This window comes from Tasmannia lanceolata, unplaced genomic scaffold (assembly GCF_043159265.1).
Source record: "Tasmannia lanceolata isolate RefF3 unplaced genomic scaffold, GAP_Taslan_0.1 ptg000002l, whole genome shotgun sequence".
Lineage (NCBI taxonomy): Eukaryota > Viridiplantae > Streptophyta > Magnoliopsida > Canellales > Winteraceae > Tasmannia > Tasmannia lanceolata.
This window is the reverse complement of record NW_027518679.1, coordinates 47753183-47882157: the sequence shown is the minus strand read 5'-3', so window position 1 is coordinate 47882157 and position 128975 is coordinate 47753183. Positions and strand designations below refer to the sequence as shown.

At 38.7% G+C, this 128975-nt stretch overlaps 5 protein-coding genes, 2 long non-coding RNA genes and 3 pseudogenes across 14 annotated transcripts; all 10 read right to left on the bottom strand.

Annotated features, from left to right (window-relative positions):
• Window positions 1–14823: 14823 nt before the first annotated feature.
• On the bottom strand, window positions 14824–21167 carry LOC143886022 (putative terpene synthase 2). Its single transcript, XM_077390026.1, has 7 exons — window positions 20987–21167; window positions 20250–20511; window positions 19763–20135; window positions 19154–19375; window positions 18160–18298; window positions 16449–16697; window positions 14824–15239 (listed from the first exon to the last, which is right to left on the bottom strand). Exons 2-7 carry the CDS (start codon window positions 20455–20457, stop codon window positions 14949–14951), a joined length of 1482 nt encoding a protein of 493 aa, XP_077246141.1. The 5' UTR covers window positions 20458–20511; window positions 20987–21167; the 3' UTR covers window positions 14824–14948.
• A 13058-nt stretch (window positions 21168–34225) lies between these two features.
• On the bottom strand, window positions 34226–35400 carry LOC143886019 (uncharacterized). Its single transcript, XR_013253672.1, has 2 exons — window positions 34798–35400; window positions 34226–34712 (listed from the first exon to the last, which is right to left on the bottom strand). It is a non-coding gene; the product is annotated as an uncharacterized LOC143886019 (long non-coding RNA).
• A 4846-nt stretch (window positions 35401–40246) lies between these two features.
• LOC143876178 (putative terpene synthase 2) lies at window positions 40247–43777 on the bottom strand. Its single transcript, XM_077377872.1, has 4 exons — window positions 43740–43777; window positions 42817–42955; window positions 41105–41353; window positions 40247–40669 (listed from the first exon to the last, which is right to left on the bottom strand). Exons 2-4 carry the CDS (start codon window positions 42916–42918, stop codon window positions 40493–40495), a joined length of 528 nt encoding a protein of 175 aa, XP_077233987.1. The 5' UTR covers window positions 42919–42955; window positions 43740–43777; the 3' UTR covers window positions 40247–40492.
• A 1972-nt stretch (window positions 43778–45749) lies between these two features.
• Window positions 45750–48994, bottom strand: LOC143876186 (uncharacterized). Its single transcript, XR_013250324.1, has 2 exons — window positions 48693–48994; window positions 45750–45985 (listed from the first exon to the last, which is right to left on the bottom strand). It is a non-coding gene; the product is annotated as an uncharacterized LOC143876186 (long non-coding RNA).
• Window positions 48995–53500: 4506 nt separating this feature from the next.
• Window positions 53501–57663, bottom strand: LOC143886009 (pentatricopeptide repeat-containing protein At1g02060, chloroplastic-like; annotated as a pseudogene). The gene is made up of 4 exons (XR_013253670.1): window positions 57308–57663; window positions 55190–56871; window positions 54157–54977; window positions 53501–54071 (listed from the first exon to the last, which is right to left on the bottom strand). The product of XR_013253670.1 is annotated as a pentatricopeptide repeat-containing protein At1g02060, chloroplastic-like (transcript).
• Window positions 57664–63394: 5731 nt separating this feature from the next.
• LOC143885994 (putative terpene synthase 2) lies at window positions 63395–68193 on the bottom strand. 2 transcript variants are annotated; one of them, XM_077390015.1, is made up of 7 exons: window positions 67974–68193; window positions 67237–67495; window positions 66750–67122; window positions 66141–66362; window positions 65163–65301; window positions 64439–64687; window positions 63395–63845 (listed from the first exon to the last, which is right to left on the bottom strand). In XM_077390015.1, the coding sequence occupies exons 1-7, from the start codon at window positions 68115–68117 to the stop codon at window positions 63555–63557; spliced, it is 1677 nt and encodes a 558-aa protein (XP_077246130.1). In that variant the 5' UTR covers window positions 68118–68193; the 3' UTR covers window positions 63395–63554. The 2 variants fall into 2 exon arrangements, with proteins under 2 accessions (XP_077246130.1, XP_077246128.1); XM_077390013.1 differs by having other exon boundaries at window positions 67237–67498; window positions 67974–68188.
• Window positions 68194–78982: 10789 nt separating this feature from the next.
• LOC143892629 (uncharacterized) lies at window positions 78983–99974 on the bottom strand (annotated as a pseudogene). The gene is made up of 7 exons (XR_013255562.1): window positions 99542–99974; window positions 97516–98999; window positions 85591–85645; window positions 82882–83179; window positions 80658–82340; window positions 79625–80445; window positions 78983–79539 (listed from the first exon to the last, which is right to left on the bottom strand). The product of XR_013255562.1 is annotated as an uncharacterized LOC143892629 (transcript).
• LOC143876157 (putative terpene synthase 2) lies at window positions 88389–93205 on the bottom strand. 3 transcript variants are annotated; one of them, XM_077377853.1, is made up of 4 exons: window positions 92936–93205; window positions 90149–90276; window positions 89425–89673; window positions 88389–88839 (listed from the first exon to the last, which is right to left on the bottom strand). In XM_077377853.1, the coding sequence occupies exons 3-4, from the start codon at window positions 89671–89673 to the stop codon at window positions 88549–88551; spliced, it is 540 nt and encodes a 179-aa protein (XP_077233968.1). In that variant the 5' UTR covers window positions 90149–90276; window positions 92936–93205; the 3' UTR covers window positions 88389–88548. The 3 variants fall into 3 exon arrangements, with proteins under 3 accessions (XP_077233968.1, XP_077233960.1, XP_077233975.1); XM_077377845.1 differs by having other exon boundaries at window positions 92982–93205; XM_077377860.1 differs by lacking the exon at window positions 92936–93205 and having other exon boundaries at window positions 90149–92878.
• Window positions 99975–105632: 5658 nt separating the features above from the next.
• Window positions 105633–110446, bottom strand: LOC143885982 (putative terpene synthase 2). Of its 2 annotated transcripts, none has more exons than XM_077390003.1 (7): window positions 110232–110446; window positions 109495–109756; window positions 109008–109380; window positions 108399–108620; window positions 107402–107540; window positions 106678–106926; window positions 105633–106083 (listed from the first exon to the last, which is right to left on the bottom strand). In XM_077390003.1, exons 1-7 carry the CDS (start codon window positions 110373–110375, stop codon window positions 105793–105795), a joined length of 1680 nt encoding a protein of 559 aa, XP_077246118.1. In that variant the 5' UTR covers window positions 110376–110446; the 3' UTR covers window positions 105633–105792. The 2 variants fall into 2 exon arrangements, with proteins under 2 accessions (XP_077246118.1, XP_077246124.1); XM_077390009.1 differs by having other exon boundaries at window positions 109495–109753.
• An 11964-nt stretch (window positions 110447–122410) lies between these two features.
• Window positions 122411–126636, bottom strand: LOC143885975 (pentatricopeptide repeat-containing protein At1g02060, chloroplastic-like; annotated as a pseudogene). Its single transcript, XR_013253668.1, has 3 exons — window positions 126265–126636; window positions 124015–125726; window positions 122411–123802 (listed from the first exon to the last, which is right to left on the bottom strand). The product of XR_013253668.1 is annotated as a pentatricopeptide repeat-containing protein At1g02060, chloroplastic-like (transcript).
• Window positions 126637–128975: the final 2339 nt, after the last annotated feature.

The following is a 128975-nucleotide window of genomic DNA, read 5'->3' as shown; positions in this document are numbered from 1 at the left end:
TGTAATTTATAAATTTTTATTTCTAATACTTAATATATATATATATAGAAATTTAGTGATATAACATATAAGAGAGTATTCTCTTAGAAAATGTTGTTCTAACTTCTAAGTCCATATACTTTACAATACAATATTATACTTGTGTACAACATAGGAGAAGGTCAAATTTCAGTCCTTAAGATTGGTACTGGAACTGTTCGATCATCATTATTGTCACACCCCAAACCATAATCACGACACATGACAACGCCGCGTACCTGCAAAGCAACGAGTGTATTATCTGCTTTTGGAGCAAGTAAATCATTTCCATAGGACGATCCTAACCCTCCAATCTATAATCAGTTTACCCTATAGATTGGAGTGTTAAGATCATCCTATGGAGATGATTTACGTGGTGCAGAACATGAGGTGTAAATAGTGAGCCCACTGCATAGAAATATGAGGTGTAAATTGTGGGCTTCACCTTATGCATGGGTTAGGGGAGATGGTGGGCCCCACCTATCAATACATGAAGTGAAAAATGGTGGGAACAAACATTTGCCCCCCTTTAAGTTGATTCCGGGCTCCGCCCTCAGTCAGAAGGAGAGTTCTCATATATAGCCTATGAACCTTCTCTCCCTTTCCAATGTGAGATCTTACAATCCACCCCATTTAGGGCCTGACATCCTCACTGGCACACTAGGAGGTACGGCTCTAATACCATTTTATCACTCCCGACGCCACTGTGTAAATATTATCCGATTCTTGATCTTCTACACTTCCAGTTTTGTTTTCCAGCAGCACTAACCATGTCCGACCCACTCCGCCGGACCCGCCCCTTGGAGATGCTGAAAACGTGTCTGCACATAAAGAAGGAGAGATCACATATATAGTTAAGCCGAAGCCAAGAAACTTTCTCTCCCTTTTCGATTTGGGATCTTACAATTTGTATCACATGGGCGGCGGATACAATATTCGGGCGTTGTGGGACCGTGTTTGGAGGTTATCCCTTCACACCCCCGAGCATGCATCGGCGTTTGCTCTTTTCTGGCGTGTTTGATGGCAGTGATTGATTTTCCAACTTTTCCACGAATTTGGGGTAAGGAACCCGAACTTCACGAAAAAAAGAGAGGAAATGACAAGAGTCGCCACCTGGGTTAGGGCCCAAGACCCATAAGTGACTTTGCAAGACTAAGCCTGCAATTCCATGAAGGGTCCATTGTCTGATTGCAAGAATGGAAAGTGTTAGGTGCCGTTCTCGCCCGATAAGTACTAGTTTTTAATTTTTGAGGGCTTTATTTAGTTAAAATTCATCAAAAGGGTTATTTATCCATTCTCATTTTATGCCTTAGAACATGCAAGAGTTCTACATGATCAGAGAATAGGCAAAGCATGAATTCATGAATCTAACATAAATGACATCTATATGAAGTAGACATGAACGGAACATGTGTGAAACTTGTTAACTTACCAACTTTGCCAAGTGGGTCCCATTTCTATTTTTGCATGCAAAATAATATAGCCGACCTTGCTCACTTTTCCACGTGAAACAAGCTATATATATATATATATATATATATATATATATATATATATATATATATATATATATATGAGAAAACGGTTCCTACACATGTGTAGAGAGTTCTCTACACACTAGCTTAAAATACAGTGGGGGCCCACATTGTTTGGGTGATCCAAGCCATCCATTTTAAAAGCCCTCACATAGATAGGGTGTTTACAAAAAATCAGATCCATAGGATCATCCCAACCCTACGATTTGTGGAGGTAAAATGGATGTCTTTAAACCTTCACAAATTAGTCCATTTTTTGCCTCCACAGTTCAAATGGTTAGGATGATCCTATTGATCTGATTTTTTGTGGACACTCTATCTATGTGAGGGCCTTAAATATGAATGGCTTGGATCACCCAAATAATGTGGCCCCCACTGTATTTTAAGCTAGTGTCTAGATAACTTATCTACACATATGTGTAGGAACCGTTCTCTCTTTTTCTCTCTCTCTCTCTCTCTCTCTATATATATATATATATATATATATATATATATATATATATATATATATATATATATAAAGCAAAATTACTTCTATGTTTGGGAAAGAGTGGGAATTCCCATTATAACCCCCATTGGCATGTGCTCTCAAACAGATATTGCATGCACAATAACATACGTGGCCTAGTAATTTCTCATCAAAAAAAAAAAAAATCCAAAGTGGCTGGACGTTTATGCATAAGATGATCCAACCGTCCATTTTATGTGTCCACAAAAGTTACATCCCAAACTATCATTTCCATTGACAGGGCTCACAATTCGGCTTTCATGGGCTGATCTAAACCGTTCAAAAAGTGGGCCACAATGTGGATAGTTACACCCCCTAGGTTATTCCATGAGTTGATCCACACCATCCAATCGATGGGCCACAATATAAATGTTAATTTGCACCCCTAATTCATCTTAATAGAACAATCCCAACCACCCATTTGTGGGTACACAAAGGCTGCATCCCATAATATCGTTTCCACTAATGGGTCCTTCAATATAAACTGTCTGTCCCTCTAATTTACCTCCATAAGCTGATCCAAACTGCTCAAATGATGGTCCACCATGTGAGTTGATTACACCCCTCAAATCATTTCCCAAGGCCGATCCAAACCGTTCACTTCATTGGGCCACAAGACAAATGAATCACACCATGCAATTCTAGTGGATGATCCAAGCCGTCCATATTTTGACTACCATTTCCCGACCTTGTAATCCACAACCACAACCTGTAGACACCCCCATTTCGCTACACTTTAAAAAGTAAAAGATTCGGTAGTATCATTGAGTTTTGAATTCGTATTCAGCATTAGATTAGACATCCATGCATTTTAGGGTAGATTTCATTTCATTATGTGAGTTTTGAAGTTGATTCGCGATCCTGAAGGTCTATAGGGGGTTCCTTTGGCCTCTGAAAGATGAAAGTTCAAGTTTCCAAGCAAATGAAAAAATCTGCTTATTTTAGAATTTTCAGGGTTTCCCTCATTTTTGCCTATTTTGCACCGCAGGGGCATTTTGGTCATTCCCGATGTGTCTCGTTTGACCCCCGAGTTATATTTGAGAAATCTTGAGTGATTTTACAAATTTTGAAAAAGCTGCTATTTTTAGAAACTCACGAGGCTTCCACATTTTCATCATCTTATGGATATTTCAATCATTTCTCGTATGTCTTAAACCATCTCGAGGGTACGACTGATGGATTATGAGTAATTTCGTAAGATTTGAGAAACCTGCTAAATTTAGATCTCTCAAGATTTTCTCTTAGTCTTGCACTTCGGGGGTATTTTAGACATTTCCAAACACATCATATTTGCTCCCTAAGTTGTGTCTAAGAAATCTTGAGTCCGTTCATAAATTTTTAAAAATCTGCTATTTTTAGAATTTCTCAGGATTTTCCCTTGTCTCGCTAAATTCTAGCACCTCGGGGTAATTTGGTATTTTCCTGTGTAATTCTTTTGATCCCCGAAATATGTCTGAGAGATTATGAATGATTTCCTGAATTTTGGAAAACCTGCTAAATTTAGAATTTCTTAGGAGTTTCGCTTAATTTGAAAATTCTAAGTGTTGATGGCATTTTGGGTATTTTCAGGGGATACCAAATGATCCTATTTAATATTGCTCACCGAAAGGACCCAATTTTAAAAGTTTGACCACAAAAACTTTTCATTTTTAATTTTTTCCTTTATGGGTGAACCAATCTGAGGGTATTTTAGTCGCATTTGGATGTCTAATAGTCAAATAAGGGCATTTTGGTCCGAAAAGTTATTTTCCAAAAAAGATGGTCCGATCATGTTTGAGGGATGCACCATAAATATCAAATGGGTTGGGTCCATATATAGAATGTTGAATTTAGAAAGATTTTATTGATTTTTTATGGAAAAACCCGAAACCCGTGTGAAATGACCCATTGGGCTAAAGCCCGCAAAGATGGAGCTCATGTGAGTTTACCCATATGGGTCAACCACCATGGCGGGCGGCCCACATGGTTGACTCACATGAGTTGAGCACCCAGCCTTGATGATGTCACAATGGTGACATCATATTTGTTAAAAGAAAAATAAAAAGAATAAAAAATGAAAAGAAGGAAAGAAGGAAAAGAGGAATGATTGCTTAAAAATGTTTTCTTCCAAAGAAGCAATATGGAATGAGAATAGCATGTCTTGATTGACAAGAAATTAAGATTGGAATCAAATCCAATTTGGAAAGAAGAAGGAAAGAAAGCAAGAGGGGAAAATTGGAAACAAGCCAAAAAGGGAGCTCTCACATTGGAAATTACTATTTCTCTCTTAACCCTAGCTTTTTTTGTATAAAAATTAAAGCAAACAATCCCAGAAAAGATTGGAAAAAAATCCAAATTCGTTCTTTTTCTCTCTCCTCTCAAGAAAAAAAAGAGAACCTCTTCTCTCTTGAAGTGTGTTCATATCTCTCAAGGGTTCTTCATAAAAGGGATTCTTAAAATCCCTTCTTCTTCAACAAATCACACATCAAGGATCTTTGGGGTGTTCTTTGCGTCTTCTTCATCATATAAAAGGGTGCGACAAAGCGTATACATCGGATCTACGCACCCTAGAGACAAGGAGCGCGATCAACGGTAGGATCTTTATCTTTGTAATATCAAAAGTAGAAAAACATGCTAGGGTTTTACTTTTGATAGATCAAATCAATGAATTTTTCTTGAAATTCCAGTATGTTATAATATAGATTATAAGTTTTCAAAATTCAAAATTTCACCAAAAAATTAAATTTTTTCAATTTAATAATGATTTTCTTTCATTTTATTCAATATGGATTTAAATCGGATTATCAAAGCAAGTGTTAGAAAACGTGGGTTTATTTAAAAACTGATATTTTTTGGGATTTCTATAAAATAAAATACTACTGGAAACTTAATTTTCAACCGCGGTTTGGCCGTTTTAATTTTTATTCTATTTTTGAAACATGTTCAAAATTTGTGAAATCTTGTTTCCAAACCACTGTTTTGATTTTCAGAACACCCAAATATTTTTGGATTTTTTTGAATTCTTTTAATCCGGTTTTAAATTATTTTAAATTTCGGCCATTTTTAATAAATATCAGAATATTTTACAAATTGATGAAACTCTCCAGAATTAATGTTCAATAATAAATTGAATTTCTCATAAAATTGTGTTTTCGAAAAAAGGTTTTTTTATTTGTTTTCTAATCGCTTCTCTGTTTTACGTGCCGTAATTCGTTTTCGTATTAAATTAGTAAATTTTTGAAATTTTTCTTTACAAACCAGTAACTTTGGTTACTGGAATGTTAGATAAAAATTTTCAATTGGTTTTGTAAAGTTTTAATATGGTTTTGTAATTTATTTTAATAAATAGGTTTCAATTCCTAGGATACAAATTCCCCTTTTCTATTTGAAAATCGATTTTATGGAGGATGGTTAATTTTTTATGTTTTGAAATTTTGATAAATTTTTTTATAATCTATTATATATCTACTAGAATTTTTTATTGATTTTAGGATACAATTAGGTTTGCTTTTTAAGTAATTCTTTGGTTTCATCCGATTTTTGTGTGAATTTCAATTGACATCAAATCGTAATAAAAGTCCATGAAATTCATACCGTAGTCTAATCTCATGATTATCTTTATTCTGTGAAAGTTTGGATTAATTTGAAATTGATATGCTATAAGTTACTGTGTTAATCTATGAACTGATTTGAATTTTGAGAAATTAGAAATTGATATCAAATCTTAATGAAAATTCATATACGTTTTCCAAAAAAGCTATAATAATCTAGATCTCTATTTTGTGAAAGTTTGGATTAATTTGAAGTTGCTATGCTATAAGTTACTGTGTTAATCTATAATCTGATTTAAATTTTGGAAAATCGGAAATTGATATCAAATCTTAATGATAATTAATGAAATTTTTTCAGTAAGCCAAAATCATCCATATCTTGTTACTGGAAAAGTTTCAGCTGATTTGGGGTTTGATTGCTTAGGGTTTCTTTGTAATCCTAGCAATCTGGTCTTAATGTTAATAAATTATAATTTAATAGCAAATCAACACAAAAGTCAGTAAAAACCTCAAACAAATCTTAACTTTACATCATGAATTTAATCCCTAACTTGTTTGAAACAGAAACCTTAGGGTTCATAGATCTCCATTGTAAATTCGCTATACCGCGATAGTCTAACTGCCGAGATCGCAACCGTAATCGTATACTAATTGCGATTAATCCTGTATAATTGGAGTGCGTAAATTATAGTATGATATTGGCTCCGAGGTCCACTGTTCACAAAAATTCTGAGAAATATGCCAGGCAATAAGATACTATAATTTACGTGCTAAATTATACAAGTGTTGAGAGCACGATTCCCTTCCAAGGTTGCGATTCGAGGCCGAAACTTGCGAACCATAGAGCCTTTGGTATTCCTTAGATGTTTAGGATTAAAAAATTCTCAAAAATCGAAAATCATTAAGTTTAACAAATCGAATTAACTCGATCCGCGTCTTAGGAGCCGTTGGATTACGGTCTCCTACCGTAAGAACCTTTAGGGCCCCTTAGGAACACTTACGTCACGTTGTGTCCTAGGTTTAAAGAGTCATAGAGTTAGGAGTCCAGCCTCATCACGAGCGTTTGCTATGGATAGCAACCGTGCAAATAGATCTAGTTACACTAGTCACCCTTTTCCCATAGGACAAGCCTAGTTACCTAGGATGTAGGTTCACCTGCATTAGTCAAAGGGATGTCTTGCACTTAGATAGGAACATATAGCATCTTAGATGGAGTCCTAAGATAATAAAATCTACTCAACTTGAACTAAATAATTTCTCTTAAACTGTAAAACAGTCAATCCAGTCTAGATCGGTGTCTTAGATGAGTTAGGCATAAGTAGCTTAGTTCAGGTGCACCGAACTACGATCGACTCTGATTCCAGTGAGGCTGAGATACGTAGGCAACTTGGATACTTGAGTGGCATACTAAGCCTGAGTCGGCTTCACACATAAGTGGTGGGGTTTTGTACATTAATCCTTAAATTAAAAATAATTAAATCACTTAGGACTTTCCATGAAATTAGAATTTTTGGAGAACTTTCACTTAGATTGAATTCAAACAAATTAAGAAAATCAAGATACACATTTAGGAATTACACTGAAATTAGATCTTAGGATGCATGTCATGTAGTTCGCACATTAATATAGAGTTAAATGAGCCATTTAAAAGAAATTCAAAAGAGTTAACTTTTGGAATTGACGACCGATTATCGGGCAGGAATGGTGCATGTGGTGGTAACTCCCCATACCTTCCATTCTCGTAACCAGGTAATGAGTCTAGATTTCTGGTCAATTATGGGTCCTAGATCCCTCATCTAGGTGGCGACTCTGTCACTCTCTTTTGCGTGGAATTCGGATTGCCTTAGTAATCCCAAGTTCACAGAAAAGATGAATTAAATCAAACCTTGCTAGGCTCGGCGGCTTACCCCTGCCCTTATGGGTACTGGGTTGCACGTTTGTTTGCACCCTATGGCTTGGTTGGATAATTAAAATCAATAATAAAAAGCACACGCCATTCGCGTGGGTATGAGAGACCAAGAGAGAGTGTAGTGCCTCGCGTGTCATTCCCTCTCGCGGGATCGGGTCACACACAACCCACAACATTTCAACTCACAAACAAGACCATATGGCCTAGAACATTCAAATGTAATTTTCCTGTGAATCATATTTCGGCCAAATACTTGTGTAGCATGCTTGCATTCAGCTCAAATTTTCCTTCGAAATTTTATCTTTTCACTCAATTTTTCAGAAAAATCCAAAAATGGCCGTGCAAAACAAAAACAAAAAAAACACATCAAATAGCATTGCTCTAAATATCAAATATGCATGATTTACTACCCTAAGATTCACAGATAAATGTGATCATTAACAACCAAATGAACTTGACCCAGACAACTCTAATGATGGTGCTAACATGTACTCTACAAATACAAATGCAACATGATAAGATTATATGTTTTGACAAAACACAAATGGTCCTAAATGCATTTATTCTAAATGGATGTACCATAAGGTTGATAATGGGAGAACCACTGATTGATTCACATGAACTTACTTATGGATTTTATACCTTCCTTTGATTTGATCAAAGATAGAACATGAAATAGTTTCTCCTTGATTTAATCATGACGGCTTATTACCAATGTCCTAACTCGGGTCTTACATGCCTAAAATGGGACTTAAGTGCCTAATGTAGGACTTAAGTGCCTAATGTGGGTTCCAACACGGATCTTGCATATGTGATTAACATGTTTTTTATGGGAATGATGCATAGGTTTTACTTAACCTAAATGGACAAAATTGAAGATAAGATTTGGGTTTAACTAGGATATTTAATTCCTAATTCAAGACTCTGGGTAATTTATGGGGATTCTGGTTAAGAAACTGGGTCACTCTGATGCATTCCTTTGTGGCACTCTAGTGCACTCTGGATCATTCCAAGAGTCATTCCAGTTCATTTCTGAGGCACTCTGGTACACTCTGGATCATTCCAGAGGGACTCTAGAACATTTGAGGGGAACTCGGGGGTATTCTAGTTTATCCTAGTTCTAAACTAAATTATGTGGGCCTAGAGGAATGATTTGCAGCCTAAAACTAATGCAAGAAAAATGGATTTTAATGCAATATCGAGTTTACAGACAAATTTAATGAATCAACTATTAAATTCAAATATTGATGAGAAACATGTATCTAGATATTTTAACATGGATTCTAACAAAATTAATATATATGGAAATAAGTTAACATGGATTCTAACAATTTTAACAAAGTTAATCATGGATTCTACCAAAAATTAATATGAAACATGGACTGTAACAGTTTTTACAACTTTAATCATGGATTCTACCAAAATCAAGATAAAAATAAATTTTCCTAAAAAGGCGGAAATTACCTACCTTTCCTAACGATTGTGACGATCCGCCCATCCCAACGCTTTCCACGCTTTGCAGCACGCCTTTGACGGTGAAATTGATGATATTGACTCAAATCTATGGGATAAGAGAATTTAATTACCCATGGAATAAAGGAATTGAAGTTAACCAAAGGAATAGGGAATCGAAGTTGACCTAGTGGGGAGTGGGAATAGGGAATGGGATTTAATGGGGGCATACCCAAAAACTCTGGCTCATTGATTGACATCTCCAATCTATATGGGATCAATAGAATGGCCAAATTTTGCTAAGGGAATGGGGGAATTGGATTTGCCGAATTTTGCTAAGGGAATGGGGGAATTGGGATTGGCCGAATTAGAGGAATGGGAAATTGGGTAGGCCGCATTGGGTGGGGGGAATGGGAAATTGGGTTGGATTTTCTAGAGGAGAGAGAGGGTATGGACTATGGACGAATGCTTTTCTTAATGGCTAGGAGAGGGGGACATTTTTGCTTGATCGTAAAATAAGGGAGAGGGGTGGGTATTTATAGAACGTTGGAGGAAATTTCCATTCCTTTTCGACTCTTTGGAGGCATAAGGGATACGAAATTAAGGTGGGAATGGGGATTGGTTAGATGAAATGGATATGCGGATTTTAGAATCCGGAATTTCTTCAAAATTGTAGATGAGAGACAAGAGAAAAAGTGGATCAACCGTCGTTTTCTGATTTCTCGCCCTTCTTTCTGTCAGCAAGAGAGGAGCAGATCATATGTTTCCAGGTTTTAGAATTCTCAGGATGAGGGGGAGATTTCTAAAACCTTGATTTCTTCTTTAAAATTCAAGAAACGCTGTTAGGATAACATATAACTGTGGACCTCGATCCGAGGACAGGTGAGGGAACGAGTCTCTAACACCCTCAAGATCGTCCACGTGAATGGAGAGCTTTGCCAAGGAACTCTCGAAACGGATGCCACCCTCATAGCATAGCACGAGTGGCGAAATAAAAAGAAAGAGATATGTCTTAATCCGGAGCCAAGGCTCGAAACCGAGACATACCTAAAATAAACTCAGAGTCGCCATCCATGGATATGCCATGGAACCCTAAAATCAAATCCTCTGTGCAATGGATAACCAAAAATATATATGGGTTCGTGCCTGGTTACGAATGGAGAAGGTCTGAAGAGCACCCCCAATTCGTCCGAGTGCAAGACTTGGTCTCTTATGCCATTTTCATTAACTCCAAAGAAGTTTGGGTAAAAATATGTGAAATGGGAACAATCCTCGGGAGTCGTCTACCTAAGCATGCATTTCCTGAGGATAAAGATAATAAGCACACATAAAATAAAATGAAAGATGTGTCACCTAAGCATATATAGGTTATGAGTGACATGCTTAATGGGTGTCTAAGTTCTGATGTGTAAACACATGCAAGCTATAGCTAAAGGTATAGGATCAGTACAAGAAAGTAAGAAAACACATCAAAACATGCATGCTACAACACAACAAATCCTAAGACTCTAAACGATTAGCCCGAGTCCTCGGATGGTTTGATATTCATCCAAAGAAGCCTACGTATCCCCGCTTCCACGAGAATCAAGGCAACGTAGTTCTTCGCGCCTATTCTAAGCTATGATGCCTAAGACACCTAGCCCTCTATCCTAGACTCGATCTAAAAGGCCGGACCAATTATTAAAGTTTATTGTACGATTATTTAAATTCCAGTGAATTGTGGATTTTAGGACACCCTATATGCCCTAATTAGATGCAGATTAGCCCTAAGCTAATGCAGGTGGTTCCTACAACCTATGTGTAACTAGGCTGTGTTTCCTAAGGAAAACAAAGGGTAGACTAGCGTATCCTACTCTAGTCATCACTCGGCGATGTGGATCGCCGACTGACAGGACGGAGGCGCTCCTATAACTCTAGGACAGACCCCTAACTCTAAAACAAGCACACAACAAACAAACAATCAAACAACCTATCAAAAGAAACTCCTAACTCTAAAACTCTCTATCTAGGAGAAAGTCCTAACTCTAGAGGAAGATCTTTTGAAAACAAGGTTTTAAAGGTTGTTTATTCAAAAAGATTTAAAATGTTATTTACAAAAGTTTGGCTGGACTTGGGATATAAATCCCAAGCTGCACTACGTACCTCATGGAAGAGGATCAAGCCAACGTAGTTCGAAACGAACTCTCCTAACTAAAAACCTAACACTTCAAATGATTTAACGGTTTTAATGTTTTTCAAATGTTTTTGATATTTTTAAAGTTTTCAAATGTTTTTGAGTTTCAAATTTCTAATATTTTTGAATTTTAAAATATTCCAATGCTTTTGGATCTTTAGATGTTTTCACCCTTCAAGGGAACACGCAAGCATAACCATAAACTAGGGCAAAGCCCTAAAGTAAAAGGAGAAACCCCGAACAAGTAATAAATGTCTCAAAGAGACGAACCACAACAAGTAAAGAAGTGTCCCAAGAAGAGAGAAAACGATCCAAGATCCCAAGCAAGCAAAGCTCTAATAAGACTGAGTTAGTCTCTAATCAAAGCGAAGTAATCAACAACTCTAAAGGAGAAACTCCTAACTAATAACACTAAAGAGGGGTACAAATGAGTCAATGACACTCTAATAACGCTACCAAGAAAAAGACTCGCTCTAAAAGAGGAGGCCACTCTAACATGAGGCTAGGTAAGCCTCCTAAATGGGAAACTCTCTATGCGAGACAAGGCTTGTCTCCAAATAGGGGTTCTATAAATGAGGCAAGACATGCCTCCTATGAGTAAACTCTCTCCCAAACTAAGACAACCTTCCTAAGGGTACGGTCTAAATGAGGCTTGTCTCTCAAAGAGAACTGCCTATCGAGACAGAGTGTGTCTCCTGATGTGGGCTCTAGATGACTCTTTCATTGCCCTTGCAATGAGAAGGGTTCTAATATCTAAAAGGCTTCTAAAAGACTAGGCAAGTCAACTATACAAAGGAGGGGTACACTACTTGGACTGAGCAAGTCCCCTAAGGATGGGCTTGGGCTAGCGCCTTCATCGCCCCGACCCAAGAGAAAGCTCCTGAGAAACAAAGAGTAAGTTAAGTGTTGGTGGAACTCTAGACCCAAATGAGGAACTCTAATGATAGACGAGTGCTGAAAGGGTCCTAATTGAAATCCGAATGTAAAGGGGAACAAGGGAAGAGAAAGAAGAAAAAAAAAGCTCAAATAAAACCTCACACTGCAAAACTCGAACTCTATCTCAAGTTAGCCAGAGTACACAGCCTAAAACCAAGAACGATGAGAGATATGAAATGGAGTGGTCTATTCCATTGCTTAGACAAACAGGAGTGATAAAAGCAAGGACAAATGAAGAATCCATCCTATCAATATAGTATTAACATATACCATTTTTGGCAAATAAATCGGTACTAAAGTTATTTTTGAAAGACCTTCTGTGATTTCTCAAAGACTCCCTGGGGTCTGCTCATATGGGAAATTGACACAATGATATACAAGCCGAACATAAGGGAATTGTGATTTCTCAAAGACTCTTTCTGTACCATGATCGACCATAAGGACATTATGAACGAGACTAAGAGAAATCATAGGGAGACGAACATGATTACCAAAAGGAAAGACTGCGAGAGTCACAAGAGGTAATGATTTAAAAAAAATAAAAATTGCTATCAGTTTAATGCTCTGCAAAAGTATTGATGATAAAGGCTCTGTTGCAAGTCAAGTAAGGAAAGTGAAGCGAATTGAGGTTATTTGGACACTTGAACCAGGTCGCACCCCTTTTTCTTGAGGAAATGATATCACTCCAACCATAATATATGTTGACTAGGCTTAGACAAGCTTATACTCCCAACAAAACATAAAAACAAGCTTAATATCAAACATTAAGAATACTAACATGAAGATTTTCAGGCTTAAACATTCTAACAGGGAAGGACCAACTATGATAAAAATATGAATTGATTTTCTGTCATTCCCAGCTGAACCAATTAAGCAATTCACTTAACCAAAGAATCCCCCATCAGTTCAAGGGAAAATCTCTTTTGAAGCTAACATGTAAGCCACTCTTCCTCCATACATTCAAAACACCCACTAACCGAATGTCAATACAAAATTGAAATCTGAGAGTGTGTGTCATGAATCGAAAGAAAATTATAGAACGAAATCATCTTCACACAATAACTTGGTTCCAACATAGCATCAACCTGTGAAAACGAACCCAAAGTAGAACTCCGAACAGAGGAGTGGGACTTCTAATTAAAATGCATACGCATCAGGAGGTGAAGAAGCTGACAAAACGGTTAATCTAGCAAGAAGGATAAATCTACCTACAGGCTAAACAGTGATTAGGACCCAAAATTGATGAAATTTGAAAATCCGCTCTGCAATGGAGTTCATGAAATCTTCAAAAGAAAAATTCACAGTAGGGATCGCACAGATCACAAGCCGTCATGAATGGACTTTCATAAAAGAATCAAAGAAAAAAAACAAGATGAAAAGAGGGTTAGAGAGTTACCGGAGCTTTTCCATATAACAGATTTGGCTTTGTTCCCCGAGGTCCAGCTCCAAATACTCGGAGAATGGAAGACATGACCATGAAATTTGAAGAGATTTGAGAAATTAGAGTTAAGAGATGATGAGGGTTTACTGAGATAGGGTTTATATTGGGTTTTGAAGAAGGGATTTTGGAGTTGAATGTTGGGAGAAGAAGATGGCTGAGATTAATGGAGGTTTGGTCGGAGAAACAGGGTAATGGATGGTGGCGGCAATGGAGAGGGGTAGACAGTGGTGGTGGAGATGGTGGCTGCCAGAGGTGGAAATGGGTTTTAATGGAGGAGGTAATAGTGAAAATGGATGGTGAAGATAGAGGGGTAGTGTCGGCGGTGTCTCGGTCGGAGATGGTGGTGGATTTGGGGAAGAAGAAGAAGATGATCGGCGGCAAGGTGGAGATGGAGGTGACGGATTGTGCGGAAATGGAATGGGGTTTGGGATGGAGCGATGGGCGGAGGTGACAGAGGTGGCCGGTCGGAGACAGTGCTCGAGAAGAAGATCCCCAAAATCCCTTTCTCCCTTTCTGGTTTTTTGCTTCACCAGAAAATCCCCAGATCCCTCTACAAATGGGGGGGTTTCTCCTTAATTTCTGAAAATCCCAGATCCAGATCTGATTTTTCTCCCAAAATCTCCTTCTTCTTCTCCCTTTCTCTCTGGATTTTTCAACGAAAATGAATTTCCTCCTCTCCTTTTTTTTTATATCAAAATAAAAGCGCTGATATCCGTACCCCCACTTGATGAGGCGCGCCCTCCAGATTTGTCTTATTCGGCTTGGGCGCGTCCATCACAGGATAACTTACCCTCCTTTCTACATCTCTTTCTCTGCTTGCTTGCTAAACAAACGCGCTCGGATCTCAACAAAATTTTGCAGGGACCTCAATGGGACCCTAAACTAGCCTAAGGTGTAATTTGGGATCCTAGCTTGGTGATTGGATGGGGTTTCGCTCAAACACAGCGAACCTGGGTCCGGTCAAAATGGGGTGTCTACAACAACAGCTTGATCATCAACCCTATTTTACACTCTTTTCAAAATAAAATCTGGATTCTAAAATCCGCGTATCGAAACGGCCCCTTAGTGACGCCTTTTATTGATGATGAAGATTTTTCCGGATAATTTCTTATAGGTGACTGATTTTTTATTTAGGTGATGGATTTTACACTTAATCTTTTAATAAGTGTAAAGATAAACTACGAGCTTTGCTATAAACATGTTCCTTAGGTCTCTCTAAAGAAAGTATTCACTTTGGCACAAAACACACAATACAACCAGAGAAGATACAAAACACACGTACAACATTAGTAACCCTTTTACATATTATTATCCACCAATTTAGACAGCATAGTAAACACAAAGTACTATTAATGCTATTACATATTACATCCAATAGTAAGATAATCAATCCTTTATTGAGGCACATTTAAACCGGCCATAAAACTAAGTGAACCGCATCTATTCTTAAAGGGCAATCGGTTCAACAAACAATGCGATGATCCGCTCTTTGGTCTTGCCTTCGGCAAATGTGTATCCATCATCATTTTTGTACAATACTTCCATAACACGTGCGAGATTGACAATTGGTATAAGGAGAGCAAGTGAGACAGGAGGGTCAAGGCAGGCTTGACTTAGGCCTTTCCATGCAATCTTAATCAATTCTTGCAACTTATCACACGCCTCCTGCTCTGAGCACCCATGCTCCTTGACATAGCATTCGAGAGATGATACAACATGCCCTCGTTCTTGTTCAAACTTCAAATGTCAATGATACATAAAAATAATATTAAAATCAATACAAAAAATAATTACGCATTTTATCTTCTTGTCTCATGTTACTTAAATTAGTTGATGCATGTATTATGGTTTTTTTTTTTGGGTTAAAAGGACTTACTCAACTCATAACTCAATGGCTGGACATAAAACACCTTCTGATTTAGATATAGGCACATCCCTAAGTTTTGTTTAGTTGGATTAGCTTTTAACTCTAGTACAGTTAGCAATCTCTTAAGAAATTAGAGGTAATTAGTTTGTGGGGGATAAGAATATTATTGTAATGAGAAGGTAGTTTGTCATTAAAATAGTCATGAGACATGACAAGAATATGAAGGTTATTTTAAGTAGGGCTGCAACTCGAACCGGGTTTTACCCGACCCGCATCGACCCGACCCGAAAATAGCCTGGGTTCGGTTTAGGTTTCTCAGGTTTCGGGTCGAGCCGGGTTGAGCATCCAAAAGCCCGCATGAATCTCGGGTCGAGCCGGGTTTGAAGGGGCCCGACCCGACCCGAGTTACATAATTTATAGCATGTATTTTTTTTTCTTCTATTGTTAGTTAAAAGTTAAAAGTGAAAACCCACGCACGCACTGTTATAATATGTGAGTGTAATTTCTGCTTCTATGAGTTGAGTTGATTCAAGTGTTTGATTGTAATTACAGCATTGTTTGATTCAAGTGTAATGTGAGTGTAATTACATCATTGTTTGATTCAAGTGTAATGTGAGTGTAATTTCTGCTTCTATGAGTTGAGTTGCGTTGCCAAACAAGAGTTTTCCTTAAAAAATTGGTCAACGTGAAAAAACCCGACCCGACCCGAGATTTATCATGGGTAGGGTCGGGTTTGGGAATCGTGGGTTTTCCGAAAAAAACCCGACCCGACCCGACCCGAGATATTTCTCGGGTAGGCATGGGTTCTCCAAAACCCGACCCGCCCGACCCGAGTTGCAGCTCTAGTTTTAAGGATGGGAAGTGATATATCCGCCCCTTTTGATTACTTGGGACACCCAGCACCAGTGTATCAGCCTGTCTGCTGTCCTTTATACACTACTGCTGGGTGTCACAAGTAATCCAAAGGGGCGAATATATCACTTCCCTTCAAGGATTCATAATATTATTAAGTCCCTTGAGTTTTTTTTTTTTTTTTTCACAATATTACTGTAAATGTTTCATGTAAATTAGCATCCTACCTTGCTTCCCACGATGTCATCTCGGAGTCGGTTAACTATTGATGCATCCATAACAATCTTGGGCCTTGTGCTTGCCCAATCAAATGCCTCCTTTGTTGCAATTTCATCCATCCCAACAAAAGTGAGGATAGTAATACTTGGGTAACCGCAACTGATCAATGAGAGGGTTAAATGCTCATTGAATAGAGGTACATATCCCTTGTTATACCATACAGCTTCATTAAAGTATGCTCCTGTTAACCATTTCATCTGCGATAAGAGCAAGTTGTTCAACCATAATATTAGAACATAAAAATCAGGGAAAAATACATTTACACCCCCTCTAGCTTCTGACACATACACTTCTAACCCTGACTTTTAAAACGTGACAACTACACCCCCTGAAGTTACAATGGGTTTTTTTTAACGTGACGGAATAGATAGTAAGGCGGAAATGACCAAAATGCCCTCGTCTTCACCAACTGAAAATGAGATGGATATGGTGGCTGCAAAGGTGGGTATTGAATCTTGGATCTATTGAGCCTTAATACGTGAACTGAAGTCAAAATACAGTAACTTGGATCTAAATCCATCATAACTTGAATCACCAAAAAACTTCAACGAATTGTTCAAAACCCCTATCTCAAAACCATGAAACCCATCTCATCTTCAACCTGGATACCTAAAAATATGCTCCAAATGTGCAGGCCCAAAATCCACTTTGAACCAGCTCCAAGCCCACTTCACTCATCTTCAAAACCATTCAAATCCAGATTCAATACCATATCCATCTCATTTCTATACCCATTCCAACCTAGATTCAATACCAAACCCCTCTCATTTCCAAATCTATTCATCCCCAAATTCAGTGCCAAACCCATTCAAACCCAGGTTCAATATCCCATCCCTCTTGAAATACATCTCTCGGAGCCCAATTCGCCCATCCAAAAATCCAGATCGATAGCCGCTAGAACCCACCTTCGCAGCCACCCAACTTCGAAACCCATTTTCATTCCTTCACACTATCACAGATCTTATTTCAGGTATGTAGAAAATGCCCATTCATTTGCCTTTATCCCTGTTTCTTATTTCCTGGTTTTTTTAAGGTTCATGACCTAAAGCATATCTCAGAACTAGATCTGGCTGGGATTAACCATGCCACAACGTAAATGGGTTGTGCCGGAGATTGCGACGGCCACCGTGATGAAGGAAATGGCAAAACCATAATCCCTCTGCAAATGGCTTAAAACCAATGAGGGTATTTCTATCCCCAAAATCTTAACCCGGGTTAGTTTGGGCCATTCCGTCGGGTTAAACTAATGGACAGTTGACGAAAGGGGTATACTTATAACAAAATGCAACCTCAGGGGGTGTAGTTGTCACGTTTTGAAAGTCAGGGTTAGAAGTGTATGTGTCAGAAACTAGAGGGGGTGTAAATATATGTTTCCCGAAAAATTATCATCGAAAAGGAAACACAAGGTTATCTTCCCAAAACAACTCAAGGATGTTGATGTTGGCACTCCCATGTTTAATAATTGTATAAAATTCAAGTTATCTTTTCTTTTTGCTTTTGATTGATTTTTGGGAACTGCAATAACGTTTGCCAGCCGTTTATATAATAAAAGACTAGATGAGTGAGTGCAATTATCAAAACATGGTATTGGCAATATCTGTAGCCTAATTTAAATGTTCTTAATATGGCTCAAATTTTATGTATGTTAAGATGTCATACTGCTTCTATTAAGTATGGTACACGATAAGACTTTCCATCAGCTGCAAGTTCCTCTTCTATTTCCTTGACAGTACTCAACAACGCAAGATAGCACACTTTCATGTATTTTGGAAGCTGATGTGCTGACTCAACATCCCACCTGAAATTAATTAGCCATTCACAATATCAGTTCCTGGCCTATTAATGATTGCCAAATGAAACTAAGAAGTCATTTTCTTACAAGATATGGTGGTAGACATGTGGACTAACTTATAAAACTCATCAATTTCCTCAGTTAAAAATCATATGGATATATATGGACTATCGTGGGTAATATTTTTCCATCACCTTTCTAGCACAATATCAGCATTATATACGTACCTTGGGTGATACTCTGTTGTTGTTTGGCAAATGGCCTGTTAGTTTGTATCTTCAGAAGAAAAGAGAATGGAAGAGAGAGAGAGAGAGAGAGAGAGAGAGAGAGAGAGAGAGAGAGAGAGAGAAAGAGCCATATAGTATATGAGATGAAAATTCAAAGGATGTCGAAGGGCATGTTTGGAAACAATGAAAAATATTTCATGGAATATTTCTCTACCTAGCATGAGTGGAAGAGTGATACGGAAGTGGGAGAGAAAGATTTGAGGAGGTGGTGAGTGAGGAGAAAATGGTGGAAAAAATTCCTAATTTTAACAGGAATCTATTTTCCTGTCTTTTTAATGCATCATCTAACCAATCTCCTCATTCGCGGCATTATCATGTCTCCCTCTCAGGGCCCACTTTACTTCTCTTTTGGTTTGGGGAAACAAATAATCCCTGAATTTTAGTCTCATGGTTTGCAAAGATGTATATGTAAGGGTGGTGGCAACATTTAGTGTTGTATTGTATTTTGTGATGAGGGTCTCATATAAGTTGCGATGTAACATGTTATAGTCCTTTGGCATATTAATCAAAATGCTATAAAATAGTAGTCTGTATTCAAAGCAATAGAAATAAAAGATACATGTAAGTCGAGTACCTATTGAGTGCATCCGTGAATAGTTGTAGTTCCTCAAATTCACCGTACACATCATAAATGTCATCAATCACTGATATCATGGCCAACATTTTGGAAGCCATTATTCTAGCTCGAGAGTGTTGCGGTTCAAAATGCACCCCAATCGCCCAAAAAAAGTACAATTCCGTTATTCGGTCTCTAGCATAAGGTATGCTTTCTATAAGATCCATGTCCTTCCACCACCTGTAAGGTATATCAATATAGTCTATTTTAACCTGAGTGAATCTAATGTGGCATGTTTCATTTCATCTAATACCTAATACAATAAAAACATCAGTGTTCCCATTATATCTAGAATAGATAATATGATGATGAAGAACTCATTTTTTAGAGATTTATATGGTGGCCGACCGGTAAGTCCTGTGCGAGAGGTACCGCCCTTGATATTTGACTCATTCAAAATTGGGCTGCTGTTGGATTAAATATCAATGGCGGTACTTCATCATAGTACCATACATGGGACTTGGCTGTCGGGCACCATATAATTTCTCCATTTTTTATATATGGAGTGCCCCCAGCTTTGATGGTTTCTCTATAGCTCGGTAACATATATAGTTAATATAAACTCACCTCGTAAGATCCTTTAACTCTCTCTGGTGTAACGATTGTAAGAGATTGAAATCCAACTTTGCAAGCTCTAGCACAACATCATTTCGTCCCTTCTCTTCTTCGTATACAGATATGTAATGCCTATGCTCTAGCCTTTGGACACTCTTCCACAAGGGCATCTCTAAGTCGTGTTCTATCTGTGTTGCAAGTTTAGAATCGAGATTGCTTATACCAGACTTAAGGTGTTTCTGCGTAAATATAAGGGCCTCGTCTAATAGATCCTCTCCTTCTGTGCTGAGATGTGCGGCTTCATACAAGCTTAACAGTCCCCTCACATCTTTAATTAAGGCCTCATTGAACTTTCCCTCCTCGTCATGGAACTTGTAAAATACATCTATTTCATCAACACTCAACAAAGTCATGTTTTAAATTATCAATGAGAAAACGTGTGTGAGACGTAGCACAAGTTCTCGGAAAGAAGAAAACAAACTAATGAAAAAATATTTACCTGAAGACACATTAAACCCATGTTGTCTTAGCAGTCGAAATCGGAGAGCAACCACAAACAAATCATCATCAACATCATCTGTATGAGATTCAAATTTTTGTTGTAGTGCTTCATCGATCTCCTTTTCAAAGTGATATGCCACTCCAAGACGTTGAAGCACGTCAATCAACTCAATTTCTTGTTGTGACCCCTTAGCTCTGGATAGCATTCTATTCACTTCTTCCTTCAATTCTTCAACCCTCTTACTCCATGCATCCAACTTCTACATGGTACCATTTAAAGAACAAATACATTAGCTATGGTAATTATGAAAGGCTATAATTCAACTTAATTGATCTCGCTAACTCTTACTTCCCGACTGTAAACATAAACCTTAAATTTTATATTCTGCTAAATTCTACGATGATCCTTTTTCCTTCTTTTCTGACGGTAACTTGATAAATTGGTATGATAGAAGGAAAAAGAGGTGAGTATACAAAAAAAAAAAAAAAACCATTGAATTGAGCATTAACTATCATCATGCGTTCTAGGGAATTGCTAGCGTCCATCGCAAATGGCATTTCACAGCTGGTCTGTCGCTTGTGAGACAAGCGACAGACCAGCTGTGAAATGCCATTTGCGATGGACCCTAGCAAATCCCTGCGTTCTATCAAGACACATTAGCTACACAACTTTCGATATCTGTCATAATGAAAGGTGATAATTGAATTTTTAACGAACCCTCTCTCCCTGCTTACATTTTGATCATGAGAGTAGGCGAGGAACTGATCTCCCCAAACGCTTGGGTGAAAACTTCTAATTTGCGGTTGATTTGTGGCTTCCCATCTTCTAGTGAATTGATGATGGAACCAAAAGAAGGGGTTGCAGTTACAAGATCCATAGTAATGCCAAGGTTGGGAAATAAAACAAAGGAATATAAGGGCGGTAATGTATTTTGGAATAGAGGTGTCACAAGAGAACTGGAATAATTAAAAATCAGTATTATAGGTTGGAAAATAAACTAATGACATCTAATACTGACATGAAATAGCAAAGAAGAGAGACAATTTATTATCTACCTAATTTACTCGACACAAGAAATAACAAAGAAGAAGACAATTATTATCTACCTAATTTACTCGACACAAGAAATAACAAAGAAGAAAGACAATTATTATCTACCTAATTTACTGCCTCCATTTATAAGAGAGATAAGAGATCAAAAACGTGATTTATGTGAAAGATAAATACAACCACATGATCCATAACACCAGCACGAATCATATAAAAGGAAAAAACGTGTCTGTGTATTAATATAATAATTGATCAATGATGTTTTCTTTTTTTGGGAGATTTTATATGGCGTAAGCGGAAGCGTCCAAAAAATCATGCCACATGTACTCTTCACTTCACTCAGCGTACAGCTGTCCTCAAAGCTTTAATTTTTGGGTTTTGCTAACGTAAGGAGCATTCAAAGCTCTCTTTTTTACTCGTTTTTAGATGGCAGCCCCTCTTTTCCCAAGTTTCATTAAATGCCCGCTACTTTTGTCAACATCAAGAAAAGATTGAAGCTTTAGGGGGTGGCTATATCAAAAACAGCTTTCTATTATTAGCATAGTTAAATAGTAAGAATAGTTGGTTTGATATCGACACTCCTCAAAAGCCTCTCTTTTCTCACCCCTACCTATAATAGAGTTAGTATAGGAACAGACAAACAAAAGGGTGAAAATTCAGGAAAAGGGGTGGAAGAGAAATCATGTGATGGGTGCCCAGACACACCCGTATTTTGCAAAATGTACGGTTTGGCCCACTCCATAGGATGTTCCACACCATCCATTTGTTGGGCCACAATGTAAATGGGTTGTGCCCCAAAAATCATGTCCATAGGCTGATCATAACCCTCCGATCCATAGGATGATCCTGAACCTTCAATCTATTGAAGTTTGCTATGGATCGGAGGTATATGATCATCCTAGGGAAATGATTTTTGGGGCGCAACCTATTTACCTTGTGGCCCAATAAATGGACGGTTTGGATCATCCTATGGAGTGGGCCGCATTGTGAGAAAACTTTTTATTATATTTGAAGATGTAATTTTCATTATCATTATGCTTAATTCTGAGAAAACTTCCTAAGGAATTATTATTTTTTGTTTCATGTCCTTCTCCCTTTATCTCTAATTCTTGAAAGATGAGAGCTTTCGTGATTGTTAGATCGATTTTCTTCAACAGAAGAAACAAAACCCATGGTTAGGGACTTGATAAACCCCTTGTAGAGGCTTGATAGTAACCCATGTTTATAGACTTGATAACCCCCTTCAAGTGACTTGATAAACCCTTTTAGAGACATGATAACCCCCTTCGAAAGACTATAACCCTTGTTAGGACCTGATAACTCCTTTTAGAGACTTGATAACCCCTTTTTAGAGAGTTGAGAAGACGCTCATGACTTCATAACCTGTGTTTAGAGACTTGAGAACCAGTTTTTAGGACTTGATAACCCCTGTTTAGAAATATGAGAAGCCGTTTTTTGGAGTTGAGAACCTTGTTTAGAGACTTGATAACCCCTTTTTAGAGACTTGATAACCCATGTTTAGAGACTTTAAAACCCCTTTTAGGACCTGATAACCCATGTTTAGAGACTTGAGAACCCATTTTAGGACATGATAACTCATGTTTAGGAACTGTGAAGCCCTTTTTTGGACTTGAAAACCCATAGGATGATCCTGAACCTTCAATCTATTGAAGTTTGCTATGGATCGGAGGTATATGATCATCCTAGGGAAATGATTTTTGGAGCGCAACCTATTTACCTTGTGGCCCAATAAATGGACGGTTTGGATCATCCTATAGAGTGGGCCGCATCGTAGGGGTTTGTACTGCCACTCATCAGCCCATCACAACTAGAAAAAATGGAAAATAATGACGATAGATTTTTGGTCCATTTTTTTACTTTTTATAGCCCCGTCTAGTGCATTTATGACTCATCTTTTACACTAAAGTGTAGACCCGGCAAAATGGGACCCGTACCCGCCGGTACACCCGGCCCGCAGGGGTACGGGTACCAATTTCAATACCCGTGAAAAAAAATACCCGCACCCAACCCGTACCCGTGACCCACGGGTGGGTCTGGGTCGGACGTTGGTGCCCGCAGGTAGGGTTGCAACTCGGGTCGGGCGGGTCGGGTTTTCAAGAACCCTACCCTACCCGAGGAACTATCCTGGGTCGGGTCGGGTCGGGTTTTTTTTTGGAAAACCCATGATTCTTAAACCCGGCCCTACCCGATATAGTTTCTCGGGTCGGGTCGGGCCGGGTCGGGTTTTTTTACATTATCGCCTTTACCATGCTTGTAAATGTCATTTTCTCCATGAATGGGAATGAGAAGGCCACCAACCATGAATTTATATAAATGGGAGCGGAAAGCACCTCAAACACTCAATCATCAACTTCAAAAATTGCTTTAGTAAAAGAAATGCTAAAATGTGAATTGAGACATGTGCGATGGTGCTTATGTACTCAAACATTAAAATTTAAAAAACATGTCGAAGAAAAATAAAAAGACCAATTTCAGAGAAAACAAAAGAAAAGAAAGAGTTTTTGATCCTCTTCTCTAACCCTCGTAGCTTTTTTTATCCTCTTAATCAATGTTTACAGTTCATGTATGTGGAAGGGATGTGACTTGTGAGGAGATGGTGCTTCATGAAGGGAAGTTGGGTTCTGGAACAATGCACTACCTTAGAAGGATGAATTTTAAGCCGACAAACATAATTTGGGGGAAAAGGTAGACAACGAGGAGAGCAACAGGTAGCAAGTTCTTTGGGAAAAAGGTGAAGTATGAGAGCGACAGCTAGCACTGTTGAGAGTTGACAGCTAGTATGATTTTTTTGACAGATATGTACGGGTAGGAAATGCAAGGAAATGGCGAAAGTAACCCAATCAAGTTGAAGAGGTGGGAAGAACAACCAAAACATTAACATGACGTGGGTGGAATTTGAGGACAAGATTGGAAAGAAATGTTTATTAACTTTAAAAAACGAAAAAGCGGGCAAGGAATGCGGGTCGGGTTTTTTCGCTTTGAACCCGGCCCTACCCAAGAATCATACGGGCTTTCGAAACTTAAACCCGGCCCTACCCGAGGCCCGACCATTTTGAACCCGACCCATGCCTTTTTCGGGCCGGGTAGATGCGGGCCGGGTAAAACCCGACCCAACCCGCCATTCAGCTTTTAACTTATATGCTTAAGGCCTAAACACTAAACACTAAAAAATAGACTATGTGGGTGGGCCAACAAAACAAGTCAAAGCAATTAGACCATGTAGCTGGTATCTTTGGTTGTACCAAAACAAACATTTGTTAAAGTAGATGAAAATTTGTATGATGAATGGGTGTATAAACATGTACTCATCATCCCATCCTTGATATTTGATCCAACAACATCTGACTTGTTAAGAAGCTGCTGTTGGATTAAATATCAACGCTTGTACATCCATCGTACCACATTTATGTGTTCATACACCCATTCATCATATAATTTCTTTTCGTAAATATATATATAATTTCTTCTTTAAATTTGCCGAGTTACCCGCGGGTATACCCGTACCCCCCGGGTGGGCATGAAAGGCTACCCGTACCCGCGCCGGTATTTCTTACCCGTACACGCCGGTACCCGTACCCGCCCGGGCTGTACCTGTACCCGCCCGGGTTGTACCCGTACCAGCCCGGGTTACCCGTTTGCCGGGTCTACTAAAGTGGGATGTCCCAAGTAATAGAAGGGTTGAATATGTCTTCCCCTATATTTGAAACCAGAAACTTCTCGTTTAGGCACAAAAACTGCATCCTCTTATTTTGTAGAACGAATGAGACATTGGGACCTAAACTTGGCAAACGCGACCTGTGCCCGCGGGTAGACCCAACCCACCCGCAAATTTGCGGGCATGGGTCGGGGTTTTAGTGACCCGCCAAAACTAATCTGCGGGTGACCCAACCCGCAAAAACACGGGTTGGGTCGGGTAAACCCGCAGGCACCCGCGATTTTTTGGACTTTTTTAACATTTCTTATTTTAAAATAGAAAATGAGATCAAGGGCTAAGAGCATCTCACTTTTTGAGCTGGAATAGTCCACTTGTGTTTGGAAATCATCCCTTCTAACAGCATCTCACTTTTTGAGGACTCCCAACTTCCAGCAGCTCATGAGCATTACTAATTTACTATGCATGAATACACTCCCTATTTTTCAAAAGGGATGATTGGAAGGTACAGCCCACATCATAGGATGATCCAAACTGTGCATTTGATGGGCCATAATGTAAATAGGTTGTGCCTAAAAAATCATTAGGATAGGATGATTCTAACCCTCCGATCTAAAGAGGGACTGAAAATATGGAAACTTCTATAGATTGAACGGTTGAGATCGTCCTATGGCAATATTTTTAGGGCACGATCTATTTACATTGTGGCCCATCAATGGACGGTTTGGATCATCCTATGGTGTAGGCTGTACCGTCCATTTTGAAAATTAGGGGGTGAATTCATACATAGAAGGGGGTGAATTTATCACCGCCCAATAAAAACTCTGTTTTGGAAAAACATGCGGGTAACCCGCGGGTCGACCCGACCCACCCGTACTACGTATGGGTAATGGTTTCTGATCCGTAGGAATGCGGGTCATTTTGACCCGCAACCTGTGGGACCCGCACGACCTGCACCCGCACCCGCATGACCCGCGGGTCGACCTGACCCGACCCACCTGTTTGTCAATTCTATTGGGACCAAAAGCCCTCCCACTAAGCCGCTAACTTTTCATTCAGGAAAAAGGGAACAAATATCCGGCTTCCTAAATTGGACCTATCCAAACCCTAAATGCAGCAAAAATCGAGGGAGGGGGGGGTCAAGTGCCCCCTCGACCCCCCTGGCTTCGTCCCTGGACTCACCTTTCACTCCGGTAGAAAACTCCCATATAATATGATCTAGCTATATATATGGGAGACCCACTTTTGTTTTGATATGGGCACTCCTCTCTTTAATAGGTAGGGGTAAGAAAAGAGAGGCTTTTGAGGAGTGTCGATATCAAAGCAACTTTTCTTACTATTTAACTATGCTAATAATAGAAAGCTGTTTTTGATATAGACACCCCTCTAAGGCTCAATCTTTTCTAGATGTTGACAAAAGTAGCGGGCATTTAATGAAACTTGGGAAAATAGGGGCTGCCATCTAAAAATGAGTAAAAAATAGAGCCTTTAATGCTCCTTAACGAGTGCCCTAGCAAAACCCTTAATTTTTTCCTTCCCTGCTTTGACTCTGCTGAACAGCCGTCCACATGCAATACCTATTTCCGTTATGGCCCATCACATCAACATCTTGGATCACAGTACAAAAACTGTTTCACAAAAATAAGGATAAATGCATACCAAATTTACATAATCATGGTAGAACAAAACTTCCCCCTCAACGTTGTGTAGGAAACTTCTCCACAATTCTACGTCGGCGAGTAAGATTCTTCCACGTTGAGGACTCTTTAACACCCCCACCCCCCCACCCCCAAAAAAAAATACAAAAAAAAAACTCAACTTTCATGAGGACCATAGTATCCCTCACCCTTTAACGAAGCCACACCTTTAGGCGAAAAAAAAAAAAAAATCTTTCGTGAGGACAATGGTACCCCTAAACCCTTTAACGCAGCCTGCAGTCTTTAGGCGAAAAAAAATTTAACTTTTTTTTAGAACAATTGTACCGTTTGCCCTATTATACTTTCTTTTTATGCCTTCTTTTCTCCTTCCTTCTCGATTCCTCTTTGGCCTTCAATCTTTCATCTTCTTCCTTTGTTCGCCATCGCTCATTTTGGTAGATCTCGTCTCCATCTCTCCAGCCATCTCTTCTGGTGTCTCCCCTTCTCCGACCGATTTCCGGTAAAGCAATTTCTACTGTCATATTTGCAGAAAGTACCAATCACAAGTAAAATTCTAACCCTCGAAACTCTTCCCTTGCTTCCACTTTCTGTGTTCTTGTTGAACATTTTCTTTTGCTTCAATCATTGTGTTACTAAATGTGATCAAGGTTTTAAATTTCGACGTCGTTACCGAAATCGAAATTGGGTTAACCAGAAACGTTACTTTATTTTGACTGAAATTTTGGTCCAAAATTGTAGGAAAATAACGTGAAAATCTACATTTTATGAATTATTTAATATTTCCCTAAAATTTCATGCGAAATTACCCAAATTTCGGCCAAAATTTTAGACGGGATTAAAATTATATTTTTTTGATTTCGTGGGATTTCAAATGAAATTCCAAAATTTCGGCAAAAATTTCAGTTTCGGTGAGTACCGAAACGAATTCGAAAACTGAAATTTAAATCCTTGAATCTGATTTCATACCAAGGTTTTAAATTTCGACCAAAATATGAAATTTCGGGTTTCGGTCAAGAACGAAATCGAAATTGAGAATACTTGAAATTGTCATTTATTTGGGTTGAAATTTGGTTTATCGTCCAAAATTTCAGGGATTTCACCCAAAAATATGGTTTTTGAATATTTTCCCAAAATTTCAGCTGAAATTACAGAAATTTCGGTCGAAATTTTACAAGAGATAAATTAGCGGTAACTTTATTTCGACGGATTTCGGTTTTGGATAGGACCGAAATGCAGTCTGAAACCAAAATTTAAAACCTTGTTTCATACCTGGAAAAAAAAAGAACTCTCTATGGGGCTTATGCCTTTTGGGTTGTTTTTGTTTTCAGTTCTTTCCAAATTCTGAGAAAACTTTTTATTATATTTGAAGATGTAATTTTCATTATCAGTATGCTTAATTGCAAACTATTTGTTTTACTCAATAATGTTCCGAAATTACTAAAATTACCGAAATTTCGGTCGAAATTTATAAGAGATAAATTAGCGGTAACATTATTTCGACGAATTTCAACCGAAATTTCCGCTGAAATTTCGGTTTCAAATAGGGCCGAAACGCATTCTGAAACCGAAATTTAAAATATTGTTTCATACCTAAAAAAAAAAAAAAAAAAAACTCTCTATACGGCTTATGCCTTTTGGGTTGTTTTTGTTTTCAGTTCTTTCCAAATTGTGAGAAAACTTTTTATTATATTTGAAGATGTAATTTTCATTATCATTATGCTTAATTCTGAGAAAACTTCCGAAGGAATTATTATTTTTTGTTTCATGTCCTTTTCCCTTTATCTCTAATTCTTGAAAGATGAGAGCTTTCGGGATTGTTAAATCGATTTTCTTCAACAGAAGAAACAAAACCCATGGTTAGGGACTTGATAAACCCCTTGTAGAGGCTTGATAATAACCCATGTTTATAGACTTGATAACCCCCTTCAAGTGACTTGATAAACCCTTTTAGAGACATGATAACCCCCTTCGAAAGACTATAACCCTTGTTAGGACCTGATAACTCCTTTTAGAGACTTGATATCCCCTTTTTAGAGAGTTGAGAAGACGCTCATGACTTCTTAACCTGTGTTTAGAGACTTGAGAACCAGTTTTTAGGACTTGATAACCCCTGTTTAGAAATATGAGAAGCCGTTTTTGGAGTTGAGAACCCTGTTTAGAGACTTGATAACCCCTTTTTAGAGACTTGATAACCCATGTTTAGAGACTTTAAAACCCCTTTTAGGACTTGATAACCCATGTTTAGAGACTTGAGAACCCATTTTAGGACATGATAACTCATGTTTAGGAACTGTGAAGCCCTTTTTTGGACTTGAAAACCCATGTTTAGGGACTTGATAACCCCTGTTTAGAGACTACAAGCTCGTTTTAGGACTTGATAACCCTATTTAGAGAATTGAGAACCCCTTTTGAGGCCTTGATAAGCCCTTTAAGGACTTGATAACCCATGTTTATAAACTTGGTTACCCATTTTTAAGACTCGATAACGCCCAATTAGAGACTTACAACCCCATTTTAGGACTTGATAACCCATGTTTAGAGATTTCAGAACCATTTTTGAGGACTTGATAACATCTAAATAGAGACTTGAGAACACCTTGAAGGACTTGATAACCCATGTTTGGAGACTTGATGACCCCGTTTTGGAGACTTGATAACCCAAGAAAAGCATGTGTGTTTCTCCAAATTGTTTGGCTAGATGTAGTTCGTTTCAAAACTTTTCGGTTGATCATCTTTACTTTCATTTTCCCCTTCTGATTTACAAAACAAACAAACATGCGCCTAGAATCTTAACGATTATGTTCTAGATCCAATTCATTTCAGAGATGGTTGGGATCATTTTCCACTTTATGTGTCTACAATAGGCTATAATTCAACCACCCTTGGAGTGCCGACCATGTTGGTATCATTTCAAAGATGGTTGGGATCATTTTTCCACTTTAAAGTGATGAATCTTTGTCATCTCTGGAAGGTACCATTAAAATGATCCAACCATCTCTGAAATGAACAGGATCTAGGAAGGAGTTACCAGTAAAATGATCCCAATCAACAGGTATATATAGATCTGTAAATAATCAACGAAACATAATCATCAAGATTCTAGGATCATGTTTGTTTGTTTTGTAAAGGAGAAGGGGAAGAACAAAGAAAAGATGAACAACCAAAAAGTTCTGAAATGAACTGGATCTAGCCAAACAATTTGGAGAAATTTACATGCTTTTCTTACGTTATCAAGTCTCCAAAAATGGGTTATTATGTCTCCAAACAGGGGTTATCAAGTCTTTCAAGGTGTTGTCAAGTCTCTATTTAGATGTTATCAAGTCTCTAAACATGGGTTCTCAAGTCCTTAAAGGGATTCTCGAACCTCTAAATTGGGGTCATTAAGTCTTGAAACGGGGTTGTAGTCTCTAAATAGGGGTTATGGAGTTCCTAAACAGGGGTTTTCAAGTCCAAAAAAGGGCTTCACAGTTCCTAAACAGGGGTTATCAACTCCTAAAACGGTTTTCAAGTCTCTAAACATGGGTTATCAAGTCCTAAAAAGGCTTCAGCTCTCTAAAGAGGGTTCTCAAGTCTCTAAACAGGGGTTATCAAGTCTCTAAACAGGGTTCTCAACTACAAAAAACGGCTTCTCAGGTTCATTACAGGGGTTATCAAGTCCTAAAAACGGGTTCACAAGTCTCTAAACATGGGTTAGCAAGTCCCAAAAAGGCTTCAGCTCTCTCAAGAGGGTTATCAAGTCTCTAAAAGGAGTTATCAGGTCCTATCAAGGGTTGTAGTCTCTAGAAGGGGCTTATCAAGTCTCTAAAAGGGTTTATCCAGTCACTTAATGGGGTTACCAAGTCTATAAACATGGATTATTATAAAGTCTCTACAAGGGGTGGTTTATCAAGTCCCTAACCAGGGGTTCTCTGTTTCTTCTATTGAAGAAAACCTAACCACCATGAAGCTCTCAGCTTACAACAATCAGAGATAAAGGGAAAAGGACATGAAAAAAAAAAAAAAACATTTCCTTTGCAAGGCTTACAACAAAGGAAATGCAGAAAAAAAAGAATCAAGGGAACATTATTTAGATAAAACAAATAGTTTGCAATTAAGCGTAATGAAAATGAAAATTACATCTTCAAATATAATAAAAACTTTCCTCAGCATTTGGAGAGAACTGTAGGCAAAAACAACTCAAAAGGCATAAGCCCCATAAAGAGTTTTTTTCCCTGGTCTAAAATCACATTTACAACGATGGAAGCAAAAGAAAATCTTAACAAGAACACAGAAAGTGGAAGCAAGGAAAGGGTTTCGAGGGTTAGAATTTTACTTGTGATTGATAGTTTCTTCAAATATGACAGTAGAAATTGCGTTACCAGAAATCGGCCGAATAGATGAAGACACTGGAAGTGATGGTCGGAGAGTGATATTCCCCACCTTCTTCGATAAAATCCCCCCTTCTAGTCCACAGCCGGTACAATACTCCTCCGAATTGAGTCCGACTCAAGCAAGTGAGTGAAAGGTGTGGCAAGAGAGCGAGTTCGACTCGCGAAGGATCAGCAGTTGAAGGACGGATCCTTTAGCGCCAGTACTATTCCCAACTGGTCTCCCTCTCTATCTCTCCAACATGTACGGTTGGTGGGCCCACAATTAATTTGTTTAAATGTTTGAGCAGGGTATGCCCCACCCATGTCTTCCAAAGTGAACCACATGGCCCTCGCCATAGGATAATCCAAACCGTTGGAGGCACCAAGGAATGCCGAAGAGGTGTCTCAGCCTCCTCCTTTCTCCTCTCTGTTGCTTGCTTCTCCTTGCAAACCTTATAAGTCCCCTCTTTTAATTGCATTTTGGGTTTTTATATAACCCTAAGTTGGAAAATTGATCTGAGCCGTCCATTTACCATCAACAACCTAGATGGCCTTTTTGGTCTAGAATTCTCTAGAAGCTATTCCATCTTCTTTCAATCACCATCATCCATTTGTCTCTTTCATCCTACAGCCCACATTTGTTGCTTCATAAAGAAGCCATGTCAAACTCCAAGAATTCCCTTAAAATGAGAGATTACTTCATTTCCTACCCAAAACACTTTTTGTTTTTGTTTTTGTTTTTTTTTCTAAAAGGAAAGTTCACTTTTCTTTTAGAAACAAAAGATAGTGTGTCATTACTAAGAATAAATATTAATGATATTATTAATAATAAATAAAAAGGATTTACTTATCGTATTCGGATGTTAAACGGATCGGATATACCATTTACCAGATTTGCATCCGCTAAGAGCCGGATATCTCATAAACGGATTCGGATAATATCTGCTTGAAACGGATTCGAATAATATTCGCTTTAAACGGATTCGGATACGGACAGTAATCGAATTTCCGAATATCCATTTACACCCCTATGTAGTACCATGTTTTGGTAATGGGGCGAAGTCAATTTTCTTGTCTTTTTTAATTGGCTTCTTAGAGCCTTTGGGGAATGGCAATAGCCTTTGAAAGCTGGTTAAATAATAAAGGACACAGTGATTCGCCCCGTTATCAAAACATGATATTGCCAACATGAGTAGCCTTTAAGTACTCCCGTAGGCATTTGAGATCCCAATAGATATTACTTCAATCAAGTTTTGGAAGTCATTACCTATTCTACCAAAACTGGTCTTTAGTTGTAAAGAAGATTATTTTAAGGTGACTGTTATCTGCACTACCATATTTTGATAATGGCACAATTAGCTTTTGTTTACCACTTTTTATGGTTGGATGTTGATAGCATATGGAGTAAGGATGTCCGTGAATCCACTTCGAATCGGATCCACCAATGTCTTGGTGACGATCTATTGGGATTCCTTATTGGTTGGAATCATTTTGGAGTGTTTTTGAATCCTACTTTTCGAATCGAAGTGATATCCATTTCGAATCGGACCGTCTATCGGAGTATCCTAGGTCCTACACAATTCAAGCTTAAGGTTAGGTGAGGCAAAAAGAAAGAAACTTGAGAGCGAGGGGAAAATTGTCATCGAAAAGAAAAGTCGGAAAATGAAATATTATTTGTCATTTGAGCATGTTTTTAAATATTATGAAATGTGTCATGAATAGACATAAATATACAAAAAATATGAATTTTATTTCCTGACACTTAGGGGAGCAACTCAGGCTTGGGTTCACTCTGGTCGGGTCGGGTTTGGGCAATCCAACCTAGTGAAACCCGACATTTTTTATGAAATTTGTTTTTTGAATGCTTAAAAACTCAGGTCGGATCAGGTTCGGGTTGGAAAAAAGGGTTTCTCGGGTCGAGTCGGGTTGGCCTCAAGCCGACCTGAGTTGCACCCCTACTGACATTGGTGCCCTCCATTTGGATCTAGGATGCTCTAGGTCACAATTAGAAATAATTCAGACCTTAGGATATTGATCCAGTGGACACGGATCGAATCCACATGTTATGACCAATTCCTGTCAGTTAATGTCTAGATCTTTTGGATGCATCAGACCGTGTCTCCATTGAACCCTAATCTTAGGTATTGTAACAGCCCTGAAAAGTCAATTGAATAAGTGTAACACAAAGAGTAGTGCATGCCATTATCAAAATATGGTAGTGCAGATATCAGCCCCCCTATTTTAATTTGATCTTTAAATTAAGGCCTTTAGTAACTAATTACTTGAATCATTTTTGGAAGTATCATAGTCATCATCTGCAAAACCATTTACGTTTAAGATTTTATGCAAGTAATTTTCAGAGGTAAGATGCCCTAGAACCAAATTGTCACCTAAGGTGGTTGATCAAAATTTTATCCTTGGACAGATTTGTTATTCTCTGTTCACAGAATTTTGTGGGATTTGCTAGCTTTCATACCAAAAGGCATTTCACAGATGGTCATCTGACAGCAGCCACAGAGGCTCACTTTTCAGCAGATTTTGTCTTCATTCACGAGGTGGCTGCGAAGGTGAAAAAGAACCCATTTGTGCCATTTGCTGGAATTGTTTAGATTGGAAGCATGAGATCAGAGAGCTGTCCAATTGTTCACATGCTTTTCATGTAGGATGCCTAGATAAGTGGGTGGATCAAGGCCAGAAGACATGTCCCTTGTGTAGATCTAAGCTACTGCCTGAAGGGGAACAGAGAAATGGTGGTAGAGATTCCTGAATGGTGGAGAGAATTTCTTTTCTGTTTGGTGAGGATCTGGCAAGGGATGAAAATTTTGTATGAATCTCCCTGCACGCATTTTGATTTGAATGCGAGTTGGGTGAATAAGATGTGAGTAAAATCATTGTAAAGATTTTGAATTCTTTTACAGACGCAGTAGCAGAGTGCTTGCAATGTATAGTCTATCTAAGATTTGTCAATTATGTTTTCCTTTGAATTTACCATGTATTTCCCACCTGAGACGAGGACACCCGTCATTACTAATGCTCATCCTAATCACCTCCCAAAAGTAGTGAAAAAAAGCCAATATACCCCTAAAATAAGAAGGAATGTTGCTCACTGGACAACCAAAAGAATCGGCATCTAAAACCATCGGTCGACCAAACCATGTTAATTTTTGCAACACTTTGTTTCATCCAAATAATGGTTGATGTCTGATATATACATCCCTTTAAGATATGTACATACAGATGATATTTCTATTTTTTTTGAAGAGGGTAACTACAAAAATTATATTAAGAACAGGGGACAAGGTGTCCTTGACAATGTAAAATAAAACGTACAAACAGCCAAGCACAAAAAAACCCCAGAGAACCCAACTACTATCTAAAGAACAACAATTCTTCCATTTCTAAACCTGCTTTTGCAAATCTATCCGCCATAGAGTTTGCGGTCTGTTTCATATGATTAAACATGGATCACACTATTGGACAAAGGTCGTGAATCTCCATGCTTATGTTGGGCAAATTCCACGGTCCTAGAGCCTTACAAGCTACCCAAGCGAGGGCATTTGAAGAAAAAGAATCGCCTTCTCCAATCAAAGGACCTGAACCCGATAATGCAAACCATTTGAGCCCACAAAAGAGAGTTCTAGCCTCCGCCTCATTTGAATCACAAATCCCATCCGGGCCTGAGAAATTCTGAATAATATTTGACAGCTAATACAGGTGATATTACCGGCAGCTGCAATACATGCAACAATCCCTCAATCACCTTAACTTATCGCAACCAAGATGAAAAGATTAACTTTGAACAACAGAAATCCTACCTCGGTGTTCCCTGTACTGGTAAACCAATTAAAGCTCTGAAAAGTTGAGCCCAAACCTCACCATCTGATCTCTCCAAAAGATTGCAGCATGTCATCATTAACATATTTGAATTTTCTCTAGATAGGAATGGGCAAAGCAATTATCAAGCAGCGAAGTGTCAATAAATGCTGAACACATGCAGCTGTAAAATGTTATCTATTGGTCTTGAACTCCTACAAGTTATCCGTCTGGAAACAAAATCCGCTTCTTTTAACCTTCTAGTTGAACTAGGATGGTTGAAGCAGGAAAGAATGGTTTATGATTAGAAAATGTTAGAAAGAAAGTAACATTTTTCGAAGAGATTTTGGCTAATTTCCTTTGGGAAGTTTCTATTGTTGTTGTTCTCAAGAGAAGTGGAGTGTTTTTAAAATCGCAGAGCTGTCAACACCTGAAAAAAGAAAGTAGATCTGTATCACTATTGTCATATCGCCAAACATGTTGAATCTCCTTGGCATGACCCGCAATCACATCAAAAATCTCGAAGGATAGCAAACCGCATCTCTCACTTATCAGACAACATTAAGAGAGTTATTATCAATAATAAGGTGATCCAACTGAGTCTGATGTATGATGATTCTATAAAGAAGCGTCTGGACATCCGCCTTGTTGGAATTTTTCTCACCAATAGCCCCGAAAAAAGCTCATTTAAGCAGGAGGATAGTCTCTCTCTGCCAAGACCCAAAGTTGGGAGTTTCAGTTGGGACGAAGATGCTCCTCACTATATCTGCTCATCTGAATCTCTTCATAGAACAAGATACCCTTGAAGATTTCTCTATGGACGCTGCACACACCAGTGGACAAGCAAAGTAGGTTAGTCCTTGCAATAATATATTTCGTCCAAATAATGTCTAGATATTTGATATATACAGTCCTTCAAGAAATGTACATCCATGTGATATCTCCCACGACTACAATATATGTATTGCTTCCTCAGACGCCTTAAGTTATCAAAACCAAAATAACAATAATAACATTGAACTCCAGAAATCTTACTTCTGTGTTGCCTGCATTGTTAACCTATAAAAGGTCTGAAATGTTGAACCTAAACCTCACCATCTTAGCTCTCAAAAAGACTACAGCATCTCATCATTAATATATCTGCACTCCCTCCACATAGGAATGGGCAAATCAATTATAAAGCAACGAAATTTCAATAAATGACCAACACGTGTAGCTGTCAATTTCTCTTTACTGGTTTTGAATCCTGTAGGTTATCTGTTTAGAAAAAAAATCTGCTTCTTTTAATCTTCTATCAGCTTTGAGGGAAATCACCAATTCTTTCAAGCAACTCACAAAAGGCCCATATCCTTTTTCTGTTAATTCATAGAACAAAGAAAATGCTACCTGAGCTCTCCAAATTTTACAAAGACCCTTAATCACTGTATTATAAAGTTCAGTATCTAAATTTCGATGCTTCTCCAAACTAAATGGCAAAAGTTCTCGTGCCTCTAAGAATTTACCATCCTCACAAAGGGAGCCAACCAATTTCTCCATGTTCACTGAATACCCACTACTATACAGTGCTGTAACAATCTCAATTGCGTTATCCCTACATATTCTCCTCACAAAGGGAGCCAACCACTTTACTTCTCTTGTGGGTTCACCTTATGCATGGGTTAGGGGAGATGGTGGGCCCCACCTATCAATACATGAAGTGAAAAATGGTGGGAACCAACATTTGCCCCCCTTTAAGTTGATTCCGGGCTCCGCCCTCAGTCAGGATGAGAGTTCACATATATAGCCTATGAACCTTCTCTCCCTTTCCAATGTGAGATCTTACAATCCACCCCATTTAGGGCCTGACATCCTCACTGGCACTCTGGGAGGTATGGCTCTAATACCATTTTATCACCCCCGACGCCACTGTATAAATATTATCCGATTCTTGATCTTCTACACTTCCGGTTTTGTTTTTCAGCAGCACTAACCATGTCCGACCCACTCCGCGGGACCCGCCCCTTGGAGATGCTGAAAACATGTCAGCACAGAAAGAAGGAGAGATCACATATATAGCTAAGCCGAAGCCAAGAAACTTTCTCTCCCTTTTCGATATGGGATCTTACAATTTGTATCACATGGGCCGTGGATACAATATTCGGGCGTTGTGGGACCGTGTCTGGAAGTTATCCCTTCACACCCCCGAGCATGCATCGGCGTTTGCTCTTTTCTTGCGTGTTTGATGGCAGTGATTGATTTTCCACACTTTTCCACGAATTTGGGGTAAGAAACCCGAACTTCACGAAAAAAAGAGAGGAAATGACAAGAGTCGCCACCTGGGTTAGGGCCCAAGACCCATAAGTGACTTTGCAAGACTAAGCATGCGATTCCATGAAGGGCCCATTGTCTGATTACAAGAATGGAAGGTGTTAGGCACCGTTCTCGCCCGATAAGTACTAGTTTTTAATTTTTGAGGGCTTTATTTAGTTAAAATTCATCAAAAGGGTTATTTATCCATTCTCATTTTATGCCTTATGTTGAACATGCAAGAGTTCTACATGATCAGAGAATAGGCAAAGCATGAATTCATGAATCTAACATAATTGACATCTATATGAAGTACACATGAACGGAACATGTGTGAAACTTGTTAACTTACCAACTTTGCCAAGTGGGTCCCATAACCCCCATTTGCATGTGCTCTGAAACAGATATTGCGTGCACAATAACATACGTGGCCTTTTAATTTCTTTGCACTAAAAAAAATCCAAAGTGGCTGGACGTTTATGCATAAGATGATCCAACCGTCCATTTTATGTGTCCACAAAAGTTACATCCCAAACTATCATTTCCATTGATAGGGCTCACAATTCGGCTTTCATGGGATGATCTAAACCGTTCAAAAAGTGGGCCACAATGTGGATAGTTACACCCCCCTAGGTTATTCCATGAGTTGATCCACACCATCCAATCAATGGGCCACAAAATAAATGTTAATTTGCACCCCTAATTCATCTTAATAGAACAATCCCGACCACCCATTTGTGGGTACACAAAGGTTGCATCCCATAATATCGTTTCCACTAATGGGTCCTTCAATGTAAACTATCTGTCCCTCTAATTTACCTCCATAAGCTGATCCAAGCTGCTCAAATGATGGTCCACCATGTGAGTTGATTACACCCCTCAAATCATTTCCCAAGGCCGATCCAAACCATTCACTTCATTGGGCCACAAGATAAATGAATCACACCATGCAATTCTAGTGGATGATCCAAGCCGCCCATATTTTGACTACCATTTCCCGACCTTCTAATCCACAACCACAACCCACAACATTTCAACTCACAAACAAGACCATATGGCCTAGAACATTCAAATGTAATTTCCCTATGAATCATATTTCGGCTAAATACTTGTGTACCATGCTTGCATTCAGCTCAAATTTTCCTTTGAAATTTTATCTTTTCACTAAATTTTTCGGAAAAATCCAAAAATGGCCCTGCAAATCAAAAACAAAAAAAACACATCAAATAGCACTGCTCTAAATATCAAATATGCATGATTTACTACCCTAAGATTCACACATAAATGTGATCATCAACAGCCAATTGAACTTGACCCAGACAACTCTAATGATGGTGCTAACATGTACTCTACAAATACAAATGCAACATGATAAGATTATATGTTTTGACAAAACACAATTGGTCCTAAATGCATTTATTCTAAATGGATGTACCATAAGGTTGATAATGGGAGAACCACTGATTGATTCACATGGATTTACTTATGGATTTTATACCTTCCTTTGATTTGATCAAAGATAGAACATGAAATAGTTTCTCCTTGATTTAATCATGACGGCTTATTACCAATGTCCTAACTCGGGTCTTACATGCCTAAAATGGGACTTAAGTGCCTAATGTAGGACCTAAGTGCCTAATGTGGGTTCCAACACGGATCTTGCATATGTGATTAACATGTTGTTTATGGGAATGATGCATAGGTTTTACTTAACCTAAATGGACAAAATTGAAGATAAGATTTGGGTTTAACTAGGATATTTAATTCCTAATTCAAGACTCTCGGTGATTTCTGGGGATTCTGGTTAAGAAACTGGGTCACTCTGATGCATTCCCGTGGCACTCTAGTGCACTCTGGATCATTCCAGGAGTCATTCGAGTTCATTTCCGAGGCACTCTGGATCATTCCAGAGGGACTCTAGAACATTTGAGCGGAACTCGGGAGTATTCTAGTTTATCCTAGTTCTAAACTAAATTATGTGGGCCTAGAGGAATGATTTGCAGCCTAAAACTAATGCAAGAAAAATGGATTTTAATGCAATATCGAGTTTACAGACAAATTTAATGAATCAACTATTAAATTCAAATATTGATGAGAAACATGTATCTAAATATTTTAACATGGATTCTAACAAAATTAATATATATGGAAATAAGTTAACATGGATTCTAACAATTTTAACAAAGTTAATCATGGATTCTACCAAAAATTAATATGAAACATGGACTGTAACAGTTTTTACAACTTTAATCATGGATTCTACCAAAATCAAGATAAAAATAAATTTTCCTAAAAAGGCGGAACTTACCTACCTTTCCTAACGATTTGTGAAGATCCGCCCATCCCAACGCTTTCGACGCATTGGGTGGGGGGAATGGGAATGGGAATGTGAAATTGGGTTGGATTTTCTAGAGGAGAGAGAGGGTATGGGCTATGGACGAATGCTTTTCTTAATGGCTAGGAGAGGGGGACGTTTTTGCTTGATCGTAAAATAAGGGAGAGGGGTGGGTATTTATAGAACGTTGGAGGAAATTTCCATTCCTTTTCGACTCTTTGGAGGCATAATGGATACGAAATTAAGGTGGGAAATGGGGATTGGTTAGATGGAATGGATATGCGGATTTTAGAATCCGGAATTTCTTCAAAATTGTAAATGAGAGACAAGAGAAGAAGCGGATCAACCGTCGTTTTCTGATTTCTCCCCCTTCTTTCTGTCAGCAAGAGAGGAGCAGATCATATGTTTCCAGATTTTAGAAATCTCAGGATGAGGGAGAGATTTCTAAAACCTTGATTTCTTCTTTAAAATTCAAGAAACGCTGTCAGGATAGCATACGACAGCTTGATCATCAACCCTATTTTACACTGTTTTCAAAATAAAATTTGGATTCTAAAATCCGCGTAACCAAACGGCCCCTTAGTGACGCCTTTTATTGATGATGAAGATTTTTCCGGATAATTTCTTATAGGTGACTGATTTTTTATTTAGGTGATGGATTTTACACTTAATCTTTTAATAAGTGTAAAGATAAACTACGAGCTTTGCTATAAACATGTTCCTTAGGTCTCTCTAAAGAAAGTATTCACTTTGTGACAAAACACACAATACAACCAGAGAAGATACTACACACACGTACAACATTAGTAACCCTTTTACATATTATTATCCACCAATTTAGACAGCATAGTAAACACAAAGTACTATCAATGCTATTACATATTACATCCAATAGTAAGATAAACAATCCTTTATTGAGGCACATTTAAACCGGCCATAAAACTAAGTGAACCACATATATACTTAAAGGGCAATCGGTTCAACAAACAATGCGATGATCCGCTCTTTGGTCTTGCCTTCGGCAAATGTGTATCCATCATCATTTTTGTACAATACTTCCATAACACGTGCGAGATTCACAATTGGCATAAGGAGAGCAAGTGAGACCGGAGGGTCAAGGCAGGCTTGACTAGGCCTTTCCATGCAATCTTAATCAATTCTTGCAACTTATCACACGCCTCTTGCTCTGAGCACCCATGCTCCTTGACATAGCATTCGAGAGATGATACAACATGCCCTCGTTCTTGTTCAAACTTCAAATGTCAATGATACATAAAAATAATATTAAAATCAATACAAAAAACAATTACACATTTTATCTTCTTGTCTCATGTTACTTAAATTAGTTGATCCATGTATTATGATTGTTTTTTTTGGGTTAAAAAGACTTACTCAACTCATAACTCAATGGCTGGACATAAAACACCTTCTGATTTAGATATAGGCACATCCCTAAGTTTTATTTAGTTGGATTAGCTTTTAACTCTAGTACAGTTAGCAATCTCTTAAGAAATTAGAGGTAATTAGTTTGTGGGGGATAAGAATGTTATTGTAATGAGAAGGTAGTTTGTCATTAAAATAGTCACTTCCCTTCAAGGATTCATAATATTATTAAGTCCACTGAGTTTTTTTTTTTTTTTTTTTTTCACAATATTACTGTAAATGTTTCATGTAAATTAGCATCCTACCTTGCTTCCCACGATGTCATCTCGGAGTCGGTTAACTATTGATGCATCCATAACAATCTTGGGCCTTGTGCTTGCCCAATCAAATGCCTCCTTTGTTGCAATTTCATCCATCCCAACAAAAGTGAGGATAGTAATACTTGGGTAACCGCAACTGATCAATGAGAGGGTTAAATGATCATTAAATAGAGGTACATATCCCTTGTTATACCATACAGCTTCATTAAAGTATGCTCCTGTTAACCATTTCATCTGCGATAAGAGCAAGTTGTTCAACCATAATATTAGAACATAAAAATCAGGGAAAAATACATTTACACCCCCTCTAGCTTCTGACACATACACTTCTAATCCTGACTTTTAAAACGTGACAACTACACCCCCTGAAGTTACAATGGGTTTTTTTTAACGTGACGGAATAGACGGTAAGGCGGAAATGACCAAAATGCCCTCGTCTTCACCAACTGAAAATGAGATGGATATGGTGGCTGCAAAGGTGGGTATTGAATCTTGGATCTATTGAGCCTTAATACGTGAACTGAAATCAAAATACAGTAACTTGGATCTAAATCCATCATAACTTGAATCACCAAAAAACTTCAACGAATTGTTCAAAACCCCTATCTCAAAAACATGAAACCCATCTCATCTTCAACCTGGATACCTAAAAATATGCTCCAAATGTGCAGGCCCAAAATCCACTTTGAACCAGCTCCAAGCCCACTTCACTCATCTTCAAAACCATTCAAATCAAGATTCAATACCATATCCATCTCATTTCTATACCCATTCCAACCTAGATTCAATACCAAACCCCTCTCATTTCCAAATCTATTCATCCCCAAATTCAGTGCCAAACCCATTCAAACCCAGGTTCAATATCCCATCCCTCTTGAAATACATCTCTTGGAGCCCAATTCGCCCATCCAAAAATCCAGATCGATAGCCGCTAGAACCCACCTTCGCAGCCACCCAACTTCGAAACCAATTTTCATTCCTTCACACTATCACAGATCTTATTTCAGGTATGTAGAAAATGCCCATTCATTTGCCTTTATCCCTGTTTCTTATTTCCTGGTTTTTTTTAAGGTTCATGACCTAAAGCATATCTCAGAACTAGATCTGGCTGGGATTAACCATGCCACAACATAAATGGGTTGTGCCGGAGATTGCGACGGCCACCGTGATAAAGGAAATGGCAAAACCCTAATCCCTCTGCAAATGGCTTAAAACCAATGAGGGTATTTCTATCCCCAAAATCTTAACCCGGGTTAGTTTGGGCCATTGCGTCGGGTTAAACTAATGGACAGTTGACGGAAGGGGTATACTTATAACAAAATGCAACCTCAGGGGGTGTAGTTGTCACGTTTTGAAAGTCAGGGTTAGAAGTGTATGTGTCAGAAACTAGAGGGGGTGTAAATATATGTTTCCCGAAAAATTATCATCGAAAAGGAAACACAAGGTTATCTTCCCAAAACAACTCAAGGATGTTGATGTTGGCACTCCCATGTTTAATAATTGTATAAAATTCAAGTTATCTTTTCTTTTTGCTTTTGATTGATTTTTGGGAACTGCAATAACGTTTGCCAGCCGTTTATATAATAAAAGACTAGATGAGTGAGTGCAATTATCAAAACATGGTATTGGCAATATCTGAAGCCTAATTTAAATGTTCTTAATATGGCTCAAATTTTATGTATGTTAAGATGTCATACTGCTTCTATTAAGTATGGTACACGATAAGACTTTCCATCAGCTGCAAGTTCCTCTTCTATTTCCTTGACAGTACTCAACAACGCAAGATAGCACACTTTCATGTATTTTGGAAGCTGATGTGCTGACTCAACATCCCACCTGAAATTAATTAGCCATTCACAATATCAGTTCCTAGCCTATTAATGATTGCCAAATGAAACTAAGAAGTCATTTTCTTACAAGATATGGTGGTAGACATGTGGACTAACTTATAAAACTCATCAATTTCCTCAGTTAAAAATCATATGGATATATATGGACTATCGTGGGTAATATTTTTCCATCACCTTTCTAGCACAATATCAGCATTATATACGTACCTTGGGTGATACTCTGTTGTTGTTTGGCAAATGGCCTGTTAGTTTGGAAGAGAGAGAGAGAGAGAGAGAGAGAGAGAGAGAGAGAGCAATATAGTATATGAGATGAAAATTCAAAGGATGTCTAAGGGCATGTTGGGAAACAATGAAAAATATTTCATGGAATATTTCTCTACCTAGGATGAGTGGAAGAGTGATACGGAAGTGGGAGAGAAAGATTTGAGGAGGTGATGAGTGAGGAGAAAATGGTGGAAAAAATTCCTAATTTAAACAGGAATCTATTTTCCTGTCTTTTTAATGCATCATCTCACCAATCACCTCATTCGCGGCATTATCATGTCTCCCTCTCAGGGCCCACTTTACTTCTCTTTCTTTACTTCTCTTTTGGTTTGGCAACATTTAGTGTTGTATTGTATTTTGTGATAAGTTGAGTTCCTCAACATTTAGGGTCTGGTATAAGTTGCGATGTAACACGTTATAGTCCTTTGGCATGTTAACCAAAGTGCTATAAAATAGTAGTCTCTATTCAAAGCAATAGAAATAAAAGATACATGTAAGTCGAGTACCTATTGAGTGCATCCGTGAATAGTTGTAGTTCCTCAAATTCACCATACACATCATAATTAGTTTGTGGGGGATAAGAATGTTATTGTAATGAGAAGGTAGTTTGTCATTAAAATAGTCATGAGACATGACAAGAATATGAAGGTTGTTTTAAGGATGGGAAGTGATATATCCGCCCCTTTTGATTACTTGGGACACCCAGCAGCAGTGTATCAGCCCGTCCGCTGTCCTTTATACACTACTGCTGGGTGTCACAAGTAATCCAAAGGGGCGAATATATCACTTCCCTTCAAGGATTCATAATATTATTAAGTCCATTGAGTTTTTTTTTTTTTTTTTCACAATATTACTGTAAATGTTTCATGTAAATTAGCATCCTACCTTGCTTCCCACGTTGTCATCTCGGAGTCGGTTAACTATTGATGCATCCATAACAATCTTGGGCCTTGTGCTTGCCCAATCAAATGCCTCCTTTGTTGCAATTTCATCCATCCCAACAAAAGTGAGGATAGTAATACTTGGGTAACCGCAACTGATCAATGAGAGGGTTAAATGATCATTAAATAGAGGTACATATCCCTTGTTATACCATACAGCTTCATTAAAGTATGCTCTTGTTAACCATTTCATCTGCGATAAGAGCAAGTTGCTCAACCATAATATTAGAACATAAAAATCAGGGAAAAATACATTTACACCCCCTCTAGCTTCTGACACATACACTTCTAATCCTGACTTTTAAAACGTGACAACTACACCCCCTGAAGTTACAATGGGTTTTTTTTTAACGTGACGGAATAGACGGTAAGGCGGAAATGACCAAAATGCCCTCGTCTTCACCAATTGAAAATGAGATGGATATGGTGGCTGCAAAGGTGGGTATTGAATCTTGGATCTATTGAGCCTTAATACGTGAACTGAAATCAAAATACAGTAACTTGGATCTAAATCCATCATAACTTGAATCACCAAAAAACTTCAACGAATTGTTCAAAACCCCTATCTCAAAAACATGAAACCCATCTCATCTTCAACCTGGATACCTAAAAATATGCTCCAAATGTGCAGGCCCAAAATCTACTTTGAACCAGCTCCAAGCCCACTTCACTCATCTTCAAAACCATTCAAATCAAGATTCAATACCATATCCATCTCATTTCTATACCCATTCCAACCTAGATTCAATACCAAACCCCTCTCATTTCCAAATCTATTCATCCCCAAATTCAGTGCCAAACCCATTCAAACCCAGGTTCAATATCCCATCCCTCTTGAAATACATCTCTCGGAGCCCAATTCGCCCATCCAGAAATCCATATCGATAGCCGCTAGAACCCACCTTCGCAGCCACCCAACTTCGAAACCCATTTTCATTCCTTCACACTATCACAGATCTTATTTCAGGTATGTAGAAAATGCCCATTCATTTGCCTTTATCCCTGTTTCTTATTTCTTGGTTTTTTTAAGGTTCATGACCTAAAGCATATCTCAGAACTAGATCTCGCTGGGATTAACCATGCCACAACGTAAATGGGTTGTGCCGGAGATTGCGACGGCCACCGTGATGAAGGAAATGGGTGATGAAGGAAATGACAAAACCCTAATCCCTCTGCAAATGGCTTAAAACCAATGAGGGTATTTCTATCCCCAAAATCTTAACCCGGGTTAGTTTGGGCCATTCCGTCGGGTTAAACTAATGGACAGTTGACGGAAGGGGTATACTTATAACAAAATGCAACCTCAGGGGGTGTAGTTGTCACGTTTTGAAAGTCAGGGTTAGAAGTGTATGTGCCAGAAACTAGAGGGGGTGTAAATATATGTTTCCCGAAAAATTATCATCGAAAAGGAAACACAAGGTTATCTTCCCAAAACAACTCAAGGATGTTGATGTTGGCACTCCCATGTTTAATAATTGTATAAAATTCAAGTTATCTTTTCTTTTTGCTTTTGATTGATTTTTGGGAACTGCAATAACGTTTGCCAGCCGTTTATATAATAAAAGACTAGATGAGTGAGTGCAATTATCAAAACATGGTATTGGCAATATCTGTAGCCTAATTTAAATGTTCTTAATATGGCTCAAATTTTATGTATGTTAAGATGTCATACTGCTTCTATTAAGTATGGTACACGATAAGACTTTCCATCAGCTGCAAGTTCCTCTACTATTTCCTTGACAGTACTCAACAACGCAAGATAGCACACTTTCATGTATTTTGGAAGCTGATGTGCTGACTCAACATCCCACCTGAAATTAATTAGCCATTCACAATATCAGTTCCTGGCCTATTAATGATTGCCAAATGAAACTAAGAAGTCATTTTCTTACAAGATATGGTGGTAGACATGTGGACTAACTTATAAAACTCATCAATTTCCTCAGTTAAAAATCATATGGATATATATGGACTATCGTGGGTAATATTTTTCCATCACCTTTCTAGCACAATATCAGCATTATATACGTACCTTGGGTGATACTCTGTTGTTGTTTGGCAAATGGCCTGTTAGTTTGTATCTTCAGAAGAAAAGAGAATGGAAGAGAGAGAGAGAGAGAGAGAGAGAGAGAACAATATAGTATATGAGATGAAAATTCAAAGGATGTCTAAGGGCATGTTGGGAAACAATGAAAAATATTTCATGGAATATTTCTCTACCTAGCATGAGTGGAAGAGTGATACGGAAGTGGGAGAGAAAGATTTGAGGAGGTGGTGAGTGAGGAGAAAATGGTGGAAAAATTCCTAATTTTAACAGGAATCTATTTTCCTGTCTTTTTAATGCATCATCTAACCAATCTCCTGATTCGCGGCATTATCATGTCTCCCTCTCAGGGCCCACTTTACTTCTCTTTTGGTTTGGGGAAACAAATAATCCCTGAATTTTAGTCTCATGGTCTGCAAAGAACCCGTTTTAGGACATGATAACTCCTGTTTAGGAACTGTGAAGCCCTTTTTTGGACTTGAAAACCCATGTTTAGGGACTTGATAACCCCTGTTTAGAGACTACAAGCTCGTTTTAGGACTTGATAACCCTATTTAGAGAATGAGAACCCCTTTTGAGGCCTTGATAAGCCCTTTAAGGACTTGATAACCCATGTTTATAAACTTGGTTACCCATTTTTAAGACTCGATAACCCCCAATTAGAGACTTACAACCCCATTTTAGGACTTGATAACCCATGTTTAGAGATTTCAGAACCCCTTTTGAGGACTTGATAACATCTAAATAGAGACTTGAGAACACCTTGAAGGACTTGATAACCCATGTTTGGAGACTTGATGACCCCGTTTTGGAGACTTGATAACCCAAGAAAAGCATGTGTGTTTCTCCCAATTGTTTGGCTAGATGTAGTTCATTTCAAAACTTTTCGGCTGTTTATCTTTACTTTCATTTTCCCCTTCTGATTTACAAAACAAACAAACATGCGCCTAGAATCTTAACGATTATGTTCTTGATCCAATTCATTTCAGAGATGGTTGGGATCATTTTTCCACTTTATGTGTCTACAATAGGTTATAATTCAACCATCCTTGGAGTGCCGACCATGTTGGTATCATTTCAAAGATGGTTGGGATCATTTTTCCACTTTAAAGTGATGAATGTTTGTCATCTCTGAAAGGCACCATTAAAATGATCCAACCATCTCTGAAATGAACAGGATCTAGAAAGGGGTTACCAGTAAAATGATCCCAATCAACAGGTATATATAGATCTGTAAATAATCAAGGAAACATAATCATCTAGATTCTAGGATCATGTTTGTTTGTTTTGTAAAGGAGAAGGGGAAGAAGAAAGAAAAGATGAACAACCAAAAGGTTTTGAAATGAACTGGATCTAGCCCAACAATTTGGAGAAATTTACATGCTTTTCTTACGTTATCAAGTCTCCAAAAATGGGTTATTATGTCTCCAAACAGGGGTTATAAAGTCCTTCAAGGTGTTGTCAAGTCTCTATTTAGATGTTATCGAGTCTCTAAACATGGGTTCTCAAGTCCTTAAAGGGATTCTCAAACCTCTAAATTGGGGTTATTAAGTCTTGAAACGGGGTTGTAGTCTCTAAATAGGGGTTATGGAGTTCCTAAACAGGGGTTTTCAAGTCCAAAAAAGGGCTTCACAGTTCCTAAACAGGGGTTATCAACTCCTAAAACGGTTTTCAAGTCTCTAAACATGGGTTATCAAGTCCTAAAAAGGCTTCAGCTCTCTAAAGAGGGTTCTCAAGTCTCTAAACAGGGGTTATCAAGTCTCTAAACACGGTTCTCAACTACAAAAAAGGGCTTCTCAGGTTCATTACAGGGGTTATCAAGTCCTAAAAACGGGTTCACAAGTCTCTAAACATGGGTTAGCAAGTCCTAAAAAGGCTTCAGCTCTCTCAAGAGGGTTATCAAGTCTCTAAAAGGAGTTATCAGGTCCTATCAAGGGTTGTAGTCTCTAGAAGGGGCTTATCAAGTCTCTAAAAGGCTTTATCCAGTCACTTAAAGGGGTTACCAAGTCTACAAACATGGGTTATTATAAAGTCTGTACAAGGGTGGTTTATCAAGTCCCTAACCAAGGGTTCTCTGTTTCTTCTATTGAAGAAAACCTAACCACCATGAAGCTCTCTTCTTTCAACAATCAGAGATAAAGGGAAAAGGAGATGAAAAAAAAAAACATTTCCTTTGCAAGGCTTACAACAAAGGAAATGCAGAAAAAAGAATCAAGGGAACATTATTAAGATAAAACAAATAGTTTGCAATTAAGCATAATGAAAATGAAAATTACATCTTCAAATATAATAAAAACTTTCCTCCGAATTTGGAGAGAACTGAAGGCAAAAGCAACTCAAAAGGCATAAGCCCCATAAAGAGTTTTTTTTCCCCTGGTCTAAAATCACATTTACAACGATGGAAGCAAAAGAAAATCTTAACAAGAGCACAGAAAGTGGAAGCAAGGAAAGGGTTTCGAGGGTTAGAATTTTACTTGTGATTGGTAGTTTCTTCAAATATGATAGTAGAAATTGCGTTACCAGAAATCGGCCGGAGAGATGAAGACACTGGAAGTGATGGTCGGAGAGTGATATTCCCCACCTTCTTCGATAAAATCCCCCCTTCTAGTCCACAGCCGGTACAATACTCCTCCGAATTGAGTCCGACTCAAGCAAGTGAGTGAAAGGCATGGGAAGAAAGCGAGTTCGACTCGCGAAGGATCAGCAATTGAAGGACGGATCCTTCAGCGCCAGTACAATTCCCAACTGGTCTCCCTCTCTATCTCTCCAACATGAACGGTTGGTGGGCCCACAATTAATTTGTTTAAATGTTTGAGCAGGGTATGCCCCACCCATGTCTTCCAAAGTGAACCACTTGGCCCTCGCCATAGGATAATCCAAACCGTCCATATGATGGGCCACAACGTACAAAGGTTGCCTGCAAAATATCATTTCCATAGGATGATCCTAGCCCTCCGATCTAAAGAGAAACTGAGTATTTACGTTGTGGCCCATCAAATGGGCGGTTTAGATCATCCTAGGGGGCCTAAGGCAGGAATTGGCCTAAAGGAGCCATAATGTTGATTGGTCTCCTTGTTCTATTACATGGTTTTACCCGGGCTTTCGAGGCTAGTGATATTCGCAGTACTAGGGGTGTAAACGGATCGAATTCGGAGCAGATATGGCTATATCCAAATTCGATTACAGTATATACTATCCGAATTTGGATTCGGATTCGACGGATATTTAATATCTATTACTGAATTCGTATCCGCCGGATATTGTTCGAATTCGGATATTATCCGTATCCGTTTATCCGGTAAATTCGAACATTTTTTTACAGCACTTTGTCTTTTTTCTCCTTCTTACTCCTCGAATGAATTTTCCAAACCCTAAAACTAGACCTCTACATTCTCTTCACAAAATTAACTCTCAAACCCTAAAATATAGGAGATCCTCTTCTTCCTTTTAAAACAAAGGCAGAGAGAGAGAGGCGGTGGGGATGGATGATGGTGTTGGTAGTGGTCTTTGGGTTTTTCCTTTTTTTTGTATATGATGGAATGAGTTTGGGCTATTTTGAACAGGGGAAGTGGGAGTGCTGATGGTGGAAGATGAAGAGAAATGGGGATGGAGATGGGGACTGGGTTAGAGATGGAGGTGACGGAGGTGGCTGTGAGAAGGTGGAGAGGGGCAGCGATGGATTTTGGTGCGGTTGGAGGCACCAAGGAATGCCGAAGAGGTGTCTCAACCTCCTCCTTTGTCCTCTCTGTTGCTTGCTTCTCCTTGCAAACCTTATAAGTCCCCTCTTTTAATTGCATTTTGGGTTTTTATATAACCCTAAGTTGGAAAATTGATCTGAGCCGTCCATTTACCATCAACGACCTAGATGGCCTTTTTGCTTTAGAATTCTCTAGAAGCTACTCCATTTTCTTTCAATCACCATCATCCATTTGTCTCTTTCATCCTACAGCCCGCATTTGTTGCTTCATAAAGAAGCCATGTCAAACTCCAAGAATTCCCTTAAAATGAGAGATTACTTCATTTCCTACTCAAAACACTTTTTGTTTTTGTTTTTTTTTTTTCTAAAAGGAAAGTTCACTTTTGTTTTAGAAACAAAAGATAGTGTGTCATTACTAAGAATAAATATTAATGATATTATTAATAATAAATAAAAAGGATTTACTTATCGGATTCGGATGTTAAACTGATCGGATATACCATTTACCAGATTTGCATCCGCTAAGAGCCGGATATCTCATAAACGGATTTGGATAATATCCGCTTGAAACGTATTCGAATAATATTCACTTTAAACGGATTCGGATACGGACAGTAATCGAATTTCCGAATATCTATTTACACCCCTATGTAGTACCATGTTTTGGTAATGGGGCGAAATCAATTTTCTTGTCTTTTTTAATTGGCTTCTTAGAGCCTTTAGGGAATGGCAATAGCCTTTGATAGCTGGCTAAATAATAAAGGGCACCGTGATTCGCCCTGTTATCAAAACATGATATTGCCAACATGAGTAGCCTTTAAGTACTCCCGTAGGCATTTGAGATCCCAATAGATATTACTTCAATCAAGTTTTGGAAGTCATTACCTATTAGGGCTGCAACTCGAGCCGGGTAAAACCCGACCCGCATCGACCCGACCCGAAAATAGCCTGGGTTGGGTTCAGGTTTCATGGGTTTCGGGTCGAGCCGGGTTGAGCATTCAAAAGCCCGCATGAATCTCGGGTCGAGCCGGGTTTGAAGGGGCCCGACCCGACCCGACCCGAGTTACATAAGTTATAGTATGTACATTTTTTTCTATTGTTAGTTAAAAGTTAAAAGTGAAAACCCACACACCCACTATTACTGTATGTGAGTGTAATTTCTGCTTCTATGAGTTGAGTTGATTCAAGTGTTTGATTCAGCATTGTTTGATTGTAATTACAACATTGTTTGATTACAGCATTGTTTGATTCAAGTGAGTGTAATTTCTGCTTCGATGAGTTGAGTTGATTCAAGTGTTTGATTCAGCATTGTTTGATTGTAATTACAACATTGTTTGATTCAAGTGTGATGTGAGTGTAATTACATCATTGTTTGATTCAAGTGTAATGTGAGTGTAATTTCTGCTTCTATGAGTTGAGTTGCCTTGCCAAACAAGAATTTTCCTTAAAAAATTGCGTCAACGTGAAAAAACCCGACCCGACCCGAGATTTATCATGGGGAGGGCCGGGTTTGGGAATCGTGGGTTTTCCGAAAAAAAAAACTTGACCCGACCCGACCCGAGATATTTCTCGGGTAGGGTCGGGTTCTCCAAAACCTGACCCGCCCGACCCGAGTTGCAGCCCTATTACCTATTCTACCAAAACTGGTCATTAGTTGTAAAGAAGATTATTTTAAGGTGACAGTTATCTGCACTACCATATTTTGATAATGGCACAATTAGCTTTTGTTTATCACTTTTTATGGTTGGATGTTGATAGCAAATGGAGTAAGGATGTCCGTGAATCCACTTCGAATCGGATCCACCAATATCTTGGTGACGATCTATTGGGATTCCTTATTGGTTGGAATCATTTTGGAGTGTTTTTTAATCCTACTTTTCGAATCTAAGTGATATCCATTTTGAATCGGACCGTCTATCGGAGTGTCCTAGGTCCTACACAATTCAAGCTTAAGGTTAGATGAGGCAAAAATGAAGAAACTTGAGAGCGAGGGGAGAATTGTCATCGAAAAGAAAAGTGGGAAAATGAAATATTATTCGTCATTTGAGCAAGTTTTTAAATATTATGAAATGTGTCATGAATAGACATAAATATACAAAAAATATGAATTTTATTTCCTGACACTTAGGGAAGCAACTCAGGCCTGGGTTCACTCAGGTCGGGTCGGGTTCGGGTTCAGGTCAGGGTCGGGTTTGGGTTTCCCAACCTGGGTTCAGTTCGGGTTGAGGGTTTGGGCAATCCGACCTGAGTAAAACCCGACATTTTTTATGAAAATTGTTTTTTGAATGCTTAAAAACACGGGTCGGGGTCAGGTTCGGGTTGGAAAAAAAGGTTTCTCGGGTCGAGTCGGGTTGGCCTCAACCCGACCTGAGTTGCACCCCTGCTGACATTGGTGCCCTCCATTTGGATCTAGGATGCTCTAGGTCACAATTAGAAATAATTCAGACCTTAGGATATTGATCCAGTGGACACGGATCGAATCCGCATGTTATGCCCAATTCCTGTTAGTTAATGTCTAGATATTTTGGATGCATCAGACCGTGTCTCCATTGAACCCTAATCTTAGGTATTGTAACAGCCCTGAAAAGTCAATTGAATAAGTGTAACACAAAGAGTAGTGCATGCCATTATCAAAATATGGTAGTGCAGATATCAGCCCCCCTATTTTAATTTGATCTTTAAATTAAGGCCTTTAGTAACTAATTACTTGAATCATTTTTGGAAGTATCATAGTCATCATCTGCAAAACCATTTACGTTTAAGATTTTATGCAAGTAATTTTCAGAGGTAAGATGCCCTAGAACCAAATTGTCACCTAAGGTGGTTGATCAAAATTTTATCCTTGGACAGATTTGTTATTCTCTGTTCACAGAATTTTGTGGGATTTGCTAGCTTCCATACCAAAAGGCATTTCACAGATGGTCATCTGACAGCAGCCACAGAGGCTCACTTTTCAGCAGATTTTGTCTTCATTCACGAGGTGGCTGCGAAGGTGAAAAAGAACCCATTTGTGCCATTTGCTGGAATTGTTTAGATTGGAAGCATGAGATCAGAGAGCTGTCCAATTGTTCACATGCTTTTCATGTAGGATGCCTAGATAAGTGGGTGGATCAAGGCCAGAAGACATGTCCCTTGTGTAGATCTAAGCTACTGCCTGAAGGGGAACAGAGAAATGGTGGTAGAGATTCCTGAATGGTGGAGAGAATTTCTTTTCTGTTTGGTGAGGATCTGGCAAGGGATGAAAATTTTGTATGAATCTCCCTGCACGCATTTTGATTTGAATGCGAGTTGGGTGAATAAGATGTGAGTAAAATCATTGTAAAGATTTTGAATTCTTTTACAGACGCAGTAGCAGAGTGCTTGCAATGTATAGTCTATCTAAGATTTGTCAATTATGTTTTCCTTTGAATTTACCATGTATTTCCCACCTGAGACGAGGACACCCCTCATTACTAATGCTCATCCTAATCACCTCCCAAAAGTAGTGAAAAAAAGCCAATATATCCCTAAAATAAGAAGGAATGTTGCTCACTGGACAACCAAAAGAATCGGCATCTAAAACCATCGGTCGACCAAACCATGTTAATTTTTGCAACACTTTGTTTCACCCAAATAATGGTTGATGTCTGATATATACATCCCTTTAAGATATGTTCATACAGATGATATTTCTATTTTTTTTTGAAGAGGGTGACTACAAAAATTATATTAAGAACAGGGGACAAGGTATCCTTGACAATGTAAAATAAAACGTACAAACAGCCAAGCACAAAAAAACCCCAGAGAACCCAACTACTATCTAAAGAACAACAATTCTTCCATTTCTAAACCTGCTTTTGCAAATCTATCCGTCATAGAGTTTGCGGTCTGTTTCATATGATTAAACATGGATCACACTATTGGACAAAGGTCGTGAATCTCCATGCTTATGTTGGGCAAATTCCACGGTCCTAGAGCCTTACAAGCTACCCAAGCGAGGGCATTTGAAGAAAAAGAATCGCCTTCTCCAATCAAAGGACCTGAACCCGATAATGCAAACCATTTGAGCCCACAAAAGAGAGTTCTAGCCTCCGCCTCATTTGAATCACAAATCCCATCCGGGCCTGAGAAATTCTGAATAATATTTGACAGCTAATACAGGTGATATTCCCGGCAGCTGCAATACATGCAACAATCCCTCAATCACCTTAACTTATCGCAACCAAGATGAAAAGATTAACTTTGAACAACAGAAATCCTACCTCGGTGTTCCCTGTACTGGTAAACCAATTAAAGCTCTGAAAAGTTGAGCCCAAACCTCACCATCTGATCTCTCCAAAAGATTGCAGCATGTCATCATTAACATATTTGAATTTTCTCTAGATAGGAATGGGCAAAGCAATTATCAAGCAGCGAAGTGTCAATAAATGCTGAACACATGCAGCTGTAAAATGTTATCTATTGGTCTTGAACTCCTACAAGTTATCCGTCTGGAAACAAAATCCGCTTCTTTTAACCTTCTAGTTGAACTAGGATGGTTGAAGCAGGAAAGAATGGTTTATGATTAGAAAATGTTAGAAAGAAAGTAACATTTTTCGAAGAGATTTTGGCTAATTTCCTTTGGGAAGTTTCTATTGTTGTTGTTCTCAAGAGAAGTGGAGTGTTTTTAAAATCGCAGAGCTGTCAACACCTGAAAAAAGAAAGTAGATCTGTATCACTATTGTCATATCGCCAAACATGTTGAATCTCCTTGGCATGACCCGCAATCACATCAAAAATCTCGAAGGATAGCAAACCGCATCTCTCACTTATCAGACAACATTAAGAGAGTTATTATCAATAATAAGGTGATCCAACTGAGTCTGATGTATGAGGATTCTATAAAGAAGCGTCTGGACATCCGCCTTGTTGGAATTTTTCTCACCAATAGCCCCGAAAAAAGCTCATTTAAGCAGGAGGATAGTCTCTCTCTGCCAAGACCCAAAGTTGGGAGTTTCAGTTGGGACGAAGATGCTCCTCACTATATCTGCGCATCTGAATCTCTTCATAGAACAAGATACCCTTGAAGATTTCTCTATGGACGCTGCACACACCAGTGGACAAGCAAAGTAGGTTAGTCCTTGCAATAATATATTTCATCCAAATAATGTCTAGATATTTGATATATACAGTCCTTCAAGAAATGTACATCCATGTGATATCTCCCACGACTACAATATATGTATTGCTTCCTCAGACGCCTTAAGTTATCAAAACCAAAATAACAATAATAACATTGAACTCCAGAAATCTTACCTCTGTGTTGCCTGCATTGTTAACCTATAAAAGGTCTGAAATGTTGAACCTAAACCTCACCATCTTAGCTCTCGAAAAGACTACAGCATCTCATCATTAATATATTTGCACTCCCTCCACATAGGAATGGGCAAATCAATTATAAAGCAACGAAATTTCAATAAATGACCAACACGTGTAGCTGTCAATTTCTCTTTACTGGTTTTGAATCCTGTAAGTTATCTGTTTAGAAAAAAAATCTGCTTCTTTTAATCTTCTATCAGCTTTGAGGGAAATCACCAATTCTTTCAAGCAACTCACAAAAGGCCCATATCCTTTTTCTGTTAATTCATAGAACAAAGAAAATGCTTCCTGAGCTCTCCAAATTTTACAAAGACCCTTAATCACTGTATTATAAAGTTCAGTATCTAAATTTCGATGCTTCTCCAAACTAAATGGCAAAAGTTCTCGTGCCTCTAAGAATTTACCATCCTCACAAAGGGAGCCAACCAATTTCTCCATGTTCACTGAATACCCACTACTATACAGTGCTGTAACAATCTCAATTGCGTTATCCCTAAGACCACTCTTGAAAAGAATGATAATGGTATCTGTTGACAGATTGACGTTTTGCAGAATTCTCCTCTCTAACATCACTGTAACAAGTTTAGCAGCCTCATATGCACAACCATCTCTTATAAGAGCAGCGCGAGTATAGAATGAAAAGTAGATGTTTTAGGATGATGATCACTTCTCAACATCTTCTCCAAAGTTTTCTGAGCAAAACCCGATTCCACCTTCTGCAGAAAACCCTCAATCAAACATTCATACGTCTCCATATCCGGTACAAAGTCTCTCCTCAACATCAAGACCAAAATCTCATACGCAGCTCGAAATGAACCTTCTTTGCAGTGGGTATTGTGTTCCTCTCTTGAATAACTGCCTAAACACTTTCTCTGCCTTTCCCGCCTTCCCCACCGCACATAAATATTCAAAAATAGGATTATAAGCAGCAACAAGCGGAACACACCCCTCTTTCTTAAGCAGAATTTCACTCTCCTAAAGCGGATCAAACAGCTCCTCAGCTCTCACAAAATCCCCTCTCTGACATAAATTCCTAACCAGAACAGCGTCCGTCGCAGAATCAGGTTTGACATTTAAGTCAGACATTTTATCAAACATGTTCATGGCCTCATCCAACTTCCCTCCATGACAATGGGCATTCATCAAAGTATTAAAAGTACATGTATCTGGTCTAAATTCCCCACTATCACTAACACCCTGCAAAATCTCCTTAATCTTATCCAATTTTTGAGCCTCACATAGGCCTTGGATGAGGGTATTGTATGTAACTTCATTTGGTTTCAAACCTCTACTTAGCATTTCATCAAACACCTCCAATGCTTCCTGAACAGACTGCTTCTTGCAGCAACCTCTAATGAGAGTTGGATATGTAACTACATTTGAATTCAATTCGGAGCTCTTTGACCTCATTCCCTTCAAGAGATTGTGCGGAATTCGAACCTTTCCAGCCCGACATAGCCCGTCCACAAGCGTGTTATATGTACGATATCCGGATCACATCCGGATCTTGTCATTTCCTTGAAAAACCTGAAACCATCGTCCACCATTGAATTTAAACAGAAACCCCTGATCAGGATATTGAACGTGTAGACATCGGGCAACATCCGGTCCGTCAATACCTGTTGAAGTATAAATGATTAAATAACACCATCTCTAACAACTTAAGCTTGTGGAGTAATGACTTTAATATTAAAAAGACGCACCCACCTAAAAAAATGAGTTAATAACACCATCTCTAACAACTTAAGCTTAAGCTTTTGGAGTAATGGGGTGTTACTTCTTACACATGGTATGAGAGCCATTGATTCAAAACCCAATAAGTCCTTAATCTTAAACAAAAAATGCACCCTCACCCTCCTCCCAAAGAGTTAAATAACACCATCTCTAACAACTTAAGCTTAAGCTTTTGTAGTAATGGGGTTTTACTTCTTACTCTTGGTATCAGAGCCAATGATTCAAAACCCAACAACTCCTTGATATTAAAAAAGATGCAATGTGAAGTGTTAATTAAATAGCATGCTTAAGCTTTTGGAGAAATTGATTGTTTCACAATACCATTTCATCATACAATTTCTTGGCCATAACAGTTCGGCCACGGCGGAAGAGAACTGAAAAGATACTATTGAAGGAGAAGTCCGGCTTCACCATAACTCCGGATCAGAGTATTGAAGAAACGATTTGAACCGTTGGATGAGATCTTGCCGATTATACTGAAGAGGAAATTACGAGCTGCATTGAGATTGCGAGTGTGGGCAAGGATTTGGAGCATGATTGTGCGAGAGGGTTTTGAAAGGGGTTTTAGTTTTTGTTGTTTTGGGGGTGATGCTAACGTGAGCGGGGAAGGGAAGAGGTGATGGGAGAGATGGGCGTAGCGGCGTGGGAGGAGGAGTATGACCGGAAACTTTTTGCGTTAAGGGAGTACGGCTGCAAATGAACCAGCCGAACTTGAGCTTTGTATAGTTCGGCTCGGAAAACCCGCGAGCTTTTTAGGCTCGCCCAGCTGAGATGAGCCAAGCTTTAAAGCTCGGATTATGTTTGTTTTTTATATACAAAATAAAAGAATGTGGGTTATTTATCATAAATGAAAGTTTGGTTGAGTGGTTAGAGGGGGCTTGGATTCAAATCCCACAAAATGTTTGTTTTTATCATTCTTGTCTTCTTGAGCCGAGCCGAACACGAGCCTTCATGAAAACTAAACGAGCCGAGCCCGAACACCCTAAAGCTCGTCTCGGCTCGGTTCATTTGCAACCCTATATGGGAGGTCGGGTATTCAGTGGAAAAATAAGGAGAAAGGATATAGTATTTTCGATGGAAAAATATTTTTCATGTAAAATAAAATTCTAAAGGCACGTTTGGATACCGCAATAACCTCTGCCAGCCTTCGAGATATAGATATTTTCCTACGCTCATCCCGATCATGTCCTATCAAATCTCTCTCTTTTTCCCACTGCCTTACCCGCTCTCTCACCACTTCGAGATAGAGATTAATAAAGAAAAAAAAATTCTTGGCTACCAGACATGACCCAATTGATTAGAGAGGATAGGGTAGGGTGGATGGGTGGGAGAAAGACGAGAGAATTTTGAGAGGGAAAGACTGAGATGAGGGTGAGTAGGGGATAAAAACCGGGAAACAGAAAACTCTGCTCAAACTGGGATTGACTTTTTCGTGAATTTTAAGCCATTTCTCACCCTTATCTAGGACGTGCCCTCTTAAAAAATGCTAGTTTTATTTTCATTTATAATCTCTCATATCCTGACCAGGAACCGACATGGTTTCATCGTTTGTAATTCATAAATTTTTATTTCTAATATTTAATAGAAAATTTTATAGAAAAATTTAGTGATATAACATATAAGAGAGTATTCTCTTACAAAATGTTGTTCTAACTTCTAAGTACGTATACTTCATAATACAATATTATACATAGGAGAAGGTCAAATTTCGGTCCTTATGATTGATATTGGAACTGTAAGAAAATAGTTTCAGTTTCGATCATCATTATTGTCACGCCCCAAACCGTAATCACATGCAGTCCGACACATGACAGCAATGCATACTTGACCCGTAATCACATGCATACTGTGGTTCACAAGACCCGATCTTCTTAATGGTGAGGATCAAACCAATACAACGAGGTGGCTTGTGCCTCATAACTAGCCGACGGAGATGGCTTTGCGTCTCCCTACACTCGCCTTCAGATATAGCTACACGTATAATGTGAAAGAAATAAAAAAAGATGCCTTTGAAAAGGCTACAATGGATGTCGAAACTACCAAAACTACGGTCCCATGCCATGTCGCAAATGGGGATTTGTTGGGTTGCACTCTTGGTTCTACTCCCTGTAGTGTCACTCTATAGTTTTTTTTGATAAATCCCTCTCAACGAACCCCCCTCTTAAGGGAATGTCACCTAAATTAAACTCTCACTCTCTCTCTCTCTCTCTCTCTCTCTCTCTCTCTCTCTCAAAAAAAAAAAAAAAAAAGGAAAAAAAAACACTACGGCCCACTTCATTGGATGATCCAAACTGTTCATTTATTGGGCCACAACCTAGATAGGTTGCACCACGTAAATCATTTCCATAGGACGATCCTAACCCTCCAATCTATAATCAGTTTACCCTATAGATTGGAGTGTCAAGATCATCCTATGGAGATGATTTACGTGGTGCAGAACATGAGGTGTAAATAGTGAGCCCAGTACTGCATAGAAATATGAGGTGTAAATTGTGGGTTCACCTTATGCATGGGTTAGGGGAGATGGTGGGCCCCACCTATCAATACATGAAGTGAAAAATGGTGGGAACCAACATTTGCCCCCCTTTAAGTTGATTCCGGGCTCCGCCCTCAGTCAGGAGGAGAGTTCACATATATAGCTTATGAACCTTCTCTCCCTTTCCAATGTGAGATCTTACAATCCACCCCATTTAGGGCATGACATCCTCACTGGCACTCTGGGAGGTATGGCTCTAATACCATTTTATCACCCCCGACGCCACTGTGTAAATATTATCCGATTCTTGATCTTCTACACTTCCAGTTTTGTTTTTCAGCAGCACTAACCATGTCCGACCCACTCCGCGGGACCCGCCCCTTGGAGATGCTGAAAACATGTCTGCACAGAAAGAAGGAGAGATCACATATATAGCTAAGCCGAAGCCAAGAAACTTTCTCTCCCTTTTCGATATGGGATCTTACAATTTGTATCACATGGGCGGTGGATACAATATTCGGGCGTTGTGGGACTGTGTCTGGAAGTTATCCCTTCACACCCCCGAGCATGCATCGGCGTTTGCTCTTTTCTGGGGTGTTTGATGGCAGTGATTGATTTTCCTCACTTTTCCACGAATTTGGGGTAAGAAACCCGAATTCACGAAAAAAAGAGAGGAAATGACAAGAGTCGCCACCTGGGTTAGGGCCCAAGACCCATAAGTGACTTTGCAAGACTAAGCATGCGATTCCATGAATGGCCCATTGTCTGATTACAAGAATGGAAGGTGTTAGGCACCGTTCTCGCCCGATAAGTACTAGTTTTTAATTTTTGAGGGCTTTATTTAGTTAAAATTCATCAAAAGGGTTATTTATCCATTCTCATTTTATGCCTTATGTTGAACATGCAAGAGTTCTACATGATCAGAGAATAGGCAAAGCATGAATTCATGAATCTAACATAATTGACATCTATATGAAGTACACATGAACGGAACATGTGTGAAACTTGTTAACTTACCAACTTTGCCAAGTGGGTCCCATTTCTATTTTTGCATGCAAAATAATATAGCCGACCTTGCTCACTTTTCCACGTGAAACAAGCTATATATATATAAAGCAAAATTACTTCTATGTTTGGGAAAGAGTGGGAATTCCCATTATAACCCCCATTTGCATGTGCTCTCAAACAGGTATTGCGTGCACAATAACATACGTGGCCTTGTAATTTCTTTGCACTAAAAAAAATCCAAAGTGGCTGGACGTTTATGCATGAGATGATCCAACCGTCCATTTTATGTGTCCACAAAAGTTACATCCCAAACTATCATTTCCATTGATAGGGCTCACAATTCGGCTTTCATGGGATGATCTAAACCGTTCAAAAAGTGGGCCACAATGTGGATAGTTACACCCCCCTAGGTTATTCCATGAGTTGATCCACACCATCCAATCCATGGGCCACAATATAAATGTTAATTTGCACCCCTAATTCATCTTAATAGAACAATCCGGACCACCCATTTGTGGGTACACAAAGGTTGCATCCCATAATATCGTTTCCACTAATGGGTCCTTCAATGTAAACTATCTGTCCCTCTAATTTACCTCCATAAGCTGATCCAAGCTGCTCAAATGATTGTCCACCATGTGAGTTGATTACACCCCTCAAATCATTTCCCAAGGCCGATCCAAACCGTTCACTTCATTGGGCCACAAGATAAATGAATCACACCATGCAATTCTAGTGGATGATCCAAGCCGCCCATATTTTGACTACCATTTCCCGACCTTCTAATCCACAACCACAACCCACAACATTTCAACTCACAAACAAGACCATATGGCCTAGAACATTCAAATGTAATTTCCCTATGAATCATATTTCGGCTAAATACTTGTGTACCATGCTTGCATTCAGCTCAAATTTTCCTTTGAAATTTTATCTTTTCACTAAATTTTTCGGAAAAATCCAAAAATGGCCCTGCAAATCAAAAACAAAAAAAACACATCAAATAGCACTGCTCTAAATATCAAATATGCATGATTTACTACCCTAAGATTCACACATAAATGTGATCATCAACAGCCAATTGAACTTGACCCAGACAACTCTAATGATGGTGCTAACATGTACTCTACAAATACAAATGCAACATGATAAGATTATATGTTTTGACAAAACACAAATGGTCCTAAATGCATTTATTCTAAATGGATGTACCATAAGGTTGATAATGGGAGAACCACTGATTGATTCACATGGATTTACTTATGGATTTTATACCTTCCTTTGATTTGATCAAAGATAGAACATGAAATAGTTTCTCCTTGATTTAATCATGACGGCTTATTACCAATGTCCTAACTCGGGTCTTACATGCCTAAAATGGGACTTAAGTGCCTAATGTAGGACTTAAGTGCCTAATGTGGGTTCCAACACGGATCTTGCAAATGTGATTAACATGTTTTTTATGGGAATGATGCATAGGTTTTACTTAACCTAAATGGACAAAATTGAAGATAAGATTTGGGTTTAACTAGGATATTTAATTCCTAATTCAAGACTCTGGGTGGTTTATGGGGATTCTGGTTAAGAAACTGGGTCACTCTGATGCATTCCCGTGGCACTCTAGTGCACTCTGGATCATTCCAGGAGTCATTCGAGGTCATTTCCGAGCCACTCTGGTACACTCTGGAACATTCCAGAGGGACTCTAGAACATTTGAGCGGAACTCGGGGGTATTCTAGTTTATCCTAGTTCTAAACTAAATTATGTGGGCCTAGAGGAATGATTTGCAGCCTAAAACTAATGCAAGAAAAATGGATTTTAATGCAATATCGAGTTTACAGACAAATTTAATGAATCAACTATTAAATTCAAATATTGATGAGAAACATGTATCTAAATATTTTAACATGGATTCTAACAAAATTAATATATATGGAAATAAGTTAACATGGATTCTAACAATTTTAACAAAGTTAATCATGGATTCTACCAAAAGTTAATATGAAACATGGACTGTAACAGTTTTTACAACTTTAATCATGGATTCTACCAAAATCAAGATAAAAATAAATTTTCCTAAAAAGGCGGAACTTACCTACCTTTCCTAACGATTTGTGAAGATCCGCCCATCCCAACGCTTTCGACGCATTGGGTGGGGGGAATGGGAATGGGAATGTGAAATTGGGTTGGATTTTCTAGAGGAGAGAGAGGGTATGGACTATGGACGAATGCTTTTCTTAATGGCTAGGAGAGGGGGACGTTTTTGCTTGATCGTAAAATAAGGGAGAGGGGTGGGTATTTATAGAACGTTGGAGGAAATTTCCATTCCTTTTCGACTCTTTGGAGGCATAAGGGATACGAAATTAAGGTGGGAATGGGGATTGGTTAGATGGAATGGATATGCGGATTTTAGAATCCGGAATTTCTTCAAAATTGTAAATGAGAGACAAGAGAAGAAGCGGATCAACCGTCGTTTTCTAATTTCTCCCCCTTCTTTCTGTCAGCAAGAGAGGAGCAGATCATATGTTTCCAGGTTTTAGAAATCTCAGGATGAGGGAGAGATTTCTAAAACCTTGATTTCTTCTTTAAAATTCAAGAAACGCTGTCAGGATAGCATACAACAGCTTGATCATCAACCCTATTTTACACTGTTTTCAAAATAAAATTTGGATTCTAAAATCCGCGTATCCAAACGGCCCCTTAGTGACGCCTTTTATTGATGATGAAGATTTTTCCGGATAATTTCTTATAGGTGACTGATTTTTTATTTAGGTGATGGATTTTACACTTAATCTTTTAATAAGTGTAAAGATAAACTACGAGCTTTGCTATAAACATGTTCCTTAGGTCTCTCTAAAGAAAGTATTCACTTTGTGACAAAACACACAATACAACCAGAGAAGATACTACACACACGTACAACCTTAGTAACCCTTTTACATATTATTATCCACCAATTTAGACAGCATAGTAAACACAAAGTACTATCAATGCTATTACATATTACATCCAATAGTAAGATAATCAATCCTTTATTGAGGCACATTTAAACCGGCCATAAAACTAAGTGAACCACATCTATTCTTAAAGGGCAATCGGTTCAACAAACAATGCGATGATCCGCTCTTTGGTCTTGCCTTCGGCAAATGTGTATCCATCATCATTTTTGTACAATACTTCCATAACACGTGCGAGATTCACAATTGGCATAAGGAGAGCAAGTGAGACAGGAGGGTCAAGGCAGGCTTGACTTAGGCCTTTCCATGCAATCTTAATCAATTCTTGCAACTTATCACACGCCTCCTGCTCTGAGCACCCATGCTCCTTGACATAGCATTCGAGAGATGATACAACATGCCCTCGTTCTTGTTCAAACTTCAAATGTCAATGATACATAAAAATAATATTAAAATCAATACAAAAAACAATTACACATTTTATCTTTTTGTCTCATGTTACTTAAATTAGTTGATCCATGTATTATGATTTTTTTTTTGGGTTAAAAAGACTTACTCAACTCATAACTCAATGGCTGGACATAAAACACCTTCTGATTTCGATATAGGCACATCCCTAAGTTTTATTTAGTTGGATTAGCTTTTAACTCTAGTACAGTTAGCAATCTCTTAAGAAATTAGAGGTAATTAGTTTGTGGGGGATTAGAATGTTATTGTAATGAGAAGGTAGTTTGTCATTAAAATAGTCATGAGACATGACAAGAATATGAAGGTTGTTTTAAGGATGGGAAGTGATATATCCGCCCCTTTTGATTACTTGGGACACCCAGCAGCAGTGTATCAGCCCGTCCGCTGTCCTTTATACACTACTGCTGGGTGTCACAAGTAATCCAAAGGGGCGAATATATCACTTCCCTTCAAGGATTCATAATATTATTAAGTCCACTGAGTTTTTTTTTTTTTTTTTTTCACAATATTACTGTAAATGTTTCATGTAAATTAGCATCCTACCTTGCTTCCCACGATGTCATCTCGGAGTCGGTTAACTATTGATGCATCCATAACAATCTTGGGCCTTGTGCTTGCCCAATCAAATGCCTCCTTTGTTGCAATTTCATCCATCCCAACAAAAGTGAGGATAGTAATACTTGGGTAACCGCAACTGATCAATGAGAGGGTTAAATGCTCATTGAATAGAGGTACATATCCCTTGTTATACCATACAGCTTCATTAAAGTATGCTCCTGTTAACCATTTCATCTGCGATAAGAGCAAGTTGTTCAACCATAATATTAGAACATAAAAATCAGGGAAAAATACATTTACACCCCCTCTAGCTTCTGACACATATATGTTTAAAGGAAACACAAGGTTATCTTGAAAATATATGTTTCCCGAAAAACACAAGGTGTATGTGTCAGAAACTAGAGGGGGTGTAAATATATGTTTCCCGAAAAATTATCATCGAAAAGGAAACACAAGGTTATCTTCCCAAAACAACTCAAGGATGTTGATGTTGGCACTCCCATGTTTAATAATTGTATAAAATTCAAGTTATCTTTTCTTTTTGCTTTTGATTGATTTTTGGGAACTGCAATAACGTTTGCCAGCCGTTTATATAATAAAAGACTAGATGAGTGAGTGCAATTATCAAAACATGGTATTGGCAATATCTGTAGCCTAATTTAAATGTTCTTAATATGGCTCAAATTTTATGTATGTTAAGATGTCATACTGCTTCTATTAAGTATGGTACACGATAAGACTTTCCATCAGCTGCAAGTTCCTCTTCTATTTCCTTGACAGTACTCAACAACGCAAGATAGCACACTTTCATGTATTTTGGAAGCTGATGTGCTGACTCAACATCCCACCTGAAATTAATTAGCCATTCACAATATCAGTACCTGGCCTATAAATGATTGCCAAATGAAACTAAGAAGTCATTTTCTTACAAGATATGGTGGTAGACATGTGGACTAACTTATAAAACTCATCAATTTCCTCAGTTAAAAATCATATGGATATATATGGACTATCGTGGGTAATATTTTTTCATCACCTTTCTAGCACAATATCAGCATTATATACGTACCTTGGGTGATACTCTGTTGTTGTTTGGCAAATGGCCTGTTAGTTTGTATCTTCAGAAGAAAAGAGAATGGAAGAGAGAGAGAGAGAGAGAGAGAGAGAGAGAGAGAGAGAGCCATATAGTATATGAGATGAAAATTCAAAGGATGTCTAAGGGCATGTTGGGAAACAATGAAAAATATTTCATGGAATATTTCTCTACCTAGCATGAGTGGAAGAGTGATACGGAAGTGGGAGAGAAAGATTTGAGGAGGTGGTGAGTGAGGAGAAAATGGTGGAAAAAATTCCTAATTTTAACAGGAATTTATTTTCCTGTCTTTTTAATGCATCATCTAACCAATCTCCTCATTCGCGGCATTATCATGTCTCCCTCTCAGGGCCTACTTTACTTCTCTTTTGGTTTGGGGAAACAAATAATCCCTGAATTTTAGTCTCATGGTCTGCAAAGATGTATATGTAAGGGTGGTGGCATCATTTAGTGTTGTATTGTATTTTGTGATGAGGGTCTCGTATAAATTGCGATGTAACATGTTATAGTCCTTTGGCATATTAACCAAAATGCTATAAAATAGTAGTCTCTATTCAAAGCAATAGAAATAAAAGATACACGTAAGTCGAGTACCTATTGAGTGCATCTGTGAATAGTTGTAGTTCCTCAAATTCACCGTACACATCGTAAATGTCATCAATCACTGATATCATGGCCAACATTTTGGAAGCCATTATTCTAGCTCGAGAGTGTTGCGGTTCAAAATGCACCCCAATCGCCCAAAAAAAGTACAATTCCGTTATTCGGTCTCTAGCATAAGGTATGCTTCCTATAAGATCCATGTCCTTCCACCACCTGTAAGGTATATCAATATAGTCTATTTTAACCTGAGTGAATCTAATGTGGCATGTTTCATTTCATCTAATACCTAATACAATAAAAACATCAGTGTTCCCATTATATCTAGAATAGATAATATGATGATGAAGAACTCATTTTTTAGAGATTTATATGGTGGCCGACAGTGAAGTCCTGTGCGAGAGGTACCGCCCTTGATATTTGACTCATTTAAAATTGGGCTGCTGTTGGATTAAATATCAATGGCGGTACTTCATCGTAGTACCATACATGGGACTTGGCTGTCGGGTACCATATAATTTCTCCATTTTTAATATATGGAGTGCCACCAGCTTTGATGGTTTCTCTATAGCTCCGTAACATATATAGTTAATATAAACTCACCTCGTAAGATCCTTTAACTCTCTCTGGTGTAACGATTGTAAAAGATTGAAATCCAGCTTTGCAAGCTCTAGCACAACAACATTTCGTCCCTTCTCTTCTTCGTATACAGATATGTAATGCCTATGCTCTAGCCTTTGGACACTCTTCCACAAGGGCATCTCTAAGTCGTGTTCTATCTGTGTTGCAAGTTTAGAATCGAGATTGCTTATACCAGACTTAAGGTGTTTCTGCGTAAATATAAGGGCCTCGTCTAATAGATCCTCTCCTTCTGTGCTGAGATGTGCGGCTTCATACAAGCTTAACAGTCCCCTCACATCTTTAATTAAGGCCTCATTGAACTTTCCCTCCTCGTCATGGAACTTGTAAAATACATCTATTTCATCAACACTCAACAAAGTCATGTTTTAAATTATCAATGAGAAAACTTGTGTGAGTCGTAGCACAAGTTCTCGGAAAAAAGAAAACAAACTAATGAAAAAATATTTACCTGAAGACACATTAAACCCATGTTGTCTTAGCAGTCGAAATCGGAGAGCAACCACAAACAAATCATCATCAACATCATCTGTATGAGATTCAAATTTTTGTTGTAGTGCTTCATCGATCTCCTTTTCAAAGTGATATGCCACTCCAAGACGTTGAAGCACGTCAATCAACTCAATTTCTTGTTGTGACCCCTTAGCTCTGGATAACATTCTATTCACTTCTTCCTTCAATTCTTCAACCCTCTTACTCCATGCATCCAACTTCTACATGGTACCATTTAAAGAACAAATACATTAGCTATGGTAATTATGAAAGGCTATAATTCAACTTAATTGATCTCGCTAACTCATACTTCCCGACTGTAAACATAAACCTTAAATTTTATATTCTGCTAAATTCTACGATGATCCTTTTTCCTTCTTTTCTGACCGTAACTTGATAAATTGGTATAATAGAAGGAAAAAGAGGTGAGTATACAAAAAAAAAAAACCATTGAATTGAGCAATAACTATCATCATGCGTTCTAGGGAATTGCTAGCGTCCATCGCAAATGGTATTTCACGGCTAGTCTGTCGCTTGTCTCATCATGCGTTCTAGTGAAATGCCATTTGCGATGGACCCTAGCAAATCCCTGCGTTCTATCAAGACACATTAGCTACACAACTTTCGATACTTTCGATATCTGTCATAATGAAAGGTGATAATTGAATTTTTAACGAACCCTCTCTCCCTGCTTACATTTTGATCATGAGAGTAGGCGAGGAAGTGATCTCCCCAAACGCTTGGGTGAAAAACTTCTAATTTGCGGTTGATTTGTGGCTTCCCATCTTCTAGTGAATTGATGATGGAACCAAAAGAAGGGGTTGCAGTTACAAGATCCATAGTAATGCCAAGGTTGGGAAATAAAACAAAGGAATATAAGGGCGGTAATGTATTTTGGAATAGAGGTGTCACAAGAATCGGTATTTATAAGCAGGAAATAGAGAACTGGAATAATTAAAAATCAGTATTATAGGTTGGAAAATAAACTAATGACATCTAATACTGACATGAAATAGCAAAGAAGAGAGACAATTTATTATCTACCTAATTTACTCGACACAAGAAATAACAAAGAAGAAGACAATTATTATCTACCTAATTTACTCGACACAAGAAATAACAAAGAAGAAAGACAATTATTATCTACCTAATTTACTGCCTCCATTTATAAGAGAGATAAGAGATCAAAAACGTGATTTATGTGAAAGATAAATACAACCACATGATCCATAACACCAGCACGAATCATATAAAAGGAAAAAACGTGTCTGTGTATTAATATAATAATTGATCAATGATGTTTTCTTTTTTTGGGAGATTTTATATGGCGTAAGCGGAAGCGTCCAAAAAATCATGCCATAGGCTGATCATAAGGAGCATTCAAAGCTCTCTTTTTTACTCGTTTTTAGATGGCAGCCCCTCTTTTCCCAGGTTTCATTAAATGCCCGCTACTTTTGTCAACATCAAGAAAAGATTGAAGCTTTAGGGGGTGTCTATATCAAAAACAGCTTTCTATTATTAGCATAGTTAAATAGTAAGAATAGTTGCTTTGATATCGACACTCCTCAAAAGCCTCTCTTTTCTCACCCCTACCTATAATAGAGTTAGTATAGGAACAGACAAACAAAAGGGTGAAAATTCAGGAAAAGGGGTGGAAGAGAAATCATGTGATGGGTGCCCAGACACACCCGTATTTTGCAAAATGTACGGTTTGGCCCACTCCATAGGATGTTCCACACCACCCATTTGTTGGGCCACAATGTAAATGGGTTGTGCCCCAAAAATCATGTCCATAGGCTGATCATAACCCTCCGATCCATAGGATGATCCTGAACCTTCAATCTATTGAAGTTTGCTATGGATCGGAGGTATATGATCATCCTAGGGAAATGATTTTTGGGGCGCAACCTATTTACCTTGTGGCCCAATAAATGGACGGTTTGGATCATCCTATGGAGTGGGCCGCATTGTGAGAAAACTTTTTATTATATTTGAAGATGTAATTTTCATTATCATTATGCTTAATTCTGAGAAAACTTCCTAAGGAATTATTATTTTTTGTTTCATGTCCTTCTCCCTTTATCTCTAATTCTTGAAAGATGAGAGCTTTCGTGATTGTTAGATCGATTTTCTTCAACAGAAGAAACAAAACCCATGGTTAGGGACTTGATAAACCCCTTGTAGAGGCTTGATAATAACCCATGTTTATAGACTTGATAACCCCCTTCAAGTGACTTGATAAACCCTTTTAGAGACATGATAACCCCCTTCGAAAGACTATAACCCTTGTTAGGACCTGATAACTCCTTTTAGAGACTTGATAACCCCTTTTTAGAGAGTTGAGAAGACGCTCATGACTTCATAACCTGTGTTTAGAGACTTGAGAACCAGTTTTTAGGACTTGGTAACCCCTGTTTAGAAATATGAGAAGCCGTTTTTGGAGTTGAGAACCCTGTTTAGAGACTTGATAACCCCTTTTTAGAGACTTGATAACCCATGTTTAGAGACTTTAAAACCCCTTTTAGGACTTGATAACCCATGTTTAGAGACTTGAGAACCCATTTTAGGACATGATAACTCATGTTTAGGAACTGTGAAGCCCTTTTTTGGACTTGAAAACCCATAGGATGATCCTGAACCTTCAATCTATTGAAGTTTGCTATGGATCAGAGGTATATGATCATCCTAGGGAAATGATTTTTGGAGCGCAACCTATTTACCTTGTGGCCCAATAAATGGACGGTTTGGATCATCCTATAGAGTGGGCCGCATCGTAGGGGTTTGTACTGCCACTCATCAGCCCATCACAACTAGAAAAAATGGAAAATAATGACGATAGATTTTTGGTCCATTTTTTTACTTTTTATAGCCCCGTCTAGTGCATTTATGACTCATCTTTTACACTAAAGCGTAGACCCGGCAAAATGGGACCCGTACCCGCCGGTACAGCCGGCCCGCAGGGGTACGGGTACCAATTTCAATACCCGTGAAAAAAAATACCCGTACCCGTGACCCACGGGTGGGTCTGGGTCGGACGTTGGTGCCCGCAGGTGCCCGCGGGTTACCCGCCATTCGGTTTTTAACTTATATGCTTAAGGCCTAAACACTAAACACTAAAAAATAGACTATGTGGGTGGGCCAACAAAACAAGTCAAAGCAATTAGACCATGTAACTGGTATCTTTGGTTGTACCAAAACAAACATTTGTTAAAGTAGATGAAAATTTGTATGATGAATGGGTGTATAAACATGTACTCATCATCCCATCCTTGATATTTGATCCAACAACATCTGACTTGTTAAGAAGCCGTTGTTGGATTAAATATCAACGCTTGTACTTCCATCGTACCACATTTATGTGTTCATACACCCATTCATCATATAATTTCTTTTCGTAAATATATATATAATTTCTTCTTTAAATTTGCCGAGTTACCCGCGGGTATACCCGTACCCCCCGGGTGGGCATGAATGGCTACCCGTACCCGCGCCGGTATTTCTTACCCGTACACGCCGGTACCCGTACCCGCCCGGGCTGTACCTGTACCCGCCCGGGTTGTACCCGTACCAGCCCGGGTTACCCGTTTGCCGGGTCTACTAAAGTGGGATGTCCCAAGTAATAAAAGGGTTGAATATGTCTTCCCCTATATTTGAAACCAAAAACTTCTCGTTTAGGCACAAAAACTGCATCCTCTTATTTTGTAGAACGAATGAGACATTGGGACCTAGACCTGGCAAACGCGACCTGTGCCCGCGGGTAGACCCAACCCACCCGCAAATTTGCGGGCATGGGTCGGGGTTTTAGTGACCCGCCAAAACTAATCTGCGGGTGACCCAACCCGCAAAAACACGGGTTGGGTCGGGTAAACCCGCAGGCACCCGCGATTTTTTGGACTTTTTTAACATTTCTTATTTTAAAATAGAAAATGAGATCAAGGGCTAAGAGCATCTCACTTTTTGAGCTGGAATAGTGCACTTGTGTTTGGAAATCATCCCTTCTAACAGCATCTCACTTTTTGAGGACTCCCAACTTCCAGCAGCTCATGAGCATTACTAATTTACTATGCATGAATACACTCCCTATTTTTCAAAAGGGATGATTGGAAGGTACAGCCCACATCATAGGATGATCCAAACTGTGCATTTGATGGGCCATAATGTAAATAGGTTGTGCCTAAAAAATCATTAGGATAGGATGATTCTAACCCTCCGATCTAAAGAGGGACTGAAAATATGGAAACTTCTATAGATTGAACGGTTGAGATCGTCCTATGGCAATATTTTTAGGGCACGATCTATTTACATTGTGGCCCATCAATGGACGGTTTGGATCATCCTATGGTGTAGGCTGTACCGTCCATTTTGAAAATTAGGGGGTGAATTTATCACCGCCCAATAAAAACTCTGTTTTGAAAAAACATGCGGGTAACCCGCGGGTCGACCCGACCCACCCGTACTAGGTATGGGTAATGGTTTCTGACCCGTAGGAATGCGGGTCATTTTGACCCGCAACCTGTGGGACCCGCACGACCCGCACGACCTGCACCCGCACCCGCACCCGCACCCGCATGACCCGCGGGTCGACCTGACCCGACCCACCTGTTTGTCAATTCTATTGGGACCAAAAGCCCTCCCACTAAGCCGCTAACTTTTCATTCAGGAAAAAGGGAACAAATATCCGGCTTCCTAAATTGGACCTATCCAAACCCTAAATGCAGCAAAAATCGAGGGAGGGGGGGGAGGGGGGGGTCAAGTGCCCCCTCGACCCCCCTGGCTTCGTCCCTGGACTCACCTTTCACTCCGGTAGAAAACTCCCATATAATATGATCTAGCTATATATATGGGAGACCCACTTTTGTTTTGATATGGGCACTCCTCTCTTTAATAGGTAGGGGTAAGAAAAGAGAGGCTTTTGAGGAGTGTCGATATCAAAGCAACTTTTCTTAATATTTAACTATGCTAATAATAGAAAGCTGTTTTTGATATAGACACCCCTCTAAGGCTCAATCTTTTCTAGATGTTGACAAAAGTAGCGGGCATTTAATGAAACTTGGGAAAATAGGGGCTGCCATCTAAAAACGAGTAAAAAATAGAGCTTTTAATGCTCCTTAACGAGTGCCCTAGCAAAACCCTTAATTTTTTCCTTCCCTGCTTTGACTCTGCTGAACAGCCGTCCACTTGCAATACCTATTTCCGTTATGGCCCATCACATCAACATCTTGGATCACAGTACAAAAACTGTTTCACAAAAATAAGGATAAATGCATACCAAATTTACATAATCATGGTAGAACAAAACTTCCCCCTCAACGTTGTGTAGGAAACTTCTCCACAATTCTACGTCGGCGATTAAGATTCTTCCACGTTGAGGACTCTTTAACACCCCCACCCCGCCACCCCCAAAAAAAAATACAAAAAAAAAACTCAACTTTCATGAGGACCATAGTATCCCTCACCCTTTAACGAAGCCACACCTTTAGGCGAAAAAAAAAATTTCTTTCGTGAGGACAATGGTACCCCTAAACCCTTTAACGCAGCCTGCAGTCTTTAGGCGAAAAAAAATTTAACTTTTTTTTAGAACAATTGTACCCTTTGCCCTATTATACTTTCTTTTTATGCCTTCTTTTCTCCTTCCTTCTCGATTCCTCTTTGGCCTTCAATCTTCATCTTCTTCCTTTGTTCGCCATCGCTCATTTTGGTAGATCTCGTCTCCATCTCTCCAGCCATCTCTTCTGGTGTCTCCCCTTCTCCGACCGATTTCCGGTAAAGTAATTACTACTGTCATATTTGCAGAAAGTACCAATCACAAGTAAAATTCTAACCCTCGAAACTCTTCCCTTGCTTCCACTTTCTGGGGTTAGAGACATGATAACCCCCTTCGAAAGACTATAACCCTTGTTAGGACCTGATAACTCCTTTTAGAGACTTGATATCCCCTTTTTAGAGAGTTGAGAAGACGCTCATGACTTCATAACCTGTGTTTAGAGACTTGAGAACCAGTTTTTAGGACTTGATAACCCCTGTTTAGAAATATGAGAAGCCGTTTTTGGAGTTGAGAACCATGTTTAGAGACTTGATAACCCCTTTTTAGAGACTTGGTTACCCATGTTTAGAGACTTTAAAACCCCTTTTAGGACTTGATAACCCATGTTTAGAGACTTGAGAACCCATTTTAGGACATGATAACTCATGTTTAGGAACTGTGAAGCCCTTTTTTGGACTTGAAAACCCATGTTTAGGGACTTGATAACCCCTGTTTAGAGACTACAAGCTCGTTTTAGGACTTGATAACCCTATTTAGAGAATTGAGAACCCCTTTTGAGGCCTTGATAAGCCCTTTAAGGACTTGATAACCCATGTTTATAAACTTGGTTACCTATTTTTAAGACTCGATAACCCCCAATTAGAGACTTACAACCCCATTTTAGGACTTGATAACCCATGTTTAGAGATTTCAGAACCCTTTTTGAGAACTTGATAACATCTAAATAGAGACTTGAGAACACCTTGAAGGACTTGATAACCCATGTTTGGAGACTTGATGACCCCGTTTTGGAGACTTGATAACCCAAGAAAAGCATGTGTGTTTCTCCAAATTGTTTGGCTAGATGTAGTTCGTTTCAAAACTTTTCGGTTGATCATCTTTACTTTCATTTTCCCCTTCTGATTTACAAAACAAACAAACATGCGCCTAGAATCTTAACGATTATGATCTTGATCCAATTCATTTCAGAGATGGTTGGGATCATTTTCCACTTTATGTGTCTACAATAGGCTATAATTCAACCACCCTTGGAGTGCCGACCATGTTGGTATCATTTCAAAGATGGTTGGGATCATTTTTCCACTTTAAAGTGATGAATCTTTGTCATCTCTGGAAGGTACCATTAAAATGATCCAACCATCTCTGAAATGAACAGGATCTAGGAAGGGGTTACCAGTAAAATGATCCCAATCAACAGGTATATATAGATCTGTAAATAATCAAGGAAACATAATCATCAAGATTTTAGGATCATGTTTGTTTGTTTTGTAAAGGAGAAGGGGAAGAAGAAAGAAAAGATGAACAACCAAAAAGTTCTGAAATGAACTGGATCTAGCCAAACAATTTGGAGAAATTTACATGCTTTTCTTAAGTTATCAAGTCTCCAAAAATGGGTTATTATGTCTCCAAACAGGGGTTATCAAGTCTTTCAAGGTGTTGTCAAGTCTCTATTTAGATGTTATCAAGTCTCTAAACATGGGTTCTCAAGTCCTTAAAGGGATTCTCGAACCTCTAAATTGGGGTCATTAAGTCTTGAAACGGGGTTGTAGTCTCTAAATAGGGGTTATGGAGTTCCTAAACAGGGGTTTTCAAGTCCAAAAAAGGGCTTCACAGTTCCTAAACAGGGGTTATCAACTCCTAAAACGGTTTTCAAGTCTCTAAACATGGGTTATCAAGTCCTAAAAAGGCTTCAGCTCTCTAAAGAGGGTTCTCAAGTCTCTAAACAGGGGTTATCAAGTCTCTAAATAGGGTTCTCAACTACAAAAAACGGCTTCTCAGGTTCATTACAGGGGTTATCAAGTCCTAAAAACGGGTTCACAAGTCTCTAAACATGGGTTAGCAAGTCCCAAAAAGGCTTCAGCTCTCTCAAGAGGGTTATCAAGTCTCTAAAAGGAGTTATCAGGTCCTATCAAGGGTTGTAGTCTCTAGAAGGGGCTTATCATGTCTCTAAAAGGGTTTATCCAGTCACTTAAAGGGGTTACCAAGTCTATAAACATGGATTATTATAAAGTCTCTACAAGGGGTGGTTTATCAAGTCCCTAACCAGGGGTTCTCTGTTTCTTCTATTGAAGAAAACCTAACCACCATGAAGCTCTCATCTTACAACAATCAGAGATAAAGGGAAAAGGACATGAAAAAAAAAAAAAAACATTTCCTTTGCAAGGCTTACAACAAAGGAAATGCAGAAAAAAAAGAATCAAGGGAACATTATTTAGATAAAACAAATAGTTTGCAATTAAGCGTAATGAAAATGAAAATTACATCTTCAAATATAATAAAAACTTTCCTCAGGATTTGGAGAGAACTGAAGGCAAAAACAACTCAAAAGGCATAAGCCCCATAAAGAGTTTTTTTCCCTGGTCTAAAATCACATTTACAACGATGGAAGCAAAAGAAAATCTTAACAAGAACACAGAAAGTGGAAGCAAGGAAAGGGTTTCGAGGGTTAGAATTTTACTTGTGATTGGTAGTTTCTTCAAATATGACAGTAGAAATTGCGTTACCAGAAATCGGCCGAATAGATGAAGACACTGGAAGTGATGGTCGGAGAGTGATATTCCCCACCTTCTTCGATAAAATCCCCCCTTCTAGTCCACAGCCGGTACAATACTCCTCCGAATTGAGTCCGACTCAAGCAAGTGAGTGAAAGGTGTGGCAAGAGAGCGAGTTCGACTCGCGAAGGATCAGCAGTTGAAGGACGGATCCTTTAGCGCCAGTACTATTCCCAACTGGTCTCCCTCTCTATCTCTCCAACATGTACGGTTGGTGGGCCCACAATTAATTTGTTTAAATGTTTGAGCAGGGTATGCCCCACCCATGTCTTCCAAAGTGAACCACATGGCCCTCGCCGTAGGATAATCCAAACCGTTGGAGGCACCAAGGAATGCCGAAGAGGTGTCTCAGCCTCCTCCTTTCTCCTCTCTGTTGCTTGCTTCTCCTTGCAAACCTTATATGTCCCCTCTTTTAATTGCATTTTGGGTTTTTATATAACCCTAAGTTGGAAAATTGATCTGAGCCGTCCATTTACCATCAACAACCTAGATGGCCTTTTTGGTTTAGAATTCTCTAGAAGCTATTCCATCTTCTTTCAATCACCATCATCCATTTGTCTCTTTCATCCTACAGCCCACATTTGTTGCTTCATAAAGAAGCCATGTCAAACTCCAAGAATTCCCTTAAAATGAGAGATTACTTCATTTCCTACCCAAAACACTTTTTTTTTTGTTTTTGTTTTTTTTTCTAAAAGGAAAGTTCACTTTTCTTTTAGAAACAAAAGATAGTGTGTCATTACTAAGAATAAATATTAATGATATTATTAATAATAAATAAAAAGGATTTACTTATCGGATTCGGATGTTAAACGGATCGGATATACCATTTACCAGATTTGCATCCGCTAAGAGCCGGATATCTCATAAACGGATTCGGATAATATCTGCTTGAAACGGATTCGAATAATATTCGCTTTAAACGGACTCGGATACGGACAGTAATCGAATTTCCGAATATCCATTTACACCCCTAGTGGAAAATGTAGTACCATGTTTTGGTAATGGGGCGAAGTCAATTTTCTTGTCTTTTTTAATTGGCTTCTTAGAGCCTTTGGGGAATGGCAATAGCCTTTGATAGCTGGTTAAATAATAAAGGACACAGTGATTCGCCCGTTATCAAAACATGATATTGCCAACATGAGTAGCCTTTAAGTACTCCCGTAGGCATTTGAGATCCCAATAGATATTACTTCAATCAAGTTTTGGAAGTCATTACCTATTCTACCAAAACTGGTCATTAGTTGTAAAGAAGATTATTTTAAGGTGACTGTTATCTGCACTACCATATTTTGATAATGGCACAATTAGCTTTTGTTTACCACTTTTTATGGTTGGATGTTGATAGCATATGGAGTAAGGATGTCCGTGAATCCACTTCGAATCGGATCCACCAATGTCTTGGTGACGATCTATTGGGATTCCTTATTGGTTGGAATCATTTTGGAGTGTTTTTGAATCCTACTTTTCGAATCGAAGTGATATCCATTTCGAATCGGACCGTCTATCGGAGTATCCTAGGTCCTACACAATTCAAGCTTAAGGTTAGGTGAGGCAAAAAGAAAGAAACTTGAGAGCGAGGGGAAAATTGTCATCGAAAAGAAAAGTGGGAAAATGAAATATTATTTGTCATTTGAGCATGTTTTTAAATATTATGAAATGTGTCATGAATAGACATAAATATACAAAAAATATGAATTTTATTTCCTGACACTTAGGGGAGCAACTCAGGCCTGGGTTCACTCAGGTCGGGTCGGGTTTGGGCAATCCAACCTAGTGAAACCCGACATTTTTTATGAAATTTGTTTTTTGAATGCTTAAAAACTCAGGTCGGATCAGGTTCGGGTTGGAAAAAAGGGTTTCTCGGGTCGAGTCGGGTTGGCCTCAAGCCGATCTGAGTTGCACCCCTACTGACATTGGTGCCCTCCATTTGGATCTAGGATGCTCTAGGTCACAATTAGAAATAATTCAGACCTTAGGATATTGATCCAGTGGACACGGATCGAATCCACATGTTATGACCACTTCCTGTCAGTTAATGTCTAGATCTTTTGGATGCATCAGACCGTGTCTCCATTGAACCCTAATCTTAGGTATTGTAACAGCCCTGAAAAGTCAATTGAATAAGTGTAACACAAAGAGTAGTGCATGCCATTATCAAAATATGGTAGTGCAGATATCAGCCCCCCTATTTTAATTTGATCTTTAAATTAAGGCCTTTAGTAACTAATTACTTGAATCATTTTTGGAAGTATCATAGTCATCATCTGCAAAACCATTTACGTTTAAGATTTTATGCAAGTAATTTTCAGAGGTAAGATGCCCTAGAACCAAATTGTCACCTAAGGTGGTTGATCAAAATTTCATCCTTGCCCAAATTCATTGTTTCAGAAATAATGAATTGGTCCTAAATGTATCAACGTTTGTGCTCTCTTCTATTTCTATGAGTGTTTTTGGGGATTTGGTCTGTCGAATTGTTCGACAACGCGTGAAGAAAGGTGCACGATCTCAACGAATTACTTCTGAATAAATTCAGAAATCATATGTAAGAACCATAGCATTTCGTGACTCATTGGTAAATCGACTTTGATTCTCTATCAACATGTCGAATTGAAATCTAAATGGGGCGTGGCCAAGTGGACAGATTTGTTATTCTCTGTTCACAGAATTTTGTGGGATTTGCTAGCTTCCATACCAAAAGGCATTTCACAGATGGTCATCTGACAGCAGCCACAGAGGCTCACTTTTCAGCAGATTTTGTCTTCATTCACGAGGTGGCTGCGAAGGTGAAAAAGAACCCATTTGTGCCATTTGCTGGAATTGTTTAGATTGGAAGCATGAGATCAGAGAGCTGTCCAATTGTTCACATGCTTTTCATGTAGGATGCCTAGATAAGTGGGTGGATCAAGGCCAGATGACATGTCCCTTGTGTAGATCTAAGCTACTGCCTGAAGGGGAACAGAGAAATGGTGGTAGAGATTCCTGAATGGTGGAGAGAATTTCTTTTCTGTTTGGTGAGGATCTGGCGAGGGATGAAAATTTTGTATGAATCTCCCTGCACGCATTTTGATTTGAATGCGAGTTGGGTGAATAAGATGTGAGTAAAATCATTGTAAAGATTTTGAATTCTTTTACAGACGCAGTAGCAGAGTGCTTGCAATGTATAGTCTATCTAAGATTTGTCAATTATGTTTTCCTTTGAATTTACCATGTATTTCCCACCTGAGACGAGGACACCCCTCATTACTAATGCTCATCCTAATCACCTCCGAAAAGTAGTGAAAAAAAGCCAATATACCCCTAAAATAAGAAGGAATGTTGCTCACTGGACAACCAAAAGAATCGCCATCTAAAACAATCGGTCGACCAAACCATGTTAATTTTTGCAACACTTTGTTTCATCCAAATAATGGTCGATGTCTGATATATACATCCCTTTAAGATATGTTCATACAGATGATATTTCTATTTTTTTTGAAGAGGGTAACTACAAAAATTATATTAAGAACGGGGGACAAGGTGTCCTTGACAATGTAAAATAAAACGTACAAACAGCCAAGCACAAAAAAACCCCAGAGAACCCAACTACTATCTAAAGAACATCAATTCTTCCATTTCTAAACCTGCTTTTGCAAATCTATCCGCCATAGAGTTTGCGGTCTGTTTCATATGATTAAACATGGATCACACTATTGGACAAAGGTCGTGAATCTCCATGCTTATGTTGGGCAAATTCCACGGTCCTAGACCCTTAGAAGCTACCCAAGCGAGGGCATTTGAAGAAAAAGAAGCGCCTTCTCCAATCAAAGGACCTGAACCCGATAATGCAAACCATTTGAGCCCACAAAAGAGAGTTCTAGCCTCCGCCTCATTTGAATCACAAATCCCATCCGGGCCTGAGAAATTCTGAATAATATTTGACAGCTAATACAGGTGATATTCCCGGCAGCTGCAATACATGCAACAATCCCTCAATCACCTTAACTTATCGCAACCAAGATGAAAAGATTAACTTTGAACAACAGAAATCCTACCTCGGTGTTCCCTGTACTGGTAAACCAATTAAAGCTCTGAAAAGTTGAGCCCAAACCTCACCATCTGATCTCTCCAAAAGATTGCAGCATGTCATCATTAACATATTTGAATTTTCTCTAGATAGGAATGGGCAAAGCAATTATCAAGCAGTGAAGTGTCAATAAATGCTGAACACATGCAGCTGTAAAATGTTATCTATTGGTCTTGAACTCCTACAAGTTATCCGTCTGGAAACAAAATCCGCTTCTTTTAACCTTCTAGTTGAACTAGGATGGTTGAAGCAGGAAAGAATGGTTTATGATTAGAAAATGTTAGAAAGAAAGTAACATTTTTCGAAGAGATTTTGGCTAATTTCCTTTGGGAAGTTTCTATTGTTGTTGTTCTCAAGAGAAGTGGAGTGTTTTTAAAATCGCAGAGCTGTCAACACCTGAAAAAAGAAAGTAGATCTGTATCACTATTGTCATATCGCCAAACATGTTGAATCTCCTTGGCATGACCCGCAATCACATCAAAAATCTCGAAGGATAGCAAACCGCATCTCTCACTTATCAGACAACATTAAGAGAGTTATTATCAATAATAAGGTGATCCAACTGAGTCTGATGTATGAGGATTCTATAAAGAAGCGTCTGGACATCCGCCTTGTTGGAATTTTTCTCACCAATAGCCCCGAAAAAAGCTCATTTAAGCAGGAGGATAGTCTCTCTCTGCCAAGACCCAAAGTTGGGAGTTTCAGTTGGGACGAAGATGCTCCTCACTATATCTGCGCATCTGAATCTCTTCATAGAACAAGATACCCTTGAAGATTTCTCTATGGACGCTGCACACACCAGTGGACAAGCAAAGTAGGTTAGTCCTTGCAATAATATATTTCATCCAAATAATGTCTAGATATTTGATATATACAGTCCTTCAAGAAATGTACATCCATGTGATATCTCCCACGACTACAATATATGTATTGCTTCCTCAGACGCCTTAAGTTATCAAAACCAAAATAACAATAATAACATTGAACTCCAGAAATCTTACCTCTGTGTTGCCTGCATTGTTAACCTATAAAAGGTCTGAAATGTTGAACCTAAACCTCACCATCTTAGCTCTCGAAAAGACTACAGCATCTCATCATTAATATATTTGCACTCCCTCCACATAGGAATGGGCAAATCAATTATAAAGCAACGAAATTTCAATAAATGACCAACACGTGTAGCTGTCAATTTCTCTTTACTGGTTTTGAATCCTGTAAGTTATCTGTTTAGAAAAAAAATCTGCTTCTTTTAATCTTCTATCAGCTTTGAGGGAAATCACCAATTCTTTCAAGCAACTCACAAAAGGCCCATATCCTTTTTCTGTTAATTCATAGAACAAAGAAAATGCTTCCTGAGCTCTCCAAATTTTACAAAGACCCTTAATCACTGTATTATAAAGTTCAGTATCTAAATTTCGATGCTTCTCCAAACTAAATGGCAAAAGTTCTCGTGCCTCTAAGAATTTACCATCCTCACAAAGGGAGCCAACCAATTTCTCCATGTTCACTGAATACCCACTACTATACAGTGCTGTAACAATCTCAATTGCGTTATCCCTAAGACCACTCTTGAAAAGAATGATAATGGTATCTGTTGACAGATTGACGTTTTGCAGAATTCTCCTCTCTAACATCACCGTAACAAGTTTAGCAGCCTCATATGCACAACCATCTCTTATAAGAGCAGCGCGAGTATAGAATGAAAAGTAGATGTTTTAGGATGATGATCACTTCTCAACATCTTCTCCAAAGTTTTCTGAGCAAAACCCGATTCCACCTTCTGCAGAAAACCCTCAATCAAACATTCATACGTCTCCATATCCGGTACAAAGTCTCTCCTCAACATCAAGACCAAAATCTCATACGCAGCTCGAAATGAACCTTCTTTGCAGTGGGTATTGTGTTCCTCTCTTGAATAACTGCCTAAACACTTTCTCTGCCTTTCCCGCCTTCCCCACCGCACATAAATATTCAAAAATAGGATTATAAGCAGCAACAAGCGGAACACACCCATCTTTCTTAAGCAGAATTTCACTCTCCTAAAGCGGATCAAACAGCTCCTCAGCTCTCACAAAATCCCCTCTCTGACATAAATTCCTAACCAGAACAGCGTCCGTCGCAGAATCAGGTTTGACATTTAAGTCAGACATTTTATCAAACATGTTCATGGCCTCATCCAACTTCCCTCCATGACAATGGGCATTCATCAAAGTATTAAAAGTACATGTATCTGGTCTAAATTCCCCACTATCACTAACACCCTGCAAAATCTCCTTAATCTTATCCAGTTTTTGAGCCTCACATAGGCCTTGGATGAGGGTATTGTATGTAACTTCATTTGGTTTCAAACCTCTACTTAGCATTTCATCAAACACCTCCAATGCTTCCTGAACAGACTGCTTCTTGCAGCAACCTCTAATGAGAGTTGGATATGTAACTACATTTGAATTCAATTCGGAGCTCTTTGACCTCATTCCCTTCAAGAGATTGTGCGGAATTTGAACCTTTCCAGCCCGACATAGCCCGTCCACAAGCGTGTTATATGTAACGATATCCGGATCACATCCGGATCTTGTCATTTCCTTGAAAAACCTGAAACCATCGTCCACCATTGAATTTAAACAGAAACCCCTGATCAGGATATTGAACGTGTAGACATCGGGCAACATCCGGTCCGTCAATACCTGTGAAGTATAAATGATTAAATAACACCATCTCTAACAACTTAAGCTTGTGGAGTAATGACTTTAATATTAAAAAAATGCACCCACCTAAAAAAATGAGTTAATAACACCATCTCTAACAACTTAAGCTTAAGCTTTTGGAGTAATGGGGTGTTACTTCTTACACATGGTACGAGAGCCATTGATTCAAAACACAATAAGTTGTTAACATTAAAAAAAAATGCACCCTCCTCCAAAAAAGAGTTAAATAACACGGGGTGTTACTTCTTACAAATGGTATCAGAGCCATTGATTCAAAACCCAATAAGTCCTTAATATTAAACAAAAAATGCACCCTCACCCTCCTCCCAAAGAGTTAAATAACACCATCTCTAACAACTAAGCTTAAGCTGTTGTAGTAATGGGGTTTTACTTCTTACTCATGGTATCAGAGCCAATGATTCAAAACCCAACAACTCCTTGATATTAAAAAAGATGCAATGTGAAGTGTTAATTAAATAACATGCTTAAGCTTTTGGAGAAATTGATTGTTTCACAATACCATTTCATCATACAATTTCTTGGCCATAACAGTCCGGCCACGGCGGAGGAGAACTGAAAAGATACTATTGAAGGAGAAGTCCGGCTTCACCATAACTCCGGATCAGAGTATTGAAGAAACGATTTGAACCGTTGGATGAGATCTTGCCGATTATACTGGAGGAAATTACGAGCTGAGAGGGTTTTGAAAGGGGTTTTAGTTTTTGTTGTTTTGGGGGTGATGCTAACGTGAGCGGGGAAGGGAAGAGGTGATGGGAGAGATGGGCGTAGCGGCGTGGGAGGAGGAGCATGACCGGAAACTGGTTTTTACGTTAAGGGAGTACGGCTGCAAATGAACCAGCCGAACTTGAGCTTTGTATAGTTCGGCTCGGAAAACCCGCGAGCTTTTTAGGCTCGCCCAGCTGAGATGAGCCAAGCTTTAAAGCTCGGATTATGTTTGTTTTTTAAATATAAAATAAAAGAATGTGAGTTATTTATCACAAATGAAAGTTTGGTTGAGTGGTTAGAGGGGGCTTGGGTTCAAATCCCACAAAATGTTATGTTTTTATCATTCTTGTCTTCTTGAGCCGGGCCGAACACGAGCCTTCATGAAAATTAAACGAGCCGAGCCCGAACACCCTAAAGCTCGTCTCGGCTCGGTTCATTTGCAGCCCTATATGGGAGGTCGGGTATTCAGTGGAAAAATAAGGAGAAAGGATATAGTATTTTCGATGGAAAAATATTTTTCATGTAAAATAAAATTCTAAGGGCACGTTTGGATACCGCAATAACCTCTGCCAGCCTTCGAGATATAGAAATTTTCCTACGCTCATCCCGATCATGTCCTATCAAATCTCTCTCTTTTTCCCACTGCCTTACCCGCTCTCTCACCGCTTCGAGATAGAGATTAATAAAGAAAAAAAATTCTTGGCTACCAGACATGACCCAATTGATTAGAGAGGATAGGGTAGGGTGGATGGGTGGGAGAAAGACGAGAGAATTTTGAGAGGGAAAGACTGAGATGAGGGTGAGTAGGGGATAAAAACCGGGAAACAGAAAACTCTGCTCAAACTGGGATTGACTTTTTCGTGAATTTTAAGCCATTTCTCACCCTTATCTAGGACGTGCCCTCTTAAAAAATGCTAGTTTTATTTTCATTTATAATCTCTCATATCCTGACCAGGAACCGACATGGTTTCATCGTTTGTAATTCATAAATTTTTATTTCTAATATTTAATAGAAAATTTTATAGAAAAATTTAGTGATATAACATATAAGAGAGTATTCTCTTACAAAATGTTGTTCTAACTTCTAAGTACGTATACTTTATAATACAATATTATACATAGGAGAAGGTCAAATTTCGGTCCTTATGATTGATATTGGAACTGTAAGAAAATAGTTTCAGTTTCGATCATCATTATTGTCACGCCCCAAACCGTAATCACATGCAGTCCGACACATGACAGCAATGCATACTTGACCCGTAATCACATGCATACTGTGGTTCACAAGACCCGATCTTCTTAACGGTGAGGATCAAACCTTGTGCCTCATAACTAGCCGACGGAGATGGATTTGCGTCTCCCAACACTCGCCTTCAGATATAGCTACACGTATAATGTGAAAGAAATAAAAAAAGATGCCTTTGAAAAGGCTACAATGGATGTCGAAACTACCAAAACTACGGTCCCATGCCATGTCGCAAATGGGGATTTGTTGGGTTACACTCTTGGTTCTACTACCTGTAGTGTCACTCTATAGTTTTTTTTGATAAATCCCTCTCAACGAACCCCCCTCTTAAGGGAATGTCACCTAAATTAAACTCTCTCTCTCTCTCTCAAAAAAAAAAAAGGAAAAAAAAAACACTACGGCCCACTTCATTGGATGATCCAAACTGTTTATTTATTGGGCCACAACCTAGATAGGTTGCACCACGTAAATCATTTCCATAGGACGATCCTAACCCTCCAATCTATAATCAGTTTACCCTATAGATTGGAGTGTCAAGATCATCCTATGGAGATGATTTACGTGGTGCAGAACATGAGGTGTAAATAGTGAGCCCAGTACTGCATAGAAATATGAGGTGTAAATTGTGGGTTCACCTTATGCATGGGTTAGGGGAGATGGTGGGCCCCACCTATCAATACATGAAGTGAAAAATGGTGGGAACCAACATTTGCCCCCCTTTAAGTTGATTCCGGGCTCCGCCCTCAGTCAGGATGAGAGTTCACATATATAGCTTATGAACCTTCTCTCCCTTTCCAATGTGAGATCTTACAATCCACCCCATTTAGGGCCTGACATCCTCCCTTTCCAATGTGAGATCTTACGATTCCATGAATGGCCCATTGTCTGATTACAAGAATGGAAGGTGTTAGGCACCGTTCTCGCCCGATAAGTACTAGTTTTTAATTTTTGAGGGCTTTATTTAGTTAAAATTCATCAAAAGGGTTATTTATCCATTCTCATTTTATGCCTTATGTTGAACATGCAAGAGTTCTACATGATCAGAGAATAGGCAAAGCATGAATTCATGAATCTAACATAATTGACATCTATATGAAGTACACATGAACGGAACATGTGTGAAACTTGTTAACTTACCAACTTTGCCAAGTGGGTCCCATTTCTATTTTTGCATGCAAAATAATATAGCCGACCTTGCTCACTTTTCCACGTGAAACAAGCTATATATATATATATATATATATAAAGCAAACTTACTTCTATGTTTGGGAAAGAGTGGGAATTCCCATTATAACCCCCATTTGCATGTGCTCTGAAACAGATATTGCGTGCACAATAACATACGTGGCCTTTTAATTTCTTTGCACTAAAAAAAATCCAAAGTGGCTGGACGTTTATGCATAAGATGATCCAACCGTCCATTTTATGTGTCCACAAAAGTTACATCCCAAACTATCATTTCCATTGATAGGGCTCACAATTCGGCTTTCATGGGATGATCTAAACCGTTCAAAAAGTGGGCCACAATGTGGATAGTTACACCCCCCTAGGTTATTCCATGAGTTGATCCACACCATCCAATCAATGGGCCACAATATAAATGTTAATTTGCACCCCTAATTCATCTTAATAGAACAATCCCGACCACCCATTTGTGGGTACACAAAGGTTGCATCCCATAATATCGTTTCCACTAATGGGTCCTTCAATGTAAACTATCTGTCCCTCTAATTTACCTCCATAAGCTGATCCAAGCTGCTCAAATGATGGTCCACCATGTGAGTTGATTACACCCCTCAAATCATTTCCCAAGGCCGATCCAAACCGTTCACTTCATTGGGCCACAAGATAAATGAATCACACCATGCAATTCTAGTGGATGATCCAAGCCGCCCATATTTTGACTACCATTTCCCGACCTTCTAATCCACAACCACAACCCACAACATTTCAACTCACAAACAAGACCATATGGCCTAGAACATTCAAATGTAATTTCCCTATGAATCATATTCCGGCTAAATACTTGTGTACCATGCTTGCATTCAGCTCAAATTTTCCTTTGAAATTTTATCTTTTCACTAAATTTTTCGGAAAAATCCAAAAATGGCCCTGCAAATCAAAAACAAAAAAAACACATCAAATAGCACTGCTCTAAATATCAAATATGAATGATTTACTACCCTAAGATTCACACATAAATGTGATCATCAACAGCCAATTGAACTTGACGCAGACAACTCTAATGATGGTGCTAACATGTACTCTACAAATACAAATGCAACATGATAAGATTATATGTTTTGACAAAACACAATTGGTCCTAAATGCATTTATTCTAAATGGATGTACCATAAGGTTGATAATGGGAGAACCACTGATTGATTCACATGGATTTACTTATGGATTTTATACCTTCCTTTGATTTGATCAAAGATAGAACATGAAATAGTTTCTCCTTGATTTAATCATGACGGCTTATTACCAATGTCCTAACTCGGGTCTTACATGCCTAAAATGGGACTTAAGTGCCTAATGTAGGACTTAAGTGCCTAATGTGTGTTCCAACACGGATCTTGCATATGTGATTAACATGTTGTTTATGGGAATGATGCATAGGTTTTACTTAACCTAAATGGACAAAATTGAAGATAAGATTTGGGTTTAACTAGGATATTTAATTCCTAATTCAAGACTCTGGGTGATTTATGGGGATTCTGGTTAAGAAACTGGGTCACTCTGATGCATTCCCGTGGCACTCTAGTGTACTCTGGATCATTCCAGGAGTCATTCGAGTTCATTTCCGAGGCACTCTGGATCATTCCAGAGGGACTCTAGAACATTTGAGCAGAACTCGGGGGTATTCTAGTTTATCCTAGTTCTAAACTAAATTATGTGGGCCTAGAGGAATGATTTGCAGCCTAAAACTAATGCAAGAAAAATGGATTTTAATGCAATATCGAGTTTACAGACAAATTTAATGAATCAACTATTAAATTCAAATATTGATGAGAAACATGTATCTAAATATTTTAACATGGATTCTAACAAAATTAATATATATGGAAATAAGTTAACATGGATTCTAACAATTTTAACAAAGTTAATCATGGATTCTACCAAAAATTAATATGAAACATGGACTGTAACAGTTTTTACAACTTTAATCATGGATTCTACCAAAATCAAGATAAAAATAAATTTTCCTAAAAAGGCGGAACTTACCTTCCTTTCCTAACGATTTGTGAAGATCCGCCCATCCCAACGCTTTCGACGCATTGGGTGGGGGGAATGGGAATGGGAATGTGAAATTGGGTTGGATTTTCTAGAGGAGAGAGAGGGTATGGGCTATGGACGAATGCTTTTCTTAATGGCTAGGAGAGGGGGACGTTTTTGCTTGATCGTAAAATAAGGGAGAGGGATGGGTATTTATAGAACGTTGGAGGAAATTTCCATTCCTTTTCGACTATTTGGAGGCATAAGGGATACGAAATTAAGGTGGGAAATGGGGATTGGTTAGATGGAATGGATATGCGGATTTTAGAATCCGGAATTTCTTCAAAATTGTAAATGAGAGACAAGAGAAGAAGCGGATCAACCGTCGTTTTCTGATTTCTCCCCCTTCTTTCTGTCAGCAAGAGAGGAGCAGATCATATGTTTCCAGATTTTAGATATCTCAGGATGAGGGAGAGATTTCTAAAACCTTGATTTCTTCTTTAAAATTCAAGAAACGCTGTCAGGATAGCATACGACAGCTTGATCATCAACCCTATTTTACACTGTTTTCAAAATAAAATTTGGATTCTAAAATCCGCGTAACCAAACGGCCCCTTAGTGACGCCTTTTATTGATGATGAAGATTTTTCCGGATAATTTCGTATAGGTGACTGATTTTTTATTTAGGTGATGGATTTTACACTTAAGCTTTTAATAAGTGTAAAGATAAACTACGAGCTTTGCTATAAACATGTTCCTTAGGTCTCTCTAAAGAAAGTATTCACTTTGTGACAAAACACACAATACAACCAGAGAAGATACTACACACACGTACAACATTAGTAACCCTTTTACATATTATTATCCACCAATTTAGACAGCATAGTAAACACAAAGTACTATCAATGCTATTACATATTACATCCAATAGTAAGATAATCAATCCTTTATTGAGGCACATTTAAACCGGCCATAAAACTAAGTGAACCACATCTATTCTTAAAGGGCAATCGGTTCAACAAACAATGCGATGATCCGCTCTTTGGTCTTGCCTTCGGCAAATGTGTATCCATCATCATTTTTGTACAATACTTCCATAACACGTGCGAGATTCACAATTGGCATAAGGAGAGCAAGTGAGACAGGAGGGTCAAGGCAGGCTTGACTTAGGCCTTTCCATGCAATCTTAATCAATTCTTGCAACTTATCACACGCCTCCTGCTCTGAGCACCCATGCTCCTTGACATAGCATTCGAGAGATGATACAACATGCCCTCGTTCTTGTTCAAACTTCAAATGTCAATGATACATAAAAATAATATTAAAATCAATACAAAAAACAATTACACATTTTATCTTCTTGTCTCATGTTACTTAAATTAGTTGATCCATGTATTATGATTTTTTTTTTGGGTTAAAAAGACTTACTCAACTCATAACTCAATGGCTGGACATAAAACACCTTCTGATTTCGATATAGGCACATCCCTAAGTTTTATTTAGTTGGATTAGCTTTTAACTCTAGTACAGTTAGCAATCTCTTAAGAAATTAGAGGTAATTAGTTTGTGGGGGATTAGAATGTTATTGTAATGAGAAGGTAGTTTGTCATTAAAATAGTCATGAGACATGACAAGAATATGAAGGTTGTTTTAAGGATGGGAAGTGATATATCCGCCCCTTTTGATTACTTGGGACACCCAGCAGCAGTGTATCAGCCCGTCCGCTGTCCTTTATACACTACTGCTGGGTGTCACAAGTAATCCAAAGGGGCGAATATATCACTTCCCTTCAAGGATTCATAATATTATTAAGTCAACTGAGTTTTTTTTTTTCACAATATCACTGTAAATGTTTCATGTAAATTAGCATCCTACCTTGCTTCCCACGATGTCATCTCGGAGTCGGTTAACTATTGATGCATCCATAACAATCTTGGGCCTTGTGCTTGCCCAATCAAATGCCTCCTTTGTTGCAATTTCATCCATCCCAACAAAAGTGAGGATAGTAATACTTGGGTAACCGCAACTGATCAATGAGAGGGTTAAATGCTCATTGAATAGAGGTACATATCCCTTGTTATACCATACAGCTTCATTAAAGTATGCTCCTGTTAACCATTTCATCTGCGATAAGAGCAAGTTGTTCAACCATAATATTAGAACATAAAAATCAGGGAAAAATACATTTACACCCCCTCTAGCTTCTGACACATATATGTTTAAAGGAAACACAAGGTTATCTTGAAAATATATGTTTCCCGAAAAACACAAGGTGTATGTGTCAGAAACTAGAGGGGGTGTAAATATATGTTTCCCGAAAAATTATCATCGAAAAGGAAACACAAGGTTATCTTCCCAAAACAACTCAAGGATGTTGATGTTGGCACTCCCATGTTTAATAATTGTATAAAATTCAAGTTATCTTTTCTTTTTGCTTTTGATTGATTTTTGGGAACTGCAATAACGTTTGCCAGCCATTTATATAATAAAAGACTAGATGAGTGAGTGCAATTATCAAAACATGGTATTGGCAATATCTGTAGCCTAATTTAAATGTTCTTAATATGCCTCAAATTTTATGTATGTTAAGATGTCATACTGCTTCTATTAAGTATGGTACACGATAAGACTTTCCATTCCTCTTCTATTTCCTTGACAGTACTCAACAACGCAAGATAGCACACTTTCATGTATTTTGGAAGCTGATGTGCTGACTCAACATCCCACCTGAAATTAATTAGCCATTCACAATATCAGTTCCTGGCCTATTAATGATTGCCAAATGAAACTAAGAAGTCATTTTCTTACAAGATATGGTGGTAGACATGTGGACTAACTTATAAAACGCATCAATTTCCTCAGTTAAAAATCATATGGATATATATGGACTATCGTGGGTAATATTTTTCCATCACCTTTCTAGCACAATATCAGCATTATATACGTACCTTGGGTGATACTCTCTTGTTGTTTGGCAAATGGCCTGTTAGTTTGTATCTTCAGAAGAAAAGAGAATGGAAGAGAGAGAGAGAGAGAAAGAGAGCAATATAGTATATGAGATGAAAATTCAAAGGATGTCTAAGGGCATGTTGGGAAACAATGAAAAATATTTCATGGAATATTTCTCTACCTAGCATGAGTGGAAGAGTGATACGGAAGTGGGAGAGAAAGATTTGAGGAGGTGGTGAGTGAGGAGAAAATGGTGGGAAAAAATCCTAATTTTAACAGGAATCTATTTTCCTGTCTTTTTAATGCATCATCTAACCAATCTCCTCATTCGCGGCATTATCATGTCTCCCTCTCAGGGCCCACTTTACTTCTCTTTTGGTTTGGGGAAACAAATAATCCCTGAATTTTAGTCTCATGGTCTGCAAAGAACCCGTTTTAGGACATGATAACTCCTGTTTAGGAACTGTGAAGCCCTTTTTTGGACTTGAAAACCCATGTTTAGGGACTTGATAACCCCTGTTTAGAGACTACAAGCTCGTTTTAGGACTTGATAACCCTATTTAGAGAATTGAGAACCCCTTTTGAGGCCTTGATAAGCCCTTTAAGGACTTGATAACCCATGTTTATAAACTTGGTTACCCATTTTTAAGACTCGATAACGCCCAATTAGAGACTTACAACCCCATTTTAGGACTTGATAACCCATGTTTAGAGATTTGAGAACCCCTTTTGAGGACTTGATAACATCTAAATAGAGACTTGAGAACACCTTGAAGGACTTGATAACCCAAGAAAAGCATGTGTGTTTCTCCCAATTGTTTGGCTAGATGTAGTTCATTTCAAAACTTTTCGGCTGTTTATCTTTACTTTCATTTTCCCCTTCTGATTTACAAAACAAACAAACATGCGCCTAGAATCTTAACGATTATGTTCTTGATCCAATTCATTTCAGAGATGGTTGGGATCATCTTTCCACTTTATGTGTCTACAATAGGTTATAATTCAACCATCCTTGGAGTGCCGACCATGTTGGTATCATTTCAAAGATGGTTGGGATCATTTTTCCACTTTAAAGTGATGAATGTTTGTCATCTCTGAAAGGCACCATTAAAATGATCCAACCATCTCTGAAATGAACAGGATCTAGAAAGGGGTTACCAGTAAAATGATCCCAATCAACAGGTATATATAGATCTGTAAATAATCAAGGAAACATAATCATCTAGATTCTAGGATCATGTTTGTTTGTTTTGTAAAGGAGAAGGGGAAGAAGAAAGAAAAGATGAACAACCAAAAGGTTTTGAAATGAACTGGATCTAGCCCAACAATTCGGAGAAATTTACATGCTTTTCTTACGTTATCAAGTCTCCAAAAATGGGTTATTATGTCTCCAAACAGGGGTTATAAAGTCCTTCAAGGTGTTGTCAAGTCTCTATTTAGATGTTATCGAGTCTCTAAACATGGGTTCTCAAGTCCTTAAAGGGATTCTCAAACCTCTAAATTGGGGTTATTAAGTCTTGAAACGGGGTTGTAGTCTCTAAATAGGGGTTATGGAGTTCCTAAACAGGTGTTTTCAAGTCCAAAAAAGGGCTTCACAGTTCCTAAACAGGGGTTATCAACTCCTAAAACGGTTTTCAAGTCTCTAAACATGGGTTATCAAGTCCTAAAAAGGCTTCAGCTCTCTAAAGAGGGTTCTCAAGTCTCTAAACAGGGGTTATCAAGTCTCTAAACACGGTTCTCAACTACAAAAAAGGGCTTCTCAGGTTCATTACAGGGGTTATCAAGTCCTAAAAACGGGTTCACAAGTCTCTAAACATGGGTTAGCAAGTCCTAAAAAGGCTTCAGCTCTCTCAAGAGGGTTATCAAGTCTCTAAAAGGAGTTATCAGGTCCTATCAAGGGTTGTAGTCTCTAGAAGGGGCTTATCAAGTCTCTAAAAGGCTTTATCCAGTCACTTAAAGGGGTTACCAAGTCTACAAACATGGGTTATTATAAAGTCTGTACAAGGGTGGTTTATCAAGTCCCTAACCAAGGGTTCTCTGTTTCTTCTATTGAAGAAAACCTAACCACCATGAAGCTCTCTTCTTTCAACAATCAGAGATAAAGGGAAAAGGAGATGAAAAAAAAAAACATTTCCTTTGCAAGGCTTACAACAAAGGAAATGCAGAAAAAAGAATCAAGGGAACATTATTAAGATAAAACAAATAGTTTGCAATTAAGCATAATGAAAATGAGAATTACATCTTCAAATATAATAAAAACTTTCCTCCGAATTTGGAGAGAACTGAAGGCAAAAGCAACTCAAAAGGCATAAGCCCCATAAAGAGTTTTTTTTCCCCTGGTCTAAAATCACATTTACAACGATGGAAGCAAAAGAAAATCTTAACAAGAGCACAGAAAGTGGAAGCAAGGAAAGGGTTTCGAGGGTTAGAATTCTACTTGTGATTGGTAGTTTCTTCAAATATGATAGTAGAAATTGCGTTACCAGAAATCGGCCGGAGAGATGAAGACACTGGAAGTGATGGTCGGAGAGTGATATTCCCCACCTTCTTCGATAAAATCCCCCCTTCTAGTCCACAGCCGGTACAATACTCCTCCGAATTGAGTCCGACTCAAGCAAGTGAGTGAAAGGCATGGGAAGAAAGCGAGTTCGACTCGCGAAGGATCAGCAATTGAAGGACGGATCCTTCAGCGCCAGTACAATTCCCAACTGGTCTCCCTCTCTATCTCTCCAACATGAACGGTTGGTGGGCCCACAATTAATTTGTTTAAATGTTTGAGCAGGGTATGCCCCATCCATGTCTTCCAAAGTGAACCACTTGGCCCTCGCCATAGGATAATCCAAACCGTCCATATGATGGGCCACAACGTACAAAGGTTGCCTGCAAAATATCATTTCCATAGGATGATCCTAGCCCTCCGATCTAAAGAGAAACTGAGTATTTACGTTGTGGCCCATCAAATGGGCGGTTTAGATCATCCTAGGGGGCCTAAGGCAGGAATTGGCCTAAAGGAACCATAATGTTGATTGGTCTCCTTGTTCAATTACATGGTTTTACCCGGGCTTTCGAGGCTAGTGATATTCGCAGTACTAGGGGTGTAAACGGATCGAATTCGGAGCAGATATGGCTATATCCAAATTCGATTACAGTATATACTATCCGAATTCGGATTCGGATTCGACGGATATATAATATCTATTGCTGAATTCGTATCCGCCGGATATTGTTCGAATTCGGATATTATCCGTATCCGTTTATCCGGTAAATTCGAACATTTTTTTACAGCACTTTGTCTTTTTTCTCCTTCTTACTCCTCGAATGAATTTTCCAAACCCTAAAACTAGACCTCTACATTCTCTTCACAAAATTAACTCTCAAACCCTAAAATATAGAAGATCCTCTTCTTCCTTTTAAAACAAAGGCAGAGAGAGAGAGGGGGTGGGGATGGATGATGGTGTTGGTAGTGGTCTTTGGGTTTTTCCTTTTTTTTGTATATGATGGAATGAGTTTGGGCTATTTTGAACAGGGGAAGTGGGAGTGCTGATGGTGGAAGATGAAGAGAAATGGGGATGGAGATGGGGACTGGGTTAGAGATGGAGGTGACGGAAGTGGCTATGAGAAGGTGGAGAGGGGCAGCGATGGATTTTGGTGCGGTTGGAGGCACCAAGGAATGCCGAAGAGGTGTCTCAGCCTCCTCCTTTCTCCTCTCTGTTGCTTGCTTCTCCTTGCAAACCTTATAAGTCCCCTCTTTTAATTGCATTTTGGGTTTTTATATAACCCTAAGTTGGAAAATTGATCTGAGCCGTCCATTTACCATCAACGACCTAGATGGCCTTTTTGCTTTAGAATTCTCTAGAAGCTACTCCATTTTCTTTCAATCACCATCATCCATTTGTCTCTTTCATCCTACAGCCCGCATTTGTTGCTTCATAAAGAAGCCATGTCAAACTCCAAGAATTCCCTTAAAATGAGAGATTACTTCATTTCCTACCCAAAACACTTTTTGTTTTTTTTTTTTTTTTTTCTAAAAGGAAAGTTCACTTTTGTTTTAGAAACAAAAGATAGTGTATCATTACTAAGAATAAATATTAATGATATTATTAATAATAAATAAAAAGGATTTACTTATCGGATTCGGATTTTTAACTGATCGGATATACCATTTACCAGATTTGCATCCGCTAAGAGCCGGATATCTCATAAACGGATTTGGATAATATCCGCTTGAAACGTATTCGAATAATATTCACTTTAAACGGATTCGGATACGGACAGCAATCGAATTTCCGAATATCCATTTACACCCCTATGTAGTACCATGTTTTGATAATGGGGCGAAATCAATTTTCTTGTCTTTTTTAATTGGCTTCTTAGAGCCTTTAGGGAATGGCAATAGCCTTTGATAGCTGGCTAAATAATAAAGGGCACCGTGATTCGCCCCGTTATCAAAACATGATATTGCCAACATGAGTAGCCTTTAAGTACTCCCGTAGGCATTTGAGATCCCAATAGATATTACTTCAATCAAGTTTTGGAAGTCATTACCTATTAGGGCTGCAACTCGAGCCGGGTAAAACCCGACCCGCATCGACCCGACCCGAAAATAGCCTGGGTTGGGTTCAGGTTTCATGGGTTTCGGGTCGAGCCGGGTTTGAAGGGGCCCGACCCGACCCGACCCGAGTTACATAAGTTATAGTATGTACATTTTTTTCTATTGTTAGTTAAAAGTTAAAAGTGAAAACCCACACACCCACTATTACTGTATGTGAGTGTAATTTCTGCTTCTATGAGTTGAGTTGATTCAAGTGTTTGATTCAACATTGTTTGATTGTAATTACAACATTGTTTGATTACAGCATTGTTTGATTCAAGTGAGTGTAATTTCTGCTTCTATGAGTTGAGTTGATTCAAGTGTTTGATTCAGCATTGTTTGATTGTAATTACAACATTGTTTGATTCAAGTGTGACGTGAGTGTAATTACATCATTGTTTGATTCAAGTGTAATGTGAGTGTAATTTCTGCTTCTATGAGTTGAGTTGCCTTGCCAAACAAGAATTTTCCTTAAAAAATTGCGTCAACGTGAAAAAACCCGACCCGACCCGAGATTTATCATGGGTAGGGCCGGGTTTGGGAATCGTGGGTTTTCCAAAAAAAAACCTGACCCGACCCGACCCGAGATATTTCTCGGGTAGGGTCGGGTTTCCGCCCGACCCGAGTTGCAGCCCTATTACCTATTCTACCAAAACTGGTCATTAGTTGTAAAGAAGATTATTTTAAGGTGACAGTTATCTGCACTACCATATTTTGATAATGGCACAATTAGCTTTTGTTTATCACTTTTTATGGTTGGATGTTGATAGCATATGGAGTAAGGATGTCCGTGAATCCACTTCGAATCGGATCCACCAATATCTTGGTGACGATCTATTGGGATTCCTTATTGGTTGGAATCATTTTGGAGTGTTTTTTAATCCTACTTTTCGAATCTAAGTGATATCCATTTTGAATCGGACCGTCTATCGGAGTGTCCTAGGTCCTACACAATTCAAGCTATCAAAGGACCTGAACCCGATAATGCAAACCATTTGAGCCCACAAAAGAGAGTTCTAGCCTCCGCCTCATTTGAATCGCAAATCCCATCCGGACCTGAGAAATTCTGAATAATATTTGACAGCTAATACAGGTAATATTCCCGGCAGCTGCAATACATGCAACAATCCCTCAATCACCTTAACTTATCGCAACCAAGATGAAAAGATTAACTTTGAACAACAGAAATCCTACCTCGGTGTTCCCTGTACTGGTAAACCAATTAAAGCTCTGAAAAGTTGAGCCCAAACCTCACCATCTGATCTCTCCAAAAGATTGCAGCATGTCATCATTAACATATTTGAATTTTCTCTAGATAGGAATGGGCAAAGCAATTATCAAGCAGCGAAGTGTCAATAAATGCTGAACACATGCAGCTGTAAAATGTTATCTATTGGTCTTGAACTCCTACAAGTTATCCGTCTGGAAACAAAATCCGCTTCTTTTAACCTTCTAGTTGAACTAGGATGGTTGAAGCAGGAAAGAATGGTTTATGATTAGAAAATGTTAGAAAGAAAGTAACATTTTTCGAAGAGATTTTGGCTAATTTCCTTTGGGAAGTTTCTATTGTTGTTGTTCTCAAGAGAAGTGGAGTGTTTTTAAAATCGCAGAGCTGTCAACACCTGAAAAAAGAAAGTAGATCTGTATCACTATTGTCATATCGCCAAACTTGTTGAATCTCCTTGGCATGACCCGCAATCACATCAAAAATCTCGAAGGATAGCAAACCGCATCTCTCACTTATCAGACAACATTAAGAGAGTTATTATCAATAATAAGGTGATCCAACTGAGTCTGATGTATGAGGATTCTATAAAGAAGCGTCTGGACATCCGCCTTGTTGGAATTTTTCTCACCAATAGCCCCGAAAAAAGCTCATTTAAGCAGGAGGATAGTCTCTCTCTGCCAAGACCCAAAGTTGGGAGTTTCAGTTGGGACAAAGATGCTCCTCACTATATCTGCGCATCTGAATCTCTTCATAGAACAAGATACCCTTGAAGATTTCTCTATGGACGCTGCACACACCAGTGGACAAGCAAAGTAGGTTAGTCCTTGCAATAATATATTTCATCCAAATAATGTCTAGATATTTGATATATACAGTCCTTCAAGAAATGTACATCCATGTGATATCTCCCACGACTACAATATATGTATTGCTTCCTCAGACGCCTTAAGTTATCAAAACCAAAATAACAATAATAACATTGAACTCCAGAAATCTTACCTCTGTGTTGCCTGCATTGTTAACCTATAAAAGGTCTGAAATGTTGAACCTAAACCTCACCATCTTAGCTCTCGAAAAGACTACAGCATCTCATCATTAATATATTTGCACTCCCTCCACATAGGAATGGGCAAATCAATTATAAAGCAACGAAATTTCAATAAATGACCAACACGTGTAGCTGTCAATTTCTCTTTACTGGTTTTGAATCCTGTAAGTTATCTGTTTAGAAAAAAAATCTGCTTCTTTTAATCTTCTATCAGCTTTGAGGGAAATCACCAATTCTTTCAAGCAACTCACAAAAGGCCCATATCCTTTTTCTGTTAATTCATAGAACAAAGAAAATGCTTCCTGAGCTCTCCAAATTTTACAAAGACCCTTAATCACTGTATTATAAAGTTCAGTATCTAAATTTCGATGCTTCTCCAAACTAAATGGCAAAAGTTCTCGTGCCTCTAAGAATTTACCATCCTCACAAAGGGAGCCAACCAATTTCTCCATGTTCACTAAATACCCACTACTATACAGTGCTGTAACAATCTCAATTGCGTTATCCCTAAGACCACTCTTGAAAAGAATGATAATGGTATCTGTTGACAGATTGACGTTTTGCAGAATTCTCCTCTCTAACATCACCGTAACAAGTTTAGCAGCCTCATATGCACAACCATCTCTTATAAGAGCAGCGCGAGTATAGAATGAAAAGTAGATGTTTTAGGATGATGATCACTTCTCAACATCTTCTCCAAAGTTTTCTGAGCAAAACCCGATTCCACCTTCTGCAGAAAACCCTCAATCAAACATTCATACGTCTCCATATCCGGTACAAAGTCTCTCCTCAACATCAAGACCAAAATCTCATACGCAGCTCGAAATGAACCTTCTTTGCAGTGGGTATTGTGTTCCTCTCTTGAATAACTGCCTAAACACTTTCTCTGCCTTTCCCGCCTTCCCCACCGCACATAAATATTCAAAAATAGGATTATAAGCAGCAACAAGCGGAACACACCCCTCTTTCTTAAGCAGAATTTCACTCTCCTAAAGCGGATCAAACAGCTCCTCAGCTCTCACAAAATCCCCTCTCTGACATAAATTCCTAACCAGAACAGAGTCCGTCGCAGAATCAGGTTTGACATTTAAGTCAGACATTTTATCAAACATGTTCATGGCCTCATCCAACTTCCCTCCATGACAATGGGCATTCATCAAAGTATTAAAAGTACATGTATCTGGTCTAAATTCCCCACTATTACTAACACCCTGCAAAATCTCCTTAATCTTATCCAATTTTTGAGCCTCACATAGGCCTTGGATGAGGGTATTGTATGTAACTTCATTTGGTTTCAAACCTCTACTTAGCATTTCATCAAACACCTCCAATGCTTCCTGAACAGACTGCTTCTTGCAGCAACCTCTAATGAGAGTTGCATATGTAACTACATTCGGATTCAATTCGGAGCTCTTTGACCTCATTCCCTTCAAGAGATTGTGCGGAATTTGAACCTTTCCAGCCCGACATAGCCCGTCCACAAGCGTGTTATATGTAACGATATCCGGATCACATCCGGATCTTGTCATTTCCTTGAAAAACCTGAAACCATCGTCCACCATTGAATTTAAACAGAAACCCCTGATCAAGATATTGAACGTGTAGACATCGGGCAACATCCGGTCCGTCAATACCTGTTGAAGTATAAATGATTAAATAACACCATCTCTAACAACTTAAGCTTGTGGAGTAATGACTTTAATATTAAAAAACGCACCCACCTAAAAAAATGAGTTAATAACACCATCTCTAACAACTTAAGCTTAAGCTTTTGGAGTAATGGGGTGTTACTTCTTACACATGGTATGAGAGCCATTGATTCAAAACACAATAAGTCGTTAACATTAAAAAAAAATGCACCCTCCTCCCAAAAAGAGTTAAATAACACGGGGTGTTACTTCTTACAAATGGTATCAGAGCCATTGATTCAAAACCCAATAAGTCCTTAATCTTAAACAAAAAATGCACCCTCACCCTCCTCCCAAAGAGTTAAATAACACCATCTCTAACAACTTAAGCTTAAGCTTTTGTAGTAATGGGGTTTTACTTCTTACTCATGGTATCAGAGCCAATGATTCAAAACCCAACAACTCCTTGATATTAAAAAAGATGCAATGTGAAGTGTTAATTAAATAGCATGCTTAAGCTTTTGGAGAAATTGATTGTTTCACAATACCATTTCATCAAACAATTTCTTGGCCATAACAGTCCGGCCACGGCGGAGGAGAACTGAAAAGATACTATTGAAGGAGAAGTCCGGCTTCACCATAACTCCGGATCAGAGTATTGAAGAAACGATTTGAACCGTTGGATGAGATCTTGCCGATTATACTGAAGAGGAAATTACGAGCTGCATTGAGATTGCGAGTGTGGGCAAGGATTTGGAGCATGATTGTGCGAGAGGGTTTTGAAAGGGGTTTTAGTTTTTGTTGTTTTGGGGGTGATGCTAACGTGAGCGGGGAAGGGAAGAGGTGATGGGAGAGATGGGCGTAGCGGCGTGGGAGGAGGAGCATGACCGGAAACTGGTTTTTGCGTTAAGTGAGTACGGCTGGAAATGAACCAGCCGAACTTGAGCTTTGTATAGTTCGGCTCGGAAAACCCGCGAGCTTTTTAGGCTCGCCCAGCTGAGATGAGCCAAGCTTTAAAGCTCGGATTATGTTTGTTTTTTATATACAAAATAAAAGAATGTGGGTTATTTATCACAAATGAAAGTTTGGTTGAGTGGTTAGAGGGGGCTTGGGTTCAAATCCCACAAAATGTTTGTTTTTATCATTCTTGTCTTCTTGAGCCGAGCCGAACACGAGCCTTCATGAAAACTAAACGAGCCGAGCCCGAACACCCTAAAGCTCGTCTCGGCTCGGTTCATTTGCAACCCTATATGGGAGGTCGGGTATTCAGTGGAAAAATAAGGAGAAAAGATATAGTATTTTCGATGGAAAAATATTTTTCATGTAAAATAAAATTCTAAAGGCACGTTTGGATACCGCAATAACCACTGCCAGCCTTCGAAATATAGATATTTTCCTACGCTCATCCCGATCATGTCCTATCAAATCTCTCTCTTTTTCCCACTGCCTTACCCGCTCTCTCACCGCTTCGAGATAGAGATTAATAAAGAAAAAAAAATTCTTGGCTACCAGACATGACCCAATTGATTAGAGAGGATAGGGTAGGGTGGATGGGTGGGAGAAAGACGAGAGAATTTTGAGAGGGAAAGACTGAGATGAGGGTGAGTAGGGGATAAAAACCGGGAAACAGAAAACTCTGCTCAAACTGGGATTGACTTTTTCGTGAATTTTAAGCCATTTCTCACCCTTATCTAGGACGTGCCCTCTTAAAAAATGCTAGTTTTATTTTCATTTATAATCTCTCATATCCTGACCAGGAACCGACATGGTTTCATCGTTTGTAATTCATAAATTTTTATTTCTAATATTTAATAGAAAAATTTATAGAATAATTTAGTGATATAACATATAAGAGAGTATTCTCTTACAAAATGTTGTTCTAACTTCTAAGTACGTATACTTTATAATACAATATTATACATAGGAGAAGGTCAAATTTCGGTCCTTATGATTGATATTGGAACTGTAAGAAAATAGTTTCAGTTTCGATCATCATTATTGTCACGCCCCAAACCGTAATCACATGCAGTCCGACACATGACAGCAATGCATACTTGACCCGTAATCACATGCATACTGTGGTTCACAAGACCCGTTCTTCTTAATGGTGAGGATCAAACCAATACAACGAGGTGGCTTGTGCCTCATAACTAGCCGACGGAGATGGCTTTGCGTCTCCCTACACTCGCCTTCAGATATAGCTACACGTATAATGTGAAAGAAATAAAAAAAGATGCCTTTGAAAAAGGCTACAATGGATGTCGAAACTACCAAAGCTACGGTCCCATGCCATGTCGCAAATGGGGATTTGTTGGGTTACACTCTTGGTTCTACTCCCTGTAGTGTCACTCTATAGTTTTTTTTGATAAATCCCTCTCAACGAACCCCCCTCTTAAGGGAATGTCACCTAAATTAAACTCTCTCTCTCTCTCTCTCTCTCAAAAAAAAAAAAAAAAAAAAGGAAAAAAAAAACACTACGGCCCACTTCATTGGATGATCCAAACTGTTCATTTATTGGGCCACAACCTAGATAGGTTGCACCACGTAAATCATTTCCATAGGACGATCCTAACCCTCCAATCTATAATCAGTTTACCCTATAGATTGGAGTGTCAAGATCATCCTATGGAGATGATTTACGTGGTGCGGAACATGAGGTGTAAATAGTGAGCCCAGTACTGCATAGAAATATGAGGTGTAAATTGTGGGTTCACCTTATGCATGGGTTAGGGGAGATGGTGGGCCCCACCTATCAATACATGAAGTGAAAAATGGTGGGAACCAACATTTGCCCCCCTTTAAGTTGATTCCGGGCTCCGCCCTCAGTCAGGATGAGAGTTCACATATATAGCCTATGAACCTTCTCTCCCTTTCCAATGTGAGATCTTACAATCCACCCCATTTAGGGCCTGACATCCTCACTGGCACTCTGGGAGGTATGGCTCTAATACCATTTTATCACCCCCGACGCCACTGTGTAAATATTATCCGATTCTTGATCTTCTACACTTCCGGTTTTGTTTTTCAGCAGCACTAACCATGTCCGACCCACTCCGCGGGACCCGCCCCTTGGAGATGCTGAAAACATGTCTGCACAGAAAGAAGGAGAGATCACATATATAGCTAAGCCGAAGCCAAGAAACTTTCTCTCCCTTTTCGATATGGGATCTTACAATTTGTATCACATGGGCGGTGGATACAATATTCGGGCGTTGTGGGACCGTGTCTGGAAGTTATCCCTTCACACCCCCGAGCATGCATCGGCGTTTGCTCTTTTCTGGGGTGTTTGATGGCAGTGATTGATTTTCCACACTTTTCCACGAATTTGGGGTAAGAAACCCGAACTTCACAAAAAAAAAGAGGAAATGACAAGAGTCGCCACCTGGGTTAGGGCCCAAGACCCATAAGTGACTTTGCAAGACTAAGCATGCGATTCCATGAATGGCCCATTGTCTGATTACAAGAATGGAAGGTGTTAGGCACCGTTCTCGCCCGATAAGTACTAGTTTTTAATTTTTGAGGGCTTTATTTAGTTAAAATTCATCAAAAGGGTTATTTATCCATTCTCATTTTATGCCTTATGTTGAACATGCAAGAGTTCTACATGATCAGAGAATAGGCAAAGCATGAATTCATGAATCTAACATAATTGACATCTATATGAAGTACACATGAACGGAACATGTGTGAAACTTGTTAACTTACCAACTTTGCCAAGTGGGTCCCATTTCTATTTTTGCATGCAAAATAATATAGCCGACCTTGCTCACTTTTCCACGTGAAACAAGCTATATATATATATATATATATATATATATAAAGCAAACTTACTTCTATGTTTGGGAAAGAGTGGGAATTCCCATTATAACCCCCATTTGCATGTGCTCTGAAACAGATATTGCGTGCACAATAACATACGTGGCCTTTTAATTTCTTTGCACTAAAAAAAATCCAAAGTGGCTGGACGTTTATGCATAAGATGATCCAACCGTCCATTTTATGTGTCCACAAAAGTTACATCCCAAACTATCATTTCCATTGATAGGGCTCACAATTCGGCTTTCATGGGATGATCTAAACCGTTCAAAAAGTGGGCCACAATGTGGATAGTTACACCCCCCTAGGTTATTCCATGAGTTGATCCACACCATCCAATCAATGGGCCACAATATAAATGTTAATTTGCATCCCTAATTCATCTTAATAGAACAATCCCGACCACCCATTTGTGGGTACACAAAGGTTGCATCCCATAATATCGTTTCCACTAATGGGTCCTTCAATGTAAACTATCTGTCCCTCTAATTTACCTCCATAAGCTGATCCAAGCTGCTCAAATGATGGTCCACCATGTGAGTTGATTACACCCCTCAAATCATTTCCCAAGGCCGATCCAAACCATTCACTTCATTGGGCCACAAGATAAATGAATCACACCATGCAATTCTAGTGGATGATCCAAGCCGCCCATATTTTGACTACCATTTCCCGACCTTCTAATCCACAACCACAACCCACAACATTTCAACTCACAAACAAGACCATATGGCCTAGAACATTCAAATGTAATTTCCCTATGAATCATATTTCGGCTAAATACTTGTGTACCATGCTTGCATTCAGCTCAAATTTTCCTTTGAAATTTTATCTTTTCACTAAATTTTTCGGAAAAATCCAAAAATGGCCCTGCAAATCAAAAACCAAAAAAACACATCAAATAGCACTGCTCTAAATATCAAATATGCATGATTTACTACCCTAAGATTCACATATAAATGTGATCATCAACAGCCAATTGAACTTGACCCAGACAACTCTAATGATGGTGCTAACATGTACTCTACAAATACAAATGCAACATGATAAGATTATATGTTTTGACAAAACACAAATGGTCCTAAATGCATTTATTCTAAATGGATGTACCATAAGGTTGATAATGGGAGAACCACTGATTGATTCACATGGATTTACTTATGGATTTTATACCTTCCTTTGATTTGATCAAAGATAGAACATGAAATAGTTTCTCCTTGATTTAATCATGACGGCTTATTACCAATGTCCTAACTCGGGTCTTACATGCCTAAAATGGGACTTAAGTGCCTAATGTAGGACTTAAGTGCCTAATGTGGGTTCCAACACGGATCTTGCATATGTGATTAACATGTTTTTTATGGGAATGATGCATAAGTTTTACTTAACCTAAATGGACAAAATTGAAGATAAGATTTGGGTTTAACTAGGATATTTAATTCCTAATTCAAGACTCTGGGTGATTTATGGGGATTCTGGTTAAGAAACTGGGTCACTCTGATGCATTCCCGTGGCACTCTAGTGCACTCTGGATCATTCCAGGAGTCATTCGAGTTCATTTCCGAGGCACTCCGGTACACTCTGGATCATTCCAGAGGGACTCTAGAACATTTGAACGGAACTCGGGGGTATTCTACTTTATCCTAGTTCTAAACTAAATTATGTGGGCCTAGAGGAATGATTTGCAGCCTAAAACTAATGCAAGAAAAATGGATTTTAATGCAATATCGAGTTTACAGACAAATTTAATGAATCAACTATTAAATTCAAATATTGATGAGAAACATGTATCTAAATATTTTAACATGGATTCTAACAAAATTAATATATATGGAAATATGTTAACATGGATTCTAACAATTTTAACAAAGTTAATCATGGATTCTACCAAAAGTTAATATGAAACATGGACTGTAACAGTTTTTACAACTTTAATCATGGATTCTACCAAAATCAAGATAAAAATAAATTTTCCTAAAAAGGCGGAACTTACCTACCTTTCCTAACGATTTGTGAAGATCCGCCCATCCCAACGCTTTCGACGCATTGGGTGGGGGGAATGGGAATGGGAATGTGAAATTGGGTTGGTTTTTCTAGAGGAGAGAGAGGGTATGGACTATGGACGAATGCTTTTCTTAATGGCTAGGAGAGGGGGACATTTTTGCTTGATCGTAAAATAAGGGAGAGGGGTGGGTATTTATAGAACGTTGGAGGAAATTTCCATTCCTTTTCGACTCTTTGGAGGCATAAGGGATACGAAATTAAGGTGGGAAATGGGGATTGGTTAGATGGAATGGATATGCGGATTTTAGAATCCGGAATTTCTTCAAAATTGTAAATGAGAGACAAGAGAAGAAGCGGATCAACCGTCGTTTTCTGATTTCTCCCCCTTCTTTCTGTCAGCAAGAGAGGAGCAGATCATATGTTTCCAGGTTTTAGAAATCTCAGGATGAGGGAGAGATTTCTAAAACCTTGATTTCTTCTTTAAAATTCAAGAAACGCTGTCAGGATAGCATACAACAGCTTGATCATCAACCCTATTTTACACTGTTTTCAAAATAAAATTTGGATTCTAAAATCCGCGTATCCAAACGGCCCCTTAGTGACGCCTTTTATTGATGATGAAGATTTTTCCGGATAATTTCTTATAGGTGACTGATTTTTTATTTAGGTGATGGATTTTACACTTAATCTTTTAATAAGTGTAAAGATAAACTACGAGCTTTGCTATAAACATGTTCCTTAGGTCTCTCTAAAGAAAGTATTCACTTTGTGACAAAACACACAATACAACCAGAGAAGATACTACACACACGTACAACATTAGTAACCCTTTTACATATTATTATCCACCAATTTAGACAGCATAGTAAACACAAAGTACTATCAATGCTATTACATATTACATCCAATAGTAAGATAATCAATCCTTTATTGAGGCACATTTAAACCGGCCATAAAACTAAGTGAACCACATCTATTCTTAAAGGGCAATCGGTTCAACAAACAATGCGATGATCCGCTCTTTGGTCTTGCCTTCGGCAAATGTGTATCCATCATCATTTTTGTACAATACTTCCATAACACGTGCGAGATTCACAATTGGCATAAGGAGAGCAAGTGAGACAGGAGGGTCAAGGCAGGCTTGACTTAGGCCTTTCCATGCAATCTTAATCAATTCTTGCAACTTATCACACGCCTCCTGCTCTGAGCACCCATGCTCCTTGACATAGCATTCGAGAGATGATACAACATGCCCTCGTTCTTGTTCAAACTTCAAATGTCAATGATACATAAAAATAATATTAAAATCAATACAAAAAACAATTACACATTTTATCTTCTTGTCTCATGTTACTTAAATTAGTTGATCCATGTATTATGATTTTTTTTTTGGGTTAAAAAGACTTACTCAACTCATAACTCAATGGCTGGACATAAAACACCTTCTGATTTCGATATAGGCACATCCCTAAGTTTTATTTAGTTGGATTAGCTTTTAACTCTAGTACAGTTAGCAATCTCTTTAGAAATTAGAGGTAATTAGTTTGTGGGGGATTAGAATGTTATTGTAATGAGAAGGTAGTTTGTCATTAAAATAGTCATGAGACATGACAAGAATATGAAGGTTGTTTTAAGGATGGGAAGTGATATATCCGTCCCTTTTGATTACTTGGGACACCCAGCAGCAGTGTATCAGCCCGTCCGCTGTCCTTTATACACTACTGCTGGGTGTCACAAGTAATCCAAAGGGGCGAATATATCACTTCCCTTCAAGGATTCATAATATTATAAAGTCCACTGAGTTTTTTTTTTTTTTTTTTTTCACAATATTACTGTAAATGTTTCGTGTAAATTAGCATCCTACCTTGCTTCCCACGATGTCATCTCGGAGTCGGTTAACTATTGATGCATCCATAACAATCTTGGGCCTTGTGCTTGCCCAATCAAATGCCTCCTTTGTTGCAATTTCATCCATCCCAACAAAAGTGAGGATAGTAATACTTGGGTAACCGCAACTGATCAATGAGAGGGTTAAATGCTCATTGAATAGAGGTACATATCCCTTGTTATACCATACAGCTTCATTAAAGTATGCTCCTGTTAACCATTTCATCTGCGATAAGAGCAAGTTGTTCAACCATAATATTAGAACATAAAAATTAGGGAAAAATACATTTACACCCCCTCTAGCTTCTGACACATATATGTTTAAAGGAAACACAAGGTTATCTTGAAAATATATGTTTCCCGAAAAACACAAGGTGTATGTGTCAGAAACTAGAGGGGGTGTAAATATATGTTTCCCGAAAAATTATCATCGAAAAGGAAACACAAGGTTATCTTCCCAAAACAACTCAAGGATGTTGATGTTGGCACTCCCATGTTTAATAATTGTATAAAATTCAAGTTATCTTTTCTTTTTGCTTTTGATTGATTTTTGGGAACTGCAATAACGTTTGCCAGCCGTTTATATAATAAAAGACTAGATGAGTGAGTGCAATTATCAAAACATGGTATTGGCAATATCTGTAGCCTAATTTAAATGTTCTTAATATGGCTCAAATTTTATGTATGTTAAGATGTCATACTGCTTCTATTAAGTATGGTACACGATAAGACTTTCCATCAGCTGCAAGTTCCTCTTCTATTTCCTTGACAGTACTCAACAACGCAAGATAGCACACTTTCATGTATTTTGGAAGCTGATGTGCTGACTCAACATCCCACCTGAAATTAATTAGCCATTCACAATATCAGTACCTGGCCTATAAATGATTGCCAAATGAAACTAAGAAGTCATTTTCTTACAAGATATGGTGGTAGACATGTGGACTAACTTATAAAACTCATCAATTTCCTCAGTTAAAAATCATAAGGATATATATGGACTATCGTGGGTAATATTTTTCCATCACCTTTCTAGCACAATATCAGCATTATATACGTACCTTGGGTGATACTCTGTTGTTGTTTGGCAAATGGCCTGTTAGTTTGTATCTTCAGAAGAAAAGAGAATGGAAGAGAGAGAGAGAGAGAGAGAGAGAGAGAGAGAGAGAGAGAGAGAGAGAGAGAGAGAGAGCCATATAGTATATGAGATGAAATTCAAAGGATGTCTAAGGGCATGTTGGGAAACAATGAAAAATATTTCATGGAATATTTCTCTACCTAGCATGAGTGGAAGAGTGATACGGAAGTGGGAGAGAGAGATTTGAGGAGGTGGTGAGTGAGGAGAAAATGGTGGAAAAAATTCCTAATTTTAACAGGAATCTATTTTCCTGTCTTTTTAATGCATCATCTAACCAATCTCCTCATTCGCGGCATTATCATGTCTCCCTCTCAGGGCCCACTTTACTTCTCTTTTGGTTTGGGGAAACAAATAATCCCTGAATTTTAGTCTCATGGTCTGCAAAGATGTATATGTAAGGGTGGTGGCAACATTTAGTGTTGTATTGTATTTTGTGATGAGGGTCTCGTATAAGTTGCGATGTAACATGTTATAGTCCTTTGGCATATTAACCAAAATGCTATAAAATAGTAGTCTCTATTCAAAGCAATAGAAATAAAAGATACACGTAAGTCGAGTACCTATTGAGTGCCTCCGTGAATAGTTGTAGTTCCTCAAATTCACCGTACACATCGTAAATGTCATCAATCACTGATATCATGGCCAACATTTTGGAAGCCATTATTCTAGCTCGAGAGTGTTGCGGTTCAAAATGCACCCCAATCGCCCAAAAAAAGTACAATTCCGTTATTCGGTCTCTAGCATAAGGTATGCTTCCTATAAGATCCATGTCCTTCCACCACCTGTAAGGTATATCAATATAGTCTATTTTAACCTGAGTGAATCTAATGTGGCATGTTTCATTTCATCTAATACCTAATACAATAAAAACATCAGTGTTCCCATTATATCTAGAATAGATAATATGATGATGAAGAACTCATTTTTTAGAGATTTATATGGTGGCCGACAGTGAAGTCCTGTGCGAGAGGTACCGCCCTTGATATTTGACTCATTTAAAATTGGGCTGCTGTTGGATTAAATATCAATGGCGGTACTTCATCGTAGTACCATACATGGGACTTGGCTGTCGGGCACCATATAATTTCTCCATTTTTAATATATGGAGTGCCACCAGCTTTGATGGTTTTTCTATAGCTCCGTAACATATATAGTTAATATAAACTCACCTCGTAAGATCCTTTAACTCTCTCTGGTGTAACGATTGTAAAAGATTGAAATCCAGCTTTGCAAGCTCTAGCACAACAACATTTCGTCCCTTCTCTTCTTCGTATACAGATATGTAATGCCTATGCTCTAGCCTTTGGACACTCTTCCACAAGGGCATCTCTAAGTCGTGTTCTATCTGTGTTGCAAGTTTAGAATCGAGATTGCTTATACCAGACTTAAGGTGTTTCTGCGTAAATATAAGGGCCTCGTCTAATAGATCCTCTCCTTCTGTGCTGAGATGTGCGGCTTCATACAAGCTTAACAGTCCCCTCACATCTTTAATTAAGGCCTCATTGAACTTTCCCTCCTCGTCATGGAACTTGTAAAATACATCTATTTCATCAACACTCAACAAAGTCATGTTTTAAATTATCAATGAGAAAACTTGTGTGAGACGTAGCACAAGTTCTCGGAAAGAAGAAAACAAACTAATGAAAAAATATTTACCTGAAGACACATTAAACCCATGTTGTCTTAGCAGTCGAAATCGGAGAGCAACCACAAACAAATCATCATCAACATCATCTGTATGAGATTCAAATTTTTGTTGTAGTGCTTCATCGATCTCCTTTTCAAAGTGATATGCCACTCCAAGACGTTGAAGCACGTCAATCAACTCAATTTCTTGTTGTGACCCCTTAGCTCTGGATAACATTCTATTCACTTCTTCCTTCAATTCTTCAACCCTCTTACTCCATGCATCCAACTTCTACATGGTACCATTTAAAGAACAAATACATTAGCTATGGTAATTATGAAAGGCTATAATTCAACTTAATTGATCTCGCTAACTCATACTTCCCGACTGTAAACATAAACCTTAAATTTTATATTCTGCTAAATTCTACGATGATCCTTTTTCCTTCTTTTCTGACCGTAACTTGATAAATTGGTATAATAGAAGGAAAAAGAGGTGAGTATACAAAAAAAAAAAAAAAACCATTGAATTGAGCATTAACTATCATCATGTGTTCTAGGGAATTGCTAGCGTCCATCGCAAATGGCATTTCACAGCTGGTCTGTCGCTTGTGAGACAAGCGACAGACCAGCTGTGAAATGCCATTTGCGATGGACCCTAGCAAATCCCTGCGTTCTATCAAGACACATTAGCTACACAACTTTCGATATCTGTCATAATGAAAGGTGATAATTGAATTTTTAACGAACCCTCTCTCCCTGCTTACATTTTGATCATGAGAGTAGGCGAGGAAGTGATCTCCCCAAACGCTTGGGTGAAAAACTTCTAATTTGCGGTTGATTTGTGGCTTCCCATCTTCTAGTGAATTGATGATGGAACCAAAAGAAGGGGTTGCAGTTACAAGATCCATAGTAATGCCAAGGTTGGGAAATAAAACAAAGGAATATAAGGGCGGTAATGTATTTTGGAATAGAGGTGTCACAAGAATCGGTATTTATAAGCAGGAAATAGAGAACTGGAATAATTAAAAATCAGTATTATAGGTTGGAAAATAAACTAATGACATCTAATACTGACATGAAATAGCAAAGAAGAGAGACAATTTATTATCTACCTAATTTACTCGACACAAGAAATAACAAAGAAGAAGACAATTATTATCTACCTAATTTACTCGACACAAGAAATAACAAAGAAGAAAGACAATTATTATCTACCTAATTTACTGCCTCCATTTATAAGAGAGATAAGAGATCAAAAACGTGATTTATGTGAAAGATAAATACAACCACATGATCCATAACACCAGCACGAATCATATAAAAGGAAAAAACGTGTCTGTGTATTAATATAATAATTGATCAATGATGTTTTCTTTTTTTGGGAGATTTTATATGGCGTAAGCGGAAGCGTCCAAAAAATCATGCCACATGTACTCTTCACTTCACTCAGCGTACAGCTGTCCTCAAAGCTTTAATTTTTGGGTTTTGCTAACGTAAGGAGCATTCAAAGCTCTCTTTTTTACTCGTTTTTAGATGGCAGCCCCTCTTTTCCCAAGTTTCATTAAATGCCCGCTACTTTTGTCAACATCAAGAAAAGATTGAAGCTTTAGGGGGTGGCTATATCAAAAACAGCTTTATATTATTAGCATAGTTAAATAGTAAGAATAGTTGCTTTGATATCGACACTCCTCAAAAGCCTCTCTTTTCTCACCCCTACCTATAATAGAGTTAGTATAGGAACAGACAAACAAAAGGGTGAAAATTCAGGAAAAGGGGTGGAAGAGAAATCATGTGATGGGTGCCCAGACACACCCGTATTTTGCAAAATGTACGGTTTGGCCCACTCCATAGGATGTTCCACACCATCCATTTGTTGGGCCACAATGTAAATGGGTTGTGCCCCAAAAATCATGTCCATAGGCTGATCATAACCCTCCGATCCATAGGATGATCCTGAACCTTCAATCTATTGAAGTTTGCTATGGATCGGAGGTATATGATCATCCTAGGGAAATGATTTTTGGGGCGCAACCTATTTACCTTGTGGCCCAATAAATGGACGGTTTGGATCATCCTATGGAGTGGGCCGCATTGTGAGAAAACTTTTTATTATATTTGAAGATGTAATTTTCATTATCATTATGCTTAATTCTGAGAAAACTTCCTAAGGAATTATTATTTTTTGTTTCATGTCCTTCTCCCTTTATCTCTAATTCTTGAAAGATGAGAGCTTTCGTGATTGTTAGATCGATTTTCTTCAACAGAAGAAACAAAACCCATGGTTAGGGACTTGATAAACCCCTTGTAGAGGCTTGATAGTAACCCATGTTTATAGACTTGATAACCCCCTTCAAGTGACTTGATAAACCCTTTTAGAGACATGATAACCCCCTTCGAAAGACTATAACCCTTGTTAGGACCTGATAACTCCTTTTAGAGACTTGATAACCCCTTTTTAGAGAGTTGAGAAGACGCTCATGACTTCATAACCTGTGTTTAGAGACTTGAGAACCAGTTTTTAGGACTTGATAACCCCTGTTTAGAAATATGAGAAGCCGTTTTTGGAGTTGAGAACCCTGTTTAGAGACTTGATAACCCCTTTTTAGAGACTTGATAACCCATGTTTAGAGACTTTAAAACCCCTTTTAGGACTTGATAACCCATGTTTAGAGACTTGAGAACCCATTTTAGGACATGATAACTCATGTTTAGGAACTGTGAAGCCCTTTTTTGGACTTGAAAACCCATAGGATGATCCTGAACCTTCAATCTATTGAAGTTTGCTATGGATCGGAGGTATATGATCATCCTAGGGAAATGATTTTTGGAGCACAACCTATTTACCTTGTGGCCCAATAAATGGACGGTTTGGATCATCCTATAGAGTGGGCCGCATCGTAGGGGTTTGTACTGCCACTCATCAGCCCATCACAACTAGAAAAAATGGAAAATAATGACGATAGATTTTTGGTCCATTTTTTTACTTTTTATAGCCCCGTCTAGTGCATTTATGACTCATCTTTTACACTAAAGTGTAGACCCGGCAAAATGGGACCCGTACCCGCCGGTACACCCGGCCCGCAGGGGTACGGGTACCAATTTCAATACCCGTGAAAAAAAATACCCGCACCCAACCCGTACCCGTGACCCACGGGTGGGTCTGGGTCGGACGTTGGTGCCCGCAGGTGCCCGCGGGTTACCCGCCATTCGGTTTTTAACTTATATGCTTAAGGCCTAAACACTAAACACTAAAAAATAGACTATGTGGGTGGGCCAACAAAACAAGTCAAAGCAATTAGACCATGTAACTGGTATCTTTGGTCGTACCAAAACTAACATTTGTTAAAGTAGATGAAAATTTGTATGATGAATGGGTGTATAAACATGTACTCATCATCCCATCCTTGATATTTGATCCAACAACATCTGACTTGTTAAGAAGCTGCTGTTGGATTAAATATCAACGCTTGTACATCCATCGTACCACATTTATGTGTTCATACACCCATTCATCATATAATTTCTTTTCGTAAATATATATATATAATTTCTTCTTTAAGTTTGCCGAGTTACCCGCGGGTATACCCGTACCCCCCGGGTGGGCATGAAAGGCTACCCGTACCCGCGCCGGTATTTCTTACCCGTACACGCCGGTACCCGTACCCGCCCGGGCTATACCTGTACCCGTACCAACCCGGGTTACCCGTTTGCCGGGTCTACTAAAGTGAGATGTCCCAAGTAATAAAAGGGTTGAATATGTCTTCCCCTATATTTGAAACCAGAAACTTCTCGTTTAGGCACAAAAACTGCATCCTCTTATTTTGTAGAACGAATGAGACATTGGGACCTAGACCTGGCAAACGCGACCTGTGCCCGCGGGTAGACCCAACCCACCCGCAAATTTGCGGGCATGGGTCGGGGTTTTAGTGACCCGCCAAAACTAATATGCGGGTGACCCAACCCGCAAAAACACGGGTTGGGTCGGGTAAACCCGCAGGCACCCGCGATTTTTTGGACTTTTTAAACATTTCTTATTTTAAAATAGAAAATGAGATCAAGGGCTAAGAGCATCTCACTTTTTGAGCTGGAATAGTGCACTTGTGTTTGGAAATCATCCCTTCTAACAGCATCTCACTTTTTGAGGACTCCCAACTTCCAGCAGCTCATGAGCATTACTAATTTACTATGCATGAATACACTCCCTATTTTTCAAAAGGGATGATTGGAAGGTACAGCCCACATCATAGGATGATCCAAACTGTGCATTTGATGGGCCATAATGTAAATAGGTTGTGCCTAAAAAATCATTAGGATAGGATGATTCTAACCCTCCGATCTAAAGAGGGACTGAAAATATGGAAACTTCTATAGATTGAACGGTTGAGATCGTCCTATGGCAATATTTTTAGGGCACGATCTATTTACATTGTGGCCCATCAATGGACGGTTTGGATCATCCTATGGTGTAGGCTGTACCGTCCATTTTGAAAATTAGGGGGTGAATTTATCACCGCCCAATAAAAACTCTGTTTTGGAAAAACATGCGGGTAACCCGCGGGTCGACCCGACCCACCCGTACTAGGTATGGGTAATGGTTTCTGACCCGTAGGAATGCGGGTCATTTTGACCCGCAACCTGTGGGACCCGCACGACCCGCACAACCTGCACCCGCACCCGCACCCGCATGACCCGCGGGTCGACCTGACCCGACCCACCTGTTTGTCAATTCTATTGGGACCAAAAGCCCTCCCACTAAGCCGCTAACTTTTCATTCAGGAAAAAGGGAACTAATATCCGGCTTCCTAAATTGGACCTATCCAAACCCTAAATGCAGCAAAAATCGAGGGAGGGGGGGGGGGGTCAAGTGCCCCCTCGATCCCCCTGGCTTCGTCCCTGGACTCACCTTTCACTCCGGTAGAAAACTCCCATATAATATGATCTAGCTATATATATGGGAGACCCACTTTTGTTTTGATATGGGCACTCCTCTCTTTAATAGGTACGGGTAAGAAAAGAGAGGCTTTTGAGGAGTGTCGATATCAAAGCAACTTTTCTTACTATTTAACTATGCTAATAATAGAAAGCTGTTTTTGATATAGACACCATTCTAAGGCTCAATCTTTTCTAGATGTTGACAAAAGTAGCGGGCATTTAATGAAACTTGGGAAAATAGGGGCTGCCATCTAAAAACGAGTAAAAAATAGAGCTTTTAATGCTCCTTAACGAGTGCCCTAGCAAAACCCTTAATTTTTTCCTTCCCTGCTTTCACTCTGCTGAACAGCCGTCCACTTGCAATACCTATTTCCGTTATGGCCCATCACATCAACATCTTGGATCACAGTACAAAAACTGTTTCACAAAAATAAGGATAAATGCATACCAAATTTACATAATCATGGTAGAACAAAACTTCCCCCTCAACGTTGTGTAGGAAACTTCTCCACAATTCTACGTCGGCGAGTAAGATTCTTCCACGTTGAGGACTCTTTAACACCCCCACCCCGCCACCCCCAAAAAAAAATACAAAAAAAAAACTCAACTTTCATGAGGACCATAGTATCCCTCACCCTTTAACGAAGCCACACCTTTAGGCGAAAAAAAAAAAAAATCTTTCGTGAGGACAATGGTACCCCTAAACCCTTTAACGCAGCCTGCAGTCTTTAGGCGAAAAAAAATTTAACTTTTTTTTAGAACAATTGTACCCTTTGCCCTATTATACTTTCTTTTTATGCCTTCTTTTCTCCTTCCTTCTCGATTCCTCTTTGGCCTTCAATCTTTCATCTTCTTCCTTTGTTCGCCATCGCTCATTTTGGTAGATCTCGTCTCCATCTCTCCAGCCATCTCTTCTGGTGTCTCCCCTTCTCCGACCGATTTCCGGTAAAGCAATTTCTACTGTCATATTTGCAGAAAGTACCAATCACAAGTAAAATTCTAACCCTCGAAACTCTTCCCTTGCTTCCACTTTCTGTGTTCTTGTTGAACATTTTCTTTTGCTTCAATCATTGTGTTACTAAATGTGATCAAGGTTTTAAATTTCGACGTCGTTACCGAAATCGAAATTGGGTTAACCAGAAACGTTACTTTATTTTGACTGAAATTTTGGTCCAAAATTGTAGGAAAATCACGTGAAAATCTACATTTTATGAATTATTTAATATTTCCCTAAAATTTCATGCGAAATTACCCAAATTTCGGCCGAAATTTTAGACGGGATAAAATTATATTTTTTTGATTTCGTGGGATTTCAAATGAAATTCCAAAATTTCGGCAAAAATTTCAGTTTCGGTGAGTACCGAAACGAATTCCAAAACTGAAATTTAAATCCTTGAATCTGATTTCATACCAAGGTTTTAAATTTCGACCAAAATATGAAATTTCGGGTTTCGGTCAAGAACGAAATCAAAATTGAGAATACTTGAAATTGTTATTTATTTGGGTCGAAATTTGGTTTATCGTCCAAAATTTCAGGGATTTCACCCAAAAATATGGTTTTTGAATATTTTCCCGAAATTTCAGGTGAAATTACAAAAATTTCGGTCAAAATTTTACAAGAGATAAATTAGCGGTAACTTTATTTCGACGGATTTCGGTTTCGGATAGGACCGAAATGCAGTCTGAAACCAAAATTTAAAACCTTGTTTCATACCTGGAAAAAAAAAGAACTCTCTATGGGGCTTATGCCTTTTGGGTTGTTTTTGTTTTCAGTTCTTTCCAAATTCTGATAAAACTTTTTATTATATTTGAAGATGTAATTTTCATTATCAGTATGCTTAATTGCAAACTATTTGTTTTACTCGATAATGTTCCGAAATTACTGAAACTACCGAAATTTCGGTCGAAATTTATAAGAGATAAATTAGCGGTAACATTATTTCGACGAATTTCAACCGAAATTTCCGCTGAAATTTCGGTTTCAAATAGGACCGAAACGCATTCTGAAACCGAAATTTAAAATATTGTTTCATACCTGAAAAAAAAAAAAAAAAAAACTCTCTATACGGCTTATGCCTTTTGGGTTGTTTTTGTTTTCAGTTCTTTCCAAATTGTGAGAAAACTTTTTATTACATTTGAAGATGTAATTTTCATTATCATTATGCTTAATTCTGAGAAAACTTCCGAAGGAATTATTATTTTTTGTTTCATGTCCTTTTTCCTTTATCTCTAATTCTTGAAAGATGAGAGCTTTCGTGATTGTTAAATCGATTTTCTTCAACAGAAGAAACAAAACCCATGGTTAGGGACTTGATAAACCCCTGTAGAGGCTTGATAATAACCCATGTTTATAGACTTGATAACCCCCTTCAAGTGACTTGATAAACCCTTTCAGAGACATGATAACCCCCTTCGAAAGACTATAACCCTTGTTAGGACCTGATAACTCCTTTTAGAGACTTGATATCCCCTTTTTAGAGAGTTGAGAAGACGCTCATGACTTCATAACCTGTGTTTAGAGACTTGAGAACCAGTTTTTAGGACTTGATAACCCCTGTTTAGAAATATGAGAAGCCGTTTTTGGAGTTGAGAACCCTGTTTAGAGACTTGATAACCCCTTTTTAGAGACTTGATAACCCATGTTTAGAGACTTTAAAACCCCTTTTAGGACTTGATAACCCATGTTTAGAGACTTGAGAACCCATTTTAGGACATGATAACTCATGTTTAGGAACTGTGAAGCCCTTTTTTGGACTTGAAAACCCATGTTTAGGGACTTGATAACCCCTGTTTAGAGACTACAAGCTCGTTTTAGGACTTGATAACCCTATTTAGAGAATTGAGAACCCCTTTTGAGGCCTTGATAAGCCCTTTAAGGACTTGATAACCCATGTTTATAAACTTGGTTACCCATTTTTAAGACTCGATAACCCCCAATTAGAGACTTACAACCCCATTTTAGGACTTGATAACCCATGTTTAGAGATTTCAGAACCCTTTTTGAGGACTTGATAGCATCTAAATAGAGACTTGAGAACACCTTGAAGGACTTGATAACCCTGTTTTGGAGACTTGATAACCCAAGAAAAGCATGTGTGTTTCTCCAAATTGTTTGGCTAGATGTAGTTCGTTTCAAAACTTTTCGGTTGATCATCTTTACTTTCATTTTCCCCTTCTGATTTACAAAACAAACAAACATGCGCCTAGAATCTTAACGATTATGTTCTTGATCCAATTCATTTCAGAGATGGTTGGGATCATTTTCCACTTTATGTGTCTACAATAGGCTATAATTCAACCACCCTTGGAGTGCCGACCATGTTGGTATCATTTCAAAGATGGTTGGGATCATTTTTCCACTTTAAAGTGATGAATCTTTGTCATCTCTGGAAGGTACCATTAAAATGATCCAACCATCTCTGAAATGAACAGGATCTAGGAAGGGGTTACCAGTAAAATGATCCCAATCAATAGGTATATATAGATCTGTAAATAATCAAGGAAACATAATCATCAAGATTCTAGGATCATGTTTGTTTGTTTTGTAAAGGAGAAGGGGAAGAAGAAAGAAAAGATGAACAACCAAAAAGTTCTGAAATGAACTGGATCTAGCCAAACAATTTGGAGAAATTTACATGCTTTTCTTACGTTATCAAGTCTCCAAAAATGGGTTATTATGTCTCCAAACAGGGGTTATCAAGTCTTTCAAGGTGTTGTCAAGTCTCTATTTAGATGTTATCAAGTCTCTAAACATGGGTTCTCAAGTCCTTAAAGGGATTCTCGAACCTCTAAATTGGGGTCATTAAGTCTTGAAACGGGGTTGTAGTCTCTAAATAGGGGTTATGGAGTTCCTAAACAGGGGTTTTCAAGTCCAAAAAAGGGCTTCACAGTTCCTAAACAGGGGTTATCAACTCCTAAAACGGTTTTCAAGTCTCTAAACATGGGTTATCAAGTCCTAAAAAGGCTTCAGCTCTCTAAAGAGGGTTCTCAAGTCTCTAAACAGGGGTTATCAAGTCTCTAAACAGGGTTCTCAACTACAAAAAACGGCTTCTCAGGTTCATTACAGGGGTTATCAAGTCCTAAAAACGGGTTCACAAGTCTCTAAACATGGGTTAGCAAGTCCCAAAAAGGCTTCAGCTCTCTCAAGAGGGTTATCAAGTCTCTAAAAGGAGTTATCAGGTCCTATCAAGGGTTGTAGTCTCTAGAAGGGGCTTATCAAGTCTCTAAAAGGGTTTATCCAGTCACTTAAAGGGGTTACCAAGTCTATAAACATGGATTATTATAAAGTCTGTACAAGGGGTGGTTTATCAAGTCCCTAACCAGGGGTTCTCTGTTTCTTCTATTGAAGAAAACCTAACCACCATGAAGCTCTCATCTTACAACAATCAGAGATAAAGGGAAAAGGACATGAAAAAAAAAAAACATTTCCTTTGCAAGGCTTACAACAAAGGAAATGCAGAAAAAAAGAATCAAGGGAACATTATTTAGATAAAACAAATAGTTTGCAATTAAGCGTAATGAAAATGAAAATTACATCTTCAAATATAATAAAAACTTTCCTCAGGATTTAGAGAGAACTGAAGGCAAAAACAACTCAAAAGGCATAAGCCCCATAAAGAGTTTTTTTCCCTGGTCTAAAATCACATTTACAACGATGGAAGCAAAAGAAAATCTTAACAAGAACACAGAAAGTGGAAGCAAGGAAAGGGTTTCGAGGGTTAGAATTTTACTTGTGATTGGTAGTTTCTTCAAATATGACAGTAGAAATTGCGTTACCAGAAATCGGCCGAACAGATGAAGACACTGGAAGTGATGGTCGGAAAGTGATATTCCCCACCTTCTTCGATAAAATCCCCCCTTCTAGTCCACAGCCGGTACAATACTCCTCCGAATTGAGTCCGACTCAAGCAAGTGAGTGAAAGGTGTGGCAAGAGAGCGAGTTCGACTCGCGAAGGATCAGCAGTTGAAGGACGGATCCTTTAGCGCCAGTACTATTCCCAACTGGTCTCCCTTTCTATCTCTCCAACATGTACGGTTGGTGGGCCCACAATTAATTTGTTTAAATGTTTGAGCAGGGTATGCCCCACCCATGTCTTCCAAAGTGAACCACATGGCCCTCGCCATAGGATAATCCAAACCGTTGGAGGCACCAAGGAATGCCGAAGAGGTGTCTCAGCCTCCTCCTTTCTCCTCTCTGTTGCTTGCTTCTCCTTGCAAACCTTATAAGTCCCCTCTTTTAATTGCATTTTGGGTTTTTATATAACCCTAAGTTGGAAAATTGATCTGAGCCGTCCATTTACCATCAACAACCTAGATGGCCTTTTTGGTTTAGAATTCTCTAGAAGCTATTCCATCTTCTTTCAATCACCATCATCCATTTGTCTCTTTCATCCTACAGCCCACATTTGTTGCTTCATAAAGAAGCCATGTCAAACTCCAAGAATTCCCTTAAAATGAGAGATTACTTCATTTCTTACCCAAAACACTTTTTGTTTTTGTTTTTGTTTTTTTTTTCTAAAAGGAAAGTTCACTTTTCTTTTAGAAACAAAAGATAGTCTGTCATTACTAAGAATAAGTATTAATGATATTATTAATAATAAATAAAAAGGATTTACTTATCGGATTCGGATGTTAAACGGATCGGATATACCATTTACCAGATTTGCATCCGCTAAGAGCCGGATATCTCATGAACGGATTCGGATAATATCTGCTTGAAACGGATTCGAATAATATTCGCTTTAAACGGATTCGGATACGGACAGTAATCGAATTTCCGAATATCCATTTACACCCCTATGTAGTACCATGTTTTGGTAATGGGGCGAAGTCAATTTTCTTGTCTTTTTTAATTGGCTTCTTAGAGCCTTTGGGGAATGGCAATAGCCTTTGATAGCTGGTTAAATAATAAAGGACACAGTGATTCGCCCCGTTATCAAAACATGATATTGCCAACATGAGTAGCCTTTAAGTACTCCCGTAGGCATTTGAGATCCCAATAGATATTACTTCAATCAAGTTTTGGAAGTCATTACCTATTCTACCAAAACTGGTCATTAGTTGTAAAGAAGATTATTTTAAGGTGACTGTTATCTGCACTACCATATTTTGATAATGGCACAATTAGCTTTTGTTTACCACTTTTTATGGTTGGATGTTGATAGCATATGGAGTAAGGATGTCCGTGAATCCACTTCGAATCGGATCCACCAATGTCTTGGTGACGATCTATTGGGATTCCTTATTGGTTGGAATCATTTTGGAGTGTTTTTGAATCCTACTTTTCGAATCGAAGTGATATCCATTTCGAATCGGACCGTCTATCGGAGTATCCTAGGTCCTACACAATTCAAGCTTAAGGTTAGGTGAGGCAAAAAGAAAGAAACTTGAGAGCGAGGGGAAAATTGTCATCGAAAAGAAAAGTGGGAAAATGAAATATTATTTGTCATTTGAGCATGTTTTTAAATATTATGAAATGTGTCATGAATAGACATAAATATACAAAAAGTATGAATTTTATTTCCTGACACTTAGGGGAGCAACTCAGGCCTGGGTTCACTCAGGTCGGGTCGGGTTTGGGCAATCCAACCTAGTGAAACCCGACATTTTTTATGAAATTTTTTTTTTGAATGCTTAAAAACTCAGGTCGGATCAGGTTCGGGTTGGAAAAAAGGGTTTCTCGGGTCGAGTCGGGTTGGCCTCAAGCCGACCTGAGTTGCACCCCTACTGACATTGGTGCCCTCCATTTGGATCTAGGATGCTCTAGGTCACAATTAGAAATAATTCAGACCTTAGGATATTGATCCAGTGGACACGGATCGAATCCACATGTTATGACCAATTCCTGTCAGTTAATGTCTAGATCTTTTGGATGCATCAGACCGTGTCTCCATTGAACCCTAATCTTAGGTATTGTAACAGCCCTGAAAAGTCAATTGAATAAGTGTAACACAAAGAGTAGTGCATGCCATTATCAAAATATGGTAGTGCAGATATCAGCCCCCCTATTTTAATTTGATCTTTAAATTAAGGCCTTTAGTAACTAATTACTTGAATCATTTTTGGAAGTATCATAGTCATCATCTGCAAAACCATTTACGTTTAAGATTTTATGCAAGTAATTTTCAGAGGTAAGATGCCCTAGAACCAAATTGTCACCTAAGGTGGTTGATCAAAATTTTATCCTTGGACAGATTTGTTATTCTCTGTTCACAGAATTTTGTGGGATTTGCTAGCTTCCATACCAAAAGGCATTTCACAGATGGTCATCTGACAGCAGCCACAGAGGCTCCCTTTTCAGCAGATTTTGTCTTCATTCACGAGGTGGCTGCGAAGGTGAAAAAGAACCCATTTGTGCCATTTGCTGGAATTGTTTAGATTGGAAGCATGAGATCAGAGAGCTGTCCAATTGTTCACATGCTTTTCATGTAGGATGCCTAGATAAGTGGGTGGATCAAGGCCAGAAGACATGTCCCTTGTGTAGATCTAAGCTACTGCCTGAAGGGGAACAGAGAAATGGTGGTAGAGATTCCTGAATGGTTGAGAGAATTTCTTTTCTGTTTGGTGAGGATCTGGCAAGGGATGAAAATTTTGTATGAATCTCCCTGCACGCATTTTGATTTGAATGCGAGTTGGGTGAATAAGATGTGAGTAAAATCATTGTAAAGATTTTGAATTCTTTTACAGACGCAGTAGCAGAGTGCTTGCAATGTATAGTCTATCTAAGATTTGTCAATTATGTTTTCCTTTGAATTTACCATGTATTTCCCACCTGAGACGAGGACACCCCTCATTACTAATGCTCATCCTAATCACCTCCCAAAAGTAGTGAAAAAAAGCCAATATACCCCTAAAATAAGAAGGAATGTTGCTCACTGGACAACCAAAAGAATCGGCATCTAAAACCATCGGTCGACCAAACCATGTTAATTTTTGCAACACTTTGTTTCATCCAAATAATGGTTGATGTCTGATATATACATCCCTTTAAGATATGTTCATACAGATGATATTTCTATTTTTTTTGAAGAGGGTAACTACAAAAATTATATTAAGAACAGGGGACAAGGTGTCCTTGACAATGTAAAATAAAACGTACAAACAGCCAAGCACAAAAAAACCCCAGAGAACCCAACTACTATCTAAAGAACAACAATTCTTCCATTTCTAAACTTGCTTTTGCAAATCTATCCGCCATAGAGTTTGCGGTCTGTTTCATATGATTAAACATGGATCACACTATTGGACAAAGGTCGTGAATCTCCATGCTTATGTTGGGCAAATTCCACGGTCCTAGAGCCTTACAAGCTACCCAAGCGAGGGCATTTGAAGAAAAAGAATCGCCTTCTCCAATCAAAGGACCTGAACCCGATAATGCAAACCATTTGAGCCCACAAAAGAGAGTTCTAGCCTCCGCCTCATTTGAATCACAAATCCCATCCGGGCCTGAGAAATTCTGAATAATATTAGACAGCTAATACAGGTGATATTCCCGGCAGCTGCAATACATGCAACAATCCCTCAATCACCTTAACTTATCGCAACCAAGATGAAAAGATTAACTTTGAACAACAGAAATCCTACCTCGGTGTTCCCTGTACTGGTAAACCAATTAAAGCTCTGAAAAGTTGAGCCCAAACCTCACCATCTGATCTCTCCAAAAGATTGCAGCATGTCATCATTAACATATTTGAATTTTCTCTAGATAGGAATGGGCAAAGCAATTATCAAGCATCGAAGTATCAATAAATGCTGAACACATGCAGCTGTAAAATGTTATCTATTGGTCTTGAACTCCTACAAGTTATCCGTCTGGAAACAAAATCCGCTTCTTTTAACCTTCTAGTTGAACTAGGATGGTTGAAGCAGGAAAGAATGGTTTATGATTAGAAAATGTTAGAAAGAAAGTAACATTTTCGAAGAGATTTTGGCTAATTTCCTTTGGGAAGTTTCTATTGTTGTTGTTCTCAAGAGAAGTGGAGTGTTTTTAAAATCGCAGAGCTGTCAACACCTGAAAAAAGAAAGTAGATCTGTATCACTATTGTCATATCGCCAAACATGTTGAATCTCCTTGGCATGACCCGCAATCACATCAAAAATCTCGAAGGATAGCAAACCGCATCTCTCACTTATCAGACAACATTAAGAGAGTTATTATCAATAATAAGGTGATCCAACTGAGTCTGATGTATGAGGATTCTATAAAGAAGCGTCTGGACATCCGCCTTGTTGGAATTTTTCTCACCAATAGCCCCGAAAAAAGCTCATTTAAGCAGGATGATAGTCTCTCTCTGCCAAGACCCAAAGTTGGGAGTTTCAGTTGGGATGAAGTTGCTCCTCACTATATCTGCTCATCTGAATCTCTTCATAGAACAAGATACCCTTGAAGATTTCTCTATGGACGCTGCACACACCAATGGACAAGCAAAGTAGGTTAGTTCTTGCAATAATATATTTCATCCAAATAATGTCTAGATATTTGATATATACAGTCCTTCAAGAAATGTACATCCATGTGATATCTCCCACGACTACAATATATGTATTGCTTCCTCAGACGCCTTAAGTTATCAAAACCAAAATAACAATAATAACATTGAACTCCAGAAATCTTACCTCTGTGTTGCCTGCATTGTTAACCTATAAAAGGTCTGAAATGTTGAACCTAAACCTCACCATCTTAGCTCTCGAAAAGACTACAGCATCTCATCATTAATATATTTGCACTCCCTCCACATAGGAATGGGTAAATCAATTATAAAGCAACGAAATTTCAATAAATGACCAACACGTGTAGCTGTCAATTTCTCTTTACTGGTTTTGAATCCTGTAGGTTATCTGTTTAGAAAAAAAATCTGCTTCTTTTAATCTTCTATCAGCTTTGAGGGAAATCACCAATTCTTTCAAGCAACTCACAAAAGGCCCATATCCTTTTTCTGTTAATTCATAGAACAAAGAAAATGCTTCCTGAGCTCTCCAAATTTTACAAAGACCCTTAATCACTGTATTATAAAGTTCAGTATCTAAATTTCGATGCTTCTCCAAACTAAATGGCAAAAGTTCTCGTGCCTCTAAGAATTTACCATCCTCACAAAGGGAGCCAACCAATTTCTCCATGTTCACTGAATACCCACTACTATACAGTGCTGTAACAATCTCAATTGCGTTATCCCTAAGACCACTCTTGAAAAGAATGATAAAGGTATCTGTTGACAGATTGACGTTTTGCAGAATTCTCCTCTCTAACATCACTGTAACAAGTTTAGCAGCCTCATATGCACAACCATCTCTTATAAGACCAGCGCGAGTATAGAATGAAAAGTAGATGTTTTGGGATGATGATCACTTCTCAACATCTTCTCCAAAGTTTTCTGAGCAAAACCCGATTCCACCTTCTGCAGAAAACCCTCAATCAAACATTCATACGTATCCATATCCGGTACAAAGTCTCTCCTCAACATCAAGACCAAAATCTCATACGCAGCTCGAAATGAACCTTCTTTGCAGTGACCCAAAATCAATATCTTAAATAAAGGAGGGTATTGTGCTCCTATCTTGAATAACTGCCTAAACACTTTCTCTGCCTTTCCCGCCTTCCCCACCGCACATAAATATTCAAAAATAGGATTATAAGCAGCAACAAGCGGAACACACCCCTCTTTCTTAAGCAGAATTTCGCTCTCCTAAAGCTGATCAAACAGCTCCTCAGCTCTCACAAAATCCCCTCTCTGACATAAATTCCTAACCAGAACAGAGTACGTCGCAGAATCAGGTTTGACATTTAAGTCAGACATTTTATCAAACATGTTCATGGCCTCATCCAACTTCCCTCCATGACAATGGGCATTCATCAAAGTATTAAAAGTACATGTATCTGGTCTAAATTCCCCACTATCACTAACACCCTGCAAAATCTCCTTAATCTTATCCAATTTTTGAGCCTCACATAGGCCTTGGATGAGGGTATTGTATGTAACTTCATTTGGTTTCAAACCTCTACTTAGCATTTCATCAAACACCTCCAATGCTTCCTGAACAGACTGCTTCTTGCAGCAACCTCTAATGAGAGTTGCATATGTAACTACATTCGGATTCAATTCGGAGCTCTTTGACCTCATTCCCTTCAAGAGATTGTGCGGAATTCGAACCTTTCCAGCCCGACATAGCCCGTCCACAAGCGTGTTATATGTAACGATATCCGGATCACATCCGGATCTTGTCATTTCCTTGAAAAACCTGAAACCATCGTCCACCATTGAATTTAAACAGAAACCCCTGATCAGGATATTGAACGTGTAGACATCGGGCAACATCCGGTCCGTCAATACCTGTTGAAGTATAAATGATTAAATAACACCATCTCTAACAACTTAAGCTTGCGGAGTAATGACTTTAATATTAAAAAAACGCACCCACCTAAAAAAATGAGTTAATAACACCATCTCTAACAACTTAAGCTTAAGCTTTTGGAGTAATGGGGTGTTACTTCTTACACATGGTATGAGAGCCATTGATTCAAAACACAATAAGTCGTTAACATTAAAAAAAAATGCACCCTCCTCCAAAAAAGAGTTAAATAACACGTTACTTCTTACAAATGGTATCAGAGCCATTGATTCAAAACCCAATAAGTCCTTAATATTAAACAAAAAATGCACCCTCACCCTCCTCCCAAAGAGTTAAATAACACCATCTCTAACAACTTAAGCTTAAGCTTTTGTAGTAATGGGGTTTTACTTCTTACTCATGGTATCAGAGCCAATGATTCAAAACCCAACAACTCCTTGATATTAAAAAAGATGCAATGTGAAGTGTTAATTAAATAGCATGCTTAAGGTTTTGGAGAAATTGATTGTTTCACAATACCATTTCATCATACAATTTCTTGGCCATAACTGTCCGGCCACGGCGGAGGAGAACTGAAAAGATACTATTGAAGGAGAAGTCCGGCTTCACCATAACTCCGGATCAGAGTATTGAAGAAACGATTTGAACCGTTGGATGAGATCTTGCCAATTATACTGAAGAGGAAATTACGAGCTGAGAGGGTTTTGAAAGGGGTTTTAGTTTTTGTTGTTTTGGGGGTGATGCTAACGTGAGCGGGGAAGGGAAGAGGTGATGGGAGAGATGGGCGTAGCGGCGTGGGAGGAGGAGCATGACCGGAAACTGGTTTTTGCGTTAAGGGAGTACGGCTGCAAATGAACCAGGCGAACTTGAGCTTTGTATAGTTCGGCTCGGAAAACCCGCGAGCTTTTTAGGCTCGCCTAGCTGAGATGAGCCAAGCTTTAAAGCTCGGATTATGTTTGTTTTTTATATATAAAATAAAAGAATGTGAGTTATTTATCACAAATGAAAGTTTGGTTGAGTGGTTAGAGGGGGCTTGGGTTCAAATCCCACAAAATGTTATGTTTTTATCATTCTTGTCTTCTTGAGCCGGGCCGAACACTAGCCTTCATGAAAACTAAACGAGCCGAGCCCGAACACCCTAAAGCTCGTCTCGGCTCGGTTCATTTGCAGCCCTATATGGGAGGTCGGGTATTCAGTGGAAAAATAAGGAGAAAGGATATAGTATTTTCGATGGAAAAATATTTTTCATGTAAAATAAAATTCTAAGGGCACGTTTGGATACCGCAATAACCTCTGCCAGCCTTCGAGATATAGAAATTTTCCTACGCTCATCCCGATCATGTCCTATCAAATCTCTCTCTTTTTCCCACTGCCTTACCCGCTCTCTCACCGCTTCGAGATAGAGATTAATAAAGAAAAAAAATTCTTGGCTACCAGACATGACCCAATTGATTAGAGAGGATAGGGTAGGGTGGATGGGTGGGAGAAAGACGAGAGAATTTTGAGAGGGAAAGACTGAGATGAGGGTGAGTAGGGGATAAAAACCGGGAAACAGAACTCTCTCCTCAAACTGGGTTTGACTTTTTCGTGAATTTTAAGCCATTTCTCACCCTTATCTAGGACGTGCCCTCTTAAAAAATGCTAGTTTTATTTTCATTTATAATCTCTCATATCCTGACCAGGAACCGACATGGTTTCATCGTTTGTAATTCATAAATTTTTATTTCTAATATTTAATAGAAAATTTTATAGAAAAATTTAGTGATATAACATATAAGAGAGTATTCTCTTACAAAATGTTGTTCTAACTTCTAAGTACGTATACTTTATAATACAATATTATACATAGGAGAAGGTCAAATTTCGGTCCTTATGATTGATATCGGAACTGTAAGAAAATAGTTTCAGTTTCGATCATCATTATTGTCACGCCCCAAACCGTAATCACATGCAGTCCGACACATGACAGCAATGCATACTTGACCCGTAATCACATGCATACTGTGGTTCACAAGACCCGATCTTCTTAATGGTGAGGATCAAACCAATACAACGAGGTGGCTTGTGCCTCATAACTAGCCGACGGAGATGGCTTTGCGTCTCCCAACACTCGCCTTCAGATATAGCTACACGTATAATGTGAAAGAAATAAAAAAAGATGCCTTTGAAAAGGCTACAATGGATGTCGAAACTACCAAAACTACGGTCCCATGCCATGTCGCAAATGGGGATTTGTTGGGTTACACTCTTGGTTCTACTCCCTGTAGTGTCACTCTATAGTTTTTTTTCATAAATCCCTCTCAATGAATCCCCCTCTTAAGGGAATGTCACCTAAATTAAACTCTCTCTCTCTCTCTCTCTCAAAAAAAAAAAAAAAGGAAAAAAAAAACACTACGGCCCACTTCATTGGATGATCCAAACTGTTCATTTATTGGGCCACAACCTAGATAGGTTGCACCACGTAAATCATTTCCATAGGACGATCCTAACCCTCCAATCTATAATCAGTTTACCCTATAGATTGGAGTGTCAAGATCATCCTATGGAGATGATTTACGTGGTGCAGAACATGAGGTGTAAATAGTGAGCCCAGTACTGCATAGAAATATGAGGTGTAAATTGTGGGTTCACCTTATGCATGGGTTAGGGGAGATGGTGGGCCCCACCTATCAATACATGAAGTGAAAAATGGTGGGAACCAACATTTACCCCCCTTTAAGTTGATTCCGGGCTCCGCCCTCAGTCAGGATGAGAGTTCACATATATAGCCTATGAACCTTCTCTCCCTTTCCAATGTGAGATCTTACAATCCACCCCATTTAGGGCCTGACATCCTCACTGGCACTCTGGGAGGTATGGCTCTAATACCATTTTATCACCCCCGACGCCACTGTGTAAATATTATCCGATTCTTGATCTTCTACACTTCCGGTTTTGTTTTTCAGCAGCACTAACCATGTCCGACCCACTCCGGGGGACCCGCCCCTTGGAGATGCTGAAAACATGTCTGCACAGAAAAAAGGAGAGATCACATATATAGCTAAGCCGAAGCCAAGAAACTTTCTCTCCCTTTTCGATATGGGATCTTACAATTTGTATCACATGGGCCGTGGATACAATATTCGGGCGTTGTGGGACCGTGTCTGGAAGTTATCCCTTCACACCCCCGAGCATGCATCGGCGTTTGCTCTTTTCTGGGGTGTTTGATGGCAGTGATTGATTTTCCACAC

Coding starts and splice junctions, on each gene's coding strand:
- LOC143885982 (XM_077390003.1), bottom strand. CDS start 110,375: ATGGATCTTGTAACTGCAACCCCTTCTTTTGGTTCCATCATCAATTCA. Junction 109,757..110,231: donor CCTACTCTCATGATCAAAAT/GTAAGCAGGGAG, acceptor GGTACCATGTAG/AAGTTGGATGCATGGAGTAA. Junction 108,621..109,007: donor GAGTTAAAGGATCTTACGAG/GTGAGTTTATAT, acceptor TATACCTTACAG/GTGGTGGAAGGACATGGATC.
- LOC143876178 (XM_077377872.1), bottom strand. CDS start 42,918: ATGAAAGTGTGCTATCTTGCGTTGTTGAGTACTGTCAAGGAAATAGAA. Junction 41,354..42,816: donor TACCATACTTAATAGAAGCA/GTATGACATCTT, acceptor CTCTTATCGCAG/ATGAAATGGTTAACAGGAGC. Junction 40,670..41,104: donor ATGACATCGTGGGAAGCAAG/GTAGGATGCTAA, acceptor TGACATTTGAAG/TTTGAACAAGAACGAGGGCA.
- LOC143886022 (XM_077390026.1), bottom strand. CDS start 20,457: ATGCTATCCAGAGCTAAGGGGTCACAACAAGAAATTGAGTTGATTGAC. Junction 20,136..20,249: donor TGGGTTTAATGTGTCTTCAG/GTAAATATTTTT, acceptor TTGATGAAATAG/ATGTATTTTACAAGTTCCAT. Junction 16,698..18,159: donor TACCATACTTAATAGAAGCA/GTATGACATCTT, acceptor CTCTTATCGCAG/ATGAAATGGTTAACAGGAGC.
- LOC143876157 (XM_077377853.1), bottom strand. CDS start 89,673: ATGAAATGGTTAACAGGAGCATACTTTAATGAAGCTGTATGGTATAAC. Junction 88,840..89,424: donor ATGACATCGTGGGAAGCAAG/GTAGGATGCTAA, acceptor TGACATTTGAAG/TTTGAACAAGAACGAGGGCA.
- LOC143885994 (XM_077390013.1), bottom strand. CDS start 68,117: ATGGATCTTGTAACTGCAACCCCTTCTTTTGGTTCCATCATCAATTCA. Junction 67,123..67,236: donor TGGGTTTAATGTGTCTTCAG/GTAAATATTTTT, acceptor TTGATGAAATAG/ATGTATTTTACAAGTTCCAT. Junction 63,846..64,438: donor ATGACATCGTGGGAAGCAAG/GTAGGATGCTAA, acceptor TGACATTTGAAG/TTTGAACAAGAACGAGGGCA.